The sequence below is a fragment of the Vanellus vanellus genome (assembly GCF_965231255.1).
Source record: "Vanellus vanellus genome assembly, chromosome: 5".
Lineage (NCBI taxonomy): Eukaryota > Metazoa > Chordata > Aves > Charadriiformes > Charadriidae > Vanellus > Vanellus vanellus.
The window spans coordinates 79,590,801-79,734,979 of NC_138910.1; the positions used below are offsets into that span (position 1 = coordinate 79,590,801).

Genomic DNA, 144,179 nt, shown 5'->3' on the forward strand with positions numbered 1-144,179 from the left:
AAGTCCAAGTGGTTTACTTACAAACCATTGCTATCCATGTTTAGATCACAGATAACCCAAAAATTTGTCTTTATGCTTTCAAATAACATGACTATATAATCATTGTGATATCAAATGTCTGAAATTAAAATAAAATACAATAAAATAACACTTTTGACTGCCAATAAAGAATAAATTGTGACTAATAAGTAGAGCTCAAGCTATTTTTCTTTGTAGATCTCATGGTGCCTACCTACAAGTGTAGGTATGTATTCCCATCCCAGATTTAGAGAATGGAGAATAAATGACCTAGATGTTAGGATAATTCGTGCTAGTCTGTATTTCAGAGGACAAAGCAGAGACATTATTAAACAGGCAAGAAAGTAACAAATTCTAACTGTGACTGTATTCTTCACAGAATGGCCGGCAGTCCTGAGAATAACACATCCCTCTCCATTCAGAAGGTCACACGCTCAGAAAGTTCCCAAGCAAAGAAGTCCCAGCATGCAGAAGAAGCAATCTTTTACATGAACTGCCGAGCAGCTTATCTAACTGTTTTGAAAAGCAGTTTAGAAAATATTAAATCAAAGGAACAACTCAGTTTAGGTAACGATTAGATATTTTTCCCCATAACTATTGTGTGTGGTGATTGCAGTGGGTAGTTTACAAACAGCAGTCAGCAATTCAGTTGTGAAAGTATCCGAATGCATAAACTCAGTAACTGTTTGAAGGAATTTATAGTAGTTTTAGGTAGGGTTAAGGTTTCAAGTGTTGGTGGCTGTATCTTTGAAGAAGTTTTCATCATTTACCTGTTAAAAATATGTCAGATAGCGATTTTTAACAGTTTATAGAAACCACCATTCCTCAAAGGTTTTAATTTTCCTCAAATCCTTAATCTCTGTTGCTAGGTGTTGGATGACTCATGGAAGTGGGAATAGTGTACTGAGGTTTTCATCTGTAAATCACCAGTATGAATGGGCAAAAAGTCAATACCAGCTGACAGTTTACAGGGGATCTAAGTGAGTTGTTTAACAACACCAAATTTGATGGTAGTGTTGTTGCTTACTTGAGGTGGGCCTAGGTACTGCTTTTTGATTGTGACATTTCTGCAATAAATTTTTTCCTACTACAAATTAAGTGAGTTAGTCTCAGTACAGTTTATAGTGGGCAATTGCCCTGGCACAGAAAATCTCTGTGGTATCTGGAATTAATTGGTATGGATGTTTGCAGACTCATAGAAGAGGTTGCTACTGCAGTCATGGATATGGTCATTTACTCCTAAAGATAGTCTCACAGTTCAGTTCTAAGCCACTTTGAGTAATACGTGAAAATACTGCCATTCCTCTAGCAACTTTGTGTGATCAAATGGACTGTTTCAGACACTGGTGTTTCATAAGAATTCTTACTCTTACTTTATTTAATATCCTACCAAATTACTATGTTCTGATAGACTAAAATCAAAGGTTTTCGTGTTTTCATCCATACTATATTTGTGTATAAGTGGTATTGCTGTCAGCAGTACAACAGGAAAAAATATCTCTGAATGCTTCAGCTGTACTAGATAAAGGTGTTAGTAGATACTGAAAGCTGTGGAGCTTAACAACATTTGTTTTGAAAACCTATGGAATTTCAAAGTTCCTTGCATGGAATTATTAGGAAAGTTACAAAAGTTTACCTGAAAAATGGTAGTTAGGGCTGTGTATTGGAAATTTATTTCTTTATAATATATCTTAGTGACCAAGTAAGACAGGAAAGGAGTAAGCTAAGTCTGAGTAATAACCTGTGAAATAGGTTTCACTATCCCAGATAAAATTTCTCAAGCAAATACAATACCAACTTTGCTGTCTCTTGGAGTTGTAGGAGCGTGTACTATGTCTTACCATGGTTTGTTTTGTTTATTTTTTTTTTTTCTCTTTCTTAGAGCATTTTTGTCCTTTCATGAAAAACTTTATTCGTGGTTGTATGTAATAGCATGGGATTGTGTCAGGAAACTCATGAAAGTGTCTTTCAGTCCTGTTTTCTACTTGGAGTTTCATGACGTGAAAATCTTAATCTTAGCTTGCTTTATTGGAAAAAAATGTTTCCAGCTCACATGGTTCACAAAGAAAGCATGAGAACATAAACCTTCAGTTAGATAAAGAGAACCAAAATGTATAATTTGAAAACTAATGATTTTTATTTTGTGGGTTTTGGGGTGCAGCTCAGAATGCACTTGGGATTGATGGTAGTACAGGTTGCTTTCTCAAATCCTCCTCATAGAGTATGATGCCAGTAAAAGGTATTTGTATAATGGCCTTGCAGTTCTTTGTAATAAAAAAAACCCCTAAGCAATAGCTAAAGGGTAAAACATGCTGTGCTATCAAATAATTTAGTTTTATCATAATTCTAGTGACCTTTTATTTTTTTGCACATGTGAGGAGATATTTCTCACTAATAGCTGCATTGTCTGTACATAAAATACATGAGGTCTCCACGTGGAATCCACCATTATAAAAGCTGAGTGTACTTCTCTGGTGCACTGATTGTAGCTTCTTTCCCTATATCAGTGCATAAAATTCTACCCATTAGCAAGCACATTCTGTCAGCTTGTGACTTCGTGTTATCCAGGCTGTCTCAGCTGTAATAAAAGTGCTTTTATAACATCCTAATGATAGTTTTGGATAATCTGGATTTTAAGATAGGAGTGGTGTGAACAAATGTCATCTCCTTTATAGATGCGTTGGCTTTCATCTCTATCCATATGCCACTTTACTAGATAGCAAGTGTTTGGGCATTTTGGTTTCAAGGTCAACTCAGAAAGGGCAATTAGTGGCTCAGGCTCCCAGTCTTCTCAGAGATATTTAAGAACTTCTTTTAAAATTTGTAAACATTGAGAGTTGTTATAGACTTATATTGCATCTTAAGTAAATTCTGGCATTTATCAAATGAGTAGTGCCAGTGTTTAAGCATCTCTTGCTACATGATGTTTGGCTAATATTCTAAACTGTGAAATATTCACTTAGAGATTGGCCCTGCAAAATTTTATTCATAGGAGTTTTTCTTATTCACGGACAGTAGCTTCATTTCCTGTGTTGTAATATTACTTAAGGTATTTAGCAGAATCAGCCTGTAAAGAAGTATAAATAAAAGGTGCAGTCTAATTGAACTTCCAAAAATACAAATTTGGAAGGCATGTAGGGTATGGCAAGTGCTGATCTCCAAGGATATATAAAAATACAGAATTGTTGTATATTTGAAGGATACTCTGTTAAATGTGAGTGAATACTGTGCTATGTTGACATTCCAGGGAACTTGGCTATCCACATAAGCAAACACAGAGTAACTGCCCTTCCCTGGCTGACCTTGACATTGAAATCCTTAAACAATTGCTATGTGCCCAAGCATTGCATGGATAAAGATGTAAGGTTTGCTGTATTCTCCTGACTCTGCTTCTAGAGGTGACAGGGCAGAAATCTTTATTTACTCCTTGGCATTCAATTGAAGATTAGCAACAGAAGTGTCTGGTTTTGTTTGTTTGTTTTTATGGTGACACAGTTGCCTACTGAGGTTTGTAACGATGCCACCACCTCGTTTCACAGATGCTACTGAACTGCTGTCAGCCGGTATAGACTTGGTCATTGGTCAGCTGGCTAAAAGTCAAACTGCCAGCCTAGGGTAGAGGTGAAAGATCTCTTGTGTTTCCCCCCAAAAACTGATTATATGGGAAGATACAAAAGCATATCTCCAGTTTCAGATAGACTGTGCATTTGAATTTAATTTTGATTTAACATAGTACCTTCTTCACACTGGAAACTAATGAAAGGATGTCTTTAGTAAAAGACTTTTAAGAGGCTAACTAGATCCAACAAATTCATTTTGAAGAATGCCAGGTGTAGGAGCAGTGAGCTGGTTGTATGTAGGGTATTGGCTACTGACCTTAACAGTGTATGTTGTTGGTATAATTTTTCCTTTACATTTGAAAGTCATGTTGCATAATTTGAATTGATAAGTTCAAATGTATAGATGTGACATAAAAGGTTGTTTAAGATAAATTCTACACCAGATCTCAATTCTTGGCAAAGTAAATGGAAATACTTTTGTGTATCTCAGTAGAAAGAAGATCTAATAACATGCAAGCTTACAAATAATAGGTTCTTGATATTAAGGCGGGGATATACACACTGGGCTGAATTTTACAGTTGTCTGTTGAGGAGCTTGTCTTTGAATTCATGGATATTTTGCTTAATTAATAGTTTGAACCCATTAACTTTTGTTAAGGGAGACATCCCATTGAGTTTAGTAGAGCAGTGCACGTGAGTAAGTGGAAGCTGCAGATCAGAGCCTTTAAGCAAAATAATTCCTGTGATATTGTTGTGTTATAAAAAGTCACAGACTGCTGTCTGGTTTCTCCCTTCCTCTGTAGAAGAAAGTGGATGTGATTCTCAGCAGTGCAGCATATGTCATCTCTGTGCTGGATCACAGTTTGTGAGAGATGATCTAGGATGCCTGGCACTGCCTGTTTGATGACTCCTTTCAAAAGAGTATGCGAGTGAGCTCATCTGCCCCTCAGGCTGCTTGAACCTCTCTGGTACAAACCACAGAATTCAAGGCCAGGGAAGGTCACAGTCAGTCTGTATCAGTAGCATACTGGGCTGAGACAATAAGCAAAACTGTCCTTCAGACCTACTCTTCCCTTGGATTGATTTGGCTTAAAAAAAATGTCTGAACACGGGAAGTGATTAAAGGATGTTTTGAGAAAACTCCTTTACTGACAGCTGGAATATATAGATAATATTGTGTTTTCTTGTCCAGTACTTCAACAGGCTGGGAGAAATCCATCTCAGAAGACAATTAATAAATATTGGACTTCACAAACGACTGCACTGAATTTTGATGATTTTTGTATTATTTTGAAAAAAGAAAAACCAGCTACAAAAACTGAACTGCTCGAAGCATTTGGAAAAATAGACACAGATAACACAGGATATATTTTACATGATGAACTTCATAAAATTCTTACAACGGTGAGTATCAGTAGAAACTTAATTATCCATCTTTACCCATTAGTAGAGATTTTTGGAAACAATTCTGAATGTGTAAACACTTATTCCTGATCAAACGAATGAATAATTGATTGATTCAGTTGGTTTTTTTTTTTTCAATTTTATGTCTCCTTTTCTGTGGTTATCTATGATGTTTCTTCCATTTTTTTTCCCCTTATAGTCTTGCAGCTGATAACCTGTTTGTTTCAGCAATTGCACCTTGAAGGTAGATGCTGTCAGAGAAAATATTTTTAATGCTTTCAAAGAGTGTTTTGGTGAAACCCTAGATATACTGCAGTGGAGGAACAGAAAGGGAAGTACATGTCTTTGCATTGGTTAAGTTAGTGCAAATCATTCTGTTCTCTACAGAGCCCCTCTGTAGCCCTTTGGGGTTATGAACTTTTATCAAGACAGTTGATGACATACCTTTGCTGTTCTCCCCTCACTAGTTGTCTATGTGTGTTCAGATACAAAGTTAAAAAACAACATCTATCCAAGTTATACATAAAATATTAAGTTAGTGTTTTAGTTTTATCACAGCTATGATGTTCTGTAGTTCATTGAGGTCTTAAGATAACTTGTGCTAGGGCAGGTCAGTACTTTAGTTATAGATTATGCATTATCAAGTCAAAGCATGCAAATGTCATAAGGCTTGCCTGTACGTGTCATTAATAATGACATTAAAAATGTCTGGAACTTCTTATTTAGCTGCTGAACTGCCACCATATTGTTAAGCTTCATTGTATTATCTGAAAGGATAGAAAATAATTTTTTAAAAATACCAGCTGAGATTTTTATGATGATATGAGATTGTGGGAGATGGGACTTTAAAGAAAACATTAGCAAGAGTATCATAGAACTAGGAGTGTTGACAAGATGAAAATCCAGGTCCTCTGTGGATCTGCAAAGCAAGCAAACAAAACCCCTGAAACAAAACAGTCTTCCAAGTTGGTGTAGAGCTGATGCTCTGACTTTAAGCTACGTAGATGTACATCACAGATGATTACAATGATTTTCTTTCTCTGTTCTGTCAGGTTTTTTGCTCTGTACAATGAAAAAAACCCAACCCTTCATCATAAAAGCAAATCATCTTGCACAGCACAAACACTAGGGAGCAGTAACAGTTAAAAATGGACTACTAGTAGAATTCTAGTAGAGTACTCAAAAGTGAGAATAAAACAATTTTAAGGAAATGTAGAGGAGAGCAAACCGGGACAGAATGATCAAACAATTTACATACTATGTTTTTTGTGGTTGACCTAATAAAACAAAATTATTTGTTTACTTCAAACATTGTGGCAGAACCTTCAGTCCTCATTCTGCATGAACAAAAAAAGATATAGTTGAAACAGTAAGGAAATATTCTTTATATAACGGAAGATAGAAGTAACAGATGTTGAGTGCTACTGTAGTAGTGCCATGAAGAGCTATAAACTCTGTATCATTACATAAAGTCAGGGCATTGCTTTATATAGACATAGACTGAAGAACTTACTAGATGCACCTGCAGTAGCAACTGGTGCGTTCAAAGAGGGGAGGATGAGGATTTGCTTTGTTGCAATCCACTATGGCTCCCGGACTGTATGTCCACATCACATGTTTACCAACAATGAAGTTCACATTAGTTTTCAGTCCCAAGTGTATGCCATGCATCTATAGCTGAAAAGGGATGTGAGGTAGATTTCTGTAGAGCAATCGCATGTTGCTGTGTCATTGCTAACAGTGTACCTGTGTAGAGGAAATTGCTGGAGGACTTTATGGACTTTGTGGACTTTGCTGGAGGACTGATATACTAGGATAGCTCTAGTAAATAAGGGAAACTAACTATTATGAAGTTAGCTCTTGGTTGTTATCATGCTACAGTCTAAGTAACAATGACTGAGAGCTGGGATTCCCCAATTTATGGAAGATTTTCTGAAATTGATTGTCATTCACGCTAGGTTTCCAGAAGACGCCACAAAATTGCATAAACTGATGCAATTCATTTTTTCAGTATTTAGTAGCATTGTAGAGACATAATTTTTTAAGATGTTGACCTCTGTTTTGATGATTCAAATAAAAATCCATTTAAGTGTATTGCAAGATAAGATTCTCTGAAAGGATATAAAGATACTCTTGTTTTGTATTTTTATTAGATGTGTGCAGTAGGTGAACAGCATTCTTGATTAGGAACCCAAACTGAGTTCTTTTTATTGCAGAGAGGTGAAAAAATGACTCAGGATGAAGTGAATGCCATTATTAAACAATCTGACTTTAACTGCAGTGGCAAACTTGACTACAACAAGGTATGGCAAACAGAGCGGTATTATTTGGTCTTGTGTTATTGGCTTGATGTTATTGACAGTATTAGCATTATCAAACACAATACCACCTCCATGTGTTGGTCTGTTGATGACCTTATCCAACCCCCCCCTAACTGCCTATGTACTGGAACACGGGCTGGTATATATTTCTGTTTCCCACACTTTAACTCAAAATATGCTGCTCTGGCTATTATTTTTGAAAAGGTCACTTGCTGCAAGTGAACTTAATATATTAGGCAGAGCCTAATAGTAAGCACGAAGCCTAACAGCATGTGTGAAGATAAGAGTTAAGGAATGGGAGGATAAAGATGACAATTGACAGCAAACTTAGCTAATCAGTGAGAGGTGCTATGTCTGTGACACTACATAATTTCTTGTGTGTGGGACCTTATTGTATATGTTGACCATCTAATTTTCAAGACGCAACATTTTAGCAGCTTTTTTGACATAATATCTAAGCAATGACTAAGTTTTGAACTGAATAAACAGTCCACAAAGACTTGTACATAAATATAGTTTCATAGGAGAAAAACAACCCCCTATTAAAAGTATGTTAAAAAAAATCAGTCTTAAAATATCTAGAAAGAAATATAAATCACCTCTTGGGTTGAAAGTCACACTTAATTTTCATTCGATATTGGACCTTCTTGAATCATGGCTCCATTTTACTATGTCACTTGAGTGGTTGCTCTGATTCATGAAAATGAAAATTAATACTGTGCTTTAAGAGAAAATGCCTTAGATCTATTGACCTGTCCTTTCCTTACTAATGTTACATTTCAATCCTTAAAACGGTGAGAATGAATGTTTCACTTAACAGATTACTTTTCTTTATTTGAAGTTTTGTGACTTATACATGACAACCAGTGAGCAGTGCTGCAAGACTGCACGAGAGAAACTGGAAGTTGACAGTCGACTGAGGCAACAGCAGTTTGGAAGTCAAACTGAAACTCCCTCTGAAGGGATCACACTGCCAGTGTCAAAACCATCACCAAGAATCTCGAGGAAAACTGATCACAAACTAGCACCAACAAAAGGTATTTATATTTTGTATTGGGAGTTTTCATTCTGTTGGAGTTCATGTTCTGGGTCAATGAACAGTTGAGTATTTTAATTTTTCTCAGATTACTGAGGATGTTATTGACTAATACAAATTTCTACTGTGGCAATTGCATAAATATCTTAGAATATCTGACTCCCCTGTTTGAATGGACTTTGGCTGCATCTATGATCTGAAGCTCTCAAATTCTTGAGGGTGAATTTCATTGACTCTTATGTGACGCAATCCAGAGGGAAGAGAGAAAATGAATGCTCAGGTGTTGCAACATAGCAAGTTATTTATTTCTTTCCCAGATCAGAGATGAAACCTTAAATGTTTATCAATAAGCAGTCTGTTTGTTTCAATTATCAAGGCTAATTTTTGAGCACAATCAATATGAGAGTTTAATGTTCTACTTGAAGTTACAAAGATACTTACAAACCTTCCCAAATTGGAAAAAGACCACAGGCTAACAGACTGCAAAGGTACCATGTATGAAATATTTGCATGTAGGTTGTGTGAAGTGATTGCATTGGGCAGCTGTGCATAAGTGATGTGCTGTCTGGCAGGGGAACTACATTGTCCTGGAAAGAAATAACTTTAAATTAGAAACAGGTTAAACCTATCCACTTAGGACAGACTTAAATTAATTCCAAGGTAAATTGAATCACGTGTTAACAATTTCTTGTCCTTTGGGCTGATTTGGATTCCAAGGTTCTGTCATTCTTATGCCCATTAACCTGGGATGTACAGTCAGGGAAGTAAAGAATTATTAAATGTTATATAATTGTAAGGGAAGTCAGATTATCTGATTGAAGTTGTTGTCATTTGGTTTTAGTCTGCGTGCCTATAAATGTAAGGCTTTATGATAAATAGCATGAGGAGTAACTTGAAATAACGTAATTGTAACTAAATATCTATGTTTATAGGTGATAGCAGAACTCCTTCAAGACCATCATCAGCTCAAAGTTGCAAAGCATCCATTTCTACCACTATCAGCATGGGTGCCAGCAGCAACAGAAACACAAAGCTAATTGAGCCGGACACAATGAAGGTATCATGTAAGCTAGTCCCATTGAAATTATGCTGTTTTCCTCTAGGCATATATGTTATTGCATTTTAAATAAGAAACCGTTTTTCTCTGATTTTTAGCTTATGTTTTATTAACAGTTTGTCAAGGGCAGCTATAAACTACTGAGAGGTTTCTTCATACATATTATTATTAACGTTTTTATATACTGTTGGTTTTGCTGACATCTAGTTATTGAAAATAATTTTTCAGGTGTGAAGGTTTAATAGAACAAAGTGTGTTTTTTATAAATGAAACCACTGTTGGATAAAACGTTTAATGACTTTTTGAGAAATTTAAAATTTAATAATTTATTAGGTTGGTGAGAACTTTAAATGCTTAAGTAGTCTGAAAGATTGTGCATCATAAACCTTTATATGAAAGGTAATTGGAAATAAATAACAGATCTGTGAGCGTATTCGGTTTGTTGGGCATTAATTTGTAAATATATGCTGTAGCCTGAAAATATTGATTTTTAGTTAGACTAATATGTCCTATCAATGTTTTCTTTTAAATAAATCACTCATTCAATATAAATTCCTGTGGGAGAAAGACAACAAAGTCACTTTCCTAAGTCAATATTTGTAGAGTGTTAATATTGATCTTTTTCCTTTGTTTTCCCTTTCTTGACTGAACCTTTACTAGTTTTCTTTCAACAGAAAATAATAGCTGTAGAAATATAAAACATTAACTGAAAACTGCTAGGATACATTAAAAATGTGCACCTTGAGACTCCTGTATAAAAGGGAAAAAATGGTTATGACCACATAGTATAACTGCTGCTAGAAAACTGAACTGATTGTTCTCATGAGTTACATTTTTGTTTCAAATAACAACTCTGTATTTGTTATTGAACTCTGAAGTCCTTTATATCTTCGACATTGCTATACAGTGACATTTGTTCTATATTAAAATTTAAAAACATAATCTCAAAGGAATTTTTTGCAGTCTGTTTAGGTATCTGGACCTCCATGCAATTTAACCTGCAATTTCACCTTGTTCAAACATGATATGTAGCATATAAAACCATCGCACAGTTTCCCAATATTGGATTGTTCTTTCTTTGTACAAGCCAGTAAGAACGAACTGAAAAAAAGCAGCTGCAGATATTGATTACTATTGATTAGCATCATACAAAAACTGAAATCAGTCAATAAACATTAAAAGGTGTAAGTAGAAGCACTATTTTTTTTTACCCTTACTATTAAGGGCATAATACAAACTCTGCCAAAATCAATAAATAAATACACAGTGATTCATTGGGTGTGGATCAGAGTCTAGCACCCCAAAATTCTTCTTATTTATCTTATATTCAGAAGTTTTTTTTTTTTCTGCAGTTCACCCATCTTTTTTGGACAGTAAGAAAATATTGCTATAATGAAGTTGGACCAATGCCAACTTTACATTTCTGACAGAAGAAAACAGTGGAAGTCAAAACATGGCAAATGTCTAAATTTAGAAACCCTTAGAAAACATGGAATGTATTCATAGTACATTCTTCCATGCGTTTTCTTTTTGTCAGTGAAGTTTTGTGACACGTTCAAAGCCACGTAACTTTGGGGAGGAAAAAATAGGTAGTTACAGAAGTACTACAGCTATGCATGAACAACATGCTGACTTTCAACTGTAGCTGAATCACAATTCATTAGAAGATGGCTAATGGAGATCTTAAATTTTTGCAAAATATTCTTTGTGTCAGTTTTAGTCAAGATTAAAAGTCATTAACAAAAAAAGGAAAGCAGTGTATCATGTTCTAAAATCTTCTCTCTGCATTGGGTAGCTAAATTATCCCTGCTAAGGTTTCTTAACTTCGTATTCTGCTCTACTGAAGTCAGTGAAAGACCTCTGTGCACAGTGGGCAGCAAAAGAAATACCTGAGAAAAGTCTTTTTCCTGAAAGAAACTGATATGCTCGCACTCATTGGTGAAGTAGCCTCATGCAATTGAACTAGCAAGACTTTTTCTGTGCGTATGGAATGGGAAAGGGTTTGTACAAGGCAAAGTGTTGAACTGAAGCTCTTTAATCATAGGAACAATTCCTCTCACAAACATTGCTTTTTATTTGGAATTATTCATGAGTGCATGGACAGTTTCAATAATAACTTCAATTGTAATAGCAGTGGAATGCATGATTTGGGCAGTGGCCAGCACTGGCAGCAGCAGGTAATATCTGATATTTCTTTATGATTAACATTTCTAATACAAATATTTCCCACTATGTACTTGACAACTTTTGTTATGCTTTGAAGTGACATACTAAAATAAAAACAGAAAATCATCTTTTAGCTTCCCAAATTTACATATGTGTTTGTAATTTGACATGGATAATTCACAGAATATAGCACCACCTTACGCTCTCTGCAAGAACAACAGTTTAGTATTTGATTCCTAAAGCATTGCCAAACTTTTGCTTACTGTTATTCACATCTTAACCTGCACATTGTTCCTTGATATAGTTTCCCGGCTTACTCGGATTGTTTGGTGTCCCTGTCTATCTAAATGCAAAGCTTCAAAAATGGTAGTCTTTCATCTGAAATAACAGCTAGAAAATGGAAGGCACACAAACAGGACAAAGCTACTCTCTTTTCTCTGTCTGTGAGATGATGGATTGAAGACCGCTGCTATCACGGAATCACGGAGTTTCAGAGTTGGAAGGGACCTCTAGAGATCATCTAGTTCAACTCCCCTGCCAAAGCAGGATTGCCCAGAGCACATTACTCAGGACTGCATCCAGGAGGGTCTTGAAAATCTCCAAAGAAGGGGACTCCACAACCTCCCTGGGCAGCCTGTTCCAGTGCTCTGCCACCCGAACCGTAAAGAAGTTTCTCCTTGTAGTTGAACGGAACTTCCTATGTTCCAGCTTGTGCCCATTGCCCCTCGTCCTGTCACTGGGAGCCAATGAAAAGAGCCTGGCTCCATCCTCCTTCAACCCACCCTTTAGATACTTGTATGCCATAATGAGGTCTCCCCTCAGCCTTCTCTTCTCCAGGCTGAAGAGTCCCAGCGCTCTCAGCCTTTCCTCATAAGGGAGATGCTCCAATCCCGTAATCATCTTAGTTGCCTTTGCTGGACTCTCTCCAGCAGTTCCCTGTCCCTCTTGAACTGGGGAGCCCAAAACTGGACACAGTATTCCAGTTGTGGCCTCACCAGTGCAGAGTAGAAGGGGAGAATGACCTCCCTCGACCTACTGGCCACACTCTTCCCTATGCAGCCCAGGATTCCATTGGCCTTTTTGGCAACAAGGGCACATTGCTTGCTTGCTCATGGATAATTTACTGTCTACTAGGACCCCCGGATCCTTCTCCTCAGAACTACTTCCCAGCAGGTCCGCCCCTAACCTGTACTGGTGCTTTGCATTCTTCCTCCCCAGGTGCAGGACCTTGCACTTGCTTTTGTTGAACCTCATTAGGTTCTTCTCTGCCCAGCTCTCCAGCCTGTCCAGGTCATGCTGGATGGCAGCACAGCCCTCTGGGGTGTCAGCCACCCCTCCCAGTTTGGTATCATCAACAAACTTGCTGAGGATACACTCTGTGCCCTCATCCAGGTCATTAATGAATATATTAAACAAAATTGGACCAAGTATTGACCCCTGGGGGACACCACTGGTTACAGAGCTCCAACTAGACTCTGTGCCGCTGATCACAACCCTCTGAGTTCTGTCCCGCAGCCAACTCTCAATCCACCTCGCTGTCACCTAATCTAGCCCATACTTCCTCAGCTTTCTAATGAGGATGTTATGGGAGACAGTGTCAAAAGCCTTGCTAAAGTCAAGGTAGATGACATCTACGACTCTCCCCTCATCCAGCCAACCAGTTATAACATCATAGAAAGCTATCAGATTGGTCAAGGATGATTTACCCTTGGTAAGTCTATGGTGACCACTTCCAATAACTTCCTGTTCCTCAACGTGTTTGGAGATGACATCCAGAATGAGTCGCTCCATTACCTTCCCAGGGACAGAGGTGAGATTAACTGGTCTGTAGTTCCCTGGGTCCTCCTTCTTGCCTTTTTTGCTATAGTGAGAAAGGGGGAATAGAACATGGTTGTCGGAGTAATTTTTGAATCTAACGTTAATATTAACTCCCATTATCCACTAGTTTGGCTGAGAGAACCCTATCTGCTGCTCAGGATCTACCCCTCACCTTTAAGTCCCAATAACTTTTGTCTCTGTTCACTTCTTTGTGAGTTATTCTTTGTGACTGGACCCCTCTTGCTTGTCTTGTCACTAGAAATCTAGTCTCCTGGAAAAAGATCAGTATAAAATTTTTAGGTGGCCTTGTTAATTAGGTCTATACCGCTATATAAAAGGTGGCCAGGGATTGATCTCTGACTCTGTGGACCAAGCTTCACATCCACAAGGCTTAGGCCTAGCGCCTTCTCAGGCAGATTGTGCCCACTTTAAATGGCACTTGGCTTGCTTTTTTTTCTAGAACCCACGTGGTAGTGTTGCACATTTAAGAAATTATATTTTCCAGTGCCATTCATAATCTTATGTCTCTGCATCCCAACCAAGAATACCTGTTACGGGCTGTAGGGTAGGTCATGGCATAGAGTGTGCAACATTGTAAAACCTGATGGGATGATGTTGACTGTGTAGATCACAGGAAGACAAATTGAGCCCAGTTACATCCATATTCCTTTTTGAAAGTGGTCCCTGACGTGAAAAATCCTTAGAACTGTGTATACATTTTCTTGAAGAGTACTAGTTGTCCTCATTTGAAACAGAGGTATGGAATGAGCTAACAGCTGAACAGCATGGATGATAGGGTGTTGAATGCTTTACCTTGCTTCTTGCTGTCTTCTATTTCACAGTGTGGGTGTAGCTGGTGAGATGAGATAATTGTTCCTCTAACAGCATGCTGTTCCCTCTGCATCTCTGGTGTCAGAGAAGATAGGTTTCCACAAAGGTCCTGGACCCAACATGCTGTCTTAACTGGAAAAGATTATGAGAGGGGAAAGACTTAGGTATTGGCTTCCATTAGGGATTGGATGTCCCACTTTAATTTAGAGAGCTTAATTGATCTTTGTCTTTTTGATAGCCTGGGCTCAGAGGAAGTATGTTTACTTTTAAAGTCTCTTAAAACTTCCTCAGCAAAGTCTTAATTTCCTTTAAAAATCCCAAACCTCCAAAGAACAGCAGAAAGTGAATTGCAAAGTATATAGTATTTGTACATAAAAGTACTGCATGTTGTCAGCTGTAAGCAAATATAATTAGCAGAATTTGACAGCTAGAAGTGGTATGATGCATTGTGCTACCAGAACTATTGGGGTACTGAGGATGAAATAATTGTTGCCTTTAGATCAATGTCTTGGATGGGACAGGGTAGTTTTACCATATGAATCAGTAACTTGAGATTAAGTTTCTAGCTATGTAAAAAGAGGTATTCTCAGTGTTTATCCACATTCACATTTTCAGGATGATATATTTTTATTCCTTTAGTGTGAAGATTCTTTTCAGAGCTGAGTCTGTGCTATTTGAGTGAAACTTAGAGTGATTCAGAGGCAGAAAATGGAGAGATAGTATTAGATTCTGCAGTCTTTCTGTGCCAACACAGGTGGTGAGTTTTCTCAAAGTACATCTCTGTCCTTTTTTTAATTAATTTATAAAAAGTTCTTAAAGCAGAAAGGAGTATAATGAAGATGAATTTGGTAATGTTTGAATGAGAAATGTTTAGTATAGAGAAGTTGATCTTGTTCCCACAGAAATCAGTGGCAAAATTGTGGCACAGGACTGAAGGCTCTTAAATCCATGAGTCCCAGAGTAATTTATATTCTTAAGAAATGGAGAGTTCTGAATGGGGAAATCTAAATTCAGGATCAGAGCTACATGTATCATCAAGTGTGTTACTTGGCATTCTGGGTGTATGTACACTAGTAAAGTCCAGTTCTTGCCTGACACCTTTAGGTCACTGACTGTAAAGTACCGTCAACTGAGTGTGAATGCATTGTAATGAGAACTGGTTCTTTAAGAGGAGAAATAAAATGTAGCACTCTGATGAGGACTGTTTGCCTTAGACGGAGTTAGTAGTCATCCTCGTTACTGAGAGTTACATGCAGACCACCTCTATTTTTCACAAGCTCTCTTTTCAAATCTGTGTTGGCTTACCTGTGACACTGAACACTGAGCAGAGGTACAGCCACTTGGACAGAGCTCTCTGCTGAGATTACACTGAAAGATTCTTTCTGCTAGGCTCTGCTCAGAAACATTATCTTCCACTGCTATGAAAGTGACTAGAAATAATGGACTTAATCCAGACCAGGGAAGGCAACCAAGAATGTCTTGTGTTCCTCAAGGCATACAGTATGTCTATAAGGACTTTATTTTTATTTTGCTAAATGTCTCTTGGCTGCCAGTGTGGCCCAAATGATGATGCTAAAGAAGTATCAAATGATATTTGAAATTGAAAATCGGGACCTGCTGTTTAAAAAAAAAAATAAAAAAAAATTGAAGCATGTAGCTGTTTTAGCATCTCAGCAAAATCATGGGTTCTCTAGAAACCATATTATTCACAAACAGCAGTTTTCAGTTTATGTCTCTCCAATAGCTTTGACAGAAGTCAAAAAGAATCGCTTAATTTGACCAGTACTTGTGTTTGCGATTTGTCTGAGCAAATAACTCCTCATTGTTTAGCTAATCAGTTATGTTCTTTGCTTGATTGGCCTGATGGAACTAATGTAGCAAAATTCCAGCCTTTCAGTAAATAACATGGAATTCACAGTTCAGTGGTAAATTACACGGAATTTCATGAATTCAGTTTGATTCTTCATGGCAATTAAAATTCATTTCAACTATTTGGGCATTGGAGTAATCTCTATGTTTTTCAAGCATTTTCACAAGAGAAGCAATGTTACTAACTGCTCTGCAAAAATTGACTACAAAAAGGACTATTTGAAAAAATTAATAAAAAAAAGTAGATCAGTGCTGTATTTTGTGGTATTCTTTATGCAGGATTTATTAAATAACCAAATGATTAATATTTCAGAGAAGGCGCTTTTATCTTTATCAAAGATGAAGGCAACATCTGATATTTGCTTGGTTTCCAGGAATGGCAATGTGCGCAATCCAAAGGATGCTTCTACTTAGAAGAAGATGGTGAAATCATTAGTCACAAATACAGGTTGCACTTACCTCAGAGGTCTACAGTATGTATTACCATCAAGCCTTTAAACATTCGTCAGGTAGAAGGTAAGTATATTTCTTTGGAGAATTTTCCTCTATAAAAAATACTTTCCTCCTGCTGATACATCTCTCCCTTTCTCACTCTCAATACATAGATTTGTGAAGTTTTTTTACTACAAAATTCAAATGTTAGCACTGCTTGCAGTATCTCCATTTAAGGCATTGAAATACTTTGTGAGAAACAACAATGCAAAACTTAGTGAATATTGCCTGAAAGATCTTCTATTCTCCACCTCAAATACTTTTGTAAATACTTCAAATAAGTTATGGCTTTTTATGGCAGTATGTTTTGATTGTGAGTCTTCTCTGAGGGATTTATAGCTTAGTCTGCCTATTTTCATCTTAAGAGCGAAGCCCAGGATCAGAGCCACTTGAGAGCCTTGTGCTCCTTTTTTTCCCAACACTATTGGCTTTATTCTCTCTGGTGATTTACGAAGTGTCTTTATCTAGTTGCTACATTGGAATTATTTCTTCCCCAAGTAGATTATTTCCTCTTTAATCCTGTGAAACAGGAGCCATTAGATCCCAAAGATGTTTGAGTCATCTGAACTGGCTGTTGTGCTACAGGTTGGTAACTGATTCTGATTGAGGTTGGTAATAAAAACTTCACTGCAAATAATTCACAAAAAATAGTCATTTTCCAATTACTACGTGGCTGAAATGGGAAGTTGGTCAGCAGACTTATAATGATGAGGAAAAGTGATCTGATACTAACAGATTTGAGTAACTCAAATGTGCCACATTGATGTGACACTATTCTAAGGCACCCTCTTAAACTGTGCGTTAGAATAGTTCTGTTACAGGATTGTTCAGACATTCTGTGTAACCAAAAGAGTACTTACTTGTCTTTCCGAAAATACATTCTACTTTTGCACAATATTATTGTCCTGTGTATAGAAATACCCAGTATCCAGGGGTCAGTACTGTGTCCAGTCTTGTTCAACATATTCATCGATGACCTGGATGAGGGGACAGAGTGTATCCTCAGCAAGTTTGCTGATGCCTTAAAACTGGGAGGTGTGGCTGACACACCAGAAGGCTGTGCCACCATACAGTGAGACCTGGACAGGCTAGAATGTTTGTTGGAGAAGAACCTAATGAAGTTCAACAAGGGTAAGTGTAGGGTCCTGCACCTCAGGAGGAATAACCCCATGCAATGGTACAGGTTAGGGGCTGACCTGCTGGAAAGCAGCTCTGCAGAGAGGGACCTGGGAGTCCTGGTGGACAAGTTGACCGTGAGCCAGGAATGTGCTCTTGTGGCCAAGAGGGCCAATGGCATCCTGGGGTGCATTAAAAAGAGTGTGGCCAGCAGGTCGAGGGAGGTCATCCTCCCCCTCTACTCTGCCCTGGTAAGGCCGCATCTGGTGCACTGGGTCCAGTTCTGGGTTTCCCAGCTCAAGAAAGACAAGGAACTACTGGAGACAGTCCAGTGGAGGGCTATGAAGATGATCAAGGCAATGAAGCACCTCTGTTATGAGGAAAGGCTGAGAGACCTGGGTCTGTTTAGCCTGGAGAAGAGAAGACTGAGAGGGGACATCATCAATCCTTATAAATATCTAAAGGGTGGGTGGCAAGAGGATGGGGCTAGACTCCTTTCAGTGGTGCCCAGTGACAGGACAAGGGACAACAGGTATGAACTGAAACACAGGAAATTCCATCTCAACATGTGGTAAAAATTCTTTCCTTTGAGGGTGCTGGAGCACTGGAAGAGGCTGCCCAGAGAGGCTGTGGGGTCTCCTTCTCTGGAGGTATTCAAAACCCACCTGGATGTGTTCCTGTCCAACCTGCTCTAGGTGAACCTGCTTTGGCAGGGAGGTTGCACTAGATGATCTCCAAAGGTCCCTTCCAACCCCTACGATTCTGTGTTTTGTTGTGAAGAGGAAGGCTGGTATGCAAGGAAAAGATTCATGTTAGCAGAGCAATTACTTTTTATGAGAAATCAAAAATATCTTCACGTTTTTAAGGAAGTCGTGCAGTGTGTAGCCACTCTTTGGTATACTTGACTCCTAACTGTAGAAGAACAGCCCCTGCATTCATTGTTTTGCTGTAGTCTGATTAACTTGAAGACCACTTAATAGCTCATTGACTGATTCCTCTCAGGCACAGAGCGGTTACAAGAAATCAAAGAGATTCAAGTGGCATCTATTCAACATATGTAAGACCAGGCTGCCATTCCAATCCAACCCATGAAAAACAAATCATACATAACGCCATGTAGGAGGATCTTGCTATTTAAATCTTAAAAATTATTGAAACTTACACTTCTGAGATTTACCTCTTCTGGTATCCCTGGCTTTTGCATATAATCTGGGTTTCCAGTCAAGATGAATTTAACAATATTTTTTACACATCAGATGAGAATATGATATAATTTTGCTAACATCCTTAATTGCAAATATTGAGGAGCCTTAGTATAAAAGAAAGTAATAAATAATAATGTTGTTCTAATGGCAGAAAACAATGAAAATACCTTCCTTAACTACCAAAGTTTTTAATATTAGAACTATTATTAGTAATCATTATCTGTAAGACAATCACAAGACTTGGAACAATTTATCTGCTCGGCCTAAATAGGAATGAAGTCCTGATAGTATGTAATGAATTCTTTCTTCCCATCTTACATTAACAGGGATAAATATTATAAATACCATGGAAATATCTACTTTGGTGTTCAAATAAAAACAATTTTGTGCCATTACAAACCATTTGTGTTGGGACTGTTTTGCTTTTTAGGAAAATCTTGTCATTGGTTGTCAGTGGATACAGCTTTGTATATTCTGAAGGAAAATGAAACTCAAGAAAATCTACAGCTTGTAAGCTTTACTGAACAACAAAACAAAGAGGTTAGATATTTTTCTTGTATTCCTATTTTAATTGTTGTATCCTCAGCATATGTGTTAATGTTTCATGGGTGAGTTCCCACGTGTTTGGAAGGAATTGAAACTGTACCTAGTTAGACTAGAGGAGAGAAGGAACACTTGTTCTGTGCATGTTCCCTTTCAAAACTGGCAGAACTTATGCAAGGTAGGATGTAATAGTTTCTTAGTTGTGCCCTTTGGATGGGCTGAATTGCAAGCCACTTTATACAAGTTTAATGAAATTCCTGTGAGGACCATATTGTCCTGTGGTGCGTTGGCAAGGATTGCTGAGTTGCTGGTTATCTCTACAGATACTCTGTGGACACTCACTTGTATTCCTGCACCTTCAAAAACATAATTTCAAAGGTAAAACTTGTTAAAAATTTCCTTTAATTTTCTTTCTCCTTGCCATATATATGATTTTGAACTTCATAATGCACAGAATATTCTTATCCTATGGCAGAAATAAGGCAGGAGAAATGGCAGCATTAAGTTACTTCCCCCTTCCAAGCCGCTGGGAACTCAGCTTGCTTCTTAAACCCTCAGTCACTTGTGACTTTCTACATAGGAAGTTTTTGTTGCCGGTTTGAACAAGGAGGAAATTAAAAGCTTGGTGGATTTTTTCGGCCTGCTTCTGGCTGCTTTTGTTTTAAAGTTTAACAGTTATAGTGTTACAAAATTGAAAAATGATAGGACTGTTATTAGACATTGCCAGTAATGACTGTTATCCCCTTATCTCTGGTCCTGTATGTTTTTCTAACTTTTATTATAGCTAAGAGATTCACTAGTTTTTGTGTCTTTAAAATGGCATCGCACAGCATCTCACTGTAGACGTGTTTTCTTTATGGAAAGAACCTAGCATTACCAGTGTTTTCAAGTAATTAATCACTTTTGTATGATTACTAGTAATAAAGAGAGGTATCACTTGAGAAGTAACTTACAAACTTGTCCATCTTCTTTTAAGAGTAGATGTTTGGATGGAAAGGGGAGCTTGGATCAGGAGTTTACTGGCTACTCCCATTCACAACAGGCTGTAGGTTGAAGAAGGTGAAAACACAAATTACTGGAGAAGCAAAACTCGTGTATAGAGGTGAAGATGGAGAGCTGTTCCTGACCAAAGAGTTCCGGTGAGTCATATTCCCAAATAGTCATGGTAGCTCTTGTAAAAGTGTGCACTCCAAATAACATCTAGCTTTTTAAAAACTGTATTTTACTAAAGTACTGTTTGTACAGAATATTCTCAAATAGACTGAATCATTATTGACAATATTATGCGACAGTAAAGGAAACAGAAGTATTTGGAAAATGTTCTGCCTTTTTCATGTTTTAGAGCCACTTTATTGGATATATTTGAAACAATTGATTTGGATGGAAATGGACTTCTGAGTTTGGAGGAATACAATTTCTTTGAACTGAGAACTAGTGGTGAGAAATGTGATGAGGAAGCATGGGCGGTATGTAAGGGTAAGTTCATTGCTGTGCTTGATACAACTAATTAGGGCTATCAATCTACTTCCAAGCTCTTGTTTATAGTATCCTACTATGTATGTAGTATAGAAGAACTGAGTAGTTTGTAGCCTATACCAAGAACACATGTAGATACTGTTCTCCTTTTGTTTTTCTTCTTTCCCTTTTCCAGTCTCTTGTCCTTTGTTTTGCTTCATTCTGGTTTGCGTGCCACTGACCTTCTAAGAAAATTCCTCCCATTGCTGATTGCAAAGTATTGTAGGTGAAAGATTTTATAGGTCCCAAAAACTACAGGTTTTCTAATCATGGATCATATGGTGAATTAAGCTGTAACAGGTACTCATTTAATCAATCTCATTTCTGCAGATTAAGCTGATACTGCTTTCATATCTCACAAAGTGCTGAGTGGGTCATTTAATTAGTGTGTATATAGAATCACAGAATGGTTTGGGTTGGAAGGGACCTTAAAGATCATCTTATTCCACCCCCCCTGCCCTGGGCAGGGACACCTCCCCCCAGCCCAGGTTGCTCCCAGCCCCGTCCAACCTGGCCTTGAACACCTCCAGGGATGGGTCAGCCACAGCTTCTCTGGACAACCTAGGACAGTGCCTCACCACCCTCACAGTAAAGAATTTCTTCCTGATATCTATTCTAAATCTCCCCTTTTCTAGTTTGAAGCCATTCCCCCTCAGCCTATCACTACATGCCCTTGTAAAAAGTCCCTCTCCAGCCTTCTTCAGATGCTGGAAAGCTGCTATAAGGTCTCCCCAGAGTCTTCTCTTCTCCAGGCTGAACAGCCCCAACAATATGATGCCTTAAAAATCGCATCTAGAGCTTATGATGATTGTTTAGAAAATCATCCAGTAGAAAATGCCTATTGCACCTATATATTTTCTTCAGATGTAAGCAGTTTTTCATTAAAAATGTGTCTTTTGAAGGTTCATATATGGTGTGTCAGTTTGTCCACGTTTTGCTAATGACAGTGTGAGATTCTGAGACTTTGTGAGTGAGACAAGGAAGTTGACTGACAGTTAAGACTCTTCCAGCTGTACTTTGTTTTCTGTCTGCTGATACATCTTATCAATGTTACTGGATGTTTTGCCAGCTTGCAGGAGCAGTGTTAGGCCACAAATGTCAATTTTGAAGAAAAAAGGAATTATGTGGCATTGCTTTAAGCTTGCAAAGGCCTTCAGAATGCACATATTTACCTCATAACGGGGTAGGAGAATACAACCACCAGTGACCGTAGGCTGCCCTAATAATACAGTGCATGAAAGCAGTGGTTTCAAAGAACGGGAAGTTTAGCTGCAGTGAGTGGACAAACTGGAAATGTAGAAGCCATTGTATGAAAATTAGAAGTTTCTATAAGAAATGTAGTGTTTCTGCAACTTATGTCTGAAATGTCAGTATGGCATATCATTATATATCGGCCCATGTCATGTTTGATGTCATGTTGTTGTCTGTGGTAGGCTATGACACATTGCTTAATTTGGGCTAAAATACTTCAAAACTGTCAAGTCCTGCTAACTATTTCTCCTCAAAACACTCCAAGATATTGGATTTTTTCCTAAATGATGGAAAGCTCATACAAAAATACTTTTCTGTAAATGAGTTTCTTGACTCTTTCATGCCTGTACGTGCGTTTCCACGCTTGATGGCTTTGTCCGTGTTACGCCTCTGTGCGCTGGTCTCAACATGAGTAGGAGGGGTGTATGTGTGTGGGAAGCATATAAGAGAGGAAAGAAGAGAATATGGTGAATGTTTTACCAGGTCATTAATCAGATGAAGGGTTCAGACGAATATCATAAATCTTGACACCAAAGTTCAAGCCATTTATTAGAGCATCTGTACCCTTAGATAGATTTATTAAATTGGTAATCCCTTTTTAATAATATATAGTAAAGATTTAGCATTGTTATGAAGATGAGAAAACCATTTTTAAAAATCTCTGACACAAGGACATTTCAATTATGTGTTTGCTGACATTAGAGTGGTCGATCTATGATATTCTATCAAGAGAAGGGTGTTAGGATTACTGGCATTATATTGCTTTTTAGGAACTAAGTAAATCATTTCTATATCAAGGACCTCAAGCACTAAGGGTGCTGGCCCCAGCCAACTTTAATTTCCCATTCCTAGTATACCCCATACTGCCAATCTCAACCACAACAAATACTGCTAGCAAAATGAAAAAAAAAAAAGAATCTATGTGAACTTTCTGTTTTGAAATCTCACTCCCTTTTGCTTTGTACAAGGGACCAGCTGTTTCTAGTTGTTACCTAAAATCCACAAGGAAGCTCTGCAAAGAACACGTATCTGGTCAAGGACATTCCCAAATAATACTGGAGAGCCTGAAGCTGCAAGATTACTCCTTTTTTTTTTTTTTTAAACTTCGTTAACATAAGTGGGAGTTTGGCTTTGGAAAGATAAAGGATGTTTGTAGAGAGAACAAAAATTTAACTGCTACCTTATATTTCTTTTTAAACAGAGAATTTTGATATGAAGAAGAATGAACTAACAAGACAAGGATTTATGGATTTGAATCTCATGGAAGCCAATGACCGTGAAGGGGATCCTAGTGACCTTTGGGTCACACTACTGTCTCTGGGTTACAATAAAGCACTAGAAATAACAGAGGTATGATAGCTATATAGCAAAAATAACTGCTTCACGTACAACTTGCTGCACGTTTAACTGCAGTACTGTTTCTGTCTGTCATAAATTGATTTCAGTAGGTCAGTGACTCAGTCCAAACGCTGTTAATACAGGGTTTACACTATGACTTTCAGTCACTATGGTATCCTGTTTCTTAGGATAACACTGACATTGAAAGAGGAAATTTGCCTTTTGCTGTAGAGAAAGACGATATTTTGTGGGGTTGTGGAGGAAGGAATCTTGGGTTATACCTGTTGAAAGAATTCACACACCTTGCTGGTGGGAAGCAATAAGAGGACAGTGATGGTGAACTGTGACCTGTCAGCAAACCTAAAAAATGCAGGACTTGCTCTGCTTAAAAAAGTCACTTTCCTGGTCCAAGCTGCAACAGAAGTCAATAAGGAGAAGATAACTTTTTTTTCTACATGATTCAGAATTCTTAATTTTCAGACACAGCTATTTCTCTTCCTGTTGCCTTTCACAACAGTGTCTGAAGGTGTTCAGCATAAAATTTTAATGAAAGAGCTTCTGGTGGAACACTGTTTTCTTTACAGGACCAGGGATTATTTCCCTAATGTTTCTGTGTGCTTACAGATTTTTATTTTTTTTTCCCTGAAACAGTGTCAGCGTTGGTGTTAAGTAGTTCTCACTAAAGAAAGAGGATATCCTTAATAAATAGAAAAAAAATATGAAAAATTAAGGAAAACATTAAATATGCTGATAATTTTATAATTTAAATTTCATTCCAAAGAAAAGCAGATTATTTTTTTTTTAAGTCAGTCTGATTATTTCTTTAACTTTTGTTAAACTAAATCAGGTCAGTGTAGTCACCATATAAAAATACATGCGTGTGAAACATATATCTAGAACCCAAAATACTCAGTATGGTAGAGAGACTTCAGTTCTTTCAGTGAAAATATTGAGATCATGCTGAATTATTTCTTAATGGGTAGCACTTTCTCCGTGTCATGCGAATATGGTTAGCAGAGCAACTGCAAAACTGCCTTTCTGCATTTCAGACATAAGAGGGAGCTATCCTCTAAGAAAGAAGATTTTGGGGACGTTTTCACCAAGTTAGAAATTTCTTATAGGTATTTTGTGCCTTATACTAGCTGTAGTTTATGGCTATAACCTTTGCTTTCCGAAGGACAACATAGCTCTCTGAATGCATTAGTCCTTCATCTAAAAGCGTATATCTACTTAACTTGTGTCTATAACTTAAGCCTTTCATTCCTCAATTTCAGATGATTTAGGAGATTGATATTTCAGGAGCACTGAGCCTCTAACAAATTAAAGACAGAACTGAGAAATCGTAGTGGATTCCAATAGCCATTTGAAAGAAACCAAGATGCTGTTAACTGAGTCTAAGAAAATGCAAGTTCCTGATTGTTACTTGTATTAATCTTAGCCAAGATACTGTAAAAGCAGAGTGCTTAATGCAACATTGCAGATATTTTAAATCTGTATGAAGTGGCACAAATAGCAAGAGTATGACAGGTAAAGGAGAGAGGTTTGTTTCAGGCACTGAAGTACATTCATACTTCATCATAATTCCAGTACATTTTGCTATCCAAGGAAGGGTTTGCTGTGTTGGAGCCAAATGCGCCAAACAGCATATTGACTGCACTGTGACTGCCATGAAAAACGTTCATTTGTCCTGAGCTTTCACTTGGTTTAAGATTGCCACAGCTCTCGGGTTTTGAATATTTAATATTCAGTGGCATTCTTGTATTTGGATAATCCTACTTCTGAGCATAGATGAAAATACTTTAGGAGCCATGGATGAAAATCTGAGGGGAAAAACTACAGATAAAGTGACGATAAAACTAATTTTCTCCATTGCAGGCATGCCCCTTTGTCATTGACATCTATGCAGAAAAATGCAAACCCAGAATTAAAGCCATATATCTAGAGGCAGGCAGCTGGCAACTCAACAGGGCTATCTGCAAGTCTGTTGTTAATAAAGGAGAGGCCAAAGTAATGGATGGCTGTGAAAACATAATCATCTATACCTACAAAGCGAGCAGGAGAATCACTTCTGTTATTGAAAATAAGGTATGGCATGAGACTTCCATAAGGGACTTTATGTTAATGTCTATTATTATTGTTGTTCTTCCCACCTTGCGTCATTTTTGAGAATTATATTTTCTGATATCAAGTTTCTGTATCTAGTTCATTAAAAAAATAAAGTGCCTGATGCAAAGCTCTTTTTGATATATGACTCAGACTTCTAAACAGTCTGGATCAGTGTTCTTGGAAGGGGCAGCTTATTATAATGAGGCAAGCAGTTTGTACTATGACATAGAATCTAAATATTTGCTTCTGTTCACAGTCCAATTTTTCAGTATTTTGATAATTATTGCAGACATATATGTTCATAATACTAGAAAACAAATACTAAGAATGGGCAATACAATTACAGAAAGAGCAAGGACTGCAGCATTTGCACTGTTTAATATTTTCAGTGTGTATAAGAAAGTAAAAGAGCAGTGACTTCCATTGATTGTGTTTTCATAAGTGCATTATGGATGAATTGTTAACTGGCTAGTCTTACAGGTCTACTTTATTACTAATCCAAGCTAAGAATTGTAAATCCAAGTAAAAGCGGTTGGTGAGAAGCAGAGATTTTAAACCTTTTTGCGTAGATCTTAATGAATGTGGTGATCATTCTCAGGTTCATTTATATCAGGAACCATGAGGAATTTAATTCAGTGCAGTAAGATGCAAAACTTAAGATGCTTTAAATCTTAAAAGATCAGAGCAAGAAGTATATTTTTAAATGGACAAACATGCAAAAGGGGCTGGGTTGGTGGACTAATATTAGGCCTGAATGCTGAGGCTCCTTGGAAGTACGGGTTTAGATCTGCACTTCGCCCTTTAGGATGGATATACTGGAGTTATTTATATGTTTGGGGATATGTCAGAGAAGGAAATGAGGTCTGTACTGAGGCAACTGGATGCTGTCTGATTAAAATATCTGACCACTGCCATTTATACCATTTAGGTTTTATAAGTACCTCTGTTCTGCGTTGAAGCAAATAGTTGCACTTCCCTGAAAATCTCATTAAAATTTGTAGACTGGAGGGTTCTTTTGCATTGTAAATGTCTGGAAAGAAATAATAAAAAGGCAGTTTTATGCATATGTCTTCTTCTAAGCTTCCTGCAGCGCAAGCAGTCTGATTATATCTTCAGTTATTGTACTGATGATTTCAATGGAAATAATTGTTTCTCTGTTATTTCTGTAATTAAATTAAGGAAATATGCTAGGTCCTGAGGGATTCTGTTTTAGTCTTGCATATGTATTTAATCAGTGGGGAGAGAAAGGTGCCTGTCTTCTAACCCTCCCTAGTCAGGGTGTGAGCTGGGGAGATTAAAAGACTTTGCAAACAGCCTCAAATTTAGAGAGCAAGCAGTACCAAATCTATTGTCTGTCCATTTGGGTACCAAAAGAAATCATTAATGAGTCATTTCCTATAATCCAAAGCACAAATTTACTATACCTTCTGTGCTAGGTGAATATCTGTGACCTTGTTCCTGTTGCCGTAAGTATCTTTCTGTACGGATAATTCTTTTGTTTGCCTTTAACTCACTGTCCTGTAGAAATGAGGATTTTGCCAACGTGATGCCACAGCAGCTAGAGCAAAGTAATAAGCAGAGTACCACTAGATTGTGTTTACGTTTCTGCAGTGTTACCATATCTCAAGAATTACTGTATTTACACTTTGCTGTCCACAAAACCTTTGTATTGAGAGCACCAGACATAGCTACATAGCTTTTTTTTTTTTTTTTAGGTCAGTCCTTACCAGTCTATTAGTAGCTTCTTTGCCGCATGAGGCTGATTTGTGTAAAGTAACTGTGTTTCTATTCCCTTTCTCAATAGAGAGAGATTGTTGGATAGCATTGTCTAAGCATCAAACATTTCCCACTGTCTCTGTCAAACTGAGATTTATCTAGAGACAACTAAATCGTGGGGTTTAGTATCATGTCCTTAGGTCTTCTGTCTGAATATTGCCTAGAATAAACTGGTGGTTAAAAAATTTTCTGTTACCCAAGCTTCCAAGCTTTCAGTTTTCTATATTGGATCCTTCTTGAATAGCGTTAGCAAGAGCACGTGTTCTTTAAGTGACTATACTTATATTAGTTTTATAGAATCACAGAATGGTTTAGGTTGGAAGGGACCTTGAAGACCATCTAGTCCAACCCCCCTGCCATGGGCAGGGACACCTCCCATCAGACCAAGTTGCTCAAAGCCCCATCCAACCTGGCCTTGAACACCTCCAGGAATGGGTCAGCCACAGCTTCTCTGGGCAACCCTTTCCAGTGTCTTACCACCCTCAGAGTAAAGAATTTCTTCCTGATATCTATTCTAAATCTCCCCTCTTTCAGTTTAAAACCGTTCCTCCTTGTCCTGTCGCCCCACTCCCTGATGGAGTTCCTCCCCATCTTTCCTGTAGGCCCCCTTTAGGCACTGGAAGGTCTCCCCAGAGCCTTCTCTTCTCCATGCTGAAAACCCCCAACTCTCTCAGTCTGTCCTCATAGGAGAGGTGCTCCATCCCTCTGATCATCTTTGTGGCCCTCCTCTGGACTTGCTCCAACAAGTCCGTCTCCTTCTTATGTTGGGGGCCCCAGAGCTGGAGGCAGTACTCCGGGGGGGGTCTCATGAGAGCAGAGTAGAGGGACAGAATCACCTCCCTCACCCTGCTGGCCATGCTTCTTTTGATGCAGCACAAGACGCAGTTGGCTTTCTGGTGTGCCAGCACACATTGCTGGATCATGTTGAGCTTCTCATCCACCAACACCCCTAAGTCCTTCTCCTCAGGGCTGCTCTCAATCTGTTCTCCGCCCAGCCTGTATTTATGCTTAGGATTGCCCCAACTCAGGTGCAGGACCTTGTGCTTGGCCTTGTTGAACTTCATGAGGTTCACACGGCCCCATCTCTCCAGGCTGTCCAGGTCCCTCCAGCATGTTGACCGCACCACACAGCTTGGTGTCATCGGCAAACTTGCTGAGGGTGCACTCAATCCCACTGTCCACATCGCCAACAAAGATGTTAAACAGCGCCGGTCCCAGTACTGACCCCTGAGGAACACCACTCATCACTGGTTGCTACTTGAACATCAAGCCATTTACCGCATCCATCCAATTCCTTATCCACCGAGTAGTCCATCCATCCAATCCACATATCTCCAATTTACAGACAAGGATATTGTGCAGGACAGTGTCAAATGCTTTGCACAAATCCAGGTAGATGATGTCAGTTGCTCTTCCCTTATCCACCAACACTGTAACCCCGTTGTAGAAGACCACCAAATTTGTCAGGCACGATTTGCCTTTAGTGAAGCCACATTGGCTTTCACCAATCACCTCCTTATTTTCAACATGCCTTAGTACAGTTTCCAGGAGGATCTGCTCCACGATATTGCTGGGCACAGAGGTGAGACTGACTGTTGGCCAATTTTGTCAAAATTTTTTAAACTGTCTGTTAAAGAAGTCTTCAGAAATGGCCTGTAAGGGATGTTGCAAACACAAATTGGGCAAGCATCCGGTGATACTTCTCCAGATCACTGTCCTTGCCTCTAGTGATTTGCATTTCAAGGACTGCTTGAGACAGAAATATTTTCTTTGTACTTAAAATCCAGTATGAATTTGTCCAGTCATCTCTTGCAACTATGTAAATTGTTAGAATCTGCAACATTCTGTGGCAGATAGTTTTCTCACTAAACGGTGTTCCCAAGTTGTGTCTTTGTAAGTGCTTAAGTTATTTTGATGAGTCTTAAATTACTTTTGATAATGGAACTGGGCTCTGAAGATGCTAAGGTACACTTGAAACTGTTACTCTTCAAAGAGAATAGACATCAGCATCCATACAACGTTTCTATCCCATAAAATAGCAAAATCAGAGGAAGTAAGAGGAATGTGGAGTTGTTACATAAGGAGCAGCCACTTAACCATTAAGAATAATGTGTTCTTTCATGTCTTCTCACTTGCAGTCTGACAACAAAGTGATTATTCATGTCAACAATGAGCTGAGTAAGAACTGCCTAAGTAATAGGGGACTTGCTGTTTTTGCAGTAGAAGTGGCACCAAAGTCCATGATGGTAAGATTTTTATTGTTTAGCCAACTTAAAATCTAAGCAAAAAGGAAAAAATCATGTGGCATCTGTATAGTTTCCTTTTGCAGGTCTTCTATCATGATAATGAACATGTGGATAGTGGCATCTTCATCACCAGTACAGATCAGATATAGTTCTTGATACTTCAAAGCTGAACATGTTCTTGATGTATCTGTGTTTCCCCGTGCAGATTGCTATAAAAGTCCATAGCTGTTCATTTTTTCATATGTGTGCCTGTTTGTTGTCCTTTCAATATACGTATCATTTACTAAAATTTTTTCATATTCTTTTTCTAAGGCTGTATTTTCTTTTTTTTTTACTTAGCAAATTTTAATCAGATATAGTGATGTCTGTGAGAAACAGACCAAGCACGTGCTAGTCAGAAACAAAAATACACGTATTGCCCTCCTTACACACAGTCTGATTTGCAGATGGCTAATTTTTTTTTTTTTTTAAAGTTGATTTATGGATCATGTTTAGCCACAAAGCAATTTGATCTGCTGATCCCCATTCCAAAGCTGGGCAGGCTTTAGTGAAAATTCTAAATGAGCGTCCTAAGGTATAGAATGAGATTGAAAATGCATTACGAATGCTGATATTTTTCTTCGTTAATTTATGAAGAAAATACAGTTTTTATTATTGTAAAAGTGTGGTCTCTTTCTTTCAAAGAAGAGGCATCCAAACTATTTTATATTTCACAGCTTTCCAGCGTGGATGCATTCAAACCTGTTGTAAACAGACACAGTCCCATGACGCAGGCGGGGTTGGGACCTATTCTAACAGTGCTGCTGACACTTCAGATATCTGTAGCCTGATCCTGCAAGGTGTTTTATTAATTTTAATTTTGCTTCATTCAGTATAAGTTGTAGGCTCAGTGTCCCTTATCGATATTTTGCTGTCATGCAATTAAATTCGATAGTAAGTTTTGATTACCGGCTGTGATTATAGATGATGAATGTTCATCATTTAATGTTGGCAATATAATGACTGGAGCAGTTCATTTTGCTTACACAGTACTTCAGGTAACATACAGTTCTCCAGTAAACAACTACTTCACCTCTGTTTTCTCTCTTGTATACAGGTTTCTCAGCACGTGATGCCGCTGAACGAGCAGGAAGAATGGCTTTATAATTGTGTGCATTCCCTCCTACGTTAAACACTCTGGTTAGAGACTTTTCTTGGTAGCCTTCAGACTAAACCAGGATTATTTTTTTGGTAGCTTCTAGGCAATTTCTAGTCTTGCCCTTCTCAAAAAGCTGGCATACATTTATGCTTCCCAGAGTTTGATTTGTTAAAGCAAATGAATCACATAAGTACTTATTTCTGGTATCACACTTCTGCTAATGGCTTTTAAGAAACATAGAGTGAAAGCACAGGGATGGAATAACTGTAAGTATGTAATATCTGGCAGAGTACTAATCATACACTGATGAAATACTTTGGCATGAAAACATTGAGATACAATAAAAATTAGTATTGTTCAGTAACATAGCTGACAGTTGTGATGTAATTGTGTTTTATAAAGGCTGTTTTCCCTAAATATGCTCTTATTTTCTGTAACATGTAATGTAGTTCCATCATGGGCTGGAGCTGTTTCACTGAGGAGAAACTTGTTTATTAAATTGGTCTGATGAGTTCCTAATTAAACAGTATTGTGGTTTTGACATGAGAAGTAGAAAGGGGTAAGGTTCATGATTTTTTTATTGCCACCTGATATAGGATTTCGTTCTTTCCGCTATTTTATTTACTTTTTTTGTCGTTTGATGATAATACTCATCTTGTTCTGAATAATTACTGACTTTTTATACTCTTTTATATAAAATAAAGTCTGCCTTTTCATATGTGATAAGGAAATAACATTATTTGAGGAAAATTAAGTTTTTGTCTTAAGCTCTTGACTGTTAACAGCAATTAATTATTTCCAGGGTAGCTGAAATAAGGAGACTGAAGTCCACCAAGTTTAAGCTGCAATAGCAACGAAAAACAACTTTGAGGTACTAAAAATATTCGGCCCATTATGTTTTTCTAGTTCCTCTAAATATCTGTTAACATGGGGGGAAAAAATTGATGACCCTGGCCACTGGATGCTTAAAAAGTGTCTGAGTTTAAAATAGACATTAAATGTATGTGACCTCATCTGCAAGGGCAGCAAGTAGTTTTGAAAAGCTATATTTATCTGCCAGTAACTCCTGCGCTCTGCTTCACTCTGCTGTAATCGTACCCCAGGCCAGTAAATGTCAGTTACTAAATGAGAACTCTGCTAGAGGCCGGCAGTGATTTACACGCTTCAGCAATTGGTGCTCGGGCAGGTTTACTGGTGATCACTCTGTATTCCCTTTTTTTTCTCAGCAGGTACATCACTTTCATTTTCAGAATTGTCTAAAAGAAGTAGAAGTTGTGTTAAGAGGCCCCACAAATATTTGGTAGCAAGCAAGACTGAGCTCTGTAAACGCTGCCTGGGGCAAGGTGTGGATGTGTCAGAAGTTCCTGCCTACATCTCCATGGAGGCACTGGGAAATCACGAGACTGTGTACAGCAGACAGTAAAAGCGAGCACTCCATCATTTGCATTTCTTTTGTTTATAAAATCAGTCTTGTTAGATGTGGCAGGAATCCATATGCTATTCTTTCTGCATATTATGAAAGGAATGGTTAAATCATTCTTAGCTGAGAAATCGTTGCATGTGAAAAGGCTGAGTTTTGCTGCAGGTAGGGTCTGGTTAAATGGGTCACAGTGATACAGAGTGGAACATTTCTTCCTTTTCTGATCCACTCACTGCTAGGAAGAGTTTCATGGTCAAACCTTTTCAGTAGGAACATGGGCTAGCTCTCCAGGGTAGGTTCTACCTTTCCTGCCCAGGAGGAGATGAGAATAGAGATCTTGGTCATATCTGCAGATTCTTTACTGGTTTTCCCTAAGTCCAGGCACCACCAAGGTAGAAAAACATTCTAGCATCTCTTTTTAAGGCTGAACACAGGTACTAGCCTCTCTTCTTCTAATAGGAGACATTTGGGAGAAGCAGTGTCTATAACAGCTGTAATTTGAATTTCTGGAATCACAGAATGGTTTAGGTTGGAAGGGACCTTGAAGATCATCTCGTTCCAACCCCCTGCCCTGGGCAGGGACACCTCCCCCCAGCCCAGGTTGCTCAAAGCCCCGTCCAACCTGGCCTTGAACACCTCCAGGGATGGGGCAGCCACAGCTTCTCGGGGCACCCTGCGCCAGGGGCTCACCACCTGCACAGTGAAAAATTTCTTCCTAATATCTTGTCTAAATCTCCCCTCTTCCAGTTTGAAGCCATTCCCCCTCATCCTATCACTAAATTGCCCGAGTAAAAATGTTATATTTCTTTTGAGAACTAGAGCTATAATAACAAAAAGCAGCTTTTTCGTGGCTTTGCTAAGGCTGGCCTGCCCTGATGGCCCTTCTGGGGCCGTCGTGTGGTCAGTCGAGGTGCCGGGGCCTGTGGTGACATCCCGCTGGGGGGGCCTTGGGGACACGGGGTCCGGCCGGGCCGTGGAGGTGCTCGGTGGGGTGCAGACCCCGCGGGGACACAGCACCTCAATCTTCCTCTCCCCACGCTGTTCCCAGCAGCGCAGCGTCGACGTCCTCCCGAGAGCAGAGATCCACGCCGGGACCCCGTGGCTCGCCAGGACGGCTGTCCTCCTCCCGCCCTCTCCTTACCGCCGGTACGGGGCTGGGAAGGGACGGCGGGAGGGATCCCCCCCCATCACCGATCACCATCTCCGGGGCTGGCGGCGCCTTTAAGGGGCGGGCGGCGGGGCGGGCACGGCGGCGGGGCCGGCTCCGGTTCTCCCCCCCACCCCCCCCACGCCTTTCTCCGCCGCCCGGAACTCGCAGCCTGGGCCGGCCATGGTGCAGATCGTGACGGTGAAGACCAAGCCGTACGGCGACCAGAAACCCGGGACCAGCGGGCTGCGCAAACGGGTGACGGTCTTCCAGAGCAATGCCCACTACACCGAGAACTTCATCCAGAGCATCCTGGCCACCGTGCCGCCGGGCGAGCGGCAGGAGGCCACGCTGGTGGTGGGGGGAGACGGCCGGTTCTACATGAGGGACGCCATCCAGCTCATCGTCCGCATCGCCGCCGCCAACGGGGTAGGGCTGCGGGGGTGGTGGGGGATCGCTGGCGCTTTGCGTGGCCGTGGCGTGGAAGTAAAGCGGTGAATGACACGCGAGCTGACGCAGCTCAGCGGGGAGGACAGCTCGTGTTCCACGCAGGAAGAAATTAACTGGTAGTTTTGCCTCCCTTTGATACGTGCAGGAGCCACCAGGCTTCTGCAAGTGTGGAGGTGGGATGCGAATACAGCTTTCCTCCTGCTGCTTTTTCTTGCTTCGGGCCATAGTTGTGTTTTCCAGCTAATAGCACAAAACAGTGGTCTACGTGCTGGTGGTGAGGTGCGCTGGGTGGGGAGCAAACAGTTCATTCTGCCACGCCTGATTGTGTCTCGCTGCTGGAGACTTCATCCCTCTTGATTTGTCTTGGTCCTGTCACTTGGTTAGCCCAAGAGAAGCCCAGCAGGGAATGTGATGTTGGTAAGGATAGAGGTGCTGAAGCTGAATTTGCAAAGAATCATAGACTCATAGAATGGTTTAGGGTAGAAGGGACCTTAAAAATCATCTAGTTCCACTAGACCCAGAGGTTTTTCCCTCCATTTGGTCTTTTCCAAATGAGAAACATCCCCGTATCCTGACTCTTCCTCGTCAGCAGCAAGCTTTCTTCCTCACAGACCAAGGAGAGAGCTGAGAATGCTTGGTAGTTAGGGTCACGCATTACAGTAAAACCTTAGAGTTACCTATTTTGGCTTCCTCATGGCAATCAGGTGCCTCGATGCCTTTAAATGTAGTCTTAAGGAAAAAAAAAATTAATTTGACATCACTGCCTTCTTATGGCATAAAGAAGCAAATAACTGTTCCTTTTTAAGCCATGTAGAAATTTGTCTTTTGTGATTTGTGGTGGCTGGTCAATTTTCAGTCCGTGTCCCAGCACCAGCCTTGCTGTTTGCGTCTGTGGAAGTGGTGGATGGGGCAGCCTTTCCTGATGGGGAAAAGTGACAGACACTTTATTTATTTGTTCTAAGAAGGGTTTGGAGTTGAAATGTACAGCATTCACGCCTGACTGCAAGCACAGACAGCACCTAAGATCCCTATGAATAAACAGACTGGGAGACTTGTTCCCTGGGACAAAGCCTTAGTTTGTGCAGGTTTCTGGACGTGCACCCAGGGCCTGGTGGGATGTGGCAGCCTTCCAGGCACCGAGGAATTCTCCGTCATCTGTGTCTCAGCTCGATTCCAGAAGTGAGCAAGGGCCTGAAGGTAGACCATGCTAGGGCCTGATTAGGTGTCATCTTGGGAGGGCATCGAGGGCCAGTCACTGCTTGAATCCTCCGCCCTGATCGTGCAGACACTCGTGTACGTGCAGCGTTGCAGCACTGAGCTTTCTGCCCGAGCTGCAGAAGCAAGTCCCAAGGGGTGCGCTTGCTAATGGGCATTTGCCATGTAGAATTTTGTCCACGTGAATTCAAAGTGCTAGGACAGAATTGGCTCTAAAGCCAGAAAAATGTTCTGGAAAGGCAAGAAAGGAATGGAAGGTAGAGGGAAGAAAACAGGTGGAAGAGTATGTGGGTTAAGAGCCAAGACGCTAGTATATGAAGTGAGAAGTTTTACTTTAAAAGCTTTTCATTTGGAATCATTAATTTATAAAGTAAGATGATGGCCATGGCCTCAGACAAAAAATGTTAGACTACTTCAAGCAAAAATTTGGCAATATTGCATCATTACCAGTCATCTACGGACACAGGTTCTCTATACCTTTGTTGTAGCAGACAGAGGTAGTGGTATAGCCTTAGCCTTGTCAGAGTGCTGTAGAGTGCCATGACATTACCCCATTCCTTCCCCCCCAATATTCAGAGGGGACTGGCAAGTCAAAAGCACTGTAAAACCATAGACCTAAATATCTCCCTTAAAAAAGAGGAGGAAAAAGACCTCATAAGGAACCACTGAAGAGAAGAGCAAAATATGCCCCTAATTCTGTAATAAATGAACAGCAGGTAAAGCCTGAATAAGTGACTAGAAGGAGGAACGGTGAAGTGATCTGCAGAGTACAGAGCCATTGAGAACTTGGTACACAATTGGGGGCTAAGTTTGAGTGGCAGTGGCCTAAATAACACGGTGCAAATATTGCGTTGCCAAACTCAAGAACGGCAAAATTATCAGGTCCCAAGAAACAAGGTGACTAAAAAGAAAAAGTGTCTTTAGCAGATGCAGAATGCTAGTTTGTAATAAATTTCGATGTATCTGCTTTCATATTTTGAATGGTTAGGGGGTGCTTGCTTCATAGTTTTTCTCTGTAATTGCAAGTACTAGTTCCCTGATAGCTACCACAGTGTAGTTGAGTAAGAGCCTGTGAAAATCCTGTTTCTTCATAATAAATGTGAAGTAACTGGAAGTCACCTACCCTTCAAAGGGAAGGGTGAACTACTTCTGTTAACCAGTAAGAAAGCATACTACAGAACAGGGAACACGTGGTAGCTTTTTCCTGGAGACGGGTTTTGTCTGAGTGCTGGGGTTCTTTGGGAGGGGGGTGTGTGTGTCTCCTGATTCCAGCTGTCAGGTCTCAGAGAAAGACTCGGTCATCTCATGCTGAGAAATACGGAATAATATAGAGAATACTCCAGAGGTGGCTGCACTGCCCTGTCTGGACACAGGAGGACTGGTGTATAGGTATAGTAAGAATGTGGTAAAAATGAAAACAAGAAGTTTTAGCTTTTCTGGTTGCTTGATTGCCAAGGTATGTTATACCAGGCTGTATTCACTCATCTGAAGTCAGCCAGCCTGCCACCTGTCCCAAAGCAAGTGCTGGAAAACTGTATTTCTGGCCCTACGGAGTAAGAGGTGTTTGGATTAATAATTTAAAATTATGTGCTTTTAAGGTCTGGTTGAGTGGTTCTCTCGAGCCACAGGAGAAACCTGAGGACCACAGTTTATTATTGTTAGTTTTACAACGTAAAAGGAAAGGATGCTAAAGTGAGTTTTAGTTTTGTCACCATCTAGAATGGTTAATATATAACTAAGTACTTGTATTTGACTAGCAACAACTTAATTTGTAGTTGTGTGATTAAGGAGTGTTTATCCTATTTATAACTTTGTATTTATACAAGTAAACTAAAATAGAGATTGTTGGTTTTGCTGTTCTCAGTTGGCGTCCAGTGTAGCCTCCCTGCTTTGTTTTGGTCTGCTGTGCCAGGTTTCCTTGATGTTATTCCCACATAGTTAGTGAGTCTGGCTCTTTAATTACATGAATAAAAGCTCCTGTTGGAGCATCACCTTTCAGAGTAAAATTGTGGCTGCACAATAGTTTTATGTAAAAAGCATGCAAAAATTACAGAATTGAGGCTATAAATCTAGATCTGATCATATAGCTAGCAGCAGGTTGATCCACTAACATTGTCACCTGCTATGCAACAAATTTACTGTGCCCCTGGTTCCTTCTTAAATAAACAGATTTCAAAGTTGCTGCAAAGTAGCTACATTAAAGCAAATTGCTTGAAGGTGTTTTGAATGCCAGGCAGTGCTTTGCATGTTAAATACTAGCCTGGTTTTGTTTTACTGCTGCAGGACAAACAGTGCTTTTATTAGAAATACTGCTCTCTACCCTAGAAAGTTTGGTTTCCTGGCTTGGCTGCTCTGAAGCTTTTTCCCCACTCAATTATCCCAGGGAAACTGAGTGCTTCAACTCTGTTGCATTGCTCAGCAGCTCTTTATTTGCCACTGCTCTGCTTTTATAGCTCTGCTCCCTTTTGCTTTGTGCTGTTCTGCCATAGTGCTGCTGAGCCCATAATAAGCAGTATGGTGTAGTGCAGGCCTGAAAAGCCACGTTCTGGTCCTGGCTCGAGTGTGGCCACGTTCCCAGCCTCAGCATCCAAGCTATGGAAGGGGCATAGTGGGACCAGTACATCTGTGATCTGCTTTGGGTCTACTGATGGGAAGTGTTCATTATTGCTCACCCATATCTCAGCCTTACTTGTTTTTCTTATGTAACCAACCTCTCCAATGTAACCAACATCTGCTTGTTTCTGTCTCTGCGCAACACTGCAGTCAGCTTTAGCCTTGTTGATTTACAGACCTTCATCCATTCAGCAATTGGTGTCGTTATCCTGAAGAACAGACTCCCTCAGTCTTCAGGGTCAGATCTGCCCTTTAAGTAAAAGCTCCTGGTATTAAAACTATCAAACTAAAGTGATCATAAAGTTCTTCCAAAAAGCAATGCCTGTGTACCAGAATCAGATGCAGTGATGCTAGATCCTACAAGCCATTAAGAAAAATCTCAATTTCTGGTCTTTCTTATGTTACTTTTTTTTTTTCTCAGAAGCAGAAGGGGAAATTGAGATCTGATATGTGAAGTAAGAAAAGAGATACCATTTGTGCCATGAGCATTCCTGGGCAGATATATCCTGGCTTCAGATCATTGTGGATTTTAGAAGACAACCACGCATGCAGCAGCTCTTACCTATTGGAGGCTGCTTTTACACTGGCTTAGCTTCTTTTTGCCTGTAAAGTTAATTGGCTTATATCAGTTTACAATTGGAGGTTATTAAGGCAGTGGTCAGCTTGTCTGGTTTCAGTGCCTTTTGGAATTTTAAACTCTACGATAATGAAACTCCAGCTCATGGGAAGTGCTAAGGTGCTTTGCAGCTAATCTCTACAAATCCAGCAGACAGAGAGTTGAAATTCATACTAACAGGGGTTTAACTGTAATCTCCTGGAACAATGACTCTGTATAACCAGAAACCTCAGCTCTGGCTGTGCTGGTAGGGCAGCAGGACAGAGTCTAATGCCTTCTCTTTGTCAAGGCAAAGTTTAGAATAGGTGAGCTGGACTGAATAGGTGCTAACCATACGTCTTAAACCAAGACTGAGCTGCACCAGGATCAAGAAATGTGCTATGGTGGGTCCTTGCCATCCTGTCATGGTTCTCTCTGAACTAATGGATAATTAGTTCTGTTAATTCAGTTAATGCTTCAGATGAATAACTGGAACATATCTTAGAAGTAAAGAGAAAAAAACATAGGATATCAGTAAGAAGAAATGCAAAGAAAGATGCAGAGGCCGAAGTAATAAAATGTGAATGTAATATGTACATTTATAATCACAGTACAAGTTGCAGAGTAACATACTAAGCAGCAGTCTGATGAGTAGACCACAAAGACTGTTGGCCGTATCATCCAGTTAGCCAGAAAAAACGTCATTCCTAGATTTTTAAATAGGGTTGTTGTAAGTGAAACCCAGGAAGTAAAGTCACTGGAAACGTAAGTGCTGATCTGGGGTACCACCCCTCAGAGAGGATGCGGTCTGCTTGGGGGAGACTCCAGCAGGAATGGTCTGAGGTCTGGGAAATGGGGTCAGTGAGGAAGGGATGAAAGAGTCTGCTTAGCCTAGAGATGGGGAAGCATGCTGGCAGTCTGCAAACTTCTGCAATGATGCTGCGGGGAGGGAGGTAACAAATTGTTCTCTGGCCTGCTGGGGATAGGGAAAGAATTAATATTGCAACAGCGGAGGTTTAGGTTAGACATTAGAAAGCATTTTGGAAGCTTAAGGCTAATGAAAGGAGTGCGTTGCCTGGGGAGGTTGTTGAATCTCTGCCTGGGAAAACCTCTAATGAGAATGGTTTGGGTAGGGTTGACCCTGCCTAGGGCAGGGTCTCGGTGACCTCTCCACAGCCCTTCCAGCCCTCTTTCCTGCTGCCGTACTTCAGCTGCTTTTTACTCCTGGGCCCACAGATGAAGCTTCTCTAGCACATGCTAGTAAGTCTGTGAGAAAATGCTCATGTATGTCTTCTCCTCTCCCCTTCTATCCGTGCAGTTCCCTGCCATGTACAGCCACCTCCCTGTCACGTATGCATACTGTGGGTTACTAGCTTGCTGCCAGGCAGTGGCTTGGTGCTATACACCTCCAACAAGAGCTTCTATCCCTAATCCTGCAAGGTTTAACCAGACATGCCTCTGCTCCTCATGCTGGTATCTAGCTGAGCCAGCCAGTGCTCTCCCTCCCCTCTACAAGGTTGTCTGCATTTTATAATTCTGCGTTTCTTGGGTTCAGGTGCTGGTTTCTGTGAGGACCCAGGGACAGGGGCTCTCTCCCGGCAGGCTGGGGCCAGGAATCCCAGAGCTCTCCTGGGTCTGTTCGAGGTAAACCAGCTGGAATCCCTCTCCCGTCACCCAGTGCAGGGGCAGGACAGCAAATGCCAGGGCAGTCCAAGGTAACAGGCAGATTTGGGTGTGCTTTGAAGATCTGACCTTTGAACAGAAAGTTTCTCAATCTTGGTTGCTGGTGTGTACTTCTCCCCTGGCAAAGGGAGGATCATCCCCTGCTGGTGTGACAAACCTGGAGCCCATGGCGGTATCTGTAGCAGCTCTGCAGACGGTGGTTTCATCCCTGGCCCTGCAGAGCCCTTTGCCACCCATCTAGCTTGTCTCTTAATTTTAACTGGTTTGCAATGTAAGTACAGAACAATGCGTTTTAATCCTGGAGTGACTCACATGTATGTGGTCGCATCATCTATGTGCACTTGTGCTGTCGAGATGGTGCCAGATATTTTGCTTCTCTGGAATCTCTACAGCAAATTCAAAACCTAGATTTTTAATTAACTCTTATGGAAACAGAGTTTTGCAGTTGGAGCAGCACTCTTGCATGACTAATAGGCTTGCAGTTGGTCTATTTATTTTACTTTGGCTCCATTTGTCTTGGCATTGCCAAATGTCACACACAGTAGTGGCTGCCTGGACCAGACTTGTGCTCGGGCAGAAAGTGCATGGTTTTGGCAGCTGAACAGCAGGTTTGTTCAGGGCCGTTGGCACCCTCTTACGGTGAATGTGCAGGCAGCAGTGCAGGGACTAGAACTTTTCTGTGCGCAGGAGCTAGGGAAACGTGTTTTCTGTTTTGAAGCAGAGTCACAAAATAAGTGCAAAATACCTGATTTGACTCCATTTGTTACCTGGAGTTTCATGCAGTGTAACTTTTATTAATCACAGAAAAAAGAGCAGGAGGGTAATGTCCACTGAATGGGGAGAGAGAAATGTGAGAGAGAAGAATGGGAAAAAGCTGAAAGGAGAGGAGAGGGGGCTGCTCATGGAGGAGAGGGCATCACGAACATCAGAGAAGCCTGACCCAAGGGTCTTTGCAAGGGGATGAGAAAAGAGGATTACTGTTCAGTGTGGCTTTTGCACAGTGGGTTTTCCCTCCCCCAACTATTTTGCTTGCCTAAATGTCAAAATAGAAGATTGTAGCTCAGAGGAAGGCTGTGCTGAGGATGGGTTAGTGTCAGAGTGGGAGACTGGGAGAGCCCGGCTGCCTGGTCCCAGGCTTGGGGAGGGCTCCAGACAGTCATGGTCCTGAGTGGGTGGGATGAGGGAAGATGTCAGAGCTCACGCAGGGGGAGCAGGGATGGGACAGGGACCAGCAGTATCGGGCCAAGGGAGGAACTGCATGCTCTGCAATGTTTTACGGAAGTTTAAGTTCTCTCAAAATAGTCTTGTTTGTCTTTTTATCATTAACCAAAGTCAACAGTTAGTTCATAGTTTTAACAATGTTCTTGCATGTCTGAAGTGCAAGGCAGTAAAAGGGGACCCAAGCTAGCAAATGTCCCTGCCTGGGGCAGATCAGCTGTTTGGAGGGAGAAACACCCTCACCAGCCTCTGACCGCCATGAAGGATAAGAAACCTAGGAAATCTGACCACAAGGAAGAGTTAAGGAGGTTGGGGTTGTTTAGTGTAGCAAAGAGAGGGCACTCAGAGTCTGTATGCTAAAGGATTTTTTTTAATGTGTGCAAAGTTGTCTGGAAGAGGATTATGATCAGTTTGTTTTCTGTGTCGGCTCAGGAGGACTTAAACCGCAGTGAGGAAGATGTACAGCAGATTGTAGGAAAACATTTCTAACTGCAAGGCGAATTATGCACTGGCACGTCTTACCTGGAGAAAAAGATTTCAAGAACAAGTTGTATCCGCTTTCGGGAGGATGCCCTAGGTGTCTTTGGTCCTGCACCAGTTCTGGGGAGGGAGCAGATGACCTGCTGAATTCCTTCCCAGCCTATAAGTGATCTATAATGATCACAGTCATCCAAGCAAAGCCTCCTGGATCACGGATCAAATGACCCTTCCCCAATCTCTGCTCCAGTTCTTAAGGTGGTCAGGATACATCTTTGGTCAGCTTTTTTCACCTCTGAATCTTCTGACAACGGTGTGATCACTGACCTCTGTACCAGTCCTGGTTGACCAATTACTGGTGATGTAGTTTATTCCAAATAGTGACACACATGTTGCAGGAAAGCCCTGGGACCACATCGGCACCCCAAAGGTGGGCTTGGTGTATCTGTTCCCTATGCTTTATATGTAGTATTTTATATTTCGTTTGATAGGATGTGCTTCATTTTATGTACGTAAGCATGGCACTAATGACCAACACCTTCCTCCCCAGCTTAATTTAGTTTGATTCCTCTGTCTAGTACATGCGCACTTAATTATACACACAAGTTCCTAACCCTGTGTAGGCCTTTTCCCTGCCAGTAAGTCCATGTGAATCTCCTCCATTCAGCCTCTGGAGCTGGTAGGTGGCCTGTGCCCTCCTCCTGTCACTTAATGCCACGGCATTTCGCAGGGCAGTAAGTTTATCTAGCTGGGAAAAAGAAGGAAAGAGCTTGCTTAGGCCTTTTCTTGCCAGGGGACTGTCTGGTGCGAGGCTCCCTGTAGCTCATTTTGGAAGCTAGATTTTGTTTTCTGTGCCACTAGAGGGAAACCTGTGCCTTTGCATGAAAGTAAAGGGCATCTCAGCTGCAGGATGCTGAAATAGCATGGATGTATAAAATAGAAGCCAATTGTTTCTAGCTGCATAACCCAGGCAATCTCACTGTTGGTGTAAAATATGTATTGTCCTAGTTCTGCTATACTCATGCTTCAGAGTGGTTTGGTGGGGAAAAGAGAGGAATTAAGGAATTAAATTATGAGCCCATGCGAAATAAATTGCGTCTGGGGCACTGAGACAGAGGGCTCTGGTTGGACCAGGCAACTTGGTTCACATGTGGTCTGTTCAGGCCAGCGCCCTGCAATGTCCCGGCCTTTGTCTAAGCCAGCACTCGCCCTTTGGGCACACCAGGGTACATGGCTGTGTGGGGCAGCAGCCTTCGGGATTCCTGCAGAACCTGAATTAAATTCCCCTTCTTCGGGAATTAAATCTGCCCCCTAGGGAGTAGAGTCGAGAGCTCGCCTGGCTCCTCGGCTCCCTCACAGGACCTGGCTGATGCCTTTGCAGAAGGTCAGGTAGAGCCTTTGTCTCTAAAGAGGTTATTCTGCCTTCAGTTATGAGGTTTCCCCTCAGTCTCGTACAAATTATCCAGCTCAATTTTAACGTACTGATGAATATAACCCCTTGGAAGAAAATCTGTCAGTTTTTGGAGCAATGACAGAATCAGCACCTCAGGAAACAGCCTTCATAAACTGTCACAATTCAGCTGTGAACACATCTCCTTTCCCCCCCCTGCTTTTTAATAACCGGATAAACTGAGTCATTACTGAGTTTATGTTCTTTAATTGCTCCAGTATTATCTATAAATTGTTTCCAGCAGCTTGGACTGTGATTTCAATCTAGCGTTCAAAGTTACCTTCCCCGTGTTCAGGAAGATGATGCTTCATAGAAGTTTCTTGGTATCTGGGTCTCTTCTGTATGTGTTAAGGCTGCTCCAAAATGAATAGCTTTATCACATGCAGTTTTCCAAAACATTTGATAGTTTTTTGTGGTTTTAGTAACTCTGGGTGCATATACTGCCCTTGCTGAGACTTGTGTGGGTATTAAGTTGAAACTATTGCTCTTGTGGCTTTTTAGCTACTCTGGGTTTTCTTAGTCCAACAAAGGCTGCGGCCCACTATTCATCATGGATAATGTCCCTGTGTTTGAGAGGGACCCCACGGAGCAGTCAGGCTGTCAAAGCAGGGTTTGTATGAGCAAAGTGTAGGTAACAGATCTGTCACCTTCCATTTTAAGAGTGACCTTTAACTCACCAGTCTTTGCAAAATAACTCCGGCAGAACACGGCCATGCCCACTGGAGGCTTACCTCCTGGGGACCCACTGCCCCGGGGAGCGGCATGACGGCCGGCCCTGGCCAGCGGCTTGGTGCTGCTGTGCAGATCTGCTTGGCTGGCGAAAATGCTGGGCTCTGTGCCGGGGCAGCATATCGGTGCATCCAAGCAGAGAGCTGAGCTCCTCACCACCGCCCCTGTCGCCCCTGCCCCAAGGGAGAACCGGATGGATTGCTGGTGCTGGGCTCTGGTGGGTGACAGCACAGAATGGCAAGGAGCTGTGCCTGTGGAGAACAGAAGATGATAAAGAAGACAAAAATCCCCTTTTCCCAGCTGTTTCAGTGAGGGACGGCAGTGTGGAATTGTGTATTCTCCGTGACATTGATCCTCCACAACAAGTGCAAGAAAACGTCTTCAGTTACAGGAACCACATTCAGCTCAAGGTTCAAGGAGCTATTTTTGGGTGCTCAACAACTTCACTGAACTTCTGTCTAATAGGTGGGCCATTGCTGGTGTCAAGATTGATTTTTGTATTTTGGCATAATTTACTTTTTAAATGTGTTTGTATGAAAAAAGAACATGGAAGACGCTCCTCTGCCTCTGTTGACCATGCCAACAACTCCTTACACCGATCAGAAACCAGGAACCAGTGGATTACGGAAGAAGACCTTTTATTTTGAATCCAAGATGAACTATTTGCAGAATTTTATCCAGAGTATATTTTTTTCCATAGACCTAAGAGATCGACAAGGATCTTCTATGGTAGTTGGAGGTGATGGGAGATACCTTAATAAGTCTGCAGTGGAACTGATAGTCCAAATGGCTGCTGCCAACGGGGTTGGTAAATGTTAAATGACTAAATTCCTGTAATTGTGTAGCTGATAAATGCAGAAAACTATAATAAATTAGCCACTATGAGATTTAATTTCCCCATAGGTTTTATTCAACTGCTAATAGTTAGCTTTTTAATGGCAAATCAGATTGGTAATACTGAAATTGCCATTTATTCACTTTTAAGGGATGCAGTTGGATAGAAGTATGTGGGAATACACATGCAGCAGAGAAAGTAAATACTGCTTGGGTTTTGTGTGTTCTTGTTTTGTATTTTGACATGCCACAAGCTATTGGCACCTGTGGATTTCATAGTCTCTCCATCAGATCATAAAACGCTGATCTTGTTCAGAAGCAAAGTAACTGGTAGAGCTTGCTGTTCAATGGCAGCTCGGCAGAAGCTCTTTCAGCATTGCTCTGAGCTACTTAGCAAATGAAAAGGCAAAACATGGTTGTGTGTCTCTCGACAGGTATAAGTTGCGGCTATGTGATAAGTACTCCGGGAGCCCTTTGAAAGTTGAAATAAGATGAGAGTTAGCAAGTGAGTGGCGACCTTTACAGTGATCTCCGATTGTGCTGGAAATCTGTATTTTGGAAGCAGAACAGAAGGATTGTCTGTTTGCAGTAGAGCATGGTTCGTGCACTGCGAGACTCTTGGGCACTGGGGTTTTGTCGTTATTTCCTTCTGCTTTTTAAGAAGAGAAGACACCGCTGTCTGTTTTGTATCTCTTAGTGCAGAGCAAACTATGCTAAGAGACCTGGCTCTTTGGAAATTGTTTGACAGAAAAGCTTATCAGATCACAACAGGGTAATTAATAGTGAACGGGAGAATAGCAGGAGAGAACTTTTTTTTTTTTTTTTAAATCAACATATTTTCCATCTTGGGGAAAAAAAATCCTTTGACATTGCAAATTAATATATTTCTCTTAAGTCAGTGTATGGGCTGAGCAGAAGATCTGGAAAATGTCCACAAAGAGCCAGGTCTGCTGCTTGGACTGCTTGTCACTAGGACACATTTTCTGCTGGTAAAGGTGATATTAGATCGATCTTCACCAGCTGAGACTTCGCATGCATTTCTTTCCATCAGTGTGGCCCATGTGTGGCTAAAATGTAGTCTTGCTGCTGGTTTTGATATTTTTCATTAATTGTTTTTATACGGTCTGGCTAATACCTGTGACTATCAGCATTATGCTCATCTTGCTCTACAGAATGGAAGGGATGAGTCCAAGGATGTTTTCAAATATAAAAAACCACGAGGAGGGCATGCATATCGTGTTTTGAGCGTGCGAAAATCTCTTTGTTGGTGTGTGGCAAAGACTGGTACTGTTACCTCTACAAATGTGGGATCAGCAGGATTTCCAAATTCCGCCAAGCGTACTTGCTGTGTCGGTAGCATCACATGGCATGTTCCAAATGATGATTATTTGGTTAAAGGAAGTGACCGAAGTAATTTGTCCCCTTAACCTGACTTGCATAAATAGAAGTGTCTGTATTCAGAGACAGAAATTGTAGCACAGTATATGGGACTGATGCATCTTGTGATACATCTCTGTTACAGAAAGAGGACTGGAAGGGTGTGCTCATGACACGATGGAGCTGTCGACACCAGCTTCCTTGGCCTGGAAAACACATTTTTGGTGTGAAAGCATCAGCCCACATTGCTGGGAGGAGGAGGGGGGCTGGAGGAGGTCTCCTTTATTACCTGTGTGGATCTTAGTGGGGCTTTCAGTAAAACTGGGGTGGAAATGATGCCTGGATTGCTTTGAAGTGCTGTAACCCAGAATTGCCACACAAAGTGGGTCCGTTTGTGAATGGGTCTGTTTTGAACATTCTGTGAAAGGTATTTCTGCATCGTTACCCCCTTAGTTTTTCTCATAAGAAATTCCAGAGAATTAAAAAAGATTTAAGTGTAAGTTGCTCAGCATGCTGCCGCACTGAGCAACCTTTTCCAGTAGTTACCACAAAGGATTTAGCATTGGTTGGGTGGGGAATGACAGCTGAAAGCCAAGGAGGACGCCAAATCAGAGAGCAGCTTGTATGGAGACAGGTTTTAGCTTCTTTTCCTTCCTCACTGTGGGAGCAGCAGTGCACATGCAAAAGCTGCAGTTCAAGTGTGTGGGGAGGGCAGGTTGGGTAAGGACAACGGATCTGATGTGCTCACCCAGCTCTCCTGCAGCTGTTGCGTGGTTTAGGGGTAAAAAATCCCTTGTTTTGGTGGTTCTCTGCAGCATCCCTTGAGCTGCACGCGAGGCCTGGCAGAGCACCGATGCAGAGGGGTGTTGTGGCTGAATATGACCCTCAAAGGGAAGCTGGGAAACAAAAGATGAAGTTTTAGAGAGGAGCTTCCTGGAGACTGCATTAATTATCGGTGAAACTGGAGGAGCAAGGCTTGGAGGCTGGAATAAAACACGAGACAAGGTGTGCTAGCTTGGACTGAGACTGGGGGAAAAAGGAAAACCCATGTAGGTTGGACTACTTCAAATTAAATGTATGGTGTAATAAAGTAGTGCAATCAGCCTGGTAGACAGGTGCTGTGAGGGCTATGATATTAGCTACTATGGCCAACTGAAAGAAGAGCATTCACTTTGGGTTTATAAACTGCTGTTTCACATTTATGCTCGTTGTTTGGTAGAGGTGAAGTTCTTTTAGCAGCGCTTTGCTTGCCCAGCCGGTCTGTGACAGCTGTAGCATGTAATAACTGATCGGCAGCGGAGCTGGGGCTTAGCACCAGGCAGTGCTGCGGCAGAGGAATCGCAGTCATCCAGTGCCCTTGGCTTAGCACCGAACATGGACCTTCAGTCTGGGAACGCTGCCTTTTGTTTTCTGGTTTATCTTGTGTTTGAATGAAATTCCTCCTCTTTTCTCAGTCGTATACAGGGTCTAATCTCCTCAGTTGACGGGGAGTAGTCTGGTATTTTTTTAAATCTCTGTCACCTCATTTTGGGGGCTATGGTAAGGAGCAGAAAATTTTTCATCTTCTGTTTTATTACGTGAACTCCAGCAACTGGATCCTGATTACCTTGTATTGCTTAGCAAATTGGTCTGGATTTAATCTCAGTGATATTACTAAATTTATGGGAAGGAGGTGTGTTACCCACTGTGAGTAAGAATCTCCAGCTGGTCCCATGGGAGCAGTGATGATGTTCGATTTTTGTTTTGTTTTGGCTTCTCTCAGTTCCATTGTGTCTTTTGAAAGCAAAGTTCGAGACCATAGCCAAAGGGTTTATTTGGTTTGGGGGTTTGTTTTTTGGTTTTTTTGGGGGGTTTTTTTGGTTGTTGTTTAGATGCCTCTGGAAAGCTCAGCTCTTCGGTGCAAGCTGCCATTTCCATCTGAGCTGCAGCATTCATAAAGGAAAATGCTAAAAAGGCATAACAGCGTGGGGTCAGATGCTGACCTTCACTGTACACAGTGGAGAGCTGCGGCAGCCTCCCAGGAACAAGCTGTTCGCTTTCAGAGAAGCAATATCTCCGCCATCAGCACACCTCCTGGGGGCTCTGGTGTACCTGTCGCCAGCGTTTGGGGTTTTGGCAATTTTGCTGGTTTTAGGATTTAGGACTCACAGTGGTTTGTTTTGCTCTTTAATTTTCAGATTGGCCGCTTGGTCATCGGGCAGAACGGCATTCTCTCCACCCCAGCCGTGTCCTGCATCATCAGGAAAATCAAAGCCATTGGTGGCATCATTCTGACAGCCAGCCACAACCCCGGTGGGCCCAATGGGGATTTTGGCATTAAATTCAATACTGCCAATGGAGGTAAGGTTGCTTGGTTTGTTTTGATTTGCTTTGTTCCTGTTTGGCCGCTTCTTGCGTTGACCCTGAGGAACCTAATTTAACTGTCTTAATATCACAGAGGTTCAGTGCCCTGAGCAGTGGGTTTCCCTAAACGGAGCAAGTGATTGACCTGGTCCCTCATACCCTGATATTCCTCTCTAAAGGAGGTATTCCCAGCCCCAGGTCTTTTGCTGTACTTCTGAAGTGCACTTCTCTTGCAGTCTGATTCTTTCCCCCTTGACCATTTTATCTTGCAGGTCCTGCTCCTGAAGGTATCACGGACAAAATTTTCCAAATCAGCAAGAAGATTGAAGAGTATGCAATCTGCCCAGATCTCCAGGTGGACCTGAGCACCATTGGTAAACAGCAGTTTGACTTGGAGAACAAATTTAAACCATTTACAGGTAAACAACTGTTCTTCCTCTTGGAAAGTTTCCTTTCCGGTGGAGTGAGTGTGGACGTGCCATGAACGGGCAGGGACATTTGGTGTTTCTGAAGGAGACGTGGCCATTCTGAAATCTCCTTCTCATCTTGTTGGATAAGCCAAGCAACGGCATCACTCCCTGGCAATTTTTAATTTTTTTCTTTGGCCTACATCCCACCTTGTGTAGATACTTTGATTATATAATCGTTTCTGTCCTACAAAAGGTTGTACTTCAGTAGGTAAATCTGATCCATCAAGCTTCACTAAAATCAGAGGCTGTTTTGTCTGTAAGGCTACCAGTAACATGTACTTGCGAAACAGACAACTCTGCAGTTACAGTGCTTTTTTCCTGATTAAAAATTATAGTGTCTAATAATCTTTGTAGCAGTTGGGGTTTTTTTTCCTTTGGTTGCCCATATAAAAGCTCTTCCTGTGAGTGGGAAAGCCATTGCATTTCACACATGACTTTTGCCAATTAGCAGCAAAATACAAAAATACGTTAAAAAAAGACTTTTGAAAAACACTTACTGCCAGTATTTTTTTACCATCTCCTGGTGAACTGTGCTTGTAATTAAAAAAAAAAAAAATTAAATCAAAAGATTATAAAAGTTGGTATTTCTCTCAGTCCCCATTTCTGCATAGTGGGATTTTTATTTTAATGTGGTTTTCATGGCTATGTCTTTATATGGCCTGTTAGTTGCAAAGGTGCAACTTTTTCAAACTATTAGGTGCACAGTTCCCATTGACTTTGGAAATTGGAGATCTGGTTTTAAATATATATATACATATAGGGGATTTCTTCCCTTTTCCTTTAATCCCACTCTTCAGGTAAGCGCAGTGGGACTGAGCCCTCTGGAAAGAAGTCCAGGGAGGCTTTGCTGTTTGTCTTAAGGATTTTGTTGGTCCGTTTGGTCTGCAACCCAATTAGCGGTGACAGCCTGTAATTAAATTCTTAATGTAGGACCATTATTGTCTCTATGAAATGATTCTATGGGATGTTTAAAGGCTTTATGCTGAGCCCTGGCCCTTTGCACGAAGGGCTGTCAGCAGACTGACACGTGTAGCAAAACCACATTTCTGCAAAGATTTCAGGCTCTGAGAGTTGGTCTCTATTTACTTTTTTGTCCCCAGTGGAAATTGTGGACTCGGTAGAAGCTTATGCGAATATGCTGAGGAACATCTTTGACTTCAATGCATTAAAGGAACTGCTTTCGGGGAAGAACCACCTCAAGATTCGCATAGATGCCATGCATGGAGGTACGGGTGGACTTGGGTTTGTGGGATTGCGGGGCACCCGGTGTCCCTGGGGCTTTGCCACCTACTTCAGGGCGAAAACTTTTTTCTGGTGTTTATATCCATCATTTGTAAATTTGTTTCTTGTTTTGCAGTGCGTTGCATTTTTCTTTTTGCAATCGAATGTTTTATGGCTTTACGTTGTTTTCTTTTCTTAAATGTTTGGACTTGGGAAATGTTTGGGGTTTGGGAGGGATGCTGTGTGGTTCACACGTGTCAATCCACACCTGAGAGACAGACGAGATTAGCGCTGATGCTGCGATCTGAGCTGCCTGGCAGACTTTGCATCAGGCGATGTCCCATGGAGGTCGCAGCGGTTAGATAAAGGTCTGTCCCTAGACATTTGGTCCCAAAAATGGGACCATTGGACTGTTTTATATAATTTAATGTATATGCCAAGCTTGTGAATCTCTTCCAATAGACATTTTCAGGGGCTCACTAGCTTTCTTAGCATCTTGTTTTTCTTGTCTCCAGACCATTCCCATTCCTATACTCACTTATTTTTTATTGTCTACATTATTAGTGTTTGAGAGCAGTAAATCCTATTGTACTGCTGAATGTCTGTGAATCACACATGCGTTTTGTTCTGTTATATGGGGCTGTTGTACTAATTCCTTAGTGCGCTTGGTACATCAGCCCTTCACAGTGGGATCCTGGCTCATGCGCTGAGCCCCTGGTGTAGGCTTATCCTCACTTCTGAACCCATGAGTGGTCTCATTTATTTAGCGGGACAGCCCCTCAGCTGAAAAGTTTGCTTTGGCAAGAGCTGGTGTGTCTGGATGGATCAGGCTTAAGCACACCTATGTGCTGCTTGGGGCTACCATAAACCATATAAACTGACCCAATGTGAGCAGACCGGAGGCCTGGGTGGTTACGTGGCCAGTGCAGAGCTGCCTGAGGGCAGAGGCTGACTCTTTTCCTCTCCGTGTTTTGCGGTGATAGTTGTGGGCCCTTATGTGAAAAAGATCCTGTGCGAGGAGCTCGGAGCCCCAGCAAATTCAGCTGTGAACTGCACCCCGCTAGAGGACTTTGGTGGCCACCATCCCGACCCCAACTTAACCTATGCTGCTGACCTGGTCCAGACCATGAAGACGGGAGAGTACGACTTTGGAGCTGCCTTTGATGGAGATGGGGTAAATGGGCTGTTCTGTATTCACCCTCTAGTCAGTTGTGGGGGCGTGACTGCTCATCTGCTTTTAAGTAGAGGAGGACGAAGGTGAAGAGCTTTTTTCTCCCTCTGTCCCTTCTGTAACTGTGAATAGAAGTGAACCAATTGCTGCAGTTTGCCACCATGGCAATAGTTGGCTACTGTGTTAATAATGAAGCCCAAACTGTATTTAGGTAGCTTTAAAGGCTGTGAAAAATCAGCAGGAAGGTGAAACACTATGCAGGTGTGTTAACTTTTTCAAAACTCTTTATTTATTTCAGTGCAGTCAAAAATCTCTGAGTTGCTGGGTTTATAGGCTGTGCCTGCCAAGTAGAACAACTTCTGCCATTGCAGCCTTCTTGCACTAAGTGGGGATGAGAGCTGTTTCTCTTGTCTTCACCAGGATCGCAACATGATTCTTGGGAAACACGGCTTCTTTGTGAACCCCTCCGACTCCGTCGCCGTCATCGCTGCCAATATTTTCAGTATCCCTTATTTCCAGCAGACCGGAGTCCGTGGCTTTGCCCGGAGCATGCCCACCAGCGGGGCTCTTGATAGGTAGCATCTACCCCTGTGCGGTGGGAGAGGGGAGGGGAACCTTGCCAAGGAGGGGGACTGTCCCTTTTTTGTGGTTTAACACAACACATGTCTACAGTGGGGAGTGAGCGCATGGTCTGCCTGAAGGGTGAAGCAGTGCCAGGGCTGCTGTGGGCTGGGTGCCAGGAGAGGTAGTCAAGTTTAATGGATTAAATCCTGTTTGGGGACATGGCAGAGCTGGGCTCCGCTCTTGGCTCTTTCTCTTCTCTACAGATAAGCCCAAACAAATGATCCTCCCCACCCTCCCCTTTTTTTTTTTTTTTTGATAGTGATACTGTCTTTGTTAAGTGCTTTGAGATCTACACCTTAAGATTGCTTTAGAAGAGCTATGTGTTTATGTCTATTTTTTAGTTGCACATCCCACCCATTTCCCAAATGTTACATTGGGATGAAATAGAGGATTGCTGTACAAAGAAATGTTTGTTGTAAAAACCACAACAGTGGCATGACCTGCCTTCAGCGTTAGCCCAAAAGAGATGCTTGGTAGCAACTGATGCTCCTACTGCAGTATTTCACGTGGGAGCGCTAAGAGTCCGGCTGTGATGTGACTTAGAATTCTTGCCTTTGAAGGGTGGCCCATGCTACAAAGATTGCTTTGTATGAAACTCCAACTGGCTGGAAGTTCTTTGGAAACTTGATGGATGCAAACAAACTGTCTCTGTGTGGAGAGGAAAGTTTTGGTACAGGTAAGTCAGCATTCCTGATTGCACCAACGATGGTATTATTCCTCCTCTTAGTTCTTTATCGTGCTGGGTAGCTTGGGATTTATCTTTCATGTGTAGTTGTTAATGCTCCTAAAATAATAAAATAAAAAAGAAAGCTTTCAAGAATCACTGGTGGAAATGAACACAATGCTAAAAGTTTTGTCAGGCAAGAGCTAGTTCTCCTTTTGGTTATTTAGGAAGGCATATGTAGATATGCAGGAAGTTTAAGGGCCTCTTTACTAGCCCGGTCATTGAGTCTATGGGGATTAAGTGCAGTGTTAAATGTATTTTTCAACTCTTGGTGGCCAGGAAAACCTTCTAAATGTTTTCATTTCTGGGAAGAAATATGGTTTGGAGCATGCAGTTTTATTAGGGAAGGTTTCAGGTCACTATTAAATCTCTGAGCTTAATAGGGCCCTCATTTTCCTGTTCTAAAAACAAGGTATGATTTATAAAGTTTAAATTAACACTTGCCTTTGAACAGTCTAAGCAAGTTATTAGGTTACTGAGAAACAAAGTGAACATCTCAAGGAATTTACTAGGGGTGTGCACGTGACACAAAAACTATTATTTGTGCAGGGAAGTTAAAGTGAGCAGATTTTGCTCTGCATCGGAGTGCAATGCTCAAAACGCGCAGTGTTCCCGGGAGGCCTCAGCAGTTTCTGAGTTCTCCCATGGCACCTACCACATGGTTTTTAACGTCCTGACTGTGGAAATGGGACCTTCCCTGCACGCAAGAGGTCAGCACCTAAGTCATACACAAAGGCCGAGTTTTATCTGGTCTGAATTCTCCGTGAGATCTGTTTTTCCCATTCTCTGAAGAGCTCTGAAGACTGGGGGCAGCGGTAGGATATGCAAGGCACAGGGTCTTGAGGGAATTTAGGCTGGATGATTTCAGATTCAAACTTTGTGTGTTTCCATTCCACCACCCCATATTTCAGAAAAACATTTTAGCCTGAGTGTGGGTGTCTCACAGAGCAGGGATGGTCTTAAATCCCTAAATGCCTGAAATTAAGTGCTTTGTGGAACTGGGGTGCACAACTTAACATAAAAGGATTACCCCAGCTTTTCTGTAGCTGAGGAAGTGGCATCACAGACTCTGGTTGAAAGCGGTTTGCTGTGGGGCTGAAGGAGTCTTCAGTGGCAATATTTTCACAATCATATGCTATTCTGATACATGGGATCTGGCCTCAGGTTGGAAGGAAAGGGGAATTTCAGAAAATGTGGTATCTCTGTAAAGAAATCTCAAAGTAAATCGTGAGTAAAGAAAGATTTTTGGACTTTTGCCCTGAATGATTTCAGCATGCTTTAAGTTTATGTTCGAGACTTTGGCTAATGAGAGGGCACTGGCATTTCAGTAAATAAATAAAAACAAAAAGCAGCAAATGATTCATGGAACTGCTGATAGGAGATGGTCTCTAATGAGCAGCTCTAAAATTGTTTCCATCTTTTGTTGTATGATCAATGAGCTCATAGTTTCTCTCCATCCGCCAATAGGTAAGTGACTCTACATTACAAATAAAAGTGACTGATTCCATTTACAGCAGGGGCTGAGAAGAGAGGTTTGAGATTTTGGCCATGCAGTGCCATGTCTGAGTGGCCGGAGACTGAAGTGTTTTTAGGGGGGGACAGCTGAGAAAATTGCCCAGGAGTGTGGGACACCCCCTGCAACGCAAAGGGGGTTTGTCCATCTGGCAAATGCACTCTTAAGGAATGAAAAGGGGCAAGAAAGTTGTTTGATAGTAAGTTAATGAGGAGTTGTTTGGAGCCGGACAGAATGTGAGTGCTGAAGGGGAGAGAGGTGAAGGAGCGACCAAATAGACCCAGTAAAAATTGAAACAAACTGTGACCCGGTGGGACTGGAGTCCGGGAGCAATTAGAGTAATGCGACATGACAGAATTCCTGCTTGCTTTCTTGGGTATTTTATTCCAGCAATAAGTTGATACATCACATGGGACTTCTGTTTATTTAGCATTCCTCTCCATCACCTCTGTGCAGCTCTCTCTGCCATAAAGGACCGCGAGGATAATTTATCGCTGCGTCCACAATAGTGGGATTTGTGTAAAGCACCATGTAACCTGTGCCCCAGCCTTTTTCCCCAGGTGATTGCCCACTCTGTCAATTCATGAGAGGGTAAAATGGCAGCTCTGGACTGCTCTCTGCATCAGCAGGCATACCCTGGCTCCTTGGGATTTCATTAATTCACTAGCAGGCGTACCCTGGCTCCTTGGGATTTCATTAATACCTCTTTGGAGGTTTTCCAGAGCTCAAAGGATAAAACTCAGAAGTTGTGCATCTGTGGGGCACAGCGCCGAGCTCACAAGCCAGAAGCTTGGAGGCTGGGTTGGATGTATTCTGGGCTGCCATTTGATCCCTTGTTTAATTTAGGTGTTCAGGGTGCTGTCTGAGTTGCAACACCCTCTCGGGTTTCCCGAGGGCCTGGGTACTCTGCAGTCCCCGTCCAGTGTGCTCCCAGGGCAGGGCTGGGCTGGCGCTGATGGCTTCCTGCCCTCTGTCCAGTGCTTGCTCTGGAGGAATCCTCTTCTAGCCAAAACAGGGTCTTTTACAGACTTTCAGCGCCTGGTGCGTGGGAGCGAGAGCAGGCAGGAGGCTCTCTTCTGCTTTCTGCACGTGAACAAAGTCTCTCCTTGCGCTGCTGTTTGCCAGCCCCGGTGGCTGGTGCTGTCTGATTTTCAGTCGTTAGGGTTTGGCTTCCTCAGCGAGGGCTGACATTTTTCTTGGTGCTTAGCCAGAATATGTGCTGATCAGAGTATGCTGATTTGGCATGTGGTACGTGACAGCTGCTTGAAGAGGTTGATGTTAGTCCTTCCTGAGCTGTTCCCTTGCATTTGCCTTTTTTTTTTTTTTTTTTGATGACCTTTTTACTGTGCATTCCCCATTACTTCCTTGGGAACAGAATTAAGGATCTGTGAACAATGAGTGTGTGTGTGTTAAAAGGGGCCGAATGTTTTATTTGGGCAATAGCTAAAAGCAGATGATATCTTGAACCGTTTTAACAATACAGCAGGGATCGAGCTCATGAAATGCCTTCCATTTGTGAGGCTGTCCAGCTGCCAGTTGGATGGAGGAGAGAAGACAAGGTAGGGCTCTAGCACAGACTCTGGCGTGAAAGGAGGTGGGAAATGTGTTTCTGCTGTGGCTCTCTGCAGGCTCCGACCACATCCGTGAGAAGGACGGGCTATGGGCTGTCCTGGCTTGGCTGTCCATCCTGGCCACCCGCAAGCAGAGTGTGGAGGACATCATGAAGGATCACTGGCAGAAATATGGCAGGAACTTCTTCACCAGGTGGGGAAGGCGCTCCTGACGCCTCACACTTACCTCTGTCCTGTGTTCACCCCTCCAAGGTCGGAGCCCCAAGCGCCAATGGCACCAGTGTGTGCTACCGCAGTGCTGTTCCTGCCTCGTTACACTCGCTGGTTCTCTCCTGTTGCAGTAATTTAAAACTCCCTGAGCAGTTTGCTGCAGTGTGCAACATATCTGGCTTAAATAAAACAGTGGGTATTCACCTTAACCTTTCATGATGTCCAGTTTAGGATTTGTTATTCTAAATATAAATCTAGTAGGTATCAAAGTCTGCAAAGGTTGTACGTTTTATATAGGCAAGGTATCTCTTTTCTTTTAATGGAGATTTTTTTTATTGCAAGAGTCTTTTTTTTTTTTTTTTTTTTTTTGCAATTGGAACAGTATGTTTCCCGAGACCACAAATCACAAGTTAATTTGTAATAACTTCCATGATGGCAATGTCTTACTGAATGGATGCCCAGCTGCTAGGCCGTTATTTACCTGGTTGAGATTCTCTCCAGTCCCAAAATAATTTAAACTAGAGTAGACATGGAAGATGAAAAGGGAAGGAGTGGGAACACATAAACAAAGGTGAGAACACTGTCAGGAGTGAAAGCATAAGGCAGAAATCTTTCAGGTTGGAAGATCTACGTGAAAATTCTGTCTTAAATTGCCAAATGAAAGAACTTGACTTTTTCTTTTTTTTTTTCTTTTTTTTTTTTTTTTTTTTTCCCCACACCACAAAGCCAGCATACATCTGAGGCGCTTAAACCTATGGAAAAAATGCCAAATTCTAGCATAAAAAGTTAGTCTTTTAGCGCCAGAGGTATGTCTGCCTAGCAAGCTAAGAGCAATGGTAGGCAGGTTAGCAAGCCTGTGCGTGCTCCATCTAGCCTGCCCAGCAAATAAAAGTGGTGCAAATCGCGCTGGCAATCAGAGTACAAAGTCTGGGATCACCATGTGTGCTTCAGCCGCTCTCTGCTGCTTCTCTTACCCAGGTTAATGAGATCAAAGCTGGCACTGGTATGTTATCGTGTGCTGCAATCACACCTGCATTTGGCTGTGGGGACGCACAGGAGGATGTTCAGGCAAAATTGTTATCGGGAGGAACCTGTCGTGAGCCTGTCGGCAGAATTGGAATAAATTCCTTGCGGTCAGCGTTGTTGGAGGCTAAGCCCTCTGTCTCTGATACGCCTAGCGCAAGGCAGCACAATTTGTGCTTTCATCTCTCCTGACGCCTGCAATATGTTGCAGTGTATCCCACGGGTTTGTATTGGTTCATAGATATATTGCTGCAGAGATCCTCCACTTTTTTCTTCCTTCTCCTCCAGGAAGGGCGTAGAGAACATCTTATAGGGCAGACCGCAGTGTTTAAACAAGGGCATCACAAAACATTGCTACTCATTACAGCCTCCCCTTCCTAATCTTTGTTTTGTGGTGACTGGTTGTAGATATGACTATGAAGAGGTGGATGCAGATGCAGCTAACAAAATGATGAAGGATTTGGAGACTGTGATGTTTGACCGCTCCTTTGTGGGGAAGCAGTTATCATGTGGTGACAAAGTCTACACGGTTGAGAAAGCTGATAATTTTGAGTACAACGATCCCGTGGATGGAAGCATCTCCAGGAACCAGGTGGGCATAGCCTGACTTGGGCTGAACGTGACTTCAAAGGGGTGTTGCGCTGTGTGATTTGGGCTTAATCTTTGTCCGTTGCATTTGCATCTGCTTTAAAGTCAAACTTTAAGTTTGTCCCCTGGAGAATGTTTTCTGCCCTGTTTGCTGGTGGGATCCTGCCCTGAGTGAGGGAAACTGCTGCCTTGGAAAGGGAAGGGTTTGGAGACTGCTCCTGCCCCAGCAGGGCCCAGAGAAGGAGTAGAGCTTCCCTACAGCCACCCCAAAGGGGAATCACAGAATGGCTAGAGTTGGAACAGACCTTAAAGATCATCCAGTTCCAACCCTCCTGCCCTGGGCAGGGACACCTCCCCCCAGCCCAGGTTGCTCCAAGCCCCGTCCAACCTGGCCTTGAACACCTCCAGGGATGGGGCAGCCACAGCTTCTCAGGGCAACCTGCGCCAGGGGCTCACCACCCTCACAGTGAAAAATTTCTTCCTGATACCTAATCTAAATGTCCCCTCTTTCAGTTTAAAACCATTCCTCTTCATCCTAAGGCTCCCCTCCCTGATCAAGAGTCCGTCCCCATCTTTCCTGTAGCCCCTTTAGGGACTGGAAGGGGCTCTAAGGTCTCCCCGGAGCCTTCTCTTCTCCAGGCTGAACTCCCCAACTCTCCCAGCCTGTCCTCCCAGCAGAGGGGCTCCAGCCCTCGCAGCATCTCCGGCGCCTCCTCTAGACCCACTCCAACAGGTCCATGTCAGGAGTGATGGAGCTGAGCTGAGGGTGGTGGGTCAGTGGCTGAGAAACAGATGGTGCTGAATGAAGGGTTGAATCCCTGCTGCAGCCCAAGGCACAAACCCTCCTGTTCAGGTATCATCTTGTCTCTAGCAAATCCTCCCCAGATGCATTTGTCCCTGGGCTAACGGCGCTCCTTGTGTACTTGTCCCTGAGAGGGCGGGCAGAGAGCAGAGCGGCTGTGACGGGGGATTGAGTTCCAGGCTCCAGAAGTCACGGGGGTATTAAATACATGTGAGATGAGTAACCTGTCACCAGAGATTATTGAAATAAAAATGTCCTGTAGATAGATTGGTTTGACAACCAATGTGGAAGCATACTAAGTGGGAAGGAATAATGGAGAAATCCTGCGGGAATGATTGCCTTGCCTGCGGGGTGGCAGGAGCATTTTCTTTACGTCCTGTTTTTGTGGAAGAGCAGTGGGTGGGTAACGCTGTGCCTGGCAGAGAAATCAGTCCCTAGCTCTTGTTTCCAAGCAAGCGCTGGGGCGAGGGACCTTACAGCAGCAACATGCTTCCTGTTCAGGAGCTCTAGCAAGTTCTCCAGAGCGGGTTAGGAGGGACACTAGCTCCTCCAGGAGTGGGGAGAGGATAACAGGAACCTTCTGTGCCTCCCCGAAGAGGAGGAGGTCTGGGATTGTGCAGGTCAGACATAGCCACACTGGGTCTCATGGAAAATACCTTGGGTACCCAAGAGGCGCGTAGCTGAGAGGCTCTTCTCCTCCCCTTCTCCCTCACCAGGGCTTGCGGCTCATCTTCTCTGATGGCTCCCGCATTATCTTCAGACTAAGCGGTACTGGCAGTGCTGGAGCAACTGTGCGACTGTACATCGACAGCTATGAGAAAGATGCTCAGAAGATAAACGAAGACCCCCAGGTAAGTGTTGCATCTCCATCATGGCATTGCTGGCTCCCAACCTTCGAAAAAGCTTAAATCTTTGCTTAGTGCTGCTTTGCTTGCAGCTACGTGGAGGTGCTAGGTATTTTGGAAGCAAGGGATTTGGTATCTTTAATCCCAGTACAAATAGATGTATTAAAAAGCTCTGTGTGGAACAAGTGTTACTTATTCAGAATCCCCCACAGCTGTTCCTGCAATCGCACATTAGTTTTCCTGTTTATGTTCCATCTGTGGCTGGTTGCAGGTGTGGGAGGACACTGTGACATTCTAGCTGAAATGTTGCATCATTAGGGGTATAATGAGCTCACTCCTATACTGAATTTGGAAAATACTTGTTCAAAACAAACAAATGGGGGTAAAAGGAGGCAGGCGTATATAAGATGACACTGACTTGTGTGCTAAGTATAATGCACATTCTTTACAGCATCATTTTAAAATACTGTTGACCTCTCTTGTAGGCACGAGAGGAAAAGAATCCTCATTTTACATTCCTCAGCAAGGAGCCTTTGAGCTCTTTTTGCATAACTTAACTGTGCCATTATTGACAAAAAGGCTAAAAAACCCCCACATTCTGAGAGGCACAAACTAAACTTATGATTTAACTGTTGTGCGCTAGTGGTGCAACGGAGTTTGGAGTACGGCACACTGAGGGCGGCAGCAACACCACAGCTGCACTCGGGTTTTCCCCTCCGAACCTGCATGTGGTCGTAACGCTGCGTCCCTTGCTGCGCCCTTCCTCTTGCTGGTCCTGCAGCTCATGGCGTGAACCTGAAACAGTCCCTTGACCAGCAGTACTGAGGTCTGGGTGTCCCGGGCTGACACCAGACGCCTGCAAGGGAAGGTGCGATGTGCGTAGGCTGCGCGTGCCGCTCTGCTCCGTGGTTCTGAGCCATCTTCTTTCCTGTCTGCAGGTCATGTTGGCACCTCTCATTTCTATTGCACTGAAACTCTCACAGCTTCATGAAAGAACCGGCCGCACCGGTCCGACTGTCATAACATAAAGGCTTGGTCAGACTCTGCTGGAGTGCACACCACGTGAAGGAAGTCAGCCTCTCTCCCCTTTGATTGTCAAATCTGTCACTATAAAAAGAGGAATATTAATTTTATCGTTGTATTTAAGAACACTACTGAACTGCTAAGGATAGACAATAAACCCCAGCCCCTGTCAGCACTTTGTGTGCACACTGCTGTGCTGCTTTTCTGCGTCACACAGCACTGCTGGCAATTTGTGTATGGTGCTCATTAGCACAGCCTTTTGGTTTAGCATATGTACTTTTTTTTTTCTTAAACAAAAGGCTCTAGAAATAACAAAGAGAAGAAATTCTTCAATAATACAGAGGTTTTTTTCTATCTTTGAAACCTTCCTGGGAAAGAAGCACAAATACTTTATCCTTGTTAATACAGAGTCTTAAATGTGATGTCTCCGAATAAGCAATGGCTGTGTATTAAGGCTGAGTATTTTTTGCTTAGGTGGATTTTTTCCTTTCAAAACCAAATTATGTAAATTGACCTCCATTTGCCTTCTGTATAAGAAAAAACCCACAACAAACCCTCCACACAGAAATGAGCAATAACAAGCATTGCAAGATATTAAAGTGATATGAGCTACAATTACTGTTCAGTGCTCTTTTATTTTCCTACGTCATGATAGGGTCCCTTTTGAAGAATAAAAGATTGTTTTGATGAGCTCGTTTGGTTGAATGTGGATAGTAAGATCCTTGGAATAATCAGATTTGCAGGCATTAATGTGTAAAATCTTTATCCAAGGGCACAGAGAGGGTCACTTTGGAAACAGTTGTAGCTGTTCGATGTTAAGGCCCTGCCGCTGCACCTTCCTGCCCTTTTGCCAGAAGCCATCCCCTCGGAGCTGAGCCGTGTTCCTGCTCCCAGAGGTGACACCCTCCAACAATGGGAGGGACTCTGGAAAATAACCCCAGATAAATCCACAAGACCCCATTGGTTTACTCCCTCCATCTCAAAGCTGTTACGGCCTAAGCTATGGTAATAAAAGTAGTTGTGTTAGTGGGAATGATTTTTGGTGACTTCCTCTTTTGGTTTGCCTGCCTTTGTCACCTGAATCCCTGTGACACCCGTGCCCGGTCTCGCCCTCTGCCCAGGCCGGGCTCAGCCCTGTGGTGGAGGCACTGCCATGCAGCTGGAATTCAGGCTGGGTCCTGGGCACCCTTGAGGGAGCAGCACTGTTTTCCAGGAATGTGAACCATCCCACCCTCACCAGGGCGCTGCCAGCAGCACTTTACTTTGGAGGTAGATGCAGATGTGCTGACAAAAACCCCTTTATCTTGTCTTCGGCGCAGAGGTGAGGTGTCTCTTCCGACAGACAGGCTTCTCTGCTCCATCTGTGCTAACAGTTTTGCTGGCAGAGCTGCTTCAGTGTGTGGAGCATATTAAAAACCAGAAAACCTCCCAGCCTGTTGCTGCGCGTCTGCCTGAGCCCTGGTGCTGGATGTCGCCTGTCCCCAGTGGCTCCTGCAGCCCGGCTCTGCTGGCTGGCCATGCCCACGGGGATGCATGGCAGAATGGTCCTGGGGGAAGCTGTGCCGCTTCTGCCGCAGCCCTGTCTGCCCCGTTGCTCTGGTTTTGGACCAGCCACGGCCTCTGTGTGGGATGGATTCAGGTCAGCAACGTAGAAGAATACCAGGAGATGATCTGAATAAATGCTGCAGCATCTGTCTGAGGAAGCAAGACTTGTGCTCAGGGTTTGGCCTCAAACTAGAGCAATAAGGATTCCTGCTTACAGTGAAAGTTAGCAGTGGTGGCATAAGGGTTTCTCCTGCTCCAAGCAAAAGGGAAAAACCAAAACCAAACAACCCATGTGTGTGGAGATGGACCAGAGTTTCCACCCTACCATGTGGTGGTGGGTTCTTCGTGGAAACCAGATACCAAAGGTTGGTCTCTAAAGTCCATGTGTGGAAGGTGCTGAGTGGCCAATGGCTGTCACCGAAAGCGCTGTGTGCCAGTGCAGAGCTCTGCCCGTGCAGCTGGGCTCTGGGGGTACGCATTCCTGCACTTCGTGTGTCCCCCCAGCCACTGCTGAGCCCCCGATTCCTCCTGCTCACAATCTGCCAAGGGAAAGGAAAACCTCCCCGGAGGTGGTACAGGTGTGGAGAGCAGCAGTTGGGTGCCTTCAGCTTACCCAGAGCAAGCTGTGCCGCGTCACTTAAACACAACTAAAGAAACCCAAAATCCCAGCAAACACTGTGGCTGGAGAAAGGCAAAAAAAGCCCCCACTAAATGAAACTAGAGTTGCATGTCAAACCCGGCAAAAGGAAGTTAAATATGGTCAATTTATATTCATTTCTTACGTCCTCATGTAAATGAAAGGTGTATCAAAGTGAAATTGCACAATCCTGGTACATCCACAGTGCAAGCTGGGTGCTCCCTTCAGCTTTGATCTCCTCTGCCAAAAGAGACGTGTGGCTGGATCTGGAGGTTGGTAATGAAAGGTTTAAATCCTCGCTTCCAGCCTTTCTCTGGGTGGCAGCAACTGCGCGTCCCCCTCGTGCGCTGTCTCACGGGGCACGTAAGCCCAGCTCCTGCCACACTGGCACTTGTAGCATCGGGGACACGGGACCGAATCTGCTGCTGTTCACCACTCTTGTCAGATCTCTGCTCCCTCCCCTCGCCCTGACCCAGCTCATGTTGGGAGAGCACGGGACTCATCTGTGAAACCTCCTGTCTGATTTTTTGCCAACATTTTTACTGGCAAATAACAGCTTTCTAAGAGAAGCCCTTGTTTCCTGCGAGTGCTGGGCTATGGTGGAAACACCTTCTCTTTGCTGCTGCTCTGCAGCACAGAGCCAGCTCACTCTTCGCTCTTTAGCCTGCAGAGGGTGTTTGTAATTGTTTTAGTGGAAAAATGTTTGGAGTATTTGGGGCTGTAATGAAGGACTTTGTTTCCATACTGCATGTCAGGCATTGTTAGCACGGATGCTCCTCTGACTTTTGCCAAACAAATTGGTCTGGAAGCATGAGGCGCGGCCACGAAAAGGCAGATGCGGTCAGCAAGGAACCTTCCAAATTAATCTGGGGAGTCTCCGTTCTTCTGAGCACTTGAAAGACCAAGCCTAAATCTGCTTGACAGCTTCTTCTGTAGGGACACGCGGTACAGAAACATTTAATCTCTCAGTCAGCTAATAACAAACTTGAAAACAGTGTAAATTGGTGATTATAAAACACTCTGAAGAGACAAAAGAATTTACATGTGCACCATAGAGCTGCAGTCTGATTTGATTATAAAAACAAAAAGAATTGGAAAGAATCCATTTTGTAAATTGCGTTAGCGCTCTGATAGCTGCTCAGTAAAATGATCTAGATCAGTCTTAGGGTAGAGAAAAAAGGAGATATTAATAAAGGGTAAAAGCCGAGGTAGGAAATGGTGCTGCCCCTGGGCCGGCTGTGCCAAGCTGCCAAGCAGGACCCGCAGGCCACATCCTTCATAGAGCTGAGCAGGCGTTGGGGTGTGTGTGAGCCTGAGTGTGTGTGAATATGTACGTGCAGCCGCACGGTGGCTGCTGACCCAGCAAAAGCTTGTGCCTGAGTTTGGGAGAGCCATGTCCTCTCTGCCATGGTCCTGCGTCTGTCTGCGAGCTCAGCGCTTCGCGTGGCAGGTTTGGGGCTCGGAGGCTTTCCTCACCGCCGGCTGCAAAGCACTAAACCAGAAAGCTGGGATTAGCGGGGGAAAAACAATTTGGCCGCTCTAATTTGCCTTTTAAGCGTTGTGTGAACAAGTGACCCCATAGTTTATGGTTGGCCTCTTTTTAAAGCGGGTCAGTCCTGAGTTCCTCCTAATGGAACCGTGGGTGCTTTTCAGTCAAACTCTGTGTATTAAAAACTGCTCTCTTGCCCGTAATGGTGCTAAGGGCTCGACAGCAGCACGCAGCTCTCCTCTCCTGGGGCTGCCGGCTTATTTCAGCATCTTCAGAATGAGATGCAAAGCTTCCTGCTCTCTCATAGCTTTCTCTCTCAGCTACAGTTCCTCCAACTATTCCTTTCCACTGCACCTACAAGTGCTGCAGAGTGGAGCCCGAACTGTCCTCTGCTGTGGATACCCTTCCCCCATGACAAACAATTTGTGCCCGCGTGGCCCTTGCCCGTTCAGCTCGTGGGATTTGGAGCCTTGCATGGGAGAGGGAGGCGGCTACGGGCAAAAGATTGCTCTTGGGGAAGCTCGGGCGGATTTGGCGCTGGGTCGCTGGGCGGGACGTAGCTCTTGGCAGCTGCCTGAGTGCCAGCAAGTCTCTGATTATACAGCAAATGAAGGAAAAGTGGCTGGTGGTTAAGGATAACTGGTATGGCTCTGAATACGGGAGACTTCCGTTCTACGCGCCGAGGTTCAGTTAGTCATAATTTTCTCAGGAAATTCACTTTTACCCCTGGGCTGTATTATAGCGGGTTCCTTCCAAGTCAGTGACTGCGCGCAACAACAGAGAAGCATGGTCAGCCCGTACGGCACTTAATGGGCCGCGTCTGCCAAAGACGTGGTGACGGAGGTGTTTGCAGAGACTCAGCCCCTCTGCGCAGATGGGTATTTGCAGGAAAAATTACTCCAGCTCTTTCTTTGCTTCTCTTCAGACTAAAGCTATAGACTCCTGTCCCGGAGGAGCCCGATTAGATCCAGATGTCTCACGAGTCGTATGCGTTTTAATCTTTACCCTGAGTTTACGTAATGCAGTATCTGATTTCTGCACGCAGTTTCCACTGCACAAAAAATGAAAACACATCACAAGAGCTCACCGGCAAAAGCAAGCACAGCCGTACACGGAGCGGAAATCAGCCCAGCCACCGAACTGCCGCTCAGTGATTTCTCATCCCAATCCGGTGGGTCTCGCAGGGGTGCCATTGCCAGAAGGCAAGTTGGCAGCCAGCAGCGGCCGGGGTGACTCCCTGTGCATGGGGTGATGGATTTACTGGCTGGTGTCAGCGAGCACATGTGCCAGAGGCTGAACCCGTGTGCCAGAGGCAAAAAAGCTCTGAACTCCTCTTCTGTAGGATCTGCTGCTTCCACCTGTGGAAGATGGACTGTTTCTCTCTAGATGGCAGCATTGGTAAAGAGTCTTGGGGCAGATTCTGATGGACCAAAGGTCTTGCTACACCTCACTTTCATCTATAATCTGGGTGTTCATTCACAATTAAAAATTACTGCATCTTCAAAGTCCTTGGTGTGTCCACAGGCTGCCAAGCTGTTCCCTAAGCATCGTCTCCTGAGAGTAAGTATTGGCACAAAGCTGAAACCCAGCCTGGTAAACCAAAGGTCACTTTGCGACTGGCTAAAACAATTCAGGAAAACGCTGCACAATCTTGGTTTTTGTGGGGTATTTCCATGTGATAAATCCAAAGTGTTATCCCCGGATCTTCAGCATGCAGAGCTCCGGGCAAAATTTCCAGTTACCATTGAAAAAAACCTTCAGCTTTGCCATGAAGAGCATGTGTTATTCAGCATGTTTTCATCACAGCACTGACAGCGATGCCCTGACTCAGGCGAGGAAAGTGGCTACAAATGAAATAAGCCAATTATCAAATCAAATAAACCAATTATCTTTTTTTTCCTCAATGTTTTCACATGCTGTCCAGGCATGTGGGACTGCTAGCATGTCCCCGTGTCTCTGTGCACTTTCTCTACCATCAGAAGAGCTTCTTCTCATCCCTGCCCTTAGTATTCCCTCGTGCTCCTTGGCTGTGGGAGACTCTGGGAAGATCCCAGCACCCATGAGCTGGGACCAGCGAGGAGCAGCATCAGGGAAGCGTGGCAAGAGCGGGACGGGATCAGGAGTGGGTGCTGGGGTGGAGGTGGGGGGAGTGGGGTGCTATATATGGAGGTATAAAAGCTTGAAACCAGTGACGGATTTGGTTTTACTGTCTTTGTTGTCACAGGTCATGATGACAAGCCAGAGATAACGGCCTCATTCCCCGTTACGGGAAATGGCTTTCTATGCCAGTGCAGAAACTGCTGCTCCCAGCATCCCACCTGCACTTCAGTTCTGTAAACTCCCATTTCCCTCTGTGGCTAAACACTCAGATATACTCACACAGAGCTTGATTACAGGGAGCAAATTGAGTTTTAATTAGGATGAGGAATCCTAGCAAGGAGCAACAACTCAGATCCGAAATTCATCAGTACGCTCTGGGCTTTGTGTAACAGTGTGTGAGAGGAGCCAAAGCCGCAGCCATTAGGATGGACTTGTACAATATCTGAAGTCGTTATTAAAATATCCGTCCTCCCACTTCTGATGGCACGGGTTGTAATTTGCATCATCTTGGTAAATGAACCCAAGCACAACAGCCCTCTGCGCACAGGGGCTGGGCACTGCCAACGTCTCCCGGCATCTCACCGGCTCCCGGACAGAGCAGCAATGCTGCGCACCTCACCAGCGCAACGACAGCAAGGCAAAGGCTGGCAAAGAAATCCTGCCCGTGGCATGTTTAATTTGCCATACTTTCAACCTTTCTCTCCATCCCTAAAAGTAGGTGGGATGAGATAAACATTAGAGGCTTTTGGCTGTTATTTAATGACTATATTTAATATCATGGCACTGCTTAGAAAGACTTTGCACCAACTTCAAATCAATTCAGCTCCCTCGCCTCCTTTATAAAAGGCTTTCTGGGAGGACTGTTGCACACCTTTTGTGCTCTGCTCCCTCGAGGGGGCTGTTTGGGGGCCACAGGGTGACCTTTAGATGTGCTGCCATTCCCAGCGTGGTGTACAGCTCCCTGCATGGAGAGCCCTCGAGATCGTTCCTCTGCTCTTTCACATCACAGTGAACCTCCTCACATCCACGGCAGAAAGGAAGGTTAAAAAAAAAAAAAAAAGCGAAGTTGTAGAAGGAATAAACGAGCAAACAAAGTCCTGTGTCACAGGAGTGAGCACGCGAAGCTTTGAATCATTTGACTCCATGTTTATCCACCGCTCCTGGGAGACAGGGGGAGCTGGGGGGAAGCGGAGGAGTTTAGGAAGTTTGCAAGCAGAGTGCTTGTGTTGTTTCTGGCACAAAATTACCAGTCATGTGTGTCCCTTCACAATGCCATTAACCTCCCATGGCGAGGCCGGGAGACCGTCAGAAATGATCAGCTCCAGCCCATCCGTGAAGGATGACTTCAGCAGTTGCTCCTGGCAGCAGCGAGGCTTGGAGGGAAGGCTGAGGGACTCGGGCCTTTTTAGCCTGGAGAAGAGAAGACTGAGGGGAGATCTTACCAATACTTAGAGGTGAGGGTGCCAGGAGGATGGGAACAGTCTTGTTTCTGTGGTGCCCAGTGACAGGACAAGAGGGAACGGGCACAAACTTGAATGTAGGAAGTTCCATCTAACCCTGAGGAGGGACTTCTTTGCTGTGCGGGTGCAGAGCGCTGGCACAGGCTGTCCAGAGAGGTGGAGGAGTCTCCCACTCTGGAGCCATTCCAAACCCACCTGGACGCTGTCCTGTGCAACTGCTGTAGGTGCCCCTGCTCTGGCGGGGGGTGGCACTGGGGGAGCTCCAGAGGGCCCTTCCAACCCTGACCATTCTGTGAGTGCCAGTAGGAGCCACAAGCAAGGTGGGGTAGGATCCAGTTATGCAGAATAAATCTGATAAATGTGGGTTAAAAGCCTGGAGACAGCTGCTAGTGAAATGGGAAATAGCTTTATCTCCTATCGGTGCTGAGAGCTGCAGGACGGCTCTCTTGGAGGAAGGTCCATAATCCAACCACTCGACATCTAGGCAAAACTAGCCCTGGCCAGAGCATCCCTTGTGCGATGAGGGGGAGCAGGATGTGGGGCTTTGCCTTCTCCTTTGAGTTCACCTGCCTGCAAGGACCCTTACCAAGAGAGAGGCTGTCCTGAGTTTAAGACGTTGTCCCGGTTCCAGCAAGGCAAACATGTCTGTAAGCATTTTCCTGCTCAGGTCACTGATGTTGCTCCCCCGTGACCAGAGCGTCCCGCTGCAGGCTGGGTCTGGCTGTGCTAATGCTACACACTCCTCCAGAAAGAGGGGAAGGAGAGCGAAAGTTTTCTGTATTTTTTCCTTCTGACAATGCAAAACTGGATGGAACGGGAGACAGAGACTACAAATCTATCCTGTCCCAGAGTAGCCCAAAGATAAAAGCGTTAAAATACTCTGTAATTATAAGCAGCCTCAAAGAAGAAATTTTTTTTTGAGGGCAGCAGATGCTCAGCTCTTACAATCTGTGGCACAAAATGAAAAAATGGGATTTTTTAAACAATGCTGGGATTTAATTTTGCTCAGCAACGGTTCAGAGGTGTTTGTTTCTTCATAAGAAATTCGAGCAGTTTGAGAGCCTGACCACTTGGATGGCAGAGAAGAAAAAATTAAAATATTTAAACGATGGTCCTGTCTAGTTCCAGATGCCGACACCTTTCAGGGTGAAGTGCAGCCTTTTACAAAGCAAAATGAACACATCAGTTATATGCAGCTGTTAACTCATATGTAAGTGTTATTTTAAATAGCTAAATCAGAGTTTATTAGCATGCTAAAACAGATATGGCCCACTTAGGCTCCAATTGCCTTTGTCAGGATACATACACAAGCTCCTACCAGTTTTGAGAGGTCCGAGCGTACCCCATGCTTACTGGTTTTTAGCTTTGAGTGTCCTCCTGATAAAATTGTTGGGTTTTGTTTTTTTTTTTTTTCTGTGGAAGTTGAAAAACTAGTTTATGAGGAAAGTAGAGAAGTCAGTAAATGTAGATACCTTAAGCTTAAGACAGATTTCCTAATGCAGAATGGCAGCGTTCAGCCTGTAGGATTTAACCAACTAGTCAAGCTTCTTAAAAATTAAAACCATTCCATTAAAAGTTCTTAAAACATTCTGTTTTGCAGTGTTAAAACAAACCCCCTATTATCAGAGATTCCCTCACACTTCCTGCAATCAAAGGAAAATTATTTTCCCAAGTTTAACTTCTTAATGGGCAATGCATGGGTATCATGCCTGCCTGCACATGGCTGTTGGGAATTTTTCAGCCTGGTTTCCTAAAGAGTCCCATGCGGCCACCCCACCTTTGTGTGGCTCTTCTAGGTGACACCAGGAAATCTGTTGACATATTTCAAATTGAATACAGATGTTGAGTTAGCAAAGATGTTAAATACTGTTGGTTCGATGGTACTTTGCAGCAGAACAGCAGAGACAGAAACCCTGGTGAGATCTGTGCTGAAGAACGGCAGCTCTGGGAGCTCAGCCCTTCCTAGATTCCACTGTATCCATACAGGGCTTCATGCCCAAAACACCCACCCATAGGAAATCCAGTGCCGTCATCCCTCATGCAGGTGGAACGACTCATTTTCATAGAATCACAGAATCATAGAATGGTTAGAATTGGAAGGGACCTTAAAGATCATCCAGTTCCAACCCCCCTACCATTGGCAGGGACACCTCCCCCCAGCCCAGGTTGCTCCAAGCCCCGTCCAACCTGACCTTGAACACCTCGAGGGATGGGGTAGTCACAGCTTCTCTGGACAACCTGTTCCAGTGCCTCACCACTCTCAGAGTAAAGAATTTCTTCCTGATATCTAATCTAAATCACCCCTCTTCCAGTTTGAAGCCGTCCCCCCTCATCCTAACACTATATGCCCTTGTAAAAAGTCCCCCTCCAGCTTTCTTTTCCCCTCCCTCGCCCTGCTAGCCACGCTGCTGGGGATGCAGCCCAGGGTGCGGGTGACTTACTGGGCTGCCAGTGCACATTGCCAGCTCATGTTTAGCTTCTCATCCACCAACACCCCCAAGCATTTCTCCTCAGGGCTGCTCTCAATGCATTCTCTGCCCAGCCTGTATTTATGCATGGGATTGCCCTGACCTGTGTGCAGGACCTCGCACTTGGCCTTGTTGAACTTGATGAGGCTGGCAGGTGTCCACCTCTCCAGCCTGTCCCAGTCCCTCTGGATGGCACTCCTTCCCTCCAGCGTGTTGACCGTTCCACACAGCTTGGTGTTCATCTTATAATTGTTTTTTCAAAAGAAGGGTGTGAGGTTCTTGTGCTTCTCCATGGCCTTCTGCTGATCTCCCCTTGGTGTGGCAGAGCCCCTGAACCCACTCCTCTTGGCCCCCTCCTCTCTCAGGGGCAGGGCAGTGCTTGCAGAGGTCTGGCTCATGGCAGAAGGGGTCTGGCTCATCCTGTCTCTGGTCACTGTTGCTAATATCAAGTTTCTTCCATGATCTGATGCTGTAGGAGCCCTCCAAACTCAGGAGTTCGGTACTTTCACACATGAAAAGGAATTCCATAACTCTCATCCCAGAGCAACATCAGCAGCAGCCACACTTGGTCATCTGCGGAAGGATCTGCTGGAAAGCTTTTTTTCATGGTTTACTCCTTCTTCTGCTTATTTTCCTAAGGGAAAAGTTGTGGTGTGACCTGGGCCTGTGCCTGCTCTGCCCTTGGTGACTGTGTGTGCGTGCAGGTGCTGCAGCTCAGCACCAGCCACCGCAGCAGCCTGGGGACAAGGAGGCAGAGGGGAGGTGGGAGCTCACCGAGGAGGTAGGAAATCCTGTCAATTGGAGTCACAACGGATGCTGGAAGGATCGTGGGAGATTTTTTGTGGCTGAAGACACAAAACGGCTGGGTATGATTACTTGTGCTGTTTGTATCTTGCTTAAAAATATATTCTAGGAGTCTGATATTGGTCATTAGAATCATGACACAAAAAGAAATAGGGCAGAATATGGCCAAAGCTGCCCCAGCAGAAGTAAAGGGAACCTACAGGGCATGGAAGCTGTGTTCATGTTTCGGTAACACACCCGGCTAGTTTGTAACTCACTCTGTTTATAGTAACATGCTGTTGGATGCAAGCTGCCGACATTTTAGACTTTTGTGCCTGTGTGTGCTATTAAAATCTGGATGTGATGAGAGTCATGGAGACACTTCCCTGCCAAAGCCCGGTGTTGGCCCTGCAGAGCCGAGGTGCCGGGCTGCGTTACCCGGCCGGCTGCAACACCAGGGCTGAGAAGAGGCCAGGACTCACGCTGGGGGCTGGCAGGTGCTGTGCGGAGCTGGGGCTGCTCTCCTCCATAAGCGCACGCCGGTGAAGACGGATGGTGGTTTGTGATGCTGCAGATACACATTTGCTTTGGCAAATTGTTTTCATTTGCAAAAATCTGGGAGGTATTTTTAAGAAGCTAATCTTTCTGCTTCTGTATTGCCCGGATAAACTTCCTCATTGTTGTACTTCTTATTTGGATTGAGCAAAATGTTTAACGTAAATTGAAGCCATTTATTTTTTACTTTATTGCAAAGCAAAATTGCAAGCACAAATGTGCTACATGTACAGGGCTGTTAATTAGTATCTCACCGGCAGAAGCAGGTGGGACAGTAGGGCTTCTGGCAACATTTCAAGCACTTACTGTTGATAACATTTATGGCAGCACTAGCAATATAAGACATTTTATTTTTCTGCTTTCACAAAAAAATAAAAAGAAAGAAGAGATGGAATAGATCCACGCAAATTAAACAGCAGCAAAAACTAAAGTAGACATTAGTGGTTTCAAATACCAGGCTGTACTGGTACGTTCTCTATCATAGAGGGAATCAAAGTCAATTTTTAAGCAGCTATTGTATGTTCTACTTTGAACTGATTATTGTAAATGTCTTATAAAAAGCAGCTGAGCCGCATTTTTCAATTTTATATACAGGCCTTGAAAACCCACTAAGTAGCTGAATGCCCCTGTGCGTGTATGTTAAACTTATTGTGCGGTAGAAAGAAGGTACAGAATATACCTCAGCTTGTGTATAGATAACATACTACTAATTTTTTCTGCCATTACCAAATGGGTTGATGCTAAACAGCATAGCCGCTGGGTGTTTCACAGGAATTGTTTTTTAGCTCTAGGGAAGCGCAACAGATTCCTCTCACTATGTACTAATTCCTGCAAAATTATGCATAATGATTTTGTAGCTCAGTGCTTGCATCCTGGATCTTTCTTTCATCTTTACTTTTGGAGTTTCTTCTCCCATCTTCTTTCCCTTTTTTGTTTCCAGCTTCTCCTCCTCTTTAGTCTCCTTCAGAGTTTTCCAACTTGCCATCTTCTCCATACATGGGATTTTTCCCCCTCTAGATTTCTTTTCTGTTTTGTGGTGCTGTGTGGGAACACAAGACTTCAAGATCAATATTTAACATCAACATCTGCAAGCCCTCCTCTGGTCCAGGCTTTCAGCATCGACTAAAATCCCCTTTGTGGAACTCCAGCGCGGATGTCTGAGGAGTGACTGTATGACCAGGTGAGCTTGCAGAAAAGACAGACACTGCAGTTTCTGTTAACATTCTCAGAAAGCGCCCAGGAGACAAGAGCGAGACAGTGGCTCCTCTGGCTCATGTCACCTGTGGTGGCTCCTTCTGGGCTGGCTGAGGGTGGCTGGGGCCCTGGGAGTTCTGGCCATGAGCTGTGTAGGTTTCTCCTAGTAAAAGATGTTGTAATGCGTACAGCTGTGTTAGAGCAAAGAACATCTTCCATAGCAACTGCAGTGTTTGTGGTAGCAATAGCACACAGGACCACCTCACTCTCTCACTTTACAGCACTGCAGTGTTTGTCCGTTGCAAGAACGTTGAAGCAATGAAACGCTGGCTGAACAAAAAGGACATAAACACAATTTTCAGATCTGGTATAAACAACTTATAAATGAATTGCACTGAGAAACAAAGAGAAAGAGGTTCATCAGTCACTGCAAACCTGAGCTGGATGGATTAAACCATGTCCTGTCCAGTTGCACGGCAGCTCCACAGCCACAACCCTGTGCACAAACCAGCTCTGCTGTGGGGCCCGGGTGAGCCTGTGCAGTCCCACAGGAGCAGCTCCACACTCACCCAGCTCAGAATATGGGCAGAAGCCCCCGGCACAGATGCACTTGAGTACTCTGGCACCACTGGGCAACTGGGAATATTTAATCCAGAAGTAGATGGAAGGATGTCTGCACTACGTATGTGGTCTTATTCCCCAAGGTCCAGCTCTCCTGCCAGCTGCATGGATCATGATACCTGGTACCAATGCAAACCCCAAAGATCTTAAAAGTTAGTCTTTTTGTGGGACTCAAAACAATATTTAAAAGCATATGAAATGTCCTTAAAAAACAAGTTTTCTTTATTTTGACCCCATTCTTACCCCCCTCCCCTCCATTAATAGTGATTATCATTATTATAAATCTGCATAGAGAGACCTTGAGTGATGGCCAAACAGAAGGTGCTGGGGTGGATGCCAACACCAGAGACTGGTTATTAGTGGTAGGAGAAGGAGATGACATAGGGAGGTGTAGGCTACCTTTTAAGAGAATTTTTATGAGAATTTTCTTAGCGCTAAGAGATTTTGAGAAGGGTTATTTGATAGAGTTTGTGATGGAGCACTCTGGAAAACATCTCTAATTTCTATGCATATAAAGCTCTGTAGATTTTCAGTTTAATTTACTCCATAGAAACTAATATAAATGCAAAGAATGTTTTAAACAACATCTTTTAGCAAATGATACACTAGAAACATTACAATATATTAAGTATTCAGTTACGTCCCAGGGTCCTATTGCTTTTATTCTCCATACAATGAAATGTATGAGTCGTGAAGCAGCCTGAGAGGTAAAGGTTAAATTATGGATATGTATTCAGCATTTTAAAAGTCTAAGAAGCTGTCAAGCTCTGTAGTCCCTTTTACATGAAAGGCTTGTCAGCACGTGTTGCTGAGATCGGTGGGAGATCTGTGCTGGCAACCCAGAGGAGACAAGCAGACATGTCATGAGCTGAAAGGATAAAGAAGAATAGAACTAGTAGTGATCTATAAAACCAATATAACTTGTATTTGTTCCCTTGGCATTGCAATACCACTCCAAAACAGAGGCCAACTGTTAACAGAGCCAAAGCCAACTTCATCTTTTGCAGGCTGACAAATGGTCATGTAAGTTACCAAATAACCCAAGACCTCAGGATTAAACTTCTCCAATTGTTTTCACATGATGCAACTTTAAATCTCTCTTTTGAACAGTATTAAATTTCCTTTCATTCCCATAAACTTCAGAAAAAGTTGACTGCTCTCACATTTCAGACTGTGACCCAGCTAACTTGCACTTTTCCCCTCTGCTAGTCTGGAGAACAGAATAATGAAATTCAGACAACAGTGACCAAATGTTGCTCTGTAGAACTTTCCTTTTACAAAACAGATGAATACTCCTGGGCTCTAAAACACTGCAGGGAACAAAACTTTCAAACCTTATGGAAATAAAATAGTAAGCCTATGCGGTGACTTCATCTCCTTTATCAGATCAGAGAAATTTCCACTGGAATTGAAATGGATTTTAAAAACCCCTTTAAATAGAGCAAAAGAATTAAAAAATCCCACTGAAGCTATTATTGAAATACTGCTTTATTTAAAAAAAACCCACACCCATTTGAGTGAAAGCTAAACTTCACAGAGCTATAGAGGGAAAAAAACCCCTCCATCATACTCATAATTTACATAATTCTTATAACAGATAGAGGTGTGCTTTTATAAGAGCCAGGAAAATAAATATTTTAGCTTTTGTGTTTGTGATTAAAAAGACAAGAAGCAAATGTATTGTGTACTCTGATTTGGACAAAGGGCTATAGAAAATGACCACAGACACGCTGTGCGGAGGTTCAGTTGCTGCAAGGTCTGGAATTTCTCCCTTGAGGTGCTGAGCACTCTCGGATCTCACAGAAACCCGACCAAGTTAGTCCACTCAGCATCTTGCCAGATGAGGCCCTATATTTATATAACAAGAAATACCCACTGTGCTGCAGATTTGCTGCTGGTGTGACTGGAATTGCATTCACTTAAGCCCATTGCAAATTTAGCCACTAGAGTCAAAATAAAAGGAGCCAAAATATATAAATCCAGCAGACGAAGTTTATAGGGGAACTAAACCAAACATTCAACATCAAGATTTAGTGCAGCCAAATTGTTATAACTAAACGGGGTACCTTACATCATTTTGTGTCCTAGGGGCATAGTCTCCCTTTTAGTGGCGTGCTAAACTCACGCTGATATCAATAAAAGTTTTACATGCAAAATGAGTGGAAAATACGAGATGTTAGATAGTACAATACAAGTCTATAAACCTGATACCTAAACTCCGCTATCATGGCTTTGCCAAGCCCCCACTAACGTCCATGCAAATTCCACCGATGGATCTCTAGTCCAGTTTGTCTTAATTGAAAGTCTTAAAGGTGAATTGAAATGTTGTTGGAATAAAAACCTGTTTAAGATGCCAAATCCCTAACAAAATCCCTGTGTAGACTTACAAGTAAATAAATTGTAAAGGCAAACATACAGGCCTTCTTATTAACCTGTCAAACCACGAATTCTGGAATCTATTTTTCTCTTGCAAAATTTGTGACGTTCTTCCTCCTCTAATGACTGAAGTATTTTACTGCTTCACATACCTGGCAACAAAGATGACATTGTTTAGGAAGGTAGTGAAATCTCCCTTGTTCATGCTGCTGACCGCCATGGCCCTTCCTGGCAGGACTGCTTATCACAAGTTGGTTTCGGGCTACCTGCAAATGGTGTGAAGACATGGACTAAGACAGTTGAGTGTAACATCAGTTGTTTTCCAAACTATTGCCTTAATGACCTTCTCCTTGAATCAGATTTTGAGTATTGGGTTAATTGATTCCTTTTAGAAAAAACAAGCAAACTGTGCAAGAGGACTTGTGGCCCCTTTGAAGTTAATGAGCAGTTTCACCTGAAATTACCTGAGGTATTTTGCAAAAGTACAACCTGCTCACGCCTGAACTAAGCTGTAAAACCATTGCCTTCTTTTCAAGACTCACTTCTGGGGCTAATGAGAAAGTCAGAGATAAAACAATTGCAAGTCTTTCCTCCCAAAGGATAACTACAAAGCTCAGCATCTGAAATGTAAATAACCAGCCTGTGTGACTACTTGGAAGCGTCACTGTTACACACTTCTCCCATTGCCTGTCCTGCTCTGTACCACGTCTGGTTGTTAAATTAACACTTTGAAAATGCCCGGCACAATGGATATCAAATTTAATGAAATGCTGGGGTGCCATCACACAGTTACAAAAATAAAGCAATAACAACAACAAAACCAATGCATAATAAGTGTGCCAATATTTGCATATGTTATTAAGCAGTTGCTGGTGTTTGTGCCCCATTCTATCACCCTCGTTTTTCCAGAAGGGTAACATTACATGTTATGGAGGTATGTAATTCAAGGATATAAAGAACAGAGTCCTTCTGCTATATATATAAAATTCCAGTGTAATACACATATGAAAGGGAAAGAATTGTGGTCTATTTCAAGGCTTTTCCTTTTATCTTTTCCACAGTCTCCTGCCAATTTTCAAAGTACTCCCAGATCACAGACTGAACTAGATTATCTGAACAAGATTGTGGTGCACCTCCTGATACTCCCTCTGTCACTCCCCAGGGCTACAACCCATCCTCTGACCCCTGACGGTGCCCTCTTCCTCTGCTCCCTACGGCCAGCCCGTCCTTTGCTTTCCTCTTAAGGCAAAGAAAATATTTCAGCCTGAGAAGGAGACAGAGCTGTTGTAAAGACTGGCACAAACGCACCTACTTATCGGCCTAACCTGTTGCCTTCAAAATAAAAACTGGCCTGCGGCAGGGGATGCGTATCCCACTACCTATGGACGTTCCTAGAGCTACTCCATGACATCTGCAGCTGAGCTGCCTGACTCAGGTACTGAAAGGCACATCAGGAAACATCCTGACAAGGACCGGCGCTGGATGTAACCCTTAACTAACACAACGTGTCAAGCGCAAGCCTTTACCTCCCTGGCTTTGGTGTCTTTTCTTACTCCTGCTGAAACCACAAATGCTGAAACCAGCCTTAACTGCCTAATAGTGTACTGTCATGATCACCAGGTTTATCAACCATTTTCTCATGCACTTATGAATAAAAGGGAAAGCTTTTACTACATGATCGTATAAAGTAAATTTTTTCACATGCCTGTTGGCCAATATCTGTATTTCTTAAACTGTGTGCAACAGACTTTTACAAGATGTATAACTTGCTGGAAAAAATCACATAGCACGATATATGTCTTTCTTGTACATGCTCATTCTCTATACAGTGGCTGATTTTCTTTTAGAGAGTTTGGAAAATTTACACTCATATCTCCTGTTCTTTTTAAAGAAACATGGTATTATTTGTACTGCACTTGCTCCAGAAAACAGCTAGAAAACGAAGGATGCACGAAGTGAGCCAATGTCTTCACGTAAGTTAGACAGAATTCCTATTCTAAAGAACTGACAGCGTAAGATACACGTGCATCTCCAATCTTTAAAAAGTACCAGCAAATGTTGTTTTCGATGTTTCGATGTCAGCATTTAAAAATCAGCAGTGAAATCGTATCTACACGTGGTCTTTCCATGGATGCACGGATTCTAGAAATCCATGAGCAGTTCTAACCTCATCTCCGGGTTCTGCTCTGGAAGCCTGAACACATTGGTACAATTCTAGTTGACATTCAAATGGGCACAGGATGATTGATATGGCCTCAAACGGTTAAATGAAAAAAATCTGGTATAGATTAATTGGAGTATTAATGAACGACGGAAGGGAAAACAAGGATTCTTTTATAATGTGCATGATACTTAAGAACACACATTGTCAGTAACTACAAATGTGTAATGTTTCTCTTCTATTTTGCTGTACTTCTGACACTATTCTCTTACAATATTTTGCTTATCATCCTCTTGTGAGGTTTATTGTACTTACAAATCATTCCCAGACAGTCAGCTTCTTTGCTATCTTTTCATTAAAAAAAAAGAATAAAAAAGTTTTGTGTGTAATACATTTTCCCTGCGGGAACTAATTCCACAAAGATATTGACTACAAGCCTTTCATTGTTTTAAAATATGTAGACATGCATCAAACAGTTGATTCTTCTCCCCAGAGTCACCTTCTGAAGCTTTATCTGTGCATTGCATCGCCGAAGCCTCCTGCAGTCTCTCTAATTTGTCCTCCCAAGCCAGTGCTTATCCTTACCTCGACTGCTTTTTGCTGTCAGATCATAACGAATTCTCTGCGCTATTCATTTTATGGTGTTTAGGGCTGCGTCCACTCTAGTTCCTTTGTTCAATATATTTTTAGTTCTTCCACTGCGGTATGACAGACTGCGGCACGCTAAAGAAAAAGTGGGGAGAATATTTGTATTGATTTCAAAATGCTGCAGATTGAGAGCAGATGTACCATGTACTCCCAAAACGTTATGTTTTAACTTTCATTTATGTGCTGTGCTGAACAGTCTTCAAGCCAGGAAGTGATTTATATTTGCTAATTGCATGCACTTTGGTTGATTGGCAGCTAAAAATAAGGGGTTTGTTTTTTAATTATAAATGATTTACCCTTTCACGCTGCATGTATCTAACACAAGTGAACTGAAGACTTGGGGAATCTGCATTTAGACTTCTGTTGCCTTAGGTTATCTCACTGCCCAGCTCAGAGGTATCTGGACCTCATGGACATCTTCATTACACAACAAACAGAGAGATTAAGGAAACACTTTTGTGTTACAGCTAAACAAGCCCAAAGGCAGGTTGCTGCCAAAAGCAGAGGTTCAGCTGCTCCTACCCCACCCCTGAATGAGGGTCCCACTTGCCTTTGCTGGATCTAACACCCCGGCAGCTGTGGGGGGCACTGACCCAGCTGGCTCATCTGGAGGAACATTGCTCTTCTTTCTCTCATCAGAGGGTTAGTTTTCCACAGGACAAGCTGGCTGAATGGACTTGCCCAGCGGAACATACAGGAAACAAAAGAGATTTTTTTATTGCGGACAGCTTGCTGTTAGATCAGCTGAAAAGTAACTTGAAATGTCACCTTAGAGCATCAGGGCAGGCAAGTCTGGGCTGGTGCTGCAGAAATTCTATCCCAGCTGTATGGCCTGACCTTCTCACTGGCATTAGCTCTAGTATTCCTGTATCTAGATGACAAGTGTCAGGACCCTGAGGGCGCTCATAGCTCTTAATGACTGACCAGCCTCATCTGGGGCCTCCTACCTCACCCCAGCCTTGCCCAGCCTTTAAGCCCAGCCCTGGGCCCCCCTTAGCCTTGCCTGAGCTGTGTTGAGGACTAGTAGTTTGCAACTCCAACATCCCTGTGCCTGGCTATGGATACTACTGGTTTGGACATGTGGCCTGACTTGCCTGTTTGATCTCAGACCTGTCTTATCACTAAGGACCTGTCTGATAATCACTGGACTGTATCCCATTGACCATTGCTGGAATGGACCCTGACCTGTGGCTGATTTCTCAGCTTGATCTCAGACCTGCCTCACCATCATGAACTTGCCTGATGATCTAGACTCTTGGTTGGACCTGGGCTTGCCTTGTTGACCTTGGTTGGGGATAGAGGGACAGGCTCTGGCTGGTGAGACCACTGTTCTGCTGGCTGTGGCACCCCTTCAACTCCCCATCCCTTAAGGACCAAAGAGCACTTGCTGTGCCCTGGGAAAAAGGTGGTTCAAGGACCTAAATTGGCAGAAACCTCTCCGCTCTGAAGAGGTAACTCTCTGTCAGCTTAGCTCTTAAACTGTCTCAGCTCCTGGTTCTTTGTGTCAGAAACAATGTGTAGGACTAGGAAGACCACATAGGTGCCTGGGGAAGCCAATGGTGTGGGTCCTTCCTAACCTTGATTTGAATCGGCTCTGGCTAGTATGGAGAGGCTTGGCTTCGTGGTCACTTTAAGCTGGCCTAAGCTCATCCTGCTGTGGAAAGGGCAGGTCCTGTGTGGCTGTGCAACTGCTATAGCTGACACAAGGAATGCATCGGGAATGCATGATTGGGAAAGGGGCGGAGGTGGCAGCGTGGCTACATACAGCCAGCTGTGAAATTGCATCCTAAGGCATATCAGAGCAAGGTGGCAAAAAGTCCTGAACCTCGAACAAGGAGCTACTTTAATGCTGCAGAAATTAAACCCCACCACGCTGCAAATACAGACACCCAGGTCCCAGCAGCACACAGTCCCTTCCATCTGTCACACCCAGATCCTGAAACAGCCCTGGCAATATGAAGCTCTGCTTGCCTCTTCCATTTAATCCACGTTTGTATGCTGATCAGTTTTCACTAGGAAGTGGATAATTTCTTGTCATTGTCCTCCTTGGTCTGAGAAGGAATATGTGCATGATTGTATATGTGAGGAGAAGGTGTTTTTAGACCTCAACCTCCTTCCCTAACACACAGACAGATGCTTATCTGAGTTTGTTCCTCCTCTTGACTCTATTAGCGCCTGACAAGAAATACAAGATTCATATGGCAGAAATCAAGCCTAAGAGGGGTGGGATCCGATCTAGCAGGAAGTGAGGAGGAAATTCCTTTAATCTTGTCCCTGTTTCCACTCTGCGTATGAACTTTTTATTAAACAGTTGCTGTCTTCTGAAATCTTAAACCTAATCTAAGCATCCCAGGAATGTGATCATTCTCCTGAACAGAAAGTAGTTATCACTCCTAGTAGCTTCAACCAGCTTTGGAGATGCTTTTGGAGCCCAGCTTCCTATCACCAGTGTGAGGGAAAAGCACGGTTGGGGGCTGGTTGTGGGCACCGTGTCATGGGCTGATCAAGCTCTTGTAATGAGGCCACAGCCGTGCAGGAAGAAGGCTTGTGGGGATGGTCCCCAGAGATGGTGAGATGTACTGGAGAAGAAGGGAATGAGAGCAGGATTACAGTGCTGCATTTGGCACTTAGGATCTCAGGCAGTAGCTACACCCGACTCCTTTTCAGGTAGGCTTTTTTTTTTTATATATATAAAAGCTAAACTAGGAGAAATTAGTATATTAAATATTGAGTTCACTAAGGCAGAGAGGGTTGAAAAATGATTCCTAAGATGCAAACTGGACTTCTGAGAGCCTGGCCAACAGGAAATGTAGGAGAGATCCAGTAAATCTGAAATGTTGTGAGGGGAAAATTAGAAGCTCTTGACTATCAACCCCTGTATGAAGAACAGTTGAGAAATCACTTTTCCATACTGCTAGTTCTCAGTTTCTCTGCTTTGTTTCAACAGAAATGGTCTAAAAAGTAGGCTACATCCACAGAGCTCAGTGGGATAAACTTTAAATTACATAAAACCGAACAGCTGCCCTCCCCATAGCCGCAGCTGCGCCTGGGCAGCGATGCCCTTCCCAGGGACCTAAGGTGGCTGGTATCAGTTGTGTGCCTTCATCATAGCTCAGACATGCACCGGGAGCTCCTGACCACTGCCAATCCCCATTGCTGTGATCCCTGCAGGAGGCTTTGGGGTGGGGGGCAAGTACCAGCTGACCTGTGCTTGGAGATGTCAGCTGGACACCCTAAAATGGTGATTTCACCACCCCTTTACTAACACAACATCCTTTACTGTGTGGCTGGGGAGCTTCCTCAGTGAAGTTTGCCAACAGTGCATTCCAGCTCTCATGAACGATAGGGGACATCCAGGAAGAGACCTGGAAAGGTTCAGAATGGAAGTGGCAAGCACTCTGCCTGGCGAAATGATTTCCCCCCCAAATGCAGTAATCCCACAGATCACGGTTATTGTATCAGTGGCAGACCCTTGGAAAATGAAGAAGTGAGGGGAAGAGATGGTAGCCCCAACTGGTGCCTTCATAGAATCACAGAATGGTTTAGGTTGAAAGGGACCTTGAAGATCATCCAGTTCCACCCCCCTGCCATGGGCAGGGACACCTCCCCCCAGCCCAGGTTGCTCCAAGCCCTGTCCACCCTGGCCTTGAACACCTCCAGGGATGGGGCAGCCACAGCTTCTCGGGGCAACCTTGGCCAGTGCCTCATCACCTTCAGAGTAAATAATTTCTTCCTGATAGCTAATCTAAATCTCCCCTCTTTCAGTTTGAAGCCATTCCCCCTCATCCTATCACTCCAAGCCCTTGTAAAAAGTCCCTCCCCAGGTCTCCTGGAGCCCCTTTAGGGACTGGAAGGGGCTCTAAGGTCTCCCCGGAGCCTTCTCTTCGCCAGGCTGAACCCCCCCAACTCTCCCAGCCTGTCCTCCCAGCAGAGGGGCTCCAGCCCTCACAGCATCTCCGGGGCCTCCTCTGGACCTGCTCTAACAGGTCCACGTCCTTCTTGTTCAACAAATCCACCTGCTCTGAAAGGCCTGTGAGAAAGGGTGCCTCCCCTTTGTAGTTCCCTGGGGTCGCCGGGCAGGGCGGCTGACGAGAGGGGGGCAAAATGGCGCCCGGCGGGGCGAGTCGAGGCGAGCGCCCCCCTGCGGCGCGCGGCCACCGGGCCGACAGGGGCGGGAAGAGGCGGCGGCGGCGTGGGCGGGACAGTAGGGGGCGCTGCTCGGCCGGTCTGTGGCGGGCCCGGGCCCGAGGTCGGGCCGGGTCTGTGAGCGGAGCGGGCGGAAAGTGACAAGTGAGGGGCTGAGGGCGGTGGAGGCGGCGGCTGCCCCGCGCTCGCTTCCCCGCCCGCCGAGAGAGCGCAGCCCCGAGGGCGCGGCGTGGGACGGGTCGGCGGCGCGGGAGGGAGGGAAGGAAGGAGAGGCGGCCCCGCGGCGGTTGCGCGGGCCGGCCCCGGGACGCCGGCGCTGCGCGGTGGATGTGGGAGTAAGCGCGGCGCCGGCTCAGGAATGCAGCAGCCGGGCGGCGGGGACGGGAGCCTCTTGCTGCTCCCGCTGCTCCTGCTGCTGCGGGCGGGCAGCCGGGCGGAGCTGGCGGACGCCACGCAAGGTAGGGGTGTGCGGGGCCCTCGCCCGCGGCGGGACGGGGAGGTGGTACCGGGGGTGTGGGTGTGTGTGGGGTTCTGTGAGGGAGTCCGGCACCGAGCCCCCGCCGAGCCCTTGGTGCCGCCTGGCGCGGGGTCCGGGGCGGCGGGGCCGGCCCTGAGGCGCGGCCGGGGCTGAGGGGACGAGCGGGGTCGGCCGCCGCCCTGCCGAGGGGCTCCGCGGAACCTCCGCCCGCCGGGGAGCCCGGCGGCTCCAACACCCCCCCCCCCCGGCCTCCCCCCGTTAACGAACTCCGAGTTTTATACTTGATCTGTGTTTAATTGCTTCGTAAAAAACCCTTCCAAGTGTTCGGCGGAGTTATGAGCTAAGTGTAAGCGCTCCCAGGCGATCCCGCTTTTGATAGGTGATTTATGGTTCCCGAGGTGGTGTTATCAATGATGACTTGTCCTTTAGCTCCAGCTTTGGGGGGATGTTTTGCCATCTCATCGCCCTTGTAGGCTTCCAAGAAGTTTTTTTAAATTATTATTATTTTTAAACGTTAACCTTAAAGAAAGCCTTTTTGCTTTAGTTTTAACGAGTAATATTTATTTTGCGATCCTTCTGTTTTATTGGGGTTTTGATTTCAGCCTTTTGCGAGTGATTTACCTTTAAAGCGTAGCACATGCATAAAGGGACCTAGATGGAATTAGGCAAGAAGGACTGATTGCTGAGGCCAAGTCAGTAAAAAGTGAGCAGTGCCTTTGGACGCCTGCATGAGAATTTCAGTAAGAGGTGGATATTCATGAACTCTCTCTCCTTGAAGGTATTTTATAGTGGGCACTTAAATCACAAGCTACTTCTCAAAAGTCCCGGTTGATAATATGGCCATATTTAGTATTTAAAGAAGGGGAAAAAAGCGAACACTGAAGAGATAAAGCTGATGAGTTTAAATACTTATTAGTTCAGAACTGAAAAAACTGTGGTTATAAAACCTCTAAGTCAAATTGTAGATACTGTAGGGTAACTGCCTTTAAAAAGTCGGTTGTAGCTAACAGATACAACACTTGTGGTCGTATGCCTGTGCCTGAATTTCTCTCTGCATTTCAGTGTGTCACTAATGATGCCATTACCTGGCACTGTGTGTTAGGTAGTGGATTTGTTTGAATGACTTCCAGATATCACAGTGTGACTCGGTTGGACACAGGAGTCTCCTGGTGCAGATTCAAGGGCTGGATGATGTTCTAGCTTAGGGTAGGAAATCTCCATGACATCTCAATGGGAAATTTTTCAGATGTTGTTTTCTAGTGTCTCCAGGGAATGCTGTATGTGCTTAACAAATAGCTGTATTTTTAAAAGGGGGGGGGGGGGGCAGAGACAGGCTTTCTTTTTTCCTGTTTTTCAGATAATTTCAAAACTTTAGGGTTATAATATGAACTTTTGTGGGCTTCAGAGAGCCTGGAGGGGGAAAAAAAACCCATGAACTGATCACGTTGGGTCCAAAACTGGCCATTTGCTATTTACTGTGAATTCTGCTGGGAAGTACCTTTCATTATATGAATTCACCTTTCTGTATGACTAGTAATATATTTATTATGCACAATTGCTTTCCACAATGAAATATTTCCTGTATTTTAACTAGTATCTTTGGCAAAAGCTTATGATGTTGACTCATGAGTACATCAAGTGATTTATTTATTTTTTTATACATGGGCATCTATCACATGTGTTACAACCACATTTTCCCCCAAACTTGTTAAAGATCTAAGTTTTCATAGAATCATAGAATTGTCTATGTTGGAAGAGATCTTTAAGATCATCAAGTCCAACCATCAACCTAACACTGCCACCACCATTAAACCATGTCCCTCAGCACCAGGTCTACCTGTCTTTTAAAAACCTCTAGGGATGGTGATTCGACCAGTTCCCTGGGCTGCCTGTTCCAATGCTTGACAACCCTTTAGGTGAAGAATTTTTTCCTAATACCTAATCTAAACCTTCCTTGGAGTAACTTGAGGCCATTTCCTCTTGTCCTATTTTTTTGTAGAAGAATAATGGAACCTGAACAGCTAACGCACTAATTAAACAAACAAACAAACAAAACCCCTATTATAAAGTGTTTCACAAATTTATTTGAGGTAACTGTAGTGGCTGGGTGAATAGATTTTGCTCCATTAGAACCCAACCAACCATACAGAACCCTTTAGTCTCTACCCTTTTAACCTCACGTTTTTCAAAAAGATAAAATATGGATCACTAAATAATTAAAAGACTTTTTTTTTTTTCTGGCATGTCAAATAAGGACTGCGATGGAAAGCCGTCTCTGGTAGTAGCCTAACTTCTACTACCAGAAAAGATGGGCTGGGAGTCCAAGATCTGATGGTCCAACACAATGAAAATATTGACGAGTAGTTTGGGCCGTTAACTCCCTGAGGTCCAGAAGGATCAGAGCCTCATTGTGCTGTGCTCGGTCCAAACATCTGTGAAGACATGACTCCCACTCCAGAGACTTCCCAGTTTGACACTCTGATCCAGTAAACGTATACAGATGTGCACAAACGGCCGCATGGGAGTAGGCTGATGCAGCTCAGTAGGACAAGTCAGATGTGTATCTGCTTGGAGGCCAGGAACCTGCACAGCTATTGTCACATCTCTTTTGGGAGGATTATACCAAGTCGTCCTTTTAGTTGAGATATTGTCAAGTGACCAAAACTCTTTATCTGTGTTGCCTTCCAAAAGCTCTTTTTTGCCTTTTCCTCTTCACTTTTTTCTCTGTCTCCTGCTGCTTCCTTTTTGTCAGCGACCTTTCCTTGTAGGGAGCAAAACAAAACAAAAAGCACATTTTCTTTTGTACATTCATGCTGTCTTTAATGCGTGCTCTTCCCAAGGGTGCTCGCAGGCTGGCCCAAGTGTTCTGAATAAAACCACAAAGTTAATGCGAATGTAAGTAACCGGAACTCTCTAACTTGCATATTTTTTCATTCTTTGCAGTATCTGACTATGGATATTGTCACTTCAGCTTTATCATTATTCTGTATCATGTAATTTTGTGAGGAGTTACAATGGAAAGAGCGTGAATAGTATAAAAGCATTTTAATAGCATATAGTAAAACCACAGATCTCTAGATTATGTTTTAGATTATAGGGGGTACTGTTGATTTCCTTGAAAGTTGCCTCTTGTGAGATAAAGTTCCACAGCTCTTGGTTAGTCCCTGTAATACCCCAGTGGTTAATTGTTTCATCCATAGGTCAACAGGCTGTTATTTCAGCCAGTACCCACTTATGAGTTTACAAACAAACAAAATGCTTTTGTTGCCATAAGCCTGTAAGAGGATGAGAGTAGATGTCACTGTTTGACTTACCATGATTGTAGTCTCACATTTCTTCACAAAAGTTGCTTAAAGTATCAGCAAATTATCTTTAGGACATCATTTCTTTGTTTCTACAATTAATGTCTGCTGAAGCTGCTCTGTTGATTATGTACACACAGGATCTTCAAGTTAAAACATTGCAAATGAGATTGGGCAGGGGAGCATTTTAAAGCTTCTGTATGTATTTTAAATAAAAATACCTAAATCTAGACAAAAGGGGGGTGGGGAAGAAAGCTTCCCTGAGGTGTGACACTAGATACCACTCTTTGGAAACACATGGAGAAATGCAGCAGTCTTCTGAGACTCAAAAGAGCACCTCAGAGCTGAAACCTCTTTAAAAAAGCCTCTAACTAAATGCAGCTGCTTTCCACATAGCGATTGTCTTGCAAGTGGGAACTATCTAGACAGTTAACTAACACAAAATAAAAAGTGTAAAACTTTTCGTCTCCAAGCCCTGGAAAAAAATCTCAGTCATCCTCAATTGCAAATTTTATGTTTCCATATACAATTGTGTATGTTTTTGAAATTTTGTATCTTAAGAAACAGTTTTTAGTAACCTGGTAACTGTGAGCTGTAGTTATTTTCAGTCGCAAAATCATGGGTTTTGGCTGCTGTTTCAGTGGGATGTTCTCATGTTGCTGTGGGTACCCAGGTAATATGTGCTGGTACTTCCTCCCCGAACCAAAGAAACGGGGCAGCCTGTGCCAGGGCTGGCTTTGGCAAAGCTGGCAAGTCTCGCACCCAGCCTGGGGTAGGTAGAGGTGTGACAGCGATAATGCAGCTTACATTTTGACACTGACTTCTATGTATTGAAACACCTAAATGAATATCAAATTAAGTTATTTTATTGTTAAGATGCTATCTTTGATCCAAGTTTCTGCTTTTAAAAATTAGCAAACTGGGGCTGTTGTCTTATAACATTCTCTTGCATGTGAAAGCAGAGGTTGATATGAAATCTGAATCTGGTTATATGGTAGAAAGCAGTTTCTAGTGGTAAGGGAAGCACTGAGAGGGCTGGGGAACCAGCTCCCTAAAGCAAAGCTTAAAGAAATTTTGGGTTGATTGAGGCTAGGGCAGCTGTTGAGTAGTTAAGTGACTTTGTAGGGCTTCTTCCATCCTCGTTTCTTTTTCATTCTAATCCTGGAGATATTAAAAGTCAATGAATCTGCTTATTTATAAATGAAACAATAATGAAATGAATAAATGAGAGCAATAATCTACAATTCTTTGGAAATGATAACAATATATAATAATAATGGTGTTAGCTGAAGGTTTGGTGATTGCAGTTTTACATACTTCATGATGAATGAAGAGCACGGTAAAATTCCTGAAATTTTACATTTGGTGTAAAATTGCATTTGGTCGGGTGCTGCAGAAGTTGTAATTTTTTTCTGTCTGTTTGCAAGCAGTGTCACTGCCTCCCCCTTGCCAGGAGTGTGGCATATGAGAGGCTTGGTCATGTTTAATGTCTTTTAATTGGGCTGAAGTGACAGGATGCATAGAAAGGCTATGACGTTTGCTTAGGTGGAAAAAATAGAATAATTTCAGCTTAAATGGATGCCATCAGTGTGTCATGTAATAATAAAGCTCTAAATATTACCATTATTTAATAGTAAAGTTCTTTTAGGTCCTCTTGGGAATATAATGTGAATTAAAAGAACTTGTGTATATTTGGAATTTAATGCAATATGATACTGAAAATGGTGCTCCGCCAAAGTCAGACAGCTTAGGAGAGAGAAGTAGCTTTAGAAAGGAACCCTTCAGTGAGGGAAAGCAATAATGCAGGCTTCTCAGCGTACTTCCATGCCAGCATCCCGTGGTGAGGAAGATTGCTTTCTAGGATCTCCTCCTGAAGTGGAGACATGGGAATGCCACTGTTTCCAAGTAAATCTGCAGGGCAGTGTATGAAGGGAAATGGCTAGTGACGTGTGAAAGGAATCCCATGGTGCATATTGCTGGGATGGACACAGATTTGGAAGATGATTAGTTAGATATGATTCCTGAAAAAATAATGCAGAATGGTCACCAACAGGAACAGAAAGCCACATCACTGCCGTTGAGGAGGAACTGACAGGTGTAAATTAATTGTGGGGCCAGTACCGTGTTTCAGCAGTGCTGCGTACAATGCTAGGCTTTTTTTGATGTATTTCAACAAGTCATTAGCTGGAGTTCACGCCAGAGGCATGAAATAGGCTCTAAAGCAGAAGAAAGCCTAGGTCAAGTCTGCTTTGTTACTTCTACTGAGTTCCACGGGGTAATTGTACTTGATATCCTCTTTTAACAAAATCCCTTCAGAGAGCTGCATAGAGGCTCTGGTTGTGTTTGATCAGTGAGGTGCTACAGAGCACGGGAGACTGAAGAACAACAACAAATTGTCTCTTGCAGGAAGTATCCTGTACTGCTGATGTTGGCAAAGTCTGGGCAGCGTGTCCCTGTTGGCTGGATTGGGACAATTATGTGCCAGTTCAGTAGTGCTGGTCCAGGCAGGGCTTAACCCACCTGGAGCTTTCTGTTGTCACCTTGGAGGCAGGGAGCCTGGGCACACTCGTGGCACTTTGGGAATGTCAAAGGGAAAGGAGATCTGTCCGCCCTTGGTGTCAGGGAAGGTTTAAAAAAAAAATACAATAATTGAGGCAAGTCACTGTATGTAGAGGCAGGACATACTCCTCCTAAAGAGTTTGAGCAAAAGTGCTGGTAACTTTGTGCAGATGTTGCATGTTTTTTATAACTGCTGCTGATGTCTTGTTCTGCGTTGTGTGGTACAAAGACATGCTTTCACTCAGTAACGGATACGTGGTACTAGGTTTATGTTAGGACTCAGCCATCCCAATATGCAATGGTAAAGTTTCATAACTAGATGAGTCCTTGAGAAAGCAGTTAGTGGAGGCCCTGGTAGAAGCCTGCATTTTATTAAAAGTTTTTTTTTCAAACTGGTCAGGTCATATGTTGAAACCGATACCTCACGATGGCTTCCTGTGACCTCCTGCTCCTTTCCTTCAAGGGGTGTCAGTTGTGCATACTCCTGTCCCATTCCCAGATGCTCTGCTCTGTCTGCAGCAGAGGTCTGAACATCTGCTCCACGCGGATCTGTGAAAGAGACAGAGTGGTGAAGCTCTGTGTCGGAGCTCAGCAGCAGGCCATGGGAAATTGAAAGATCAGAGATAAGCAAGGAAAAATGTTCGGCAACTTTATAACCTCATTTCACATTCCCTCCAGAGACTGGAAATGTACCAGGGTGTGCTTTTCTTACCCTTAGAACTTATCTTTGGAAGGATATGCACGTCCAGATTCACAGCGTGAGAGTTCCTCTTGAGAGATAGGTATTTTGTCCTCCTCTGAAGGAGGTGCCTCAGTCCCTGCTGAAGATGCTAAGCCATGCTTTAAAGGACTGATGGTGTAAGGGTGATGTGCTGCCTGAGGTTGTCTACGTTGTGGCTGTTTGATACAGAGCATAATGGCCACTCATTCAGAGAAACTGTGTGCTTCAGTGCTGAGAATGCATGCTGGAAAAGGAGGGATTTTATGATCTGCGTGGCCGTATTTTCAAAACTCACGTGGACCTTTAGCCCCTATCACGTTTACTTGGGAGAGCCAAGCTCTTCTAAAAAATCTCATCAGAAAGGGCATAGGGCACAGATCAGTCCAAAGGCTTCAGAAGCCTGGTCAGGAGAAATGAAGCTGCTTGAGATGACGTAGTGAGTGAGAAATTTTACAAGAGCTCTTTTAAAATTGTGTCTGGTGCTTCATCTCTTCTTGTTGGGCTAATACCACGTTGTACAGAACCTCTCTCTGTACTTCAGTCTCCTGACCACATCTAGGTAAACGGCAGGAATGATATTTGTAAGGAAAAGTGCTCTCTTCCATTAGCCCAGCTGACCAGCTTTTGAGTGCAGAATGTGGGCTTAGACCTGAGAGCAAGAGTGGACACTAATAAGGCCTAATAATAACACCACCGCCTTTCCTTGTTTCTTTCAATTGTTACAACTATGTAACTACCATTATTTGAGAAATAATGGCAATGCTTCCAGTAGTACATAGATTAATTTGTGCTAGGCAGAGGCTGCAGGTTAGTACTTTGTTTTGTTTTCATCTAAGCATTTCCTTTAGCACAAGCACTATGGAAAAGTTACTATGACACTTGCTATGTTAAAGTATTTTCAATTAAAGTGACTTTTCCACTGTCTTCCAAAGAGCTTTTGTCTGATTTTGAACACAGTGTGAGTGTCTGATGATAGATTGTTCTTCCTGAAGGCTTTGGTTTAAAAGCAGGGACTTAAAGGTGGTGACATATGTATAAAGATTCTTGGGTAACAAAAAAATGGTAGAATGAATTGCAGAGTATGGTGACAAAGCTGGGCTGATGGACATTCCAAAAAGTTTGAAGCACATACAATAAGGGCATAGGAGTCTTGATGTCCTCCAAGGTGAGTCTGTTGGTTGTGATGAGCACTTTATTTATTCTTTCTTAGGCTTGGTACCAGCTTTTGTTACACAACATTATGCACTGGGTATATTTGGATAATACAAAACAGCTGGCCAGAGACATTTTATTGCAAATATGAACATGTTACAGAACTGCTTATTGTTGAAGTCCTCAAGATAGTCAGACATCTGGAAAAAAAAACAGAAAGGATTAGTCCAGACTCGGTACACCCCTTGAGGTCAGGTGAGTGTGTTCCTGTCCTTCTCTCACTACAAATTGAAAGGGGTTTGAATGTTTTCAGATGATTCTTGTATCTGATGAAGTTTTTAAGTTTTCAGCCCCCTTGCAGAAAAAAAAATCTATGCCTGTGCTCGTTACTGCTCTGAGCTACAAAGCGACCTTTTTGACTTGGTTGGAGGAGGAGAAAGGCTGTAATGCTGTCACTGTGTTTGTAGCAGCAGCCAATTAAAATGTACGAGCCTGTCTCACCGCCTCAGCATCCATACCTTTGAACATTTGTGGAATATGTAACTTGGAGAGGGGTGTTGTTTTCTTTCTGTTGAATTCAGTTTCAGTAATTCTGTCTTCAAAGATAAGTGCGATTGTGTAGACAGAGCGGTCTCTAAGAGAAGCCAAAAGCTTGTCCAAATGACAAAAAAAAAATTGCTGTTAGAACTAAGATTAGATCCTTTTGATCAAGTGAAGTCTTCTTTTTTCAAAACTTTTGTTACCTCATCTTTTTCACTCTCATCTGTGACATCTTTATAGAGTTGTTGTATATCTGAGCGCTATGGAGTCTACACTGTATTTACAACAGCTTTTGCTTCTCCCAGTTTTTCCTGTAAGAGGTCAGTTATCATAGTTGAACATCTCTTCTCCAAAATTAACTTGGCTTCAAATTAAAGGAAGTATCTTTGTAATTATTTTGTTTACTCCGAAGTATTTGATGTGCTGTATGAGTAAGGAGCATTCTGTACGTTTTAGTTTTTAATTTTATTTTATATGTTAATTATTCATTCCATATGTTTTGATTTTTTTTTTTTTTAATACATTATCTCTTTGTGAATTTAGTGAAAATTTGTAGCATGATGGAGAGGTCTCTTTTTCTCCAGAACAAGATGAGTGTAGAGAGCACCATGTTAAGCTTTCAGCATGTTTTGCCCAGAATGACAAGAGGTCATTTAATTCCCAGTTGATCGTCAGGGAAAACTATTTATGTCATTAAATGCTTTCAAAAGGTCACAGAATAGCATTCGGTGGATCTTTTCTTCTGGCCATTGACTTACTATTCTAGTGTCTTGAATCATTTTCTCTTCCTACATTTAAAGCTCTTCTCAAAATGAAAAAAAATGGTTCCCAGTTTCAGTTTGTGTGCCCTTTGCTTTTTTTGTGAGGAGTAGAAGCACAGAGCTCCCCTGAGAGCTGAGTAGCCCTGGAGGGCTGGTAATATCCCACAGCTGAGAAGCTGGCAGCAAGAGGGAAGCCGGTAATTAGAAGTGAAAATGTGGTAGTTTAGAAGTAACTATCAGCCAATGATTAAATCTGAATTTCCAAGTGGGTTCTTCTTTTGTTCAGGCCCTGTCTGGGCATTTGGTGCATTTTGCTACTGTTGGGCAGGAGAGTTGCGTTTGTTTTAATTAGTTGTATGTCAGCACCGGCTGATGCAAAGCTGGCCCCCTTCTCGCTGCTATAGATGCTCTTGAGGCTTGAGCCTCTTCATCGATTTCCTTCTAATTTCTGGGGAAACTAAGTAGTGTTGCTGATGCTTTTTACAGCTCTGAATGGTCCAGAGTTGTTGTTTGAGAGCATGGTCCCTTTGCCTGCTATTGCATGAAGAAGTTATGATCAACTTGGGAGTGCCAGGCTGCTGGCACCTCTGAGGTTGAAGCACTTCATGTTCACGATAGGACATTTTGGAACTGAGGGCCTCTTACTTTTAAATTCACTTTTCTTGGCAGTCTGTCAGAGCCCAAGTCTGGCAACCTTTGTAAGTGAGATGCAACAAGCCTCGCTTATTTTAGCTATTGGTCTGTCACTGTGTTTTTAATTTACTGTAATTTAATAACTGACACAATGCTGGAATAAATAAATGGGCTGTGAACATTCTCATAGACTTTGGACGTCCAGAACAGGGAAGGATTTAGCTTTTAATTAACACTGTCCATGAGATTTATTGTTAAAATTGTATCCTTTTAAATAAGTAAATCTGAAGTTGAGTAAGAGATGAATAATTAAAACCTGGTGTGGGGTAACAGAATGCGTTCTTGTGCATGCAGTAGTGGAGCACAGCGCCTTCCCCAGCAGAGTGAGTGGAGGCCCATCGTAGCTCTCGACTCTGATTCTCATAAGTTATGGGTCATTCCACTGCTGGGCCATAAGTTGGATGTTGTTATTTAGCTTCTCCCTTTATGTTTCCTGTGTACAATATGTTGCTGTATGTTGAAAAGCACATGATCTTCACGACATTAAGAACAGTATTATTTTACATGTGTATAAACCAGATTTTTAGTACAGCAAAGAGCTTTAGCAAGGTCTTTGGACGCCCAGCTAAAAAGAACTGTTGAAGGGTTTTTGCTTCTTTAGCCTCTACTGCTATGTAAATTGTCCAAAAAGAGGCCCAGGCAAGGGATGAAGCTGCAAAGGCATCCTCTCACTATAGAGGAATCTTAATCATTAGCAAAATTCTAATTCATCAGGGACCAAAAGAGGATGTTCTCCTGACTTTCATCCATTATTTAGTGGTAGATGATAGCTGATTTGCCGTTTTTCCTTTGAGAGTCAGTTTGTAGGGTGTGATTTATGTTCTCACATTCTGGTTTTGTGATTTTTATTTTTTTTTTTAACACGTAATCTTCTTTTAAATCCTGCTGAGTATTTCTGACTCTTACAACTGGTTGTGTAGTGAACCCTGAGCAGTAGTAAAAGGTTCACAAAACTTGAGAATGTTTTATGTGCAGAAATTTGACGTTCCATATGGACTTCTCTTAAGATCTTTGGTCTCCTACTTTTCATAGCAGCAAGTATGGTCCAGATATGAGGGGCTTTGTGATCAACTCTTTTCAGGCTGAAAATCTACAGGGAATGTCAAAAGTCAGACTGATTTGCTTTTGGTTTATTTTGATGGTTGTGCTATTCAGAGCGAGACAGATTAGGTTGGACATTAAGCTAACTGTCCCATTCCTTTCTTCCTGAACTGGTTTTAATAGGGAATCAGATTTGGCGGTGGTCACGCTTGTTTCTCTGGTTTCAAAATCTGTTTATCTGTGCAGGTGCTAATAGTTCTGGGGAAGTTCTTTGATCTGTCTTGAAAATGAAAGAAGTTGATAGTTGGTATTGGGGGAAGGGGGAAAAGATCATCTCAGTGTTGATACTAGGTTAAGTTAATTTTCAGAGAATTTGTTCGATAGAGAGGCTACCTGCAAACTCACTGCTTTTCCTTGCCAGAAGGCTCTTGGTTGGGTAATATGATCGATCTCTTGTGTGAGGGCTGCAGGTGGAAGCAGCTCTTATAAATGCGGAACCTTTACAAGGATTTTGGGGAACCTGAACATCTAAGGTTGCTCTGTCATCATTCATGGGGCCTTTTCAGTTTTCTCATTCGATGCCATTCTGAAGACTCTGGGTTTGGAGCTCTTAAGTACTGGGCAAATTTTTTGGCCTGCATTGTGTTTATCATGGGGTAACTCTGGTATAATGGTCCCATCCAGCTTTAAAAATCCATGGGCAGCTCTAAGAGCAGTTCCCCTTTTTCAAGATTCTGACTGAATGCAGCGCAAATGTCTTCACTGGCATTGTTCCTCCTGTCATGTCAGTAAATGGCTGAAGCTGTTGCCTCAGGCATCGCAGACCATCCGGCAAGTGTCGTAGCAGGGAGAGCAATGCTGTCACTGCCTTCGGTTTGGGGAAATTGCAGTGTGTTGGGTTCCACACGGTTTTGTACATTAGTTTTTTGGTTTTGGTTTTTTTTTTTTTTTTTTGTTTTTTGTTTTTTTTTTTTTTTTGTCAGTTCTACAGAAATCCCCTACCTAAACCCTGTAATTGTCGGATGTTCTGTTATAGTCTTCCCCCTGCCAGTTGTTATCTCCAAAGATTATCAAAGGTAACTTCACATGGACTAATTGTAATAACTGAAAAGGCCTAAGGGGAAGAATTCTGTCTCGCTGTTGCAAGTAGGGGATTAAGTGTGTATATATTCAGTGTCAGTTGCTGAGAGGTGTCTATGTACGTATCTGTCAGATGAACTGTAAAATAATTTGAAATACTGCAAAGGACAGATATGTGGTGATATGGAAGCTCAACTTTCTTTTGCTTTTGTTGCATTATCCCATTGAAGCTAATTTTATACACTTTTTTTTCTCCCCTTGCCTGTATAAGCTAGTGTCAGGCTCCTTGAGAAAGCACTTATGATCTTGAAGGATTATTGTGCTAATTTAGCTTTCATTTCATCAGGTATCAAGGCCTGATATTATCCTGCTATTTGTTACTTTACTTTACTGTAAATTACTGACACCAGAGATGGTTGGTGATTACAGTGAAGATGACTGAGGCGCAGGAAGGAAATACTAGTTTTTGATCTCTACTTGGCTTTGCCGTCTCAAAGATCCTCCAAGTGGTTATGATCCTCTGGGGCTCAGTCATTCAGTAATGCTGATTAAAATAGTCAATCTGAGCAACAGGGCCCTGACAGATTTTCTGCCAGAGTCCTTTAAAGAATACGTGCAATTTATTTTTTAGGAAATTTAGCAGGCAATTGCTTTCAGTCGGCTAAAATACTTCCTGTATAAAAGACTGCCTACTGTGCTGGACTTGTGATGGGAAATACTGTCGTGTCAGAAATAACAGGCTGGATTCACGGCATCTTATCCTTACAAATATATTTTTTCTAATGATCAATGTTTTTGTTAAAAATAATGTTAACAGCACTAGATAGGTATTTGTTCTATAGTATTGCTGGGTTCTAAGTTGTTTCTTCTGAACTGTAGCATATTAAGTAATACAGGCATCTGAAGCTACTCAGCATGTCAGTTTTATTTAAATAAGGGGTAAAAAGTGGATTATCTAACTATTCAAAAAGATTTATCTGTCTTAATTTTGGCCTCGTGGAATCACTCTCTAAACTTTTCTTGGGACTTCTGGATAATATAGAGCTGCTTTTGATGTGAAAGTGTTGATGTGTGGTGCAAGCCCACCCCTCAAGTGGGATGTTATTGCCCTAAAAGATGCATCTTTAAAAAGCTAGCATGAACTCACTCCTGTTAGTGGTGGTATTTTCTACTACTAGACATAGAAGGTAAATTGAAAAGTTACTTTGATATATTTTCCTTATTTTTAAAATGAAATCAATCTCTTTTTTTCATAGGAAATAATGCTGCTACTTTGTTTCCAGGCACGCTTTATCTAGCAGTGAACAAGGGGAGTCCTTTCACAGAAGACAATTTCAGTGCTGAGTGTCCTAGAATATCTTATTCTGCAGAACAGAGAAGTGCAATTCTTCTCATTGACTTCATTGGGACTTAAAGGACGTGTGGTGCTTTAAAGAAACGGGAGAGATATTTTGCTTTGTTTTGTTTTGCCACAGTGCTCCCTTACACTGGTACAACTCTTGAGTAATTCCCGTCCACTTGATTCTTGTTCAAACGTACAGTGGTACCACTGAGATGGTTATTCTTCTGTAGGTTTGCGCGGCAAAGGAAAACTAATTGACAAATGGTGATAGCCTGGAGTTCTGCCGGTGCCCCCTTTCCCATAGATGTTAAGTGTCCACTGCAGAACGTGTGAAATTTGAATACTTTGGATTTTGTCTTTAAGCAGAATATAGTGTTGCTTTTGCTTCCTGCACCAAATGCCATGGGAGAAAGGATAGTTTTGATCTGTGCTATCCATACTGTGATGAGTAGCTGTCTCAGCTTTCAGGGATGAAAGACGACTGTCATTTAAAGCGCTTGCCATATGAGAAAACAGTGTCTATTCTTGCATAGCTGTTTGGGGGAAGGGAGAAAGCAAATGCTTTGCATACAGGAAAATGTCTGCTCAGGGGGTATTTGATTTCACTAAACAAAATATTATCCAACCTCCTTTGCATGACTTTCATACCATAATGGGGTTAAAATGAACAGCCAAATGCAAATGGTTACACTTCTTGTTCCATGTATGTTCTCATGCCCTCTACAAACCTTAACAATAATATCCTGTCTTTTTTCTTAAGAATTAAAGAAATATATACTAGGAAATTAAAAGGCATCTCATTTGCCTGGTAGTAAGTAGTATAGAATTCAGTCAAATCCTAATGAAAAGTAACTGTTTATTTCTACTAGAAATACTTTGCAGACTGAATGTGTGACTCAATAAGTGGGTTCATTTCCAAATTTTAAATCCATTTGTATGTCAGGAAAGCATTTACAGTACTTGATGAAAGCTGTTGCTACTTGAGACAATATTTGTTCTTGAAGCCTATATTTAGTAATTGCATGTGCAATTCAAGGAGAGTAATAGGAATTCTCTGAGCATGAATTCACTTTTCACATTTTGGAGGAATATAAAGATATAAAAAAAGAAATGTTAAATGCTGTGCATTTAAATTAGCTCTCTTGATTGGGAAACAACTCCTGGTTTTAGTCTCCTATGTTGCTTCTTTGGCTTTTATTAGTTCTCTCATCACTTTATAGAGTTCTGAAATGAGTGATTTTTGTGTATTTAGAAAAAGGGGGTTATAATCTTCAGGATTTTTCTGTTTTGCCTGCATCTATCAAATGTTTGTTCAGATGAAGCGAAAGGGAAGACAGCTTTAAGTGTCTTTTTCCTGTTGCACAAGATTTGATCCTTGCTTGAGTTCTGCAGAATTTACTAGTTTGAGCCAAACTAGGAAACATTTTGGATATTTTATGTTCATTCATCTTTGATGTTTGGGATTTGGGACTTCAGTGGTTTATTTTGGATATAAGCCCAGGTGAAAATGTGCTGGAAAAGGGGTGCACCTGGCAGGCGAGGTTCTGGCAGCCCTTTTCTGGCCTGCACCAACAGGTTCTGTCCTGGGCCAATTTTAATCTTAGGCGTTTCTAGGCTTTCCATCTCCCTTGTATCTGGATACTGGCATGTCTGAAGATACAATATATAGGAGGGTCACCCCTGTGGAGCACAAACAGTGAAAGTTTGGAAATTCAGTGTTAGTGCCTGCTTTCCCGGGTGAGTTTTTTCTTATTTTTTGTTCTTTGTTTTTTAATGATGAACTTGCCCTATGTAGAACTCTGTTGATTGTTTGAGATTCGGAGGTGAAATGGCGTACGCTGAACTTTGTGATTTATATTGTCTTTGGTAGAAGGCTTATTCAAAGATGCCAGGAGTATTTGGAAGCATCCTCTGATCCAGAGTGCAGCTGCATTTTCACTCACATTCTTTTATGAGGAGCAGAGTACACTTTGGGGCTATGCTGTTGAGCTACTCTGACGAATCCTTTCTATTGGCAATTCAAAGTCCTGGAGTTTTTTGTTTGGGTTTTAGTGTATTCTTGTGTCAGCCAACATCTGCTTAGATGTTTTCTATTAACATCCCTTTAATTTTGGGATATGCTTTAATTGATACTTTGAAGTCACAGGAAGATACTTTGACCAAACCTGTTCTTCCTTACGCTAATGTAAATGCAGAATAGATGCATACTGTGAGCGATGCTGGTAATAAATTGTCTTTGTTGAAGATTTGAAAGTTTCCAGCTCCTTTGTTTCAGCAAGACCCCAAATTTCTTGACTTTCCAAGCATGCTGCAGGGCTTGCCTGCTCAATAAAGAATAGATGGAAGGAAGAATAGCACTTGTAAATCACGAATTGGTAGCGGTAGTCACCGATAAGTGCTGCATGACATACTTTTCATGCATGGTTTTAAAAAAATGTATTTAAATGCATTTTTTTTTGTGCATGTGCCAAAAGCATAGAGCAGTTATGGTTTTAAATGAACACCCTGATCTAGTGTTAGAAATGCGGTATAGTTCAATTCTTACGTGCACATGATGAACAGCAGAGAAATATACCATGAAGTTATGCAGCCGTGCCAGCTCTTCAGTTGTTTTGTGTTTATAAGCAGATGCTTATTCTTTAATCTAGGGAATGATTGGTATATTATCCACAGTGTGACTGATTTACCAAGAGATGCAATCAATTTGTTTTAAAGCAGAGACATGTCTGGTCTAATACAATACAGGCACACTAATGACAATGCAGTTTCCAGTGCTTTTTTCTTATTTTCCAGTTTTTAGTGACTAGGGTTATTAAAAAAAAAAAAAAAATCCATCTGTATCAGTTTAGTTTTTCAGGGGGAAATGTACTGGGGAGCAGAATCATAGATGTTCATGTGCCCAAACCCTATAATGGTATTAGCAAATGACAAAGCTGCAACGCTATGAGGCATGGCAGCTAAAATGATTGACCTATTTTTCTTCCAAAAACTTTGTTTATATTAAAAGCTTTATATCCCAAATAAAATTGGGTTTATGTGGATGGGAACTATACTTGTAATGATTCAGTTTAGAAAAGTAATATCAACACCCCAAAGGATTTCTGGCCTTTGATTTTTCCAGTGTCCATTGGAAGCATTTCATAGAGGCTGGATAATGTCTCATTCTGACTTCTGTTGCAGCACACAGAGAGAAGTGTCTTGACAGCTTCCAAACCAATAATATTTTACTTATGTTTCTATATATGAATAACAGCACCGGCTTTCTAGAGATTATCTTTTTGTAATGTCTTTAGTTCTGTAACATACTGTAGCCAGATGAATATAAATCCTTCAGCATTTTGAAGAACAGGAATGTATCCCTTTTAAAATTGTGTGTTATAGCAGGGATGTGCAGTAACAATAATTCACTGAGCCAGAGTTGTATTCTTTTAATTAAGAGGTGCAGTTAGCAGAGCACATGATACTTCTTCCTCTTCATGCTGTTTCTTTCCTCTTTTCTAATCTCTGTTCTCCAGTGTGGTTTTTTTCACGGTCCTTGGGAGTCTTGTTTTTTCAAAGTGATCCCCTGCTGACTATTTTGAGGTCTGTCTAAGCAGTTTCTTCAGCTCTGATTTAAAAGAAGCTGTTCCCTTTGATTACTTAAATAATTCTATTGCTGTCCATGTGATTAGTTTCTTTGCAGTAGAAGAGCTGGGAAGAGAAGAGGCCAAAGAGCTGCCAGTGCTTCTTCGTCCATCTGCTGTGATGATGTCTCATCCAACCGGGATGCATCTTTGTGTGTCCCTGGTTCGTCACTCTAGGCTGGGGACTGCGTAAATGAATCTTTGCATAAGATAGTGCATGGAGAGACTGGTGGAAAAGCCATTCTGTGCAAACTGGTGCTGGAAATGCTCTGCTTCTGTTGGAAAAGCTGTTCCCCGCGGCATTGCTGCAGATGTCTCCAGTCATTCTCAGCAGGCAAGTCCTATGGCAAGTTCTGGTGCTTTATCAGCTACAGCAAGAAGTGAGAACTCCTGCTAATCTTCTTACAGAGGCAATTGCTGCAGTGAGGAAAAATGCCTTAAGCTGTTACCTCCTCCGCAGGGCTGGTTTGTTTTCCCCTTTCCTATCATCCCCTTTGCCCCACAGCATATGCACCACTGCCTGTGTTTGCCTTTTTTCTTCTACTGACAGCGAATGTTGCTAATTTAGTCTTGTCTTGAGGAAAACTTTGAAAATAGTAACTTGTCTTTTAATTTAATATCTGCTGGTTCCTAGATTACTGTGGTGGCAGAATCTGAAGTGTTCAGACTGGAGACATCTGTGTTTGTTCAAGAAACAACAGGAGATGCAGTGGATGGAAAATTGATGAAGTTTGTTGAGGCACAAGAAACTGGCAAGACACCTTGAAGAAAGTGTTGAATAACAATCTCTGCTTAAGGCCCCAATCCAGCAAAGCACTTAAATATATTGTAACTGTAAACAGTTGAGACGTCCAGTTGATTTAAATGGGACTAGTTTTGTGTTTAAAGTTAGATACTCATTTGAGTGCCTTTCTGGATCAGGGCCTAAGTGAGTGAGAGTTTGAGTTGTTTTTCATTTACAAGAGTGAGACCTGAAAGTGAGACCTGACCAGTGGTTAGTGATGTCCTGGGGCATCTGAGATCTCAGAGAGACTTTTTAAGGCTATATCCTGGCTGCTACTTTTCCTGCCACTTGCAAATATGCTTCTTTTCCTCACCTATTTTTCTGCTTACAAGTCAAATGACTTATGCAGAACATGAATCTAAAAGATGCAAATAATTCATTGCATGCCAGGGTAATGGTGTAACTGATCACATTTTTCAAGGGCCTCAACTCAACTTGTGTGGTGGGAGAGAAAAAAGGGAAGGAGCAATAAAAGTAGTGAAGTAGAGGTCTCTTTCTAGTTCGCTGACGTAAGTACATGTAAAATTCTTAGTTTTACGTAAGTACATATAAAGCTATACGTGAGGTTTTAAAATATATAGGTCCTATGTAGATAATCTGTATCTTTTTGTGACTCTTCAGTCTATCCTAGAAGTGTTTCTTAGGGTTAGGAATCTTTCTTAGGGTTAGGAATCTTTCTTAGGGTTAGGAATCTTTCTTAGGGTTAGGAATCTTTCTTAGGGTTAGGAATCTTTCTTAGGGTTAGGAATCTTTCTTAGGGTTAGGAATCTTTCTTAGGGTTAGGAATCTTTCTTAGGGTTAGGAATCTTTCTTAGGGTTAGGAATCTTTCTTAGGGTTAGGAATCTTTCTTAGGGTTAGGAATCTTTCTTAGGGTTAGGAATCTTTCTTAGGGTTAGGAATCTTTCTTAGGGTTAGGAATCTTTCTTAGGGAAACAGGATTTTTTTCAAGCAATTATTTCCATATGATTTTTATTACTGGGAGGAACTTGCTTAGTGTGCTTGATCCCACAAGCTATTTCTCGTGCAAGTTGTCTTTGCTCCAGGGTGCTGCCCGCTGACTTCAGAGGAGACTGCCGTGAAGAGATTGTTATTCTGGTTCAGGTTGGCCATTGACTTACGCTGCAACAATTTGTCTCCTTCTCAATCTGTGTGAAGTGGGATAATAATGTTTGCCCACCTGTGTAATACAAGTTCAGATGCTTTAATGAAAGGCCTTACTGTGCAAAAAAACTAGGTAGCACTATTGGGGGGGATGTATTCTATACGTGCAACTTTTGACTAATTACAGTGAATGTAGTGAAGTTTTCATTAACAAATAGGTAAGGTGCACTTGGTTTGCACTAGTGCATGGTGTCGCTTTAACAAGAAATAATATTAAGTAATAACGCTATAGTTGTCACTATCTTAGTATTGGCAAAAATGTGAAGGACAACTTTCTAATCCCTTAGGTATGAAAATTCTGCTGCTGCTATTGCTGATTATTGAACTATTCTGCTTCTGGCTAACGCACTGCCTACCTCCTATTCCTCTCATGGCTTGCAAGTCCATGTCGTTTCTGACTCTGAACAGCATAGTACTTTGAAGAAGCTGTTGGAGGAAAAAGGTTGCAAGAGCAGTGTGATAAAGGGAAATGAAGATGAGAGTTGAATTTGTTAAAGAATAGTGCTTGTTTTTATTGTGTATTGCATCTGCAGGGCCTAGGCAAGATTAATGCCACAGCTCAGGTTGTGTACCAACACCTGGTAAGGAACAAGCTCTGTTCTCTGGTACTTTTATAGTCTAAATCTCAGTGGTGGTGATGTCAGTGGTAAAAATCCATGGACTTCAACAGGGACAGGAGTTTGCCTCTCCCTTCAATATTTAATGAAGTGTGTGAGGAGGAGCAGTAGCCCAGAGCGGACATTTGACCAAAAATCACACAACGGGTTAAAAATAAAGCACAGACTCTCCCAAGTCTACAGCAGGCAATTTATAAGCTACCCAAAACAGTTCTCAAGAAGTAAATGAAAGAATATAGAAAATTGTGAAATAAGCAGCTCTTCTGTTAATCTTCAGTCAGCAGCCATGGGTATGTGTGTACAGCACAGTCAGTAAAGACCCTTATAATTGTTCCTACATAAGCATTAGGTCAGGAAATACACCTGACAAAGCTATAATTTGTAGACCTGTGCAGAACACCTTTTTCATTAAGGCTTTGTTTCATATTTCTTCTTACAAATTTTCCGAGTGTTTTACGTGCACAAACTATATCATTGTTTTGGAAAATGCAAGCCTGACCACTGTAAATGGGTTTATATTTCCAACAGGGCAGTTATTTAATTTCCTGTTGGAAGTCTGCAAATGTTGGCACTGTTCACTTGCTGGCAGGAAGCCAAAAGAGAGTACGGTATCATTAACATGCTACAGTCCATTCGAGATTTCAATTGGTTTCATCCAAACTTTGAGACTGGACTATAACAAAATATATTTTTTTGATTAAACTTCATAAAAGCAGTCAGGGAGATAGGGGTGAAAGGGGTATTCTCTAGAATAGGGTATTCTCTAGCATGAGAACAGATTTTGTTCTTCCTTACCGAGTCTTGTGCTGGAGGAATCCTCATTTTGCTGCAGACTTAATCTTGCTTTGTAGTTTTTCATTAAAGCACCACAAAACGAAGGCTGAGGTCTCATCCTGAAATTGGCTCCTTCAGTATGAACACGTTCCCTGATGCAGTTACCTTCCTTGGGATCCACATGCACGGTCCCTGCGGGGGGACGGGTGCCAAGGCTTGAACCTCTTAATAGTCACAGTGACATGACTGAAACTCCTGAAGTCACCCAGGTGCATTTCCAAAGGATTCACCAGCACCCAGAGGACCGAGCTGTTTGGAAAATGCTATCTTTAGAGACAAGTGCTTAGAACTTATTTGGAAAGCAAACCAAAAAAGATATTTTTATTCTGAGTTTCTTTTAAATAAACAGACTTAACTCTGCAAAAATGAATCAGACTAGTTTAGTGTAAAAACACATAGTTTACCTTGGGTGCCTGGCATAGGCTATCTATAGCTGCATGATACTTCAGGCACAGCAGTTTCCTCTGTGCAACTGTGTTACCAGCTTACATGGACCTTGTGGTGCACCATTTCTGGTGCCCAACTTGCTCATGGAATTCTCTGTCGTACTGTGGTTTGCAGTGGAGATATACTCTTAACATCATCTACAGCTTGAAATAAACGGAGCCAACTACAGTTTTCTTTTGCAAGTTTTTCACTTTGAAAGGAGCCATGTGTTGAAAACAAATGGTCAAATGATGTGGCAGACTCTTCATCACTTGGAAGCCTTTAAATCAAGGCCGATTTTCTGAACAATACGCTCGTGGCCGCAGTGGGCTCTGTGCAAGAATTGCTGGATATAGGAAATTGTGGCATGTGTCATGCAGGGGATCAAACTTACGATTATTGTGGTGTCTACTAAATCTCGCATAAGGCAGTACTTCAGTGTAATCTCTTTGGATTTACCCTGTTCTGAACTGAAGCAGCTGCTTTTTCTCAATGAATTGGGTGTGAAAGAGGAGGGGCCCAGAGAGAAATGTGCACAATTTAGATATTATAGTTAATATTTGCACTCGCTTTTTCTGTCTTATCTGAAGCTGAAGTAGGTAAAGCTGTATGATGGAAAGCTGAAGGATAAAAAGCATATTTTGAACACCTGTCATATTTCGGTATTGTTTGTTGAATTATATTCTTGGCTGCTGATAATATGTAGCATAGGCCATTGATAGGTATAGAATCAAAATGGGGAGTACCTAAATAACTTTTGTGTGTCAGAAGATCAAGTTTGTTTTTTTTTTATCATTGGGTCCTGAGAAATACGCAGTGCAGCTATAGGAAAATGCATATAAAAACCAAAGCATATAAAGCATGTAAAAAAGATATGCCTGAACTTATGTACTGCAATAATGTACTTCTGCCACTTTCTTATTTTTTGTGATAACGTATTTAATAAGATCTATAGGTCTTCTTTTCTTTCTTTTTTTTCTTTTTTTTTTTTTTTTTTTAAGCATACAGATGAATGCACTTATCTGTATTTACATCCCAAAAGGCAAACTAGAGCGTGTTCCTTCCATATGCTCATGGAGCTTACAGCAATAATAAGTGTATTGGGACAGGAGACCCTCTAGTCCTTTACAGTTTCTTCTGGGTGTTAAATTTCATGCAGAAAATATGGTTCTTATTGCAGTTTGGCAGGCTTTAGAAAAAAGCAAATCTTTTCAGTGTTCCATCTAAAAGAAATATAGTGCGCTCAATTTTTATTTGTTTGTTATCTCTTACTCATCGTATCCAGAAGTTGTCAATTTTTTAATAGTAGGTTTGATCAAGGGATCTCAGAACTGTTCATAAACAATTTTTAATTATTCACTATGTCTTGCTTTGAGTTAGTTACATATTTTCTCCTTTTAGATACATGTAGAGGAGCACAGGTAAAATAGTTTGTTTGACATCCCAAAAGAGAATCCATAGCAGGTTTGGGAATAAAAGCCAGGGATCTTTTCTTCCACATATCTCTGTTTTACCAAAATTTTAAGATCAAAGCACTCTCTCTTTTTTCTTTTTTTTTTTTTTTTTTTTCTTCTTCCAGTCATCTGGGACCTTGCCTACCTGTGGCTCTTTTTCATGCTATACATATGCAGCCATCTTACATGTATTAATCCTTATTCTTGGGCTTGCCCAAACTTCTCAATCACTGTCTCCTACTCAGGCACCTCCCTCATCCTGCAATCCCAGCTGCCAGGTTTATGTAGCAAAGGGAGAGTAAAAGAACACCAATCAGCCACACAACAAACGGTGATCTCTTACCTACGTGGTAATATATCCTGCTAAAAAAAAGAACTCACAACATCATGGAAGTAGCATGAAACACTTCTTAAATTCTAACAACTGAGTTACTATGTAAAAGAACAACACCCCAAACAACAACATCCCCCAAATCCCAACTTGACATACACCTACATGATAAATAACTTGATGCTGAATATATTTTTCCAAGGAGCACTTCCATTTATCATGCAATGTTCAAATTTTATCTGAGTGTATAACTATCAAATATAAAATGACAAAGTGCTTTTAAATTTTCTGTCTTGCCTTTGAAAAGTATTTTGATTAACAGTCTTGAATGATGGAGTTCAAACTCCATAGGAAATAGGAATGATATAAAAATACTGTGATTTGGTAGACTAAAGACTAAAGTTTGTAAGTAAGATCCTATGGAAAGCAAATCTAAAGAGGAAAATTATTTAAGGAAATCTATAGTTAGTTATAGAGACTATACTTCTGATGTGATGATATCCTCTTAGCATTTGGGAATGATAGGTGTGAATAAAAAGAGATAGTGGCCTCAAACTCAAAAGGGGGGCATCTAAAAACTGTGAATGAGATTACCAGAGGCGGGCGCAAAAGCTTTGGATAAACACAGCAACAAAATCAGAAAAGCTAAGGCACAGGATCCGACTAGAGCGCTAAGTTGATAATGAGAGAAGCAGAAAAAGAGAAAGCCAAGAGAAATGCTGACTTGTGATTCAGTACACGAGAAAAATTCTTGATAGGTGAAACCAAAGGCTAAAATCTTTAAATTATTTTTGTGCTGCTTTCCACTATGCCCTGAAAAAAACAGCAGACACAAGGACTGCAAAGACATAAGGACTGTAATCTCAGTCTAGAATAAGAAAAACTAGTTAGGGAATACTTGGATAAATAAGATGTTTTCAGATTTCTCCTGTCAACGCTTTAATCTCTGAGGAAGTTGTTCAGTCCCGGTCAGTCTCAGGAGTGAGAGACACTATGTACTGCTGGGGGTAGGCCTAGAAAAGTGGGAAGGGGAAACAAAAGGACAAACATAAAGCCTGTTAAAAAGAGAAGTGCTAAGGAATTCTACATCAATCTGCTTAACAACAGATAAATTATTTGCAAGCAGCTGGAAGATAACAAGGAGAGAAATACCAAGCTAAAATGGCTTTGTCAAGAATAAATCCTGTCACACTAATCTCCTTCCCTCTTACAGCAGCTTATGGAGCCTTGTGGAGAACACGAGATGGTGTATCTTGAGTTCATGTAAACTTTTAATGTCACATCTCATGTGGCATTCCTACAAGTCATCTACAGACGCAGGATCTTAGTGAAACTAGTATAGCGTAAAGGCAGAACTGGAGTATTTGCATGCCAAGGATAGCTCTCAGGGTTTGCGGGGAAGACGGGGAGCCTCTAAATAAATGGAAAGCCTTGGGCCCAGTGGTTTGGCGCTTCTGGGAGCAACCTGGGAAATGGAATAACAATTGTGCTGGAGGACACACGGGTGGGAGGGTCTGCAAGGGTATCGGCAGGCAGGTTTTAAAATGATCTTGCTAAACTGGAGAAATAGTCGGAAGAAATATGATTAAATGGAGTAAGTGCAATATATTAAACTTCTAAAGGAGCAATCACCTGTATAAATTGCAGAATAGGAATGTGGTTAGGTCGCAGCTCTTCTAAAATGATTTGGGAGTTTTCGCGGAACAGAAATTGAGCAGAGTCAACAGTGGCGTACTGTGAGGAGAAGGCAAACATTGTGTTTGGCTGCGTCAACAGCAATAGAACCAGCAGGGTACAAGAGGTCGTCTGTCCCTCTGCTCAGCATGGGCGAGACCTCAACGGGAGGAATACTGTGCCTAGTTTTGGGAAGCGTATCTTGGGAAAGGTATGGATCAGCTGGAGAAAGTCCAGTGAGAACAGCAAGAATCATCATGGAGCTAAGAAAACATGACCCATGAGGATGAATGAACTGAGGCTGCGTCACTAAATAGGAGAGAGGAAAAAAAAGAGAGCGGGTATTATGAGTTGTTAGTACATAAGCTGTTAAAGAGAGGATGGGAACAGCTTGTTCCCAATGGCAGTGATTGCTAGGACAAAAGATATTTGGCTTAATTTACACCAGAATAGATTTAATTTAGATATGAGGGAAAAACTTCCCAGGGTAAGGAGAATAAAGCCCTTCATGGTGTTGGGAGGCTGTGAAGGCTGTGTTGCTAGAGGTCTCTAGCAAGAGAAAAGGTTTCTATCTGTTAGGGCTGGGTTTGGGGAGGGAGATGGCAAGAGGACTCTGCCACATCGATTTTTACCCCGGTTAACTTGGTGACTCTAAAGGGATCCTAGAGAAACTAGCTTCCCTACACTCTATTTAGTCTTCGTGAATATTTCCCTCACCTATTTCTTCAGGCCTTTACATATATATGTATTAATTAGAGCAATAATAGTAAAATACCAAAGTAAAATACTAAGACCTGATGAAGTAGAAAATGTTTTTTGATATGAAAGCTCACAGACAACAAACATTATTCAGATCTGAACTGCAGTACATGTTCCTGAAACCCTCTTCTGTCCTTGCTCCCAGGACTTCTTATAAAAGGAAGGGTGCTTCTGCACTGCACATCTCTTGGGTGCTGGGGGAGGACAGCAGTGCTGTGGGTGGTGTTCACCTGTGGCATTTCTCTAAAAAAAGCCTATTAGTCTTTCCCCATAACAAAGTACATTTTTAGTTCTGTCCAAGGAGATGACAAATATGTCTACTTTATTAATCACATGAGTCACTTGAGAACAGCAAAACATCAAACATTTTGAAAGGATTGAGTATGTCAGAATCTCTAATGTTTTTTCTGTATCTGTGTAATAGTCTTTGATTCACTTCTGACTTCCCAAGTAGTTCAAGTCTGCCAAGAAGCCTAATCACTCAACACCAACCCACAAAACTGAATAGACTTAGGTTCACTGTCGTTTTGAGTTAATACATCAGTGATGAGTCTAGTCCAAAAGCAGAAAAAAAAAATCCGTTTTCCAAAGTTGTGTGAGCCATTAAGAGGGGTAGCTCTGCTGGGACTAGTTTACATATAAGTTAAATACCAGATATGAGGGGTTGTCTGTACTGAAAAATAAGTAGTCTGTCGTTATACAGAAAACAGAGGCCCGTTTCTCTATGTACATGTGTCTAACTCACAATTTAGGCCCCAAAGGATGTGTCTGTTGAAAAGAGAAGGCAGAGATTGCCAAGAAAAAAAGACATGCCCTGCTCAAATAACAAGTATTACTTTCCCCTTCCTCCTTCCCCCCAAAATACATATATACACATACTGCCCTCCCCCCTTTTTTTAATACTCAATTTTTTATTCAAATGGACTGAACTGTAATCTCAGGAGTCTGAGTGCTATGTTTAGTTTTTCTTCCTTCCATTTGAAACCCCAGCATGGTTTTTTTGCCACAGTAACTTCTATCAAACATCACCAAATTTGTGAAGTTGGCTGCCGCTCACTGTTCTGTAAGGATCAAACTCAGTCTTTTAATATTTATTAATTAGACTTTAGGTAAGAAGTTTTGTGTCATGTGTAATGGCATCAGTCCGTTGTGCCAGAATCGTGCTGTTTCCCAGGATGCAAAACGTCTGAATTTTATAGAATCCTCATAACGCTGCTCAAAGGGACTTGGGGTCACCTAGTCCAACCTCCTGCTTGGAGTGGGACTGCTTTCCCTTCTGTTACATTATGAACACGTGCTCTACCTCTCTCGGTGGGTTTTGCTATTTTTCTTACAGTAGTTCCTCAAGGCCTTGTTAAGCTGCACATGATGCAAAGGCATTTTCTGTAGGCCACTGCTCCTGGCAAGCTCATGGTCTGGGTAATAAAGCAGAGAGAAAGGAAACGTCCAGAGTAACTTGCCTGAACAAAGCTGCAGTTGAACCTCTCCTGGTTCTCAGTGCCAGCCTCATCTCTTCCCCGAACTGCTCATTAACATGGCTGTTAATATGCAACTTGCACATTTTATCCAAGTGTGTGTGTCTGTATATAGATGCTACACTGTGGAGCATTGCAGAGGTGCCTGGGTTTTTCTTCTAATTCTGAATTTTTCTTTCTGCTGCGCATGGAAGGAACCGACACATCTACAGTGTATATAGCTGTTCCAGGGGCGCTGCAAAAAATGTTTCCTTTTTTCTCCCCCTTTTATTATTGGTCTATAATGTGTCCAGTTTTTCAAATACTGCTTAAATATTATCACACTGTGTCCTATGAAGGCAATGTAAACTACTTCTAATGCAGGAGTGGGGTGTAACCAGCTGCGATTTTATCGAGTATTTATCTGTAGCCTTTGCTGGGGTACTCTGCATGGTGTTGTCACAATGGAAGGAAGAGACTTAGTCAACAATAAATCTATACTTGTTCGTGAAAAACCCACCCAAACCTGCTTTCTGATATTTGGCTGAAAGGAACCTGAAAATGGTTATACACAAGATCAGCGAGGTTAGTGGGCTTTCTCTACAGCTGTCATGGGAGCACGCCTATAATATCATATACAGCTGTGGGAAAGTTAATACTAGAAAAGTTTTCAACAAACTGGGGTGAAACCTTAGAGGAAAACCATCAAAATCGATTCTGTGGTTTGTTTTTATTTAGAGAAAATGAAAATGTGTTGAAGTTAAGAGGGATGATCTTTTGTGCACCCATATTTGATTTGTGTTACCAGCGGGGAAAGGAGTATTATTTACAGCAATGCAAAGGAAGACATGACTATAAATAGGAGGATGGAAATGCAGAGAAGGAAGCCTCAGCTAAATTTCAGAAGCAGTTTCCTAAGAGTAAAATCTGTTGGACTGAATAGTCCTGCAAGAGAGGTTGTTGACGCTACATTGCTTGAGATGTTTAAATTGGACTGGGCAGAACTACAGGGGAATATATTTCTGGCAGCGAGTCCTCCTTGGCAGTGGATGGGATGTACAGGTTGGTCCAGCCCCTTGGGGAGTCAATGGGAGTCTTTCAGCTCGCTCTGGATCAGACCTCTACTGACTAAAGATGTCGCTTCTGTTTCTGTGATCTGTCATGTTTAAATGTCTGTGCAGATTTTTAGGCTTCCTAGACTGGAGGAGAGGATGAGTGGTGGGACCACATTTGCTATCATTCTTTAATTATCTCAGACTGCTGCCTGTACATGCCGCCTTAGTATTTTTTTTTTGAGATTAAGAGAGATTCCCCTTTTGAGATGGAGAATGTATCTTTTTTCCCATATTTTTAACCTGCATCTATTTCATTAATATTAAAGTTGCAAGACTTCTGATTTTTTTTCTGTTTTTTTTTGTTTGTTTGTTTGTTTGTTTTATTTTGTTTCTCTACTTAATGCAAAGTCCCTGTAACATGAGCCTTGTTGGTGGTCTTGAAAGAACCCCAAATATAGATTTGGTTGATCCTGTGTAACGTAAATACAATTACTAGCATGTGTTTGTTTGTTTGTTTGTTTGTTTGTTTTACTAACGGGAAAAGGTCTGCAGAAAAATAATGCATACCAAATTCAGGTCACAGGAAGGAACTACGATATATCTTTAGGTTTGTTACCTCAGATCGTGTAACTGCTCTTAGTCTTTAAATTCCGGAGCAATAAAGAGCAGTATTTTTAGTCTCACACATTTAAATAACACAGTATGATCCCCTGATATTGCTAAGTCTCTGTGGGAAAGAACTGTGGCATATTGTGTTTTTCCTCCCTCATTTCCCTGCCATATGTAGTTAATAGAGTAATAGTTGGTGGTATGCCTATGCCTAGATGCGGCCACCACACTGGAGGAAAGTTGCAGAGCCTTTAGCTTTCGTAGTTCGCCTGTCTCAGCAAATCAGTTGTTTAAACAATGGAGCAAGTTCCACAGATATGTGAATCCCTTATGCTGGCACGTGGCAGCCTGCCTGCCGCTTGTCTTGTTGGCATAAAAATCTGTTTCTTAGGTATTCAAAGCTTTCCTCTTTGAAATTAGCTTTTGTTGAAGTTTATATAAGTCTTTGGTATTAGAGCACTCTTTTTTTCCATTACGAAAAGCCACTTAAATCTATAAACCCATATTTGTATTCCTAGAATTGTTTGGAAAAGTAGCAACTGATTGTTTTATTTTGTTTTGTTGGATTTTGTTGGTTTCTTTGTCATCCTCTGAGCTTTGGCACCATTGACACTTTACTACTTATTTCTGTGGTAAGTGAGAAGACACTTTTTCAGTCATTGCACAGCATGCTGCAGCTGTACAGAAATGGAGACAGCCTGAACTCTACTTCTGCTTTGCCCAAAATCCACAGGGCAGATTTGTGGCCACCATTTTGGATCCTCTCCTGAATATGAATTCTTTCCCATAGCCATTTAAGCCTTTCTAAATGTGTTTTTCCATTGGAAAGACACATTTGGGCATTAAACATGTGCTTAATGTCGTCTTAACTGAGCAAAAAGGAGAGGAAGAAAGTATTTTAAATGGGCACAGCAGACTCATTTCTTCTCTCCCTGAGGGGAGCATCCTCCTGGGAAGGCTGTGTGTGCACATCCCCCTGGCTGGCACTCAGGCTCTTCGCTTCAGGGGAAGCAAAGAACTGCAGTGGACCATGTGGCAGTGCATTGGGATGCCAAAATTTTACTGAAGTGAGCAAGGTGCAGGGCTGTTCGGAGTTTCAGTGTAGAAAGGAAGCATTGTTCAGAGGCGGTTCTCTTTTTGTGCAGGTGTTTGGTTGCTGATGGCACAAGGAGGCGTGAAGAGGGTTAGTAATCATCCATTTTATTAAATACTACTGCTGAACTGATCCTATGCTGCCCTTCAAAGCCCTGTGAAGTGATTTCCGTATTGATTTTTGGCTAAGACACAGGTTTTTCCTGTCCTCTGGTACTTACACAATTCTTATCACTGTAAACACCCCAAAGCCTTACAATCTTTGACATCATTTTCCTCATTACATTCCTTCTGAGGCTGGCAAAAACTGCTATTCCCGTTGTATTGTTGGGAAATGGGGACATAGGCAGTCTAAATAACTTTGTCTAGCATGACACCGGACAACGAGATAATTATCCAAGGTTCAAACCTTGAGCTCTCCTTGCTCAGACGGGTTCTGTCACCTCCAGGCCACTCACACAGAGCCTGGAAGGGGTGGCAGAACTCTCGGGGCATGTGTATTTGTACTAGCATAGTGGAAGCTGCTGCTCACACTGGTATCAGAGAGTCAGAGTGTCATGCCAGATACTGAATCTTGGTTTTATACTCAGGGTGTCAAACCACCAAAGACCATGTCAACTCCCAGCATCCCTACCGCTGTCATTCTCCACCCAGTTTAGTACTTTCAACCCCATCTTTTTGCCTTGTAACATGGTTTTGCTCCATGCAGTGTTTCATTGTCAAAACATTTGAAGCCATGAAATATTTCTGGCATGGGAGAAGAATGGAAGGGAACACAAAAGCCCAAAGGTCCAGAGCACGGGTACTTCTCCAGGTCCAGCCTGGCCCATGGGAACCTCTGGATTTGCAGTACCATCAGCTCCCACTTAAGCACTCCTTGGTTCTGCCAGTCTGGTGTGTCTCCTTCTAGCTTGTTACTTCTACACAATGTGCTCTGGGGGATGATCAAGGCATCTTTTCCTATGTTCCTCTAAGATACTTCCCAGGGCTTTCTCCCCTGTTTTGTTATTTTGGTTTGTATTTTTTTTTTCTAAGCTGTTACTTGGCAGTGAACAGCAGTTTGTCAGCTCGTGTCAGCGAGGCAGTGGTGCTGGATGCAGGTGAGGAGGATGAAGGGATGCTTTTGCCTCCTGCCATCTCTTCTCCAGGTGAAACTGCCTCTTCCCACTGTCATCTTACTCCAGCCTGTGCAAGGGACAAGGAGTTCGATCCCATTACCTTCCAGGGTGGGGTTCAAACTCTAGGTAAGAAATCCTCATTCACGTGTTTAGTAGACAAATTGTTTGCGTTTACTTTTTATTGCCTGATTTTTTTTTTATAAATCTGATTTTAGTTGGGAATTTTGAAATTACAGTGACATATTTATTTAAGAAATACTTTAGTGAAGAAAGAATGTCTTCAGGTGAGGAAACCGATTTTCTAACCTACTGTAACTGTAGCTGTGTAGCATCCAGATGCTACTCTCCTATAGCATGTGGTTGTCACAGGTGGACAGTTAACCCCACGCCAGCAGTCTCAGGGTGTATGTAGCCTTGAAAAAATCCAAACCAACCCAGCAGTACTTCTAGCAGGTACTTTCCTGACACCATTGCTAAAGTGCCAGGTACTTGATTCAATTTTTAAGTAGGACACAGCAAAAAAATTATGAGTTATGGTAACATATAACCATAGACATGATTTACTGTTTGTAAAATGCTGCATTTTATGTTTTTTAATCAGCTGTGCAATACTTAACATGCAGCAGGAACACCCTGTTCCTCCATAGGGTGTGCTTCAAACAATTTTTTCATGTACTTTGGGTTAACTGTTCCTGTCCTCTTCTGCCATGAAAAAGCAATGAATTATTTCCAACTAGTTATAAGCTGTTCTTATTCTGTCAACACAGAGTAGAAATCCTGGTCGTCTTTCTCTGTGACACAAATTTTCACACTTTTCTGCAGTTAATGTAATTGCAAACGCTGCCAGATAATGGCCTGCTTTCTGGGCACGGGACTGAGAATATGCATATTGTCCCATATTTTAAAATAATTGCTCTGTACATGTTACAGAGTTTGGAAGTTAATTTCGGAAAGCAGCATTGCTTCTTGGCAGTACTTCTTGGCACCAAGCAGCGTGCGTTTTTATCTGCGGCAGCTCTGTTGAGCAGCATGAAGGGGGTTAATGCTGATAACACTGGAAAAGTCTCCTGGCTGCTGGCGGGGGAACTGACCTAGCCTGGCTGAAACAGCGGGGAACTAATAGAAGTTTTCTGCTCTATTCAGAGCAGGGTAGTCAAGCATCTGAACTTCCCACCAAACTCTGTTTTCTATTGTACTTTTGATGCCAGCTTTCTGTAGCATTCGGCACTAAAAGACAAACATTTGCAACTCCATCCTTCCAATGCTGACTATATGGCATTTAGTCTTCAAAACAATAATAAATCTGTAACAATGCTAGTCTTATTGAAACAGACTGTTTGGGAGAAAGGAGCTTTGCTATTTACAACTAAGAACATTCAATATGTTTCAGAATAGAGTATGTAAATAAATAGAACGCACTTACATTTGCATGCTGAGATAATGCTACTGAGTTAATCTTATCTTGAGTTTTCTTTAGAAGTAAAGCTTCTAAGTTTTGATTAGGGTGAATGTCATTTTTATCTCTTTTTAAAGCACCTATCATATTGCGGCACGCTGTGTAAACAGCGAAGGCAGAGGACCTAATTTCTGCTATCAGCTTCTCACTGTAGCCTGAGCACTGCTGTTGCTTGGTTCAAGTATTTTACATGAACATCCCAATAAAAGAGAACAAAACTTGATTTTCATGTTAATGAAGCCCCAAGCTCATTTTCCTTTGTGATGTTTCCCTTACTTTTTCCTCAGTATACACTTTGCTTTTGAACGTAGTTGTCTTTTTTTTTTGAACAAAAGTGCACGAAGACATTTGCTATAAATTTTAACATACATATAGAAATGAGGATGAATTGTCTGCATACTGGAAATACACTGTTGGGTGGATTGCTAAACTTGTATATTGCAAAAATTTTGTATGTCTGTGTCTGGATATGGAACAGCGTGCAGAACGTGAAGGCGCAGGAGCATTTTGCCTCTGTGAGCAGGGCAAGAAGACAGCCACTCCGTAAAAATGTATATTGCATCTGGATCTACAAGTAACTCTTGACCTAGCCCAGACAACTGATTGACATAATGAACAGGGGGTATCTGAGCTCAAATACTTGGCAGAAACAAAACTGCCTTGTCCTGACTTTCTGTGATCCCTCAGTTGGAGTCTTTTTGAAAATCGTAAGGATGGAGACCCTGTGTTGAAAGACTGTCTGGTAAGATATTGTTGAAAAGAGGCAGGGGGAAAACAGTTTCTGAAGAATTTAGAGCCCTGTTGATCTACTAACCCCATTGAAAAGACCAGCTGAAGCAGAAAGTCCCAAAAGGGTTAAGTGGAGGCAGGTGTTCAATGGACATGATAAACTATAGCCTTTTCAGCTCTCAAGAAATATCTCATTTCTGCTGTGGGCGGGAGACAGCAATGACTCTATGTACCTCTTTATATCTAAATGCTTTCTAAGGACTGATTAAGTTTCCCCGATACCTGTTGCAAATAGTCTCATTTTAAAAAAAAAAGGAAAAAATAAAAAAGCTTTTTTTCTGAGGGGCAAGTGCTTACAGATTAGATGGAGGTGGATTTTTTTTTTAATATATATAAAGAAAAGTTAATTTGTTTAGTAGCAGCAGACATTTGTGTACAGCTGGCCCCAAGCAATTCTTGTGTGTCTTCCGCTGTAATGAAGGCAGTTCAGGTCTCGTGCTGCAAGCCAGTGCAACCCTGCAGCATTGGCTGCTGTGAAATGTTTAGTATGAATTATGCCCTCCATCCATGACAAGACCGTATCCCTTCCAGATGAGCAATATCAGTATATTAGTTTGCAGTGTGTTTGAATGCATGTCAACAGGAGTGGTTATTTTAGGCTACAGAAAGTTTATCTTGAAGTAAGCATGATAAAAGGATATCCTTTTTGTTCCCCCACCCACCTCCACCCTCATCCCCATCCACCTACCCACACACCCCCACCCACCTAGACAAGCCCCGATCCCTGTGCTATTCTTCTCTTCTAAAGCAACGTGCAGGATCTGGGCTATCTCATCCATCTGGGATGCCTTCGCTCTTTCTCTGCTTATTTTACACACAAGCTGTTTTTCTTTGTCTCCTTGTTCTCCTCCCCCTGTTCCAGGCATGGCAAACTGAAGGAGTTGAATTCAGGCTTGTGAGGGCTTCTCCCTTGTTCTTCTCTGCCGTTAACACATGTGTCCTAGTTTTACTGGGCATCCTGAGAAGGCTGCCAGATGACATGTATGGAAATACTGTTGAGGTTGATGGGACATCAGGAGAAATACTAAAAATCCTGATTTATATTGGGACATCTGGCAACTCTTTATTTCCAGAATCTCTTTTGCTCTGTAGGTGAATCCTGAAAACTCTTAAAACTTCACAGGATGTGGTTGTCCAGTGTGGGATCTACTCTGTCTTTCGCAGCATTGTCCCTACCTTGTGGCAAGTATTTGGTGCTGTGTACCCAGAGACACAGCTGGTTTTGGACAGAGCTTGTTTGGACTTCATCTGGCATGGCAAATTCATTTATTTCTGCTGTTTTCCTCTCTCTTTGCATTTCTCCAGCACTTTTAGGGTTGGTTGCATTGAGTTTTCCTTTCTTATAGTAGGCCTGGTAGAAAGTAATAGAACATTTCAAACGTTTTAAAAATGGGGGGGTTGTACAATTTTTGGAAGGACTGACTAATTTTTTACTTGTTTTTGTGTAATTTATTTAAATTTGAAATATTACAGCACATGTTAGCATGAACAAAAGATTCCAGGAATTTTTCATTTACCAAAATGAATTTTAATTTATCAAAAGCTCCTGACATCTTGAGGCAAGCACGATGCATTCTTTGTGTTTCAGTCTAATGCTGGCTCCCAGCCATGAGGCTGTGAAGGATCGTTTTCACCCGAGGCCTCTTGTAGTTGGAGGAAATCAATCTTGTGTGATACAAAATGCCTGAGCATTGGAGGCATGTCCATCTTCAGGAACTTCAAACTCATTCCCTTCCTTTCAGGGACTTGGCTTGAAGGCAAAGGCTGAACTCTCTTCTTGTCCAAGAAAAATGAACAAGCCTTGTTAAGATGCTTTCTCCTCTGACTGGATGTCTATTGAGCTGGAAGATTTTGACTTCTCCCGGGAGTAGGGAAGATGTGGGTGGCCTTCAGCAGAGATGAGGCTGCTGAACAATGTGGCCATTGTTTGAGCTCCTCCAGGAGGTAGCAGAGTGTTGCTTTAACATGGTGGTTCTGTTTCTGGTGGGCTGGTAATACTGAGGCATTGCTTTTTGTCTTGCAATTATAACAGTATTAGCTAAAGTTTTCTCCCTTGCTAATATTAATTAATCAGTAATGTCAATGGGATAGTATTTGGGTTACTCTCTCTTCACGTGCGAGGGTAGGAATCTATAAGAAAGAAGCGTGGAATCAGAAAACGTGTTTTCCCAGGGAATGAACTTGAGGTAGCAGCTTTTGAATGCTCTCTGCATTATGATTAAAAAGGAATAACAACAAACACAAAAATCAAACTGCCATCTTGAATCTAATCGCCCATTGCACTGGCATGACTGAGGCACTGGTTTAAGCAGCTAATGACACCCAAGGACCCAGTGCGGGGACTTGGCATCATGGTCATGTCCCAGTGAGTACATACCCCGTTTACAACAGGGGCTGGAGCAAGGATTCACCCCGTCTTTGCAGAGTGAATTTGCTCAGGCCTTCTGTAGTTACTCCTTTTTCTTTTTTTTTTTTTTTTTTTCATTAAAACATGTTTAATTTGGGAAATGGTTTAAGACAGACTTTTGTTTTCTAGTTGCAATTTCTCTCTGCTGTTATTTGGGAAAGAACTGTTGTGTTCTCTTCTCAGGAGATAGGGAGATGCCTGACTGAAGGCCTCCATGGTGGAAGCCTTTGGTTTTTTGAGATAATCTGTAGTTTGTTCTGTTTCCCCACAGCTGCTTTTTGGAAAAACTGTAATTCCTTCAAGTTGGTATTAAAAGGAGCAAATAAGAAGTCTGTTTTCTCTTTGCTGGCTTACATGGCATTTTACCTTATAAATCTTCTGTTTGAAGCATGTGGAATCTGGACCAATATCCATGGTGACACCTTATGCACACATTGCACAGCTGTAAGTCTATAAGAGGTGAAATCTGGATGTCACTGAAGTGCGTGCAAAACTCCGGTGTGCAGCAGGTCTGAGATTTTACACTTCCTCTCCAAAGTTCTGCTGGATGAATTGCTCGATGCTGGGTTTTGGGGGTGTTGGGGTGGGCTTTTTTGTTTGTTTGGGTTTTATTTTTCAAATAAGGTAAGACTGAGCAGCTGCTGCTGCTGGAGTCATTCAGGATGAGTCATAAGGGAGTAGAGATGGAAAATATTTTTAAATAATTGCAATTTGATTAAGAAAAACATACATATAATTTTGAGGTGATTCAGGGCATAATGAACATGTGGCCCTGCTTTCTCAGATGTACAGAGCCTGTACCTTTCTCTAAAGATGCTCTGCACTTCTGCCAAGTGTTCAACTCCTACATCCCTTTCAAGGGGAATGCTATGTGAACATAACATGGTGTTATGTTCAGTGGGGAAGAAAGAAAGATTTGCTTGAGGATTATGCTGCAGGAGGGTTGAAATCAGAGCAAAGGGCTTACTGCTGAAGGTGGGATGCTTTGCCCTCCTAGGAGGGTAGCAGGCTGTAGGCATCGGAATCGTGCTATTTTTGTTACTAGCTACGATTCTCGGTCTTGCAGAATTATCTGGATTTTGCTTCAGCTCTAGTGCTGTGCTTCCAGACTCTGCCATGTTATGTTACTGAAGGAAAGCACAGTGTCTGGCATTGCCACCTGGAGAGGAAAGGCAATGATGACTCAGGTTGTTGCCTTCTGTCATTGTGGCAGATCTTCATAAACCCTAATCTCTGTGTCTGGGACAAAAGTAAGAGAACTGAACAACAAAATGGTTGTTATTAAATTTAAATTATTGCATGCAGACATGAGAGGGTAGACTTGATAATGTGCTTCCAGTATGTTAAGGAGCTGCCGCAAAAAGGAAGGCAGTAGTTGATCACAGTGGTTAGGACTAGCTATGGTCTTAAGCAAGAGCAAGGGACGTACAGACCAAACCATTAGTTAGATGATGGAATAGCTTTCGTGGAATTGCTATTATTGATGGTCTTTAAGGATGTTCAACCACTTGTGATACAGGTGATCCTGCTTTGAGCTGAAGGGAGGGAAGAGGTGATGTCTCCAGCATGACCTCAGCTCTGCTCTATGTAGCACCCTTGCAAAGATCTACAGAATAGGAGTTGCCATACTTCGAATGGTGGAAATAAGGTTACAGAAAGTATAGGTTTGTTGGATTTCTCTTAGCAAAAAGGTGAGGATCCTCATCTCTTCTCCAGTGATTGTCCTGCTCATTTTTGTTGGACCTGCTGTTGAAGACTGCATCTGCGGGGTAACTGATGGCTTTTCGTTGCTTTGAGTGAAGTCACTCAACTGCAGACTCATTTCTCTTTGCCTGTTCACTAAAGTGGCCCTCTGAATTGTTACAGTGGCGGTTGCGTCACAGTGCACGCCTACCACAACTTTTTCTTCTGCTATTTGTTTTCCAGAAGAAAACAATGGATATAGTGGATAAATGAGCAAGAACATGAGTATCAGCATTGAGTTAAATGAACAGGGAGTGATGGTTTTATCGCTGGACTTGTGTCAGATAAGTTGGGCAAAATATCACGGCACTTGGATCTATTATGTTCTCCCTGTCACTTGCCCATCTGCAATGCTGGTTTCATAAATAATAATTCAAAGAACTTGCATGGTGAGATTGCATTTTTTAAAGCATGTTGCAAATATTAGTTGAAGCACGCAGCCTCTGAACGGTAGGTAAGCCCTGGCCTCTTCTCGCTGCAGCAGAAGTGCAGCAATGACTTGGCAAGGGTAACAAAAGAAGTTATTGTTAAAAGCGGCACGAGAAACTAGAGGTTCCTGGCTCCAAAGCCAGTGCCCAGACTCCCAGGCACATGACACAATTTACCAACATGCAGCCTGGTTTTAGCAGTTTTAATGTCAAGCATATATCATCATTAGTCTCACTCCAGCAGCCTATGTATTTTCCTTTTCTTTATTTTCTTCCTGAAAGCTGTGAGCAGCTCCAGTAATTCTTGAGAATAAATCTTATTTCATCAAAGTGAGTGCCTCGTCAAAAGCGCTGTTTATCTTTGCAGCTCTGTCTGGGCTTTAATGCTTGCAGGGAGTCAGGAGGGGCTGCATTGTGCTTCCTGACCAGATGTACAAATAGCAATCATGCGGGCACGGGGATGAGGCACATTCCTATCGTTATTTTGCAATGATAAGATCTATTAAGTTACTAGGACAGTCCTTGTTTGTTATGTTGATTCATAACTTTATTCATTCCCGAGGAGCTCGTTGATTTGATAAATTCTGTCAGGAGCACACTGCTGTGAAAAGCGCTAGTAAGCACACGTAATTCAAATGACTTTCCAATAAAAATCAAGCGTGTGCTCATAGCCTCTTTGGTGCTTCTCCGAGTACTTTTTCTGATAGACGTTAACTGTGAAGCTTTTAGTGGTAGAATGGTGTAATTATCTGCATGTCTATATAAAGATGCAAATATGCAAATGATATTAAATGTCACACCGTGGCTTTTGCTGATGTTGTCTCAATGGAAAAAAATCTAATAGTTTTTAAAGGCAGTATTTTAAAGGGGTACTTCAAATGAAAGAAATGACATTGTTTTGAACCTTTTTGCCTAATACTTCTACTGAATGGTACTGAAGATGATAGCAGGGTTACTCCCTGTATTTTTCCTCATTTTTTTTTTTAAAGTGATTAGATGTATGAAATTCACAGAATAACTTGGACACGTCTCTCTTTCTTGAAATAAAACAAATTGAGACTTTTTCAGATGGAGAATTTTTCATTACATTATTCAAATTGAGATTTCAATTTCTAAGACTGTGATTCTGTTCATATTGCTTCATCGGTTTGTTACTGCAGATGCTTACATTTAATTATTAACCATTGTGTATGGTTTGCTTGTAGGTTGTTTGTGTAAATAAGTATAACTAAATCCAGATCTGTTATTAATTACAGATAAGCTCTGGGTAACACACACAGCTTTGTATGTTCCAAGAGTCACAAAATCTGAATGTGGTGTTGTGTTCAGCTTGATGGGTTTTTCCTTGCTTATAGATTGTTTCTTTTCACTTCTACAAGAAGGTAAATGGATAAAGTTAGTTAATGCCCAACTTTTATGTTCAGGTTCAGTGACTTACTGTAGATGGTTTAAAGGGAACGTTGAACACTGAGGGTTTTTTATGCCAGGAAAGTACCTCTTTATTGTAAAATAAGACATGGTGGGAAGGAACGCTGCTTCTTGGTTTTTTTTTTCCTTTACTAATTTGCACAGTGGTACAGAAATCATTGTTTAGTTTTCTTTCGAGGTCAGAGTGAAGTACAGTGGTAAGATCTTATTACTGATTGCAAAGAAGTGTGTTCATAAAAATAAAGATATACCTCGATGTATTCATGCTTTTGTGATCACTTTTAAAATAGTGCTGTAATGGAAATATTGTCATGGTTTCAGTTAATTAATGTAATGTAGAGGCATATAGAGGATAAACTGAAATCCCGTGTTACTCGTGTGGTTCTCTTCTGCCACGCAAGAGACATTTAATCAAACACTTGTTATATGCCTACGTAATTTTAATACTTTTGGCTTTGTAAATGTGACTTTAGTTCCTGCATAGTTTTGAAGTAGTCCATGTTATGATTAAGAAATGATCTCTGAATAAATACTAGACAATGAATGTGTCAGTACATTCACTGAAGAGCAAAGAGTGCGTGTTGCTCTCAGTGGTTGGTTGCACTGATTTAAACAGAGGAGTGCTTTAGATCCTTCCCAGCAACTGCTTCTGTCTCTCTCTGTGTGCGCCTTCGTTACTGTAGGGTATGAAAACTCAGTCTGTAGGTTCCTGTGCTTGGTATGATGATGAGCAATCACTGTTGGCATCAAGTCTAGATGCCTGAATAAAGGGAGGGCACATGGATTTTATGGGTAAAAAGCCCCAATTCTTTGTGATTCAGAGATGTAAAGCAAAAATTACCAAGCAGCAAACAACGGTTTGTCTAGATTTATTATCCTGGGTCTTAGGGTGCTGTTACAACAAAAAAAAAATATCAGAGAACTGTATGGATGGTGGCTCGAGCTGCTCTCTGATGGTCCCAGCAGAAGTGGTGGCATCCATAAGAAGCTTGCCATAGCACTTTCCATCTTGGCAATCCATCTTGCAATTGAACTAGAGGACTGCAGGTTCAGTCCTTCTCGCAGATCTGAAGTTATGACGTGGTATAAGCAGTCTGCTAATTGGGGGATTTAGTTAGTAATATTTGAAATCTTTTTCAGTTCCTCTGGTTTTGTTAGCTCTAAAATGTGGCGGGGGTGAAATCACAATTCCTTTGAAGTTCAAGGCAAAACTGTTGATTTCAGCAGAGCTGGAATTAAGCTTCAGGTTTTTCTCTAGAAATTTATTTTCCCTTCTATCAGTAATGTTTTTAAATAGTAATGGCATTCAGGTGCAGCTATTGTCTTGCACTCGGGGTGATCACTTTCTACCCTGATCCTCCCCTGCTTTCAGAGCCAGGAATCCCACCGTCATCAACTTCACTTGAATTTCTTTAAGATACAGGAGAAAAAAAAATGGAGGGATTGGAGGATTTGGGTTTTTTTAAAAAATCTTTTTCGGTTTTGTGGTGTTTTGTTTTGTTTTGTTTTAAATTCTCTTTAAAACGGGTTAATAATCTTACATGATTGCATGTCTCCCAGTGCACAGCATGGCCACAGCTGGCAGTGCTGTGTCTTGTAGCACAAATTTCCTTCTGTAAGGATTGGCATAACGTCACCTATTTCACCATGAGCAGCAAGGTGGTTGCTCAGGTGGAATAACTCAAGCTGAGCTCTCTGGTGGACTGACCCTGAATTTCCCTGCCACTGAACCCGAGAAGATGCCTCCCTGTGAATGTGCTAGTTGTGCAGACAGAGCACTGTCCTGAACAGAGTCTGATTGAAGCATATGAATGATTTTTCCTGAATTTGTGAGAGTCTCTTGGGCACAACAATTTAATAAATATTTGACCTACCCTGGGGGGGTTTATTGTAGCTTCGGCTGCCTTAACTCAGTGACTCAGGAGACACTAATCGAACGAACTGTTGATACTTTTAATTTAGCAATTTCTAAATTTCTATCAGTGGTCTGAACCTAGCCAGAATGGCTGCCTACCTCCTCCCTCGACAGATTATTTAATTGTGGTCAGTTCTGGATAGTTACGATTTATGATCTGTTGGTTGTATTCATGAATGCTTTGGGAATGGTGCTCTTTACTTGGACTGAGTTTGTCCAGATGTATCAATATTTTGGTTTGGATGATATAAAATAAATGGTCAAGATTAACTGTCTGCAACATTCTCTTTTAACGACGAAGAAGAACCGTTTTTCACATTGGGAGATGTCTTTAAAACAAATACTGAGGTTTGCAAAATGGTTATAGCAGCCCATGCACAAGTGGCTTTCCATTAGCCTTTGCTACATCTTTTTGGCGTTGGTTTTGGACTATGAGAAGGCTGTGGGGAATCCGCTTGTGATGCTCTGTGATAAAGGCTTCAGCTTGTGTGATGATGACTTCAGTGTGAAAGGATAGGATGAAATGTTTTCAGCTAGCGCTGCTCTAATAGGAGATGAGCTGGGAAAGGGTTTGAAGAATTTTGTGATGAGAATGGAAAAGCTATAGTGTCATTTTTTTATTTATTTCCTTAGCTCTGATGGAGCGGAGCAGGTCAGATCTCCAAAGGCTGATGGTATCTTGAGCTCCTCACAGCCTGCTCCTTTGTTGCTGCCCTTACTTAGGGTAATGCCACTCTGTTATGTGCGAGGGGCTTCTGAATAGAGATGTGCCAAGGTGCTTGCATTACAAAGCCGTGGAGCTGACGCTTCTTAATGGGAAGAGAAGAGCCCATTTCCCCTTAGCGCCCATCTCTGCCATGGGGGGTGAGCAGCACAGCAAAAATGGGTCGTTCAGAGCCTCCAACTGTTATGGGAAAAGAAGATGAAAACTCATCTGGGTAGTCTCTGACAATGGAAGACATGCTGATTCACATCAGGGGGTGCAAAAGCTAATTCCCTGCTAAAGAGCTGTTCTTGCAGTGTGTATTTGTTGTTTGTGGAACCAAGACAGTTTACTTGATTTCCGTGGGATGCTTGATCACTTAATAGTCCTTGGGTTCAGAAGACAGCCACAGGCCACCTAGGCTGGACCAAAGCCCCCTGTAACTGAGCCGCTTGGCTCTGATGATGGATGGCCAGTAGACCACACTTGGGAAACGGCGTAAGAGACCGCAGGAACTGGATCCTCCCAGGTTCAGACAGGGAACTCCTGGAGCTGGAAGCAGGTTATTAGTTTTGCTGTTCGATGTAAGAAAATCCGGTACAACAAAAATGAAATGTAGGATATAGAGATATAATAAACCTATTGTAGCAGAGTTGGTGTAAAAGAGGGCACGTGGTTTCATTTGGGGAACAGTAAGAGCAGTTGGCTTTTTTTGATACCTTAATTTGTACATTTAAAATGATTCCAACTAGGTAGGAAGGATTTTCTGCATAAGGCATTAACTGGGTCAGGCTGGCTTCCAAAGGCGATGTTTTACAGCATGCCTTGAGTTTGACGTCGGGATACTGGAAATGAGGTGATGTGAGTTCGCCAGACTGGGCTGTAGAAAGTCCTATCCTGTGCTATACTTCACAAATGTACAAGTAAATTGGCTACTTAAGGGTTGAAAATAGTTCGATTTTTTGAAGAAAGAGCTGTTTTCACAAGATTAGGTCTTTGATATTTCTCAATTATTTTGTTTTTCTACGCTAGAGAAAGCTTTGAGTGTGTAATACCTACAGAGCTATTTTTTTTGTATAAAGCCAATCTGATAGTAATAAAATAACAAATGCAGCAAAAGGAACACTTTATTTTCTTGTGCGAGTATATAATATTTCGTGTAACCTTCATGTGTGCTTCCAGGAGGATGGAGATAATTAATGACCAAACGCTTGTTTTGTGTCTGTCTAATAATCAGCACTGATAAATCAGCCTAAACTCTTAAATTGCAGGGAAAAAAGTAGTTTTCTGTAAGAAATGTGCATATCTCATTCTGAACTCTGCGGCTGGTGTAGTTACAACCAATGAATTTCTAAAGTGGAATTTCACCTTTTTAAAGAATTTTTAAAGAGAAAATCTTGTAAATCTAATCTGTCATTGTGTAAACTTTCTGTTGTATTACCCGAGCCCTTGGTGTGTTGTAGTCTTTCAGTGGCAATGTCTTCTGTAAATCTGGGATATTTTCTTACTTATTTTTAAAAAAACTGTTGCTTGAGTTACTAAAGGTATGGCTGTAGTGAGAAGTTTCGTATTTCATTTGAAGCTGATTCCTTTAACTTTGAAAATATTTGTGTAAGCTTTCCTTTGGTTTGCTAACTCATTATATAGAAGTGACAGTAGTTTAATTAGAAAACGCAGTTTGTATTTATGGAAAGTGTTCACATGCTGTCTTTTGTGAAAGCTGAAGAATTCAAGAAGGAACACAATGTTTCCCACAAACCATATATCTCCACAATTCCACAGTCTCTCAGCAGCTGGACTAAAAAGGTTTTTAATACAAGTTATGTGTTTAATTAGGGAAGGGAGCCTTGGCAGATCTTCTGACTTATAGTTCATTTTAAAGTCTTCCAAAAAACAGGGGGGGAAAAAAAAAAGAAATCAATCCAATTTGGTTTAATTGTCATATATAAATTAAGAACTCATTTTTTTCCACTTCACAAAGATATCTTCTCTGGCCCCTCCTGATGGATTGCACGGGGCAATTACTTCCAAATGAGGAACGCCAGGCTGGAATTCAGCAGTGAGTTCTCATGGGCTCCCAGAAGGCACCGCGCTGCCCTGGCCCTGCTGCAGATCCCCCCATCGCAGCCCTGCGGTTTCACAGTACTCCACAAGCATTTGCCTCCACAGTTCCTCCCACAAGACAGTTGCCCAGCCCAGAGAGAAGGGCTTCTTCCAAAATCTCAAACCCTCTTGAGAGTGGACTGCGGGGAGGAGAACATCTTGCAGGAGATTCCTGCCTGGAGTGTCCATCCTGCCTGGCTGGCAGGAGGCAGAGAGCTCTGCTTGTGGGGTTCTCCACTGCTCGCTCTCTCCTTTTCCAAACTGGTAAATCATTTTGGGTAATAGAAATGTATTCCCTTTGTACCAGTTCTGTGTGGGAGAAGATCAGTATGATCAGTATAAAATCAAAGCAAATGGGTTGAAACCACAATAATTTAATGCAAGAGTACAAATTGCCTACCAGTTTCTTCCAATAGGTTTAAACTCTTGGTAACAAATCTAAAACAAATTGGAAAGACAGGAGTTGCTTCAAGATGGCTGAAATTTCTTCAGTGTCTTCACAGGGAAATACAGAGTGGATCTGAGCTCTGGGATTGTTACATGGCAAGCTGAACTTAAAAAAAATATTTCTGTATCTATCTCTTAGCAGCCCTCATTTTCAGGATATGGGATTGAATACAGCTAAGGATGGACGATTCTTATTTTTTTAAAATCTAAAATAGGGAAGTTTGAGGGGTTGCAGAGGTTAGTAGCCTCATTCATTAACTTCCTTTTAAGAACCGCCATGTGTCACCGGGCTGCTGCAAGGCATGGTTGCTGCCTCGCTGTCTCCTCCTTGCCCTCAAGAAGCCAAAATGTTAAACCGGTGGAGTTTACTAGATCTGACAGAGAAATTCTTCACGTCTGGCCTAGATGTCTAACTAAATTTGGTATGTATCTTGTGGGCTGGGGCAAGTGCTGGAAGCTATTAGAATGCTGAACAAAAAGCTCTATTCAGGGACTATCGCCTTCCTGCCGGGGTAATCCAAGTATCAAAAATTTAAAAATATGGGGTAGGAGACTGTGGCTGCCACAGACGAGAACTTTTAAAGGTGTCTAGAACATCACTCACTTTAAAATGTTGCTTCTATGGTGTATGATTAATTTGAAAAATGCAACAAAGAAGCCCAATATAACATGTACATATATATCCAATTAAATAAAATTGAACACTTTTAATAAAGTGGAGTTGCAAGCTGGTAAAAATTTTCTCTTGTCACTCAAAGTTAGGACAGGAAAACATTTTTCTTTCCCTTGAAATAGCTGTATTTATTATATCTGACCTGTTTAACATTGCTGGTTTTACTTAAGAACAAGAAAGAAACAAATGCTTTTCATCATTTGATGCCTTTTTTCTAGCATGAAATTGTGTTACCAAGAAAAATAAGGTAGAAACAGTTTCCAAAGCACAGCCCAGAATAATCAAACATTCTTTTTTTTTTTTTTTTTTTTAATGAAGCCGGTTAATCCTAATTGTTTGAATCTATTATAAATTATTTACTTTCTGAAGAGCACCTTGTTCTCATTTTTAAGCTTTAAAACAGCTATATATGGGGTTTAGTTTTCAGTAGTTTCTTCAGGAAAGGTGAAAATGCGGTGAGAATACTTGTAGTGCTTACAGAAAACCAGACAGTATAAACTGGTTCAACTTCCAGTTGTCTATTAGCTGCTTTTAGTTGCTTTCTAATGAAAAACTTCTAGACAGCAGGAGAGCCACTGAAGTCCATTCTGTGCTTGGTTTACTTTTCCTGTATACTTTTGGCTATTTTTTGGAGATATTTATACAGGTTTTTTTTTTTTTTTTGGTGTCATGTACTGTAATGGATTTGCCTGAAGAACAGACCTGCTCCGTGCATGGCTGGGCTGAACATCTTTAGGACTTCCACAGCCAGAAGCGTGGGTTATTTATATTATTTGTCTTTCATTTTACTTTAATCATTTCATGTTGGCTAATGAACTATGCAGCCAGTACCAGGCAAGTCAAGGAAAAAATCAGCAACATCGTGGCCCCAGCAGGCAGATGCTGAGGGTGTTGGAGTAAAGCGGGAGTATTTCTGTTGGGATTATAGGAAATGGGCAAAGATAAAGGAGCCAAGACCTTGGTGGGGTGGGTTTGTACACACAAAATTGAAACTTGCAGCACGTCATTTCACAGGGAAATCCAGTTGCAGCAGATGCCTGAGGATGCTCCCGGGAGGGCCTGAATCTCTCCTTTCTAGCTTTTTCCCCAGTCCATTGTCCAAACAAATCTTGAATGAACATTGGATTAATTGCTTATTGCCTTCTCTGTTTTACCAGGGTGCTTTAAATATGAGAGATGAAAATTTGGCGTGTTTGTTTTACGCATTCAATTTGCTTACCTCCCAGGGGATTTTGAAGAGAGAAATGACATCTATTCTGCATTACTACGCCATTCTTGTTGTGCAGAACACACACAAGAAAAATCTTTCTTTTTAATAAAAGTCAGTTCTAACGTAATTACTGCCTATGGCCACTTATTTGTCTTGCAAATCTTTAAGGTTCAAAGGCAGCTGAAGCAGCATAAACTCTGCTCATAGGGCAGAGCCTTTACACTTGCCCTGTCTTTTCAAGCAGGAGTGTGAGCCGAAGCCTACTCAAGTCAATAGGAGTCTTTCCACTGGCACAGGGAAGTGGTGGATTAGGTCTGTAGTGTGAACGTTGAGATTGGTTAGTATATAAATATCTTTTATTTTTCTTCCATAAATGGCAAGGACCTGTATCACAAATAAAATAATAATAGACTTGCATTATAGAGCTCCTTTTAACTGCTGCCTTCAAAGTGCTTCCAAGTGACATTCCCGTCTTTCTTCTTGGAGAAACTGAGGCACACGGAAATCCAATTCAAAAGAACATGGTGCTATTGCAAGACTGAGAATAGCACTCAGCCTAATTTTCATTCCTATAAAGTATCCTTGGCTTTCATTAGTTTTCAGCTGTCCCGAATCAAACCCTAAGTAATTTTTGCCAACCAGGATGCCTGAGTTAGAGCATTAGTGAGAAGACAGTGAGTGAAAGCCCTGGCTACAGACTTTGTAAATGTACCATTTTGATGTACAAAGAGTGATGGTCTCTTATTTCCATTGTATCTGTGTTCAATGTCATAACGTAAAAATATTATATAAACCGTAGCAAAAGCTATGAAAACTGGTAATGTATTAAGCGGTTCCTTTCCAATTTTCCTTTTTTATTGTCTGGTTTTCTCTTTGTCCTTAGTAGCTTCCCCGAAGCATGTTTCTTATTGTTGTTTTCCAGGATTTGCTCTAGGAGTTGCAACTATACTGCTGTAGACTTACAAATGCACTTCAGGCGCTCTGTTGTTAGAGGGTTAAAACCGAGGTGATTTCATGCCCTGAACTTGGGGTGCTGTGTGATGAGAGAGCACCAACAGGGTCTCGATTCCAGGAGGTTTGTCCTTAGTTACAAATTGGAGATTTTGAGTTCTTAAACTATAAATCAGAGTTATATACCAAATTACATTTGTCTTTTAAATTCCTTTATAATGGATATTAATACCTGTTCAGCTTTGTTTGAGTTTCTACTTCACTGGACCCATAGAGTATAAACATGATCTTTCACCAGAGTTTTTCCAAAAGTAGAATAATCATTTAGGCAGAAGACTTGTACTTCTGGCTGGAGCAAGAGTCATAGGCTGAGCTGAATTTACAACCCTCTGACTGAATGGATGTGTTGCCAGTTTCTTTTTTAGAGATTATATTATCCCAAATTAAAAAAAATAAAATTAAAAAAATAGAAAAGAACCAGAGACATGCACAGAACCTGTACAGAGAGGAGACTGGAACAGCTTTTGTGTGTTTTCTGCACTTCAGGTAAGACTTTAATTTTGGTTAGTTTAGAAACGATTATTTTAAGCCATCCCTTGCAAGCTAAAGCAACTTGGAATGATTACAGTTGGCATAGAACTGTAGATAACATTAAAAAAATAAGACTCCAACCCTTATACCTTTCACAGCCCTGGCTGGATATGGTTTGAAGGCAGATTTCTCTTTCCTGCCTGAATGTGGGGAGTTTTTTTGGTCATTTTTCCTTCTTTAGCTCCCATGTTGGTCACTGTGAGAGGCAGGTTGCTGAGAGGCGAACGTATACGCCTCTCCAAATATGGGAACGTATTGCTTTCTTCTCTCCGTTGGGTCTCCGCAGTTGCATGTTTTTCTGTGCGTGAAATTGTTGGAAAAGTTTTGTTTTGGAAGTCTTTATTTACTACTTCTATAATATCAACATAAGCAGGAAGATTGAAATTCTCATTTGATCCTAATAATTTTGAAGTAGAAAATTGTAAGGATTCACTTTCAAACTAGATGCCAAAACAATGTGACTGCTTGGCACTAATTTTATATTGAAAATTATAATACTTGAGAAAGGGGAAGAGTTGTAATAATTCACCGTTTGACTGCTGTGGGAGTCTGTCGTAGCTGGAGGGAATAATTTTTCTCATGGGACAAGCAGTATGATTTCCAGGTATGCGATCTAGTTGCTAGGTGCTTAGTACATGAACAGCGGTAATTGATTTTAACTTTTGTCGGTTTTGTTCTTGTAATTCTTGTCTTTGACACTGTGTTTGCTTTGATAGGGCCACATTTGTGCTAGATGTAAATTCGTGAATCTTTATGGCCTCCAGTAATTTGTACCTGGCTCCACGCTGTTTCTGTAGAACTGACATAGAAAAATTTGGCAATTTTTATCATCTTTAGTGTAGTGCTTTTTGTGTTATGTTTTGCTTCCATCTTTTGTGGAAATACTGAAAAATAGTAACAGAAAGCACCCTTCTACTTAAAAGAAAGGTGGTTTTAATTTCTTACCAAGTTAATAATTCATTACTTTGTTTCTGTCTGTACAACTATTAGTGAAACGGGCTCTAAAGATCTACCTGATTGCCTGAAGAAAGCTGTTATATGTAACCACGCAGAAAGAAATGAAAAGCACCTGCCAGGTCCTATGTAGTGCAGGCCTGGCTTTAAACTCCAAAAGAAGTATAGCAAATGGTATTAAAGTGGTGCACTGGGACCAGCTGATAATCCAGCGCTGAATCAAATTTCCAGATTTTGCTTCTCATGACGGTGGCATTCCAGGATTGCTTTATGCTTTTTCCATTTGGAAATAAAGACATGTTTTCTTTACTGTTTGTGTTCTCATTTACAAAATTAAAATCCATAATGCGACTGACTCAGATAGATTCCACCAAATATCAAAGAGTTGGTATTTTTGTACTGAAAACTTAGGCACTCTAAATGCCAAGGTTGAAATTAGGTAAGTGCTTAAAAGCTTGACCTAAAGTCTGTTGGGTCAACAAAAAGACTCGCACTGAATTTTAGTGGGCTTTGATCAGGCTGTAAGTAACGTACAATTTATCAAGTTATTTCCATGCTATTCTTTCTCTTTTCTGTAAGGCTCACAGAGGAAATAGGTTTTGTTAGTGACAAGAATAAATCTGAAAGATGAATGGAGAGGGAGAAAAGTATGCAGCCACTGAGGGCTTGCTCCTGCTTTCAGCAATGCAGGTGTGGGTCTTGGTATCTTGTAAGATCAGCCGCAGCGCTGATTTTACAAGAGATGTGCTGGTTCCCATTGTGTGCTCTGTGCAGGGGGTCAGCCCCAGCGATGCACACCTGCGTACCTGAGACCCGGGCAGGCTGCCGGCGCTTGAAAGCGCAGGTCTTTTTCCTCTATCTGTCATTTGCTAACGTTAAACTGATTTGAAGAATGTTTAGAAAGAGTTCGCTGTTTGGCAAGCACCTTAAAACCCAAGCAAACAAATAGAGAAAGTCTACCTTTCCGCTGCCAGTCGTCTTGCACCGTCTTTCAGTCCTTGGCTCACGTACTGGAACCCCTTGCCAAAGTCACGGGCAGGGGCAGGTTCTGGCATAACCAAGAATATACAGTGGAAATGTGTCTGTGTACAGGGCAAAAACAAGTCAAAAGAACTCCCGTCTTTTGACTAAAGCTCCCTATGTATCAGTTGCGTAGTGGTGCATTTCTGTGCTTCTCCTTCAAGACTTGTCCGTCTAAATGTCTTAGTTATAAAATAAAATAAAATAAGGCAATTGGTACAGAGTAAAAGCTTGAGCTAGTGGTGGGGAAAAGTGTGGAAAGTCGTATTACTTAATACCTAGCAAGTTCGCATGGATTTTGTGTCCCGTTTCAGGGTAACTCCCTATTTATTCCTGCAAGTATTAATCGTAACGTCGGCTCTTTTTGTGGTGTTCAGGGAAGAACTACAGTGGCTGGGTTGTATGATACATGGCAGGCGTGGGCTGCTGGTGTGTGACCGGAGATGTCTGTTTATACAAGTACCTACGCTGCATGCAGAGTTATTTATGAGAAAGAATCCACAATAGCTGTGTTGGCACGCAAGGGTAAGGTGGTTTTCCTTTTTCCAAGCTGGCAGCCCTTAGTGACTCACTTCAAAGGTAAAAAGCGTGTCTGCATTCCTGTATACCTTTGCCTTTCATCCCTCTGCTAATCCATAGGTTTGGGAGACTTATCCCATGACTAAAACATGCAAACTGGTATATAATACCGAAGAACATAGAGGGGAAAAAAGAAAAACAAAACAAAACAGAAAAATAATTTGAAGGTCACGGTTCTGTAGGTGGATTTTGTTTCTGCCTTGAGATAGCTTTCTCCTCATTTTGATCGAAGAATGGAGATGGAAAGTATCATGAAAACTTCCTTTCTTCTGCGGAGGCCTGTGTTGCAGATACCAACCCCTTTGATCCGAGCCCCTGTCGATGGGCAGAGTTCAGTCCGGAGAGGTGAGGTACGAGTGAACACGGCATTTTGGGGGAGCTGCCGGATAGGAGTATCAGCAGCAGCAGTTCCTGTTAGAGAGCAATACGCTCTTCACTTACCTTGCAGCAACTTGTCTTTATGTCTGTTTCCTGAAGTGGTTTTCCTTGTTTCTGCTGCTTTCTCACAGCTGGTTTTCCTGAGGGTTCCTTGGGTTTTGTGTTTTTGTTGGTTCTGCTTAGGCTTTTTTTTTTTTTTTTTTTTCCGAGTTTGGGTTGTTTTTTTGAATGAATCGCTCCGTTTCACTGGAGTTAATAACACTCTTTTCTTCTTGAATAACCACAAGTGGTTAAGACCTGTCTCCTCTGGTAAGCAGCACATGCAAACCACAGAAACTTGCGCCACTGTCGACTTGCTTTTTCCACTGCCTCCTGGAGTCATGAACGTCCGCGGTGCAGCTCAAAGCGCGCGTGGCACCTTCGGGCAATCACCATTAGTATTCCCTGCAGCATTTTGCCTTCAGTTGGAGGTCTCACATCAAGGTAGTGACCTGATCTGACCTCTGTCACCTTCTTTGACCCAAAACCATCCCAGCCTGAGGTGTTATTGCAGGAACACCTGTGGCATGCATTTTTTTTTCCTACTGGAAAAAAAACTTTGAGTTTTGCTTTCATACTAATTCCATCTAAGCACCGTATTTTCATCATTCCAGGGGTAATGATTTGAAATGACTTAATTTTTCTTCCAAGGATAGCAATAGGGATTTAATAAAGACCAACTTGACAGAATTTACTGCCTCATCATACGATATTTTTAGGATTGTGGAGAAAAATAGAGGTGTAAGTGGCTGTGTACCCTGAGAAGCACAAGGCTTGTGCCTGTCTAAGGTCATGACATGTTTTATCCTTGTTCGAACTTGTTAGGAAACTCATGATTTTAAAGCCCACTTAGACATTTTACTGATTGTTCTTGCCTCTTGATGTTTGCTGGCCAGTGGGAGATCACTATACTTTAGGTATAATATATATGTACGTCATGCATAGTTACAAGTCATTATTAACCCTGGCAGCTTATTTGTAGTTCTACTTCTTGCTCAGGTTTTTTCCTGTACTAAATCCAAGGCAAACCAATAAGCAACGTCTGGAAGGTTTGTTATGCAAATCATGGGCGTTTAATATCTGATATATTAAGAGTCTTTAAAGATTTCTGATGGATAAACACAAAGTCACAGAGCGACTTGGACTGAAAGGCAGGTCATCAGGTCCCAGCCCCTGCTCAAAGTACTGCCTGCCCGCTTTGAAGCGAGATCCAGCTTTGGTGTAAGATCAGGTTGCTCGGAGGTGGAATGGTTGATGTCTTGTGGACTTTGAGGGGTTAAAATCAATTTGCAAAGTGATAATACTTGAGATAATAATATTTCTCGAACACTTGCTACCTTGAAGTAAACCTTCTGGACGTGTCCCATGTTTCAGTACAAGTCCGTATTGTCACTAATAGGCTTTCAATAATACAGCATTTTCTCCTAACAATGGATTAGAGAGAAATAAGGCTGCTGCTCGGTTATTAAATGACACTAATTCTTGTGCTCTTTATTCAACTATCCCCCAGCTGCTGACAAAAGGTGCTTTCTCTGAATACAGAGCGGCAAGCCATCTCCTCTGTGTAGTAAAATACTGTAAATTCCAGATGCCTTGCAGCTAAGCTTGGCGGAAACATTGCATTGAGGGGAAAAAAGTCTACTTTTTCATTAAAAGCAAAGTTTTGTAGGAAATTATACATTTCAGAGTTTTTTTTTTTCTGTTTTCCATGGAAGTATGTTGTTTTGATTTTAAATTCTAATGAAATACTGAAAACTCTTATGGAAGGATTTCTACTGTTAAAGATTATACGTGGGAAGAAAAATGTTTCCCACCCAGTTATGGTTTTAACCTGCGCTCCCCCAATTCCCAACGCTAGTGTTTCTCAGTAGTTCTTGTTCCCTGAGAACTTTCACAGAGAGCTAATTTTTTTAATGAGGCATTTGCAAGCACACGTATGTTTGCATCAGCGAGTGCATTTTATCCGCTTCATGCGCGCACCTTTGAACGCGAATTTTTGTGGGTATGTATATTTAACGCCTGTTTGAAAACTCTGCTCTTACCGGAGCTGCCTTTTGAGCGCTGGCGCCATAATTTCCTAAGGGAGATGTGCTGCAGCACTCGCGCCAATCTGATCACCTGGACAGGGATTGCGGTTAGAGATAACTGGCAATATCTTTAATTAAAAGGCTTGCTGGAGAGCAAAGGGCACTCTGCCAGTCACCATAACAACTGCTGCTGCTGAGAAATTATAACTGCATGCTTTGGCACAAATGGCATGTGCCCGCCCACCCCCATGCTTTCAGGTATGTTTTTTATCTCCTTATGACTTAATTGTTTGTGTTCACAAAGGATGTGGCAAATTTATTTTTTTTTCTTTAACTGTCATGTGGTTTTCATTCTGCTGTTCTCATTGTGTCTAGGGATTTTTAGCCTTTTGCAGCAGGCAGTGAGAATTGCTGCTTTAGTTTATAATGCTCTGTCAGGCTCGTGACCATAAATAATCCACGGTGGAGCAGTGATTACGCTGCATTTCCCCGGGAGCTGCAGGCTACCTTTGCACTGGACATACACCCACTGCATTGCTTTAGGCGTTTGAGTGATTCCTCTTTTCAGTTTATTTTAAAAAGTTGCAAATAGATAATTTTTTAAATGTTTTGTTATTGTTATTTAAGTTGATTTAGTATTTCAACTTTTGCATTTGTGCTTTAAAGGGACTGCAAATTAAAACCAGTTTGAGTCAGGAATGTGTATTCACTACAGCTTTGGAACATGTATGGAATCTGAAGTTTATGGCTTTGAAAGCATTTGCCCTCTTTCAAATGTTTCTAATAAGATAGAGTGTGGTGATTTACACCTCTTGAGATATTGAACTGCTATCCAAGAATGTTGTTTGGCTCTTAAAGAAAGCAAGCATTGGCGGGCCTGATTTTGGGAAAAGGAAAAAAAAGCCGATGTGACTTCATTGAAACTTAAGCATTAGATGTGTAAAAGAATTTGTTATTTAACACTTTCTCCGCTCTCCATGGATGCATTTGGGATCCATCAGCCCTTAGTTTCTGGAGAGGACAAAGAGGAGAGCAGAGCCCTTGCGTGACTGGCTTTTCCTCCCAATCCAGAAGGCGTTGCTGTACCAGGAAAAGAAAATTCGACTCCACTCCGAAAGGAGGCTCTTTGTCTCTCTCCTTGCTCCGGGGGGCTGAGGCTGTGCCTGGGTTATACAGCTCAACGTCATACGGGTCCGTCACGACTGGGCTCCCTGACATTACTGTATTGCAGCGCTAGCAGCGCTTGGCGGCTCACACGTAGGAGAGAAGAGGTTTGGAAACAGGGAGCTGGGATTTTTTAATACGTTGTATATTTTAATATAAACCAGGGTGTGTAGCTCTTAAGTGCTCAAGGGTGTGTTTCAGCCTAGATGCAAAAACTGAAGCATGGGTAGGGAAGGCGCAGGGAGAGAAGGAGCAGAATGGAATCTTGCATCGCTCATCGGAAGAGGAAGGACTTGTGAAAGGGCGTTTTGGAAGAACTTCTAGGAATAAGAATTGATGTCTTAACTTGGGAATCTGTGATGTGTTTCTCAAGGGGATTTTTTTTTTTTAAACGTTGTCATTAAGGTGTTCTTTTTTCTTACATAAAATTGAGAATGTTGTGATTTTTATAGATTACCTACACTCACCCCATCCCTGTGGGCCAGCACTGCTTCCGCCCGCGCTGTCCCTGACTTTCATTAGAGGTTATCAAATTACATTTGCAAACCCTGAGATGAGTTACAAATGATGTTTGCCCATTCCTTTGCCTAGAAGAACTGGGGAGGGGAGGCATGAAGGGGGCGGGAGGAGGTGCAGATCTGTCCTGGCGAGTGAGGTTCGAGTTTTAATCAGCGTGGTATTTCCTCTTCCTGCGGGCCAGAGGAACACCTGTGTTTTTCTTTAAGTATTACAAGGGACAGTTGATGGGCTCTATCATTTTGAAGGGAACCGTATTAGAGCCCATCTGCATACGTTGGCTTCGAGGGGTGTGCACAGTGCTCTGGCTCATAATTTACAAAAAACTAGAGAGAGTGAGATTTCTTGACAGAACTAACAGGGCTCTGGTTAAACTGCTTTAACAAAGCATTCATCCTGGAGAGGAGACCTCAGGGTTGATATAAAAGGTCGGGGAGGTTTTGTGTGATGAAGTTTTAAAGCATTTCTTAACCTTCAGGAGCAGTTTCTTGTTTTGAGGTTACGTTATATTTCAAAGGACGAACACTATTTTTAATTACATTCTTTGTTTCATATACACCTATTTTAGAAAGCTGTAAAATTCCATACGCTGTTTTCTGTCCTGGATCTTTTTCCACTCCTGAGAACTTTAACGGGAATTGTCACTCCCAGGACCATTTTGCAGCTTGGCTGGTGTGTAGCAGCACAGTATTGCCCAAATGTCTCCGGCACCTTTATTGGCACACGTCGGGGCTTTGGCAGGTGAGTGCAAGAAAAGCGTAGCAGGCAGTGCTGTAACCACGTTTTGGAGGCAGCTCCATGAAAGCTACACGGGCACAAACGCAAGCGGAGAATCTCTCTAATCTACAAAACTGGGAACTGTTTGCTCCTGTTCTCCCCTGTGAATTAACTTGTTTGTGTTTTTAAAGGATTAAAATTGGAGTTGTGTGGAGAAAGATGATTACCACTCGCAGAGGACTAGAGCATTTAAAAGCTGTGGTTTTTTTCAAGGTTGCACTGAAAGCCAAACCTGTGAAATTCTCTGTAAAGGGAATGGGGCCCTAACTCAGGGCAAGCTGCCTGGGGGGCACGCGGAGCCATCGGACTGGAGAGCCGGGGCTTCTTAGGAGATGCCGTCCTGGGAACGATGTTTCCAAGCTCTGGGCTGCCCTTTAATCTGCCAGGTGGGCTGAAGGGAAGCCAGGAAACTGGAAGTCTTGGGAGCCATGGCTCCAAAGTGTCTGGCTCAGCCATGGTTGCAGGCTCTGGCTCCATATCAGCTACTAATGGGGAGCCAGAGAGCCCTGCTTCCCAGCAGCCCCCCAGGGGAGCCGTGCTGGAGCGGGGGCATGCCGGCAACTGGGAGCTGTGGGAACTGGAAGGCATGTTGCCAAAGGGCTGAGAGCTGGAAGGGCAAACTCCTCGTTAACCTAGCAAGGCAGCAGCAAGGGTCCCATCATAACCCTGGCGGGGCTCTGCAGCAAATATTTCAGAACTGAACCAACTCCAGGTAATGTTTTGATTGCTCAGGTTTGGCATTCTCCAGTGGAAACTCACTCTCTTAAAGAATTTCTGACCAGTCTTTTTAAAATCCAAGGATTTTCTCCTTTTCAAACATAAATTAATTTTGTTGATTATAGTCTTGCTTTTGTAGCAATAAGGTCACCTCTTTTTATTTTTTTTTTTTTCTTTTGTGCCATTGTGGCTGTTTGTTATTTAAGATTTCCGGTTAGCTTTCCATAGCAAATGTCCAGGAGGGTGATCAATACATCTTTCATATGCTAGAGTATAAATTCAGTCACATACAGCATGGGGAAAATCTGGTTCCCACAGAAGTTAGTACAAATTTGAGACAAATTAACTTTACTGCAGCATGCCAGGACAAGAAATTTAGGCCCTGGTCACGTCATCAGATTGACTTATGTGGCATTGTAATGAAATTGAGTCCTTTAAAATGTGTTGATCGGATCTTGGAGAAAATGCATCTTCAGTTGGAAGGTGTATTGGCAACACTGCTTGCAATCATCTGTCATTACATCAAGAAATTGTGTATTGCGCCTGAAGTGGGGAGAGCAAAACAAAACAAAAAAACAAACCCCAAGGATCCAGGGAAAACTACCTTTACGAACCGCTATAAGCTGATACTCAAAGATCTCCTTACATTATTTGCAGTTATTGCATAAACATGTTGCACAACAGCTATACTGTTAGCAAAATACATAAACACATACTTATAATATTTCTCAGAGCAGATCATACCGCAGGGGCTGCTAACGCGTTCTCAGGGACTTTGCTGGCTCTTCCAGCCTACCCGTTCACAGCTCTGAAGGGAGGAGAAAGACAAGGAGCTAGGAAACCCCCAGTGTGCTTACATGTAGAATGCGTGTGCCCCAGTTTCTTGGATAGGCAGTCTTCCCAGGCTTGCAGGTTTCCTTTCCCAGCATCAAGATTATGATCTTGGCTTTTTTCTTCATGTGCTGCTGCTGTGCCCCCATCCAGCCCATCTCACACATTCTCATTTAGCAGCACAGTCCCTCTCTTCCTTTCACGCTGTTTTTTCTAGTACCCATCCTGATTTTCTCATAACCAAGCTCTAAATTCCATTTGTGCTTACCATGTAAGTTGGTGTTTCTTGATGGAAATTCTTGGTCCAGCCCATGTTCTGTCCTTTTGAAAGAAGCTTTTTACATCTCACAGTTTGGTTTCCTAAGAACCCTTTTCCTTTGCCTGCTTATTGTTCCAGGCAAATAGGAATTTTGTGCCTGATTTCTGTAAGGTGAGGTTCTGTCCTCTGTGTTTTTTTCCACTTTGGAGCACATGGAGAACATGGAAAAAAGCAGAAGGGATATTGACTGGGAGTCATCAGTGTGGGCAGGCAGATGAGAAGGCAAATGCCGTCCTAGGGCGAATCGGGTAACTGATATTAATAGTGGGCCTGGGGAAGTTTCAGTATAAAAGTGCAGGGTTCTGGAAAGACTCCGTCTGGAGTTCTCTGCACCACTCTGATTCATAGCTTTGAAGACCATCACTGATATGGACGGGCTTCTTGGTGAGACTACAGGTATGGCTTGTTCAGTCAAGCCAAGTGCTTGCTACGGTGAATGTTGCTGCTCTGTATGAATAAAGCATTTATCCTCATAAGTGCCAGAAAGGCAGGGGATGTAGCTGAGGCAGAGATTAATGCTGATGCAAAATTAAATTTGTCTAAACTGGCCATCGGTAAATTTTAGTTAATGTTTTCAAAGTGGAAAAGCTGTGAGGCACTGGAATAGCTTTCCAGCAGGAGCAGTCTGGGCATGAAACTTAATTAGTTTGCAGATGGCACTCATTCAGTTCATAAGTAGTACAACACGCCTGCAATAAAAGGAGACTAAACCAAATCACCCTACACGTCACTTTAAGCCGTCGCGGCTCCCTGCCTCTGCCAGCCTTCCCTCCTCTGGAGATTATCCCGAACCTCCTGCCACCCCAGCATTCCCCGCCGTGGCTCTCTCCTCCTCAGCATCCTGCCCACCCCCGGCTGCCAACGGCCCACCCGTTCTCCATGCTCCTCAATGAAAGGACATTTTGTGGAGCTGATTCACTGCTGTGTTTTTACTCTTTGCTCCTTTGTATAATCCTTGCTCTTTCAAGCTAGCAGCTTCCCGTCAGATGGCTTGCCAATAGCAATTGTGATCTTAATATTTCATGCCAGGTTCATCTTGCTGTCCTTGCAGGATAAATGAGGCTTATGAGCACTCCAGAGAGCGCATCTTTCCTTTTGTAAGGCCACAGTTAATTGCAATTAAACAGTCAGCCTTTGTAAAAATAATATTATTATTGCTATGCTATGCATGCGCTATAACTTTGGGAATGGCTAACAAATATCAAGCAAATACAAATGTAGCCCTTTGCTTACTGGGATTTTTAATATATTTTAATCACCTGTTTGCCTTGGCAAAACCATATATTTTAGATATTCAAATCAGTGGGAAAATAAACCAGTAACTTTGCTTTACGTATAATCTGACATCTGTTCCTTTCTTCTTTTCTGTTCAGCTTCCTTCATTATGCTTTTTCACAGGTCTCTTTGTTCTCAAATATGTTCATTTCTTGGGTTGTTTATAGCACATACCTAAAATGTGGATTCTAAAGAGTTCTTTAGAATTTAAAGTTGCTCTTATTATCCCAAACCCCAATTCTACCACCACTTGTACATGTACAAACCGAGCTTGTGGGAGTAACCCACACAGCTGAGTTACCAACCTTGAGCATTTCCGGACTGCTGGAAGTTCATGTAGTACATTCGATGCGATGGGGCTGACCATCGGAATGAGCTCCACGTGCTTTCACTTGCAAGCATGAAACCAGCAGCTGATGTTCCCAAGTGGAGCCGCATTCGCTTCCTTTTCTCAGCGTCTTTTGCTGCTGTGTGGAGCTGTGGTTTGACTGCACTAAACAGTTGACCTTGTGGTTGCAGGATTCTCATATTGGGGTTAACTTCCCGCAGTCGTGGTCTTCAGGAGACCCAGCGTGAGCACACGTAGACCATAGGAGGTGGATCTCTCTAGATGACCCTAGGGATTATTTGATCTGTTCTCCTGCACAGACCACAAATGGTGAGACAGTCTGATGTTCCCTAATAAACATAGATACTATGTAATCTTGCTTAATGAATGATGAGCGCAACTGTTTATTGAAACACCTAGTTGGAAAAGAAGGAAGTTATTTTTATTATTATTGTTTTAATTGTGGTGGGAATCCCTCACCATTGCGCAGGAGGACTCCCAAGATACTTAAATTGTTTGTAATTTAGCACCCCGTGTGAAACAAAGTGGGGTGTTGCCCTCTTGATCCCAAATGGGCTATTGTATCCCTCTGAATAGCGCTTCGTGTAGTTCCCCAAAAGTGCCCCCACTGGAAATAAGCGTTACTTAGAAAGAAAAACACAGAAATAACCTTCTGCCTACAGGCCCTCTCATCTCAATTGTACGTATGGTTGGGTTGGAGGTCACGGATGCGTTGCAGAAGGAACAGGGCTCTTTGCCCAGGCTGGAGATAGAAAGGATTTCAGTGCTTCTCATGACTGGTTCCTAATGTTTCACAAGTACACATTTCTTTCAAAATTTAAGAGAAGAAAAACTGTATTTTGACTAAGGAATGTAATTCCCTCTCCCCCAAAAGAGATATTTATTCAAAAGCTGGAGCAGGTCCAGTTCAAATGTTGAATACTGAGCCAGTACAGAGACATACAGCACATGTTCATCACCATGCAGGTGCGAGGGGAAGGGGAGTTTAGACTTGAGCCGTTTTGAAATATTACTTTTACCTACATGTTTGACATTTTCTAGCTCTTTTATAAGGAGTGATGGAAATCTACGTTTTTCCTCCTTTAATAAAATGAACTTCTTGCTCGTTAAAGGTGCTAGATTGACAACCGTGGAGACTGAAGTCTTCTGTTTACCCAGAGAATAAGCACAGCATGGGAAAGCTGCAGTACAGCCTTCCTTCAGGTGCTGCCTGAGCTAATGTGCCTCAGCCTTGACCTGGTGAGAAATTCATCCGTTCCCGTTACAGCTCGAGCTTTTGTGATCAGACTCTGCAAGGGAGGAGTCACTTCAGGCTAATTCTAATGATGCTGTTATTCCTTTAAGAAATTTTTTGGACCTAAACAGACCACCCCACAAGCTACCTCTGGAGCGTGTGCAGTAAGCAGAATAACCTCATCATCTTCTTTTTCACTCTGTACACACAAAACTGAACACGTCTTTGATGAACCCCAGGTGAAAATTCAGAGCTTGCCATGAAAAATAAGTAGCAGGAAAGGGTGACTAACTGAACACATACATTGAGAAAACCTCAAACGACTCCTCATTTTCCTCTTCTAGTCTTAATCACTGGTGTATTTGTCCTTCACAATTAGGGAATGTCTGACTGTGTGTGTTTCAGGACAATAATAAATAGTGGCTTTGCATAGAGAGAGGTCTGCTCTACATATTCCAGAAAAAGTGAAGGAGAGAAACTGAGGGTTTAAGGACAAAAATCTTTGCACTTCTCTCATTTTTATGGCTAGCAAAATTCAGGCAATTTAGCTTTGGAAAAATATATGACGTATAACCTCTAATAGGTCTTCTTCAAAACAGTTTGTAATGATTGACTAACTTCCAAGAAGAGAGGTATACAAACACTCCGATTCAACAAATCACTTAAGGATATAAATTTATGTGTAATGGTAATACTACTGACCTCAAAAATTTGACTTGCCAGTTAATGTTGATGTAGACAACATTTTCATTACTGTCCTCTCCTAAACCCCATTTTTATTTTTTTCCTGTTACCAGACCTGTGGAGAAATAAACTTCGGTAAACTCGCTTGCAATGAAACTGATAACAGTGAGATCTTAGCACGTATAGTAGCAGAGTCTTTAAACATGGATTTAGATAAAGTCATTTTAATGTAATGCTACAAATGGGTTTGCAATAAATAGTGGAATCACAAGGTGCTTTTCTTGCTGGAAAACACTCTTTGCTTTTGGAAACACCCCCCCACTGTGCTGTTAGTCTCTGTGAGCACACTTGCTCTGCTAAGCTCGATGAAGCATGGTCCTACTATCCTCCCAGTAAGGAGACAACTGGACTGTAAAAACTGATTAGTTCTTCTGACATACTACAACTAGATCAGCTTTATGGGTGTAACCCCAATAGAAGTGCTGTTGGGGAAAATATTTGTGCCAACATGACCCTAAAGGACAAGAGTCCTGCAGATGACCTGACACTCTTTCTGGGTTTCTCCAGGAGAAGTCAGTCAAGTAGGATAATTTACTTCTCTGAAAAGAGAAGTTAAAGCGTCAGACTGGGACATAGAGGAGATGTAGATGTAGACAATGGCAGAATATGAAGATGGTTTCCTATTGAGTATTAAGCAATTCCGGGGAGAAAAAAAGTTTAAAATGCCCAAGATATGTAAAGGGCACTGCTACAGGATAGTGAAGATCTGTTTGAGGAGAAAAATAAGGGGAAAATAAGTCTCTTGAAAACAGTTATGTACCTATTAATATGTGAGCCCAAAAGTAACCTGCACCCTGAAGAAGGCCAAGTCTTTTGGCGTATTTTGGGAGCTGTACCACTGGGAGTGGGCTACTGTGGAGCTTTCTGGGGTCATGTGAAATGCGGGTAATGTCCCTTAGAGTCTCCCCTCTTGGCTCCCGCCTCTAACTCTCCAAGGATGCATCTTTCCTTTTGTAGTGCAGTTATGTTTCCTTTGAGCCTGTAGATATCCTCAGACAGTAGATAAGTAACATAATGACCTACAGCCTCACAAGGGCAATTGCAGTCCTTCAGTTCCACTGAAGCACTCTGACTTGATTTTTTTTTTTTTTTTTTAAATCAGAAGAGAAGTTTGTGCTCCTACAATTGTATTTGGGGAGTTTATCTAGTGTCAAGATTTGGTGTGCCTGTGCTGTGACAATGTGGTTGAAGAACCCTGGAAAGCCACGCTTCGCTTAGAATACACTCATAATGCTTAACTCAGGCTTTTAACGATGGAGTACGGTATTCTGCTGTTGGGGCAGTAATTTTCAGATAAGGTTTCCAGACATGATTTCTGCTTTAAGACTTCGCCAGTACTAACATTAAATAAGCTTAAGTATACATCTGTTTTTTTTATATCATCTAGATATGTGGCCTTACTAACGTAACTTTTAATTTACATGTC

At 42.2% G+C, this 144,179-nt stretch overlaps 2 protein-coding genes across 3 annotated transcripts; both read left to right on the forward strand.

The window, feature by feature from the left end:
- Window positions 1-398: 398 nt before the first annotated feature.
- On the forward strand, window positions 399-31,526 carry EFCAB7 (EF-hand calcium binding domain 7; the record flags this gene model as incomplete). Its single annotated transcript, XM_082484422.1, has 13 exons — window positions 399-585; window positions 4,771-4,982; window positions 7,199-7,285; window positions 8,145-8,340; window positions 9,272-9,396; window positions 16,455-16,596; window positions 19,324-19,433; window positions 20,418-20,575; window positions 20,779-20,912; window positions 23,404-23,552; window positions 25,416-25,625; window positions 29,561-29,668; window positions 30,765-31,526. The coding sequence occupies 13 exons, from the start codon at window positions 399-401 to the stop codon at window positions 30,837-30,839; spliced, it is 1,893 nt and encodes a 630-aa protein (XP_082340548.1). The 3' UTR covers window positions 30,840-31,526.
- Window positions 31,527-33,543: 2,017 nt separating this feature from the next.
- PGM1 (phosphoglucomutase 1) lies at window positions 33,544-60,757 on the forward strand. 2 transcript variants are annotated; one of them, XM_082484436.1, is made up of 11 exons: window positions 33,544-33,802; window positions 48,192-48,354; window positions 48,630-48,776; window positions 49,928-50,053; window positions 51,032-51,222; window positions 51,640-51,794; window positions 52,404-52,519; window positions 55,709-55,844; window positions 57,293-57,476; window positions 58,991-59,125; window positions 60,058-60,757. In XM_082484436.1, exons 1-11 carry the CDS (start codon window positions 33,557-33,559, stop codon window positions 60,145-60,147), a joined length of 1,689 nt encoding a protein of 562 aa, XP_082340562.1. In that variant the 5' UTR covers window positions 33,544-33,556; the 3' UTR covers window positions 60,148-60,757. The 2 variants fall into 2 exon arrangements, with proteins under 2 accessions (XP_082340562.1, XP_082340561.1); XM_082484435.1 differs by lacking the exon at window positions 33,544-33,802 and adding an exon at window positions 44,257-44,607.
- The last annotated feature ends 83,422 nt before the right edge of the window (window positions 60,758-144,179 follow it).

Excerpts from the sequence above, each read along its gene's own strand:
- PGM1 (XM_082484435.1), top strand. The coding sequence starts at position 44,350 with ATGGAAGACGCTCCTCTGCCTCTGTTGACCATGCCAACAACTCCTTAC. Across the intron at positions 51,795-52,403 it reads ACCAGCGGGGCTCTTGATAG|GGTGGCCCATGCTACAAAGA; the intron begins GTAGCATCTACC and ends TTGCCTTTGAAG. Across the intron at positions 55,845-57,292 it reads GGCAGGAACTTCTTCACCAG|ATATGACTATGAAGAGGTGG; the intron begins GTGGGGAAGGCG and ends GACTGGTTGTAG.